The sequence below is a fragment of the Vigna angularis genome, chromosome 3, assembly GCF_016808095.1.
Source record: "Vigna angularis cultivar LongXiaoDou No.4 chromosome 3, ASM1680809v1, whole genome shotgun sequence".
Lineage (NCBI taxonomy): Eukaryota > Viridiplantae > Streptophyta > Magnoliopsida > Fabales > Fabaceae > Vigna > Vigna angularis.
Window position 1 is genome coordinate 7464111 of NC_068972.1, and position 125604 is coordinate 7589714.

A 125604-nucleotide genomic window follows, 5' to 3' on the forward strand; every position below is an offset into this window, starting at 1 on the left:
CAAACTTATTGTGTCGTTTTATTGTAGTTTATGAAAGTAAGTAATAACTACTGGGGCTCAAGTTACTTGAGGGTTGGGTGCTGATGTCACTTCTAGTTTATTCTGGTCATATGATCCATTCAAATAATTCAACCTTGTTCCGATCATCATTTCAACTTGGTGTGTGTTTGGCTTGTTAGCTTTGCTAAAGTTTTAATGGTGTGTGATGCATGTCTATGCTTAGGTTGACTTTAATTACGAGAGAATAGTTCATGCCTTGCCTATCCTACTTGTTTTATTGGTTGAAATGTTTTCTATGCTAGGACGAGTATTGAGTTGACAAATGTCTTGCCGTTACACTATGCTGTAAATATGCATTTAGTAATTTTATGTTCCTGGCTATCATTGTTTTTGGGGCCTGTTCTGGACTGATAAATGTGTTCGTGCAGCCTTGCTTGTTGAAAATGGAAAGTTTCTTCTCTCTGCAAAAAGGACCAGAAGAACAACTTGCACGGAGTATATTATATCAATGGATGCAGATAACATATCGAGATCTAGTAGTACTTACATTGGAAAACTGAGGTAAGACTTAATTTTGGGACTGCTTGACATTCATTTTTGCATTAACAGTGATGGGTACGACAATTTTTTGGTTGTTACTGACTTGTACAAGATCTAAATTTATGCATAAGTTTTTACACCATCATTCAAGAAACTACAAATCAATTGTTTCTTTACTTTGTAGTCATCATGGACTTACACTGTATTAATTTTTGGTTGTTCCAGGTCAAATTTTCTTGGCACCAAGTTCATAATTTATGATACACAACCACCTTACAACAATGCTATGCTGTCTCCACCTGGGCGAAGCCGTAGGTTTTCGAAAAAGGTTTCTCCAAAGGTCCCTAGCGGCAGCTACAACATTGCCCAGGTGACGTATGAGTTGAATGTTCTTGGTACTAGGGGTCCGCGAAGGATGAATTGCACGATGTACTCCATTCCTGCATCATCCCTTGAGCCTAATGGCGTTGTCCCAGGCCAGCCAGAGCTCCTTTCTCGCCCCCTTGAGGATTCTTTCCGCAGTATATCCTTCTCAAAATCAATTGACAATTCAACAGAGTTTAGCAGCTCTAGGTTCTCAGAAATTATGGGAACCGGTAATGAAGACCAGGAGGGAAAGGTGAGACCTTTAGTTCTCAAGAACAAGTCCCCAAGGTGGCATGAACAGTTGCAATGCTGGTGTCTCAACTTTAGAGGAAGAGTCACCGTTGCCTCTGTTAAGAATTTTCAGCTGATTGCTGCTGCCCCACCAACCGCCGCCACCACGGTGCCTGTAGTAGGATCAGGACCTTCTCTATCCCAGCCAACACAGTCTTCTTCTGACCATGACAAGATTATTCTTCAGTTTGGCAAGGTTGGCAAGGATATGTTTACAATGGACTACCGATACCCCCTCTCTGCATTTCAGGCTTTTGCCATATGCTTGACTAGCTTTGACACAAAATTGGCTTGTGAATAGTTTACAAGAAATATATGTGTGGTAAGAGAAGTAGAATTTAATCTTCATTTTAGATACTGGTAGGAATGTTGAAGCTTCATTAAGTCATTGTTCTCCTCACGGTTAAACTGTAAAGTATGGAACAATCTCTGCCCAATGTACCTTTTTTCTTTTTGCTGTTCTTTTTCTTTTGAACATTTTTCCTTTTTTCTTGCCATTGCTCCTTTCTTTCTGATAGTCAATTTATGCTTTATAGTTATCTTTGTCAAACTTTGATGATGTAGATTTCCATACTTTGTGTAAATATGTAATGAAATTGTCGCCCAGAGGTATTTATGAAAAATAAGAAAGTATTGTGACTATAGAATTTGTTGTATTATTTTACTGCATTGTTATTGAAAGGAAAAACAAATGAAGGGTCAAGTTAATCGTGCATAAAACGAGTGCAGACATTGCTTTGCAAAGGATGATCCGAAAAAAGTGAGCTCCATCAGTATTTCTGTTGAAATGCTCGTGAAATTGAAAGATGTTATAAGAATCTGCCGAAACCCGAACACATGCTAATAATATTTTTATTTAATTAAAAATGATCTTATCTGATTTGCTGCTTACTTATATCATTTTTTTAACTATAATAGTAATTACTTGTTTTATATTAAGAGAGTATGTTCTCATTTTTTTTAATTTTTATAAGTCTATTTGTAATTGGCTGACTGCCAAGTTTTTAGATATTATTACTATATAATAATTAAAGTCTTCAATTATTCACAAAAATTCTTTAACATTTTATATTTTAAATTTAAACTTAAAATATTTTTATTTAGATTTTAGATAGTAGGATATTTCTAAATAAAATGAAAAATAAATATGGTTTTATTAAAAACGTAATGGTGGAATGTGATTTTATTGAAAAATATAATGGATTTGAATATCTTTCAAAAAAGGACTATTGTCATTTTTAAAAAGTTTAAAAGAAATATTATTTGTTTCAAAACTAAAAGAATTAACAATGCGAATCTTAATAGTATTTTATATCTTTCTTTTATTACCTTGTTATCAGCCTTTCCGTCTCAAAGGAAGAGGTGAAATTAAACAAACTTTTTGTTTTTGTTTATAATGAATAAACATATAGTATTATGCTTCTTTAATATTTTTATGTATTGCATAATTATTTTTCATTTATAGTATTTTTTTTTATTAGAAATGAAACCCAACTCTTAAATAAATACGATTGATTTAAATTTCGAACAACATTTGTCATTCTATTTTGGCAACTTCATGTAGCCATCAATTAACATATAAGGATACAATAAGTATATTTATCAAGTAGATTGTTTATTTTATCACTTCTTGCCATCTTAACCTATTTTATCAATATCTCATCCCACCATATCCAAATGAAAGTTGTTGCACAACAAAAAAATTTCGATGAGACTGTGTCAGTACATCAAAGATGGATGTGGTGATGCACCATTTGGCAAAAAGTTGATATGGATCCTAAATACTCATGAATTCGTTAATGGCCACGTTTAATAGGTTGTCTAGTTTGTTGCCAACATACACCTATGATATAATGGTATATCAAGAGGTGCAACCCAACCACATAGTCCAAAAACTAAAGGACAAACATAAAATCCCCTATACATTTGACCTATACATATTAACACACTTTAATTACACCCCTTTTTATTAAAAGTATGTATATATTGCGGAAACATCATGAATTATCCCAACTAACCCATTACACATTACTTACCAAAATAAAACATCTTCCGTGAACCCAAAAAAATCCACCAAGAAACTATTTTATTCACCCATTATGAGCTGTGGTACACATAGCAAGAACATGGTACATATGGATCATAGAGCATTAGAAAGATGAGAGTTTGTAGAAATACATTTGAGATCTGGTTGAAGAGAAAAGACTGTAAAAAGTAGAACAATTAAAAAGAGTATAGAAAGTATGGTTGTATGATTAATTAAAAGGATAAGATGAGAGCACAGCTAAAATGTTGAACCTGATGACAGAGTTACGAGAAGTGAGCACTGCTTGAGTCTCCTTGAATCATGATTTAATATTGGAGACATGGAGAAAGCACACGAGTGTGTAACTCTCTTCCATCTTCATTTCTCCCTCTTCCATCTTTTCTTCTGGTTGATTCTGAGAGGATGAAAGGTACCTGCTATATAAATGTATGGTGCGCGCCCACGTGGTTTCATGGGGTTGAGAGCAGCAACCCCTCCGTCGGCTCGGTGGGTCTTAAATTATGACCATCAATTAAATACACATATTTCAAAAGTATCAAATAGAAAATGAGAAAGTTAACCTAATGAGTTAGGTTATGATAAGGGATGCAAAGAAAATCCTTACTCAATATATTCGTCGATAAGGGTATAAAATGAATATTATAAATGAATATATGAAGTATATAAATATCATAGTATTTATATTTGTATATATTTATATCCGTTAATCTTTAAATTTTTTTAATGAATTTTTGTTATGTTTTTCAGGTGGCTCACCCTTCAGAGTTATAAGTTTTGGAGGATGCAGAAAAAGCATGTAAAAGATAATTGAATATTTTCATTTTCAATATGTATACTAAAAATAATTGAATTAAAAACAAAATTTACATTGAATGAAAATTGATATGATAGGTTTTTTAGAGTCAGTTTGACTGTGAAGAGGCGACAGATGCATCAAGATATGTTGATAGATTTAAAAGAAAAAATAGTAGATTCGCAATTGATTACTCCAAGCCCTACCCTTTTTCTTCAGATTGATTTTTGCTTCAGATTTCAAACGAACCAGATCTGTGCCTTATTAGCCACAGAAGATTTTGACTGAAAACAGTGGAACTCTTAATCACTTAGATTAAGAATTAAATTAGTGAGATTACACTTTACATGAAGTATTATTTATTGTAGCTCAATTATGACGTGTACAAGTTTTGAAGTGTAGTGAAAGTTTAATGATGAGCTTTGGTAGTCATTATTATATGTTATCCCTGTGAGTGTATGTGTATGAAGAGTTGATACGACAGAATATAGTATAAGATGGATGAAATCATAAACATATGAGGAAGCAAAACTTATTTGAAGGGGCAACTTTCTAATTGAAGGGTAATGCAGAAAGGTGGCTGTTGTAGACCATATGAGTGGATTCCAAATAATTTGTGGTCCCAAAAGAATGTCATGCGCATGTAACAGGAAAAAAAGTAATTTTTTTTTGGTGTTATGGGCTAGGTTGGTGGAGCACTATAGCTAGATTTTCTATCAAAACATGCTACCCCACACAAAAATCCTGAATTTCGTTGGATTTGGACTCACGGGTCGGTCTTTCTCAGTAATATTTTGGAAGATAATGTTGTCACTTAGTTCATACTTTTCTCTTCCACTGTTAGGAAGCACCAAAATTCAAAAAAAGAACCCATATCTACCTTAAGGCGTGTTTCCACACTCCCTGAAACCTAATTGCAAAAATAGGTGTTCCGTGTTAATTTCTTAAAAATAAAAAAGTAGATATAAATACATAGATAAACAGGTATGTGTAACGATTCATGTTACTCCTACTAGCTGTGCCAGAGCACAATGTTATTTTACTGATTTACAATTTCAAATTAAAACTTTAATATTAGAATCAACAAAATTTTGTGTTCAGATCAAATAAGTTTGACCAGCGGAAACATTAAAACATTTTCAACTTGAGGGGTGTTTAAATAGCAATTTGAGGTAGCAATATCAGTCGCTACCAAGTCCATGAACAAAAAAAAGCCCAAATCCAAAACGGCCCGAATACAAAATTCCTCTGGTCAAAACTAAAAGCCTTTGCGTCTTTCTTGTTGGCCTTTCTTCTCCACACTGTTCCAGTTCCACTTTTTCGTTTTTTTCACTCTTCAGTCCTTCCTTGATTCTTCAACGGAAGGTTTTTTTTTTTTTTTTTTTTGTGTGGTTTAATGTATTTGCCCAATTCAAAATGTATTGAACAGTTTTTCATTGGTTTTTGACTTGTCATTTGCCTTTTTACCTAACCATCGCCGTCGCCACCGCCACCTACGTTTTTGGTCATGCACACACACGTGTGTGTATGTGTGTGGTTGTCTGTAAAGGCTTTTGATGAACGCCATTGTGTTAAAACTCCATGATTTATTCTTATGCTATGGGATCTGGGATCTGATGGCATTTTCACGGTTTTACCTCAGTTCACCGATTTTTTTATCATAGAGGTTTGTTCTGTTTTTATGAGCCTGATGATTGAGTAGCACTGTGTATGCTCTGTGAGATCATGAAGTTAGATTTTCCTCCGCCGTCTTCGTTATTGTTTGGTGTTTTCTACATCTTTTGTACTTTCGTTTCTCGATGGTTTGCATTTGGGGAAACCCTATTAGTTTGACGGTTAATATGCCAATTTAAACCTGTTAGATATTTAAATTTGAAAGAATTTGTTAAGCATGAAGCAGAGTGACCTAAATTTTGGTCTAGGGTTTTCTGGTCTGAAAAAACATACTTACTGTTTCAACTGGTTCAATTGACATGCGGCTGCCTTCTATGCTACCCCATGATGGATAAATAGTCTATTGAACGGCTACATGGTTTTGTTCGTAACTGGATCTGCACCATTCTCTTCCTCTTTCTCTCTCTTTTTGTCTCTCTCTACGTCTGCGTGTGTGAGCGCGCACGTCTATTTTTGCACTCTATGCATACTTGCATACATATATATATATATACATAAACTATGTTGAGATGGTGCAAGAAGGCTGTGAACGAAGCCTGTTATAAAGCTGTAGATGATCTGTCTTTAGCTATGAGATCTGAGGGTTATGCGCTCTATTTTATTTGGCAATACTTGTTTTCCATTTTCTAAAGCAATTTTTCTATTGCTCTTATTAGACATGCTAGCAGACTTACACAATTTTGATTAACATCTGAAATGCATTTGAAATAATCAGGAGAAAAGTGCCGAGGAGATGTTTTATGTATACTAACTTTAACTGTTTTATATTAATTCGGTAGTCATGGAATCATTGTTCGTTTTTATGGCCATAAGAACAATCCCAAGTCTTTCTCCTTTCTTTTGTTCTGGATTAGCTTTATAGCATTCACTAGTTTATGATCTAAGCCAATGCTATTTTTAAGACGTTTCACAAAAATTCTGTTTTCTCTTTTTCTACAGCAAGCATTGGCTGTAAATGCTATCCTTTATGTCGTGTTGAGGTTATGTAGTAGTTTGTTCACCCATGTTGAGGTAATCCATTCTTGTTCACTTGTGTGTTGCCAGGATATTGTGGGTCTTGTCTGCACTATTTTATTTCGCATTCAACTGATTAAGTTGATAGTGTCATTTTAATTATACTTTGTCATGTACTAATAGTTACAAGTCTCTTTAGTATCAATCATATTATTTTCATGAGCAAATCTTTCTTCCTCTTTTTTTCATTATCATATAACCTTTGGTCTCCCAATGACTAATGTCCAGGTCGATATTTTTTGTTATGATTGAGTGTCATTGTCATATTTCTTGTGATCGCGCAATGATGAACGCTCGTTGTGAGATATGGTACTTTGAATATTGTTCAAAGCCTTTCCATCTTTTCTGCCTTTCTTTCTACTGACGTCACCTACTCTGCTACTGCTTCTCTTCTTTCTCTTCATTCCCTTTGTTGTTGTTACTGCTGCTGTTATTATTATTATTATTATTATTATTATTTATTAGTATTAGTTTTATTGCTGGCGGCAAGTAGAGATGACGGAGGTTGTGGGGTTTTAGTGCCAAGATGGATGTTGAAAGGCTTTTATATGGATGTTGAAAAAGTAGTACCAATAGGAGTTATCTGAGTGCGCAATACTACTTTTATCTGTTATGCATTCTTAGTGTAATGGGTGTGGCATTGATCAAATATTGCCCATGTTCTTTTTATGCCTTTTGTTTTTCCTGAAGTTTTTGCTGACTTGATTGTCCGTGTGCATCGTGATGTCTTGTCAGTGGTGTTAATTTTTTTTTCTGAAGAGGTTCACATCTATATTGTGAATCTGTTTAAGTCGGACATGGTAACTTTTTGAAGTTATGTTCAGTGGTCGAGTTTGATTAGCGGCTATGATGATTCTTGCCCTTTCATGTTCATGTGTATTGATTGATGAAGATGATATAAAATGATACAGTGCTTTTAACCCAACAATGTCGTTGTTGAAATAATATATAGACATGAAAGCTGGTTTCGTTAATTAACTTTAGTAGCAGGAAAGCTGGTTTCGTTAATTTACTTTTCAGAGTTGTAATATTATTTTTAAAGAAACAATCAATCGCTGATTAACTATTTTTCTTTTGTGGATTCTCGTTTCGGCTAACAAATCGTTAGGTTTTTATATAAACACTATTACAAATTTTATATTGATTTCTTTCTCCAATTTAATTATTTTGATAGATGATAAATGACTTAATGTTGGTGGGTTGGAGAATTGAGGTGTTGCAATAAAGATTAAACTAGCGTAAGGTATGTCCATAATACATATAAAGGCTACGCCATGGTCAGTGATCGTCTATGATCGGCTTCACGTGCTCGGAAGTGATTCGTGAGAATTTAAGCGTTTCTTGACCTGTCTGAACTGAAGCATGTCTCCTTGTTTGCTGGTCATTAATTACTATGGATTTTTTGGTCGCTGTTGAGTGCTTCAATTTCTGGAAACCATCAAAGTCAAAGGTCACGGAGGGTTGCTATACCATGGGGATGATAAAATCGAATACGCTGTCTTGTTGGAAAATTATACTTATTAGAAGTAGTGGTAGTTATAGATATGGAACAAACAAGAGAAAAGGTCGCAATAGCGAGACTCTTGTATTTCAAAGGTAACCAGCCAACTGCTTATTGAGATAAATTAGGGGGAATTTGAATACGTATATTTTAGTGGCTCCCCCGGAAGAAAAGCCTTCAAATGGTCAATCGATTTTAGAGCTTGTGTTCATTTCTTCACATTTACTAATTCGCCTCTCGTTTTTTAAATTTTCTACATCCAAAAACGCAATGTATATTATGATTAACATCTAGTGCTGTCAAGTTGGTTCTAACTCGTGAGTCAACTCAGCCCGAGTTTGAGTTGGGTTTGATAAAAGTGTAATTTTTTAAGTGGGTTAGTTTTCAACCCGGTTCATTTAGAATCCGACTCATCCGAGTTGAATATGTGGTGAGTCGGGTTGGTTCACCAACTCATCTAATTTAATTTAATTATTATTTTTTATTATATGATAGGTGGGATAAAAAAGATAGTTTCAAGAGAGAAATATATATTATAGATTTAGTTATTCAAGACTTTAATATTATAAATGGACAAGTGATATAAAAATTATTAATATTAAAAACTTATTTGTTCGTCTTTTGTGCTTGTTTTTCGATTATGTTTGGATTGTATGATATTTTTTTTTATTTTGTATTGCTTTTGGAGTTTAACATTATTTTAGAATGAAATTTATTTAGATTTGAATTAAAAAAGTTATAATTTTTTTATTTAAAAAAAATATAATTATGTGAACTGGTGAGTCAACCCATTTAATCCATCAATCTATGACGGGTCAGTTGAGTTCAAATTTTTTTAGTTTGCTAATAAGTGAGTTGGGTTGGGTTGGTTCAGTGAACCCTTGTTCACTTGAATAGATTGAGATTGAATTTGGAAGTAATTTTTTTTAATTTGTCACATCAATCAAATTTTACATTAATTCTCACAAACTTTATTTTGAAATTCACTCTCATCTACCTCAAAAATTCACTCAAATAAACAACAAAAAATTTACCTTCAAATCCTCTCAAATTCATTCAATCACTTTCTCCAAATTCATTCAAGTGAACAAAGCATAAGTGACCAATCCATAGTGGACCGACAACCGGATTGACTCGGATGATCCGTTTTGAGAGCTCTGTTAACATCATATATTACTTAGAATTATATTATTTTAGGTTAAATGTTATTAATTTTAATCATATTTGGTGTGATTTTATTTAAAAATGAAAACAATGAGAGTACAACTTGACAACCACGTCATTTTAATATACTTTTTCCTCACAATTTGTTCAACATACTGCTTTGTTTTATTAAGTATCTATTATTCTTTTTTCTATCTCTCTTATCCTCTTTTACAATTTGATAAATTATGTATGTATGTATATCTGTTTTATGGTTAACTGCATGGATATTGTCAAAGAAGGCCAGAAACGGTAGCTAGTGTATATTGCCAAATGTAAGAGGAGTGAGTGACCCTCTCGTACTTATGTCCTCCTGATTCCCTTTACCAATTGCGTTTTTTAATTTGATGAATGATTAAATAAAAAAATAAAATGACTATTATACTTCTGAAGTTGATATTTTTATTTTACAATAGCTAACTGTGCAAAGTGAGATTGATAAAAGCTAGTGTTTAATAAGAGTCACACATTACTGGAGTTCTTAATGCTGAGTGAAAATAAAATTATATAATATTTTATTTATATATTTAATGAATATGAGCAATAATCATAATTTAATTCCCCCCGGGAATATATAAGAAAATGAAAAGGGAATTTACGATCCCATTTACTACGATGACCTTTTTTATATATTTAGGATTTAGCGTTTAATTTTTATTATACTAATCCTCATTTAATTGGTATTTTATCTTTGTGCATATCACTAGTGTTAATTAATATTATTCACGTACCCACTCTTGTATCGTTTTAAATATTAATTACATAATTTTTTTAATCAAAAATAAAAATTACTACAGAAACAGTATACTGTGATTGATTCAAAGTTTAAATGACATATATTTTGTTTTCTTTAATATGAAATTTTAAGAAAGAAATTACAATGACATAAATCTTAAAATAGAATATAAAATAAAAATCTCAAAATAGAATATAAAATAAAAATTACATAATTGTAAGCAATTATAAGAAAAAACAAATAAGTATACATAACAATTGTAATATTTATTCGAAGATAAGTGAATTTGGTAGATATTAAATTAGTTTACTATTGATAAAAATAATAAAAATTTGTATGGTAATTTAAAAAAAAACTAGTTTTAAACTTGTGTTTATGGACGTTTAGTATATTTTACTAGACTGGTCTATTATAAATTATTTTTTTAACTTATGTAATAAACTAAAGATTTATATTTGTAGGATTGAACTCTAAAAAATTTTAGTTAGACATTATCACGTGAAAACTAATAATTAACATCGAATGAAATATTAAAAAACAATTCAATTTTATGAAATCAAGGTTTACATTATTAAATGTAAAATAACACAAAAAATATTGAAAATTTTATATAAATATTGAACAAGTGAACTAATTAAGAGAGACCATAAAAAAGGTATATAAAGAAAAATAACAGGAAATAGAAGAGAAATTAAAAATTATTCAATATTTATAAACACTATGGTATTCAAAATATTTTTATAAATATTATCGTATTCAAAATATCATTCAATTTGAAACTCGGTAATCGTTCTGTTTAAAAGAAAGGAGAAAAATATTTACAAATTACTTGTAATATTGACTCTTATAAATTTAAAACATTCAACTTTAGAGTATTTTCATAAAATTATAGTATAAGGTTAATATTTGATAAGGGATCTTCGTATTTATTTTTGTGTATAAAGTATTTTGCAGAATCATTCACATATGTGAAAGAAAACAACTCAGGTTTTCGATTGACGAGAATTATCAGTGATGTTTCTTCCTCTACATGCATAAAAAATAAAAAATGGAAAACAACTTTGGTTTTGAATACACATGTGCACAGACAACTTTCGGACACCGTTTTACCTTCGAGTCTTACAAAACATTCAGATTATAAATGTAGACCAATCCATTTTTAGGTTTAGTTTAATAGATCTTTCAATTAAACATTAACGGGAGAGGTATAATACTAATTAAACATATTAGAAGAAATTCGTATTTAATCCTTTAATTATAAAACATTTTATGTTTTTATTGATTTTATTTTCTTACGAGAATAAAAAGAAAAATAAAAAAAGTATTCATGCTAAATAAGAACTTTAATCATTTTATGTCCCTTACTCTTTCAATTTTAATTTAATTTATTATTAAATTAAAATATTAATTATAATGTTTATATAATTAATTTTTCATGACATATATATTTTTAAACATAACTATATTAACTAAATTACTTTAATATTTAAACTAATAATATAATCATCTTCATGCATTTAATTTTTTATTTTATATATATATATATATATATATATATATCACTCAATAACGAAGATGTTTTCGATTCAATGCTCTAATTTATTCCTGCATCTTACAATTGTGGGCTCCATTCTATTCTTCAATCCTTTTCTTTTATGTGTCTTTCTTTTTCTTTGGTATAAATAAATATATAAAGATAAGGTTTTTCATACAACAACAACTACGAGCTTGCTGGTAGATGGTAACTGTCAGAACAGCTAGTTGAATGTCCCTCTCTCAATTTTTAATTCAACATATCAACCCTCTTTCCTCTTGCAATACAAATTGTTTTCTTAGTTTTTTTTTCTTACGAAAACAATTTTTAATAAACAAAAACTTTAAGATAATAAATTTCTAGGTGTTAGATTACCTTTTTTTTTATACTGTACGACACTTAACTTCTTAAATTCCAACAGAGCAACTTGTAAATCGATTATTTTTTACATCTACAAGAAGGAGTTTGTCCACAATATATTTTAGCATTAGATTAATATTATAGAGCATAAAAAATTGTTGTATAATGCATATGTTTCATTTTAGTATTAGCAGATTGTCAGCGTATTTTAATATAATTAATTTATTCAAAAACTGCATAAACATGGTTTTGAAAGCAATTATAATAAAATTGAAAAGCTTTTAGTTTATGGCGAGTTATATAGAATTGAATTATAATACAACTTTTCACTATATTGTATTCTAATTAAAGTTTAATATATATATATATATATATATATATATATATATATATATATATATATATATGGTATATCCCTTGGCCACAAAATTTAAATGAAAGCAGCATCGCAAGGAAGATTAAGCTGATAGAGTGCCAAAATGATTAGTTAGAGGGTAGTTTGTCTTTGTCGATATGATCCATTCTTGAAAGACTTCAGTTTGTACTGACATTACTGAAAGCAACTTAAAGTTAGATTAAATTCTCTTATTCTCAAAATATATATTTGTGGAGAAATCAAGAAAATTTGTGACAAAATGACTTGATCATTGCTCTTTCCACTGTCTTAGTTTTTGTTACTAGCTTAATATCGTCACTTGATTAATGCTTAATTTATTTCAATGGTAGCTAATTAATGTAACATCCCAAAAATTCTCCCTTTAAAATTCAAAATTTAAAATATTGTAATAATACAATTACATTAACACCAAATAACCTCAAACTTAAATCTATACATAAGTTTAAGCTCATAGTTGACTGCAGAGATATCATTGAATCCCGCTAATCTGTTCTTCCAAATCTTCCTTCATCTACACCAGATCATGCGACAATCCTTCCTCTGCTCCCGTATAACAAATACGTTATACGATCATCGCAAAAAATAGTTTTCCGGCACAAACAAACAAGTAAGGGTGAGCTAACATGCAACACCGCAATTATAAAACATGCATAAATGTTTTGATAAAAACATCATATAAAATTTATGTCAGACATTCTCATATACCATCATACCACAATTCCTACTAGACACTCATCCGGATGATACGTTGATGAGCGATCACGGGAGGTTATGCACTTGTGATGACTTCTACTTTTCCTTACAAATACACTTCCAAAATACTTCATACCATTCACAAGGTTAGTCCCCTCACTATGTCCACACCGGAACATAGACCAGGACCTCCTGCTCCTCTCACCACATAATTCATCCTTCTCTACATGAGACTGGATGATTATTAGAGTATCAGGATAACCTCCAACTACGGGACCCTCAACATCAACATACACACTAATACTATAATTTTATAGAATCTCTCCATGAGATTCATGCCATGCTCATATTCCTCAACTCACATTACACCTCTATGTAACTCTCCCCGTAATAATCATTTCATGATCAAATGCACAATTTCATATCAATATAATAAAATACATTTATCACAGTAATTTTATCACATCACATGCATTCACATATTTTGTTTCACATGAATTTACCTCAGAGTATATATATATATATATACAAAATACATTGCACACTTAAAAATAAAAGCAAAAATAACCATGGAACCGAACCCTGTTTACCGAACCTTATTTGGACGAACACTATTTGGACAAACACTATTTGGACGATTTGGACGAATACTATTCACTGGACACTATTGGACGAACGCTCACTCAATGTTTTAAGGACGAACGCTCACTTCTATAACAAGGACGAACGCTCAAATCAATGTGTTAAGGACGAACACTCACTATTTGGACGAACGCTCCACTATTTGGACGAACGCTCAACATGTAACCGAACGCTCAACAATTTGGACGAACGTTCCACTATTTGGACGAACGCTACACTATTTGGACGAACGCTCAACAATTTGGACGAACGCTTAGCTATTTGGACGAACGCTCCACTATTTGGACGAACGCTCAATGGACGAACGCTCACTGGGACGAACGCTCACTGTCGAACGCTCACTGGGACGAACGCTCACTGGGAAGGACGAACGCTCACTGGCGAACGCTCACTGGGAAGGACGAACGCTCACTGGCGAACGCTCACTGGCGAACGCTCATTGGGACGAACGCTCACCAACACTGTTTGGACGAGCGTCCCATACTAAGACGAAAGAACGCGACGCTCAACTCAGATTGAAGGATGAACGCTCAGACTAATTTGAGGACGAGCGTTCAAAGCCCATTATACGAACGTTCAAAAATCACTTTACTCAATAAAGACCGAATGCTAAGATAATCAAGGCCGAACGCTATACTTACAACCTATGGACGTTCGTCTTGAGGCCAAGGCCGAACGTTCAAGAACGTCCCACTAAAATACTAAGTTTTGGACGAACGCTCACAATACCAACGACGAACGCTCACCAAACCAAGGACGAACGCTCACAAAACCAAGGACGAACGCTCACAAAACCAAGGACGAACGCTCACAATACCAAGGACGAACGCTCAACGAAAACTGAGGACGAACGCTCAATCGAAAACACTTACGGACGAACGCTCAACGAAACACTTAAATACCGAACGCTCACTTACACCCAAAAACCGAACGCTCTCTTACACTTGAATGCCGAACGCTCACTAATAATCAAAAGCCGAACGCTCACTAACACTCAAAAGCCGAACACTCAACAAATTGGACGAACGTCCGGTTTCACCAGAATTGTACAACGTTAGGCCGACCACTATTTGGTCGAGCACTGTTGGGACGAACGTCCAATTTTGAATCACCAAAATTGGACGTACGCGCATTCTGCAGAATTCTGCAGAATCGCGCAGATTCCAGAGAAGCCCAGAAAACCCCATTTTTCAACCCCAAAATTTCCAGATTTCCATCCAACCCAAAGCATACAAGGTTTCATACATAAATTACTTCCCATTGATCAATTATAACAATTCAAACTCACCCAAGTCAATTCCAAACAGCATAACACAGTTTCAACACAACCAACCATGCATAATTCAATCCATACACCTAACACATAAAGCATTTGAAGAAGGTAATCCAGCCCCCCCTTACCTGGTTTTCCCCAAGCACAATGTTTTGGAATAAAGAAGAGGACCTCCGAAAGTATCCAGCAGCAGCGTGAAGTAAGCTTCACGGACTTGACGAGAATTATAGTTTGGAAGCAAAGAAGAGAAGTCCAGCACACCAATAGCTGCAACCGTGAATGAAGAAGAAGCCCACGGCCATAGCAGCAACTCCATTCCAGCAACATGTGAAGGAGATCCAGCTTGGAGAGGTGTAGCTCATGAGAAACCCATATAAGAACATAACAGCTTGAGTTGGAAGAGGAAGCACACGGCCATGGCAGCAGAGAGTAGATGCCCCCCTCAGACCACCCCCTGTTTCTCCCCTTCCTATCATTGCACTCCAATCATGCGTTCCAATTATTGCATTCAATAATGCAAGTGGTGGGCGACCACCATGTCCCCACCATGCCCCGCACCACAAAAAAAAACGGTTCTTACATTTAATGTGTGTAGATATGCTTCTATATCTATGTTTTTATGTTTACCATCTACAAGCTTTCGTACAAATTAAAAACATGAGATGCGGTGACCATGAAGGATCGATGTGTCTTTTCATTCTCCAATTTTTTTTTTTTTACTTTTTATAAATATATTTTTCAAAATAACAAGTAGTTGCTTTAAACCTTCAAAAAGAAAAAAATCTCAAAAATAATATTTTATTCCTTATTATTTTAGACATCTAAAAGAAATTACTTTTTCTAATATTAATCATTTTAGGTATCCAAGAAAACAAAAACCTTAAAGAAAACTCTTATTTAAAATTTGTCCGTCTGTACACAAAATTGGTATTCAGACATTAAATTTAAGTAATTCTTTCTAGTAAAAATAAAAACCTTAATTACTACCAACTAGAAAACTATTTCTTTAAATATGTTTGATCTCTTGGTGTTAAAAGTTGAAGTTGAAAGTCTTATTAAATAAAAACGATAAATATGACTGTTATATTAATAGAAATACTTATAAATTCATTATCTTAAAAGTTTAAAGTAATCTTTTAATTTTAATATCTTGTATAGATATATATAAAAAGTTTTTTATTTCAAAAGAATAAAGTGTTCAAATATAGAAAGATTCATACTTGATTTTTTTTTAATAAAAATTATGTCAAAAGTATTTCAAAATATCATTTTAAAATCAAATTTTAATATATTAAAATGATTTTGTTATTTTTTGGACCTCAAAATCTTATTTTTACATTATTTTGACTTACTTTTACTATATTCACTCTTGAAACTCTTTTAGATTCAAAGAGTACGTAAAGAAAAACGAATTGAAAAATTAGCATCTGACTTATATTTTATTGACATTATATCTAATTTATTTTAAAATCTAATATTAAAATATTAGGAGATCTTAACATTAATTTAGTCTATGGTAAAACTATTTTTCACTCGATATTAGACACACTCTTTTATAAGTGGGACTATACTTTTTATCTATATAAGTTAACATTTTTTTTATCAATGTTGGTAAGATTATTTTTTAACAATTATTAATTGACGTTTTTATATATATTTACATTTTTTTAACAATCATCATCAATTTACTTGAATATTTGAAAATGAAAAAAAAAACTTTAGGCAATACAATAAATAAAGATCTTTATTATACGATGTCAGTTAAAATATTTGTCACTAATAAATAAAACCCTTATAAACATTTTTTGAAAAAACGTCACAAATTTTAACAATGTTTTTTTCAATCAATACCAATTAAAAAATATCACCGATTAAAATTTGTAAATTATTTAATATTAAAATAACTTTTATATCTAGTAATACTTTACCTAAAAAGGTTAGTGAAATTGAACTAATTGTCTAAGTAAAAATTGCAAATTTCAATCTCTTTTTGAAAATAAAGATTTTTTTTTCCAATTTACTTAGTAAAAGATATCTATTCTTAGATAAGGAAATTTTGTTTTAGGAATGAAATTTTTTTAATTTAGTTTTTATAGGAAACAAAATCTAGAAGTTGACACAGAATTTGAATAAAATGCTATAGTTGAATATCTCGTTTTCAGCAACAATTGATTAGTAACGTCTAATATTTTCATCAAGTTAGGTAATTGCAAAATATAATAATTGAGAAATTCATACTCATATACAATCATATCATTAAGAATATTTTATTTTTATAATATATTTATTTGAAACATATATTTATAATATAATTATTTAAAAAAATTAAATATAGATTGATTGTCTTATAATTATAATCACAACTTGATGTACAGTTAAAAGATATAACATTAAATATTTTTTCATTAGTAAATTTTAAATTGATTTAGATATGACTTTCAAAATAATTTATAAAAAGTATCAATTTTATCATATGTGCAAATCATTTCGAGATGATAACGAGAGAGATGGGTGCAAATTTAAGTGTTTAATTCTTATAGACAAATTCATACATATTTCTATTTTAATGTTTAATGTATATGAATTTTTTTTCTCATTCTTATATTAGATATACATATACTCAGTGTCTTTATTATTTTTACTCACACATATAAAGTATTCCACGTAAAAGAATGGAGACACAGTATAAAAATGTATGTTATTGAATAATTGAAATTGAGATGTTCTCATTTTAAAAAAAAATAACAAAAAAATATATTAATTATAATGGATAGAAATAATCAAATATATTTCTAAATACCATTTCGTTTAATAAACAAAGAAGTTTGTGTTTTCTCAAAATATATGATGAAAATAATGGAAAAAAATAAATAATCAAGATTCTGATAGCAGTGAAAGTACCTTGGAAAATTTAGTGAATTTTAAATAAGTCGAACAACAGTTAATAAAAGAAAATAAAAATTGTATATAACAAAAGAAAGAAAAACAAGGTTTTATAAATAAAATGAAATTAAGGACAAAACTAAACAATGAATATAAGTTTGTTAAATTACTTTATAAAATTATGAATGTTTTAATAATTTAAAATGAGAATAAGTATAAAGACGATGACCAATATACAACATGATATGAAAACGGTATTAAATATGTATATATTTATAGTTATTCTCATTATTATTTCATACTCAATTTAAAACTTGAATATTATTTATATTCATGTTTTTACTCAATCACTTCATAAATTCCTTATAAAAGTTAAGTACATTCAAATAATATCCGAACATATTTAATTGTCATAAATACATATTTATATCATCACTACATATCAATAAAGTTAATAATAGAAATTGAACAACATATTTAAAAAAAAAAATTTGATGACTATAATTTAACTATAAAATTACTACCAAAAATTGATTAAATAAAAAATATTTCAAATTAAATTTCATAATTTTTGTAATATCATATTTTTAATATTTTTAATAGTATTCAACTAACCTAAGAATTATCACACGTCCAGGATAAAGAATATTTAACTCAAAAAAATATAAAATATTATTATAATTATCCAAATATAACTATAATACCATAAAATATATATATATATATATATAAAAGAATAATGTACAACTAAACCGTGATATTACACTTAATCAAAAAACTTAATAGAGTTTTTCAAAATAGATAAAGATAAAAGAACAACATCTTACTTTATGTTTCAGCACCATCCCCGTCCTACACTTGATAAACAAAGACATCTTCTTATGTTCACTGTAAGGACCTATATTTTAGGGATAGGTGGGGTTACGGTTACATTATTAGAATGCAATTATTGGAGTGCAATTATGAGGGGAGGGGAGAAAAAGAGAGGGGTGCATTTACGGGGGAGCTTGGCAAAAGAAGGGTCTCATTTTCTTTGGCATGGGGAGAGCATCCAAGGGAAAAGAACCCTTCCTTCCTTCCATTTTCAACTGTCCAAAGAGCACCCAAGGTAAGCTATACCAACTTTAGAAGGACTGAGAGGAGGATTTGGGTTGGGAATCTGGTGAGAGTGGAGTTCTTACAGCAAGATCTGGAGAGAAAGTGGAGAGGTGCTGAATTTGCTAGGAGATCTGGAGCTGCATGTCTGGGAGGAGATGGATCACAAATTTTTACAAAGGAAGTCTTCAAGAGGTAAGGGGAGTTAGATCCTTTTGTTTGATTGTTGAAATTTATTGTGTTTGATGCAAATCTGGGAAGAATGGTGAAAGAATGGGGTTTGTGGGTTTTCTGCGATTCTGCAGATTTCTGCAGAACGCGCGTACGTCCAATTTTGGTAAGTCAAAATTGGACGTTCGTTCAGTTTGCTGGTCGGCCCAAACATACGAGCGTTCGGTTTTGTAACGAGCGTTCGATTTTGTAGCGAGCGTTAACGTTCGTCCTGCTCTAGTAATATTAGCGTTCGGTCTTGAGCATGTATAAGTGATAATAGCGTTCGGTGTTGATGTAATAGTGCTTATAAGCGTTCGTCCTCAATTGGTATTCTTGGAAAGTAATCAGGAGCGTTCGGCCTTGATGTATTAGTCAGAATAAGCGTATTCTCGGGTAGCATTGTTGAGCGTTCGTACATCATTTGATAGTCTAAGATTGGATCTTAATATCTATAGTAATCAATAGCGTTCGACCTGGATCGGGTGTTCTGAGGTTTAGTTGGTAAGCGTTCGATCTGAATGTATCAGTGTTAGTTAGCGTTCGATCTGGACTAGGTATTCTCAGGCTCCGATCGTAAGCGTTCGGTATTAATGATAGATAGCGTTCGGTTTTACTGATGTTCATTCCCAGTTAGTAATTATCCATAATGAACGTTCGGTTTCGACGATATTTGGTAGTGCTCATTATAAATAGCGATCGGTCTTAAGTTGTATTATTAAGTGTGAATCTCGAGCGTTCGGTTTTGGTATAATAATGATTATAAGCGTTCGTTCTTAAGTTGGTATTCTTTGGTAGCAATCCAGAACGTTCGGTATTAAATTGATAGTCTTAAGTTTGAATCTTGAGAGTTCGGTATTACTATGTGATTTATAGCGTTCGATCTAGATTAGGTATTCTGAGGTTTAGATTGTAAGCGTTCGGTCTTGATGATGTTTAATTTCTGAGCGCTCGTCCAAATAGTGATGAATTCAATGGTTTAGCGCTCGGCTCAGTAGTATTGAATCCAACATGATATTCGTTCTGGAGCGTTCGGCCTTGGTATGATTATGATGTGAGCGTTCGGTCAAATAGTGTTCAATATGGTGCTCGGTTTGTAGCGTTCGGCCTAAGTACTCGATCTCAGCGTTCGGCCTAAGTACTCGATCATAGCGTTCGACCCAATAGTGATTAATTGAATATGGTGTTCAGAAAATACGTTCGGCAATTAGCGTTCGTTCAAATAGCGCTCGGTTATAGTGCTCAGTAATAGCGTTCGGTTTGAGTGAGTTGAATCTCATTAGCGTTCGTCCAATTAGCATAGTGGCGTTCGACCAATTAGTATAGTGGCGTTCGTCCAATTAGTATAGTGGCGTTCGTCCAATTAGCATAGTGGCGTTCGGCCAATTAGCATAGTGGCGTTCGTCCAGATAGGGTTCGGTGACGTGGTGAATAGTGTTCGGCCAAATAGTGTTCGGCCAATAGTGCTCGACCAATTGTGATGAGTTCTAAGTTCACTTTACTCTTGTTCTGGGTTGGATTGAATTATATGTACCAATGTTTGGAATATTGTCTAGGACGTGATTTATGTGAAAATGTGAATGTATGAGATATGTTGGATTTGTTGTGATAATATGGTGGTATCTGATTATTCATAATTGTGGTTAAGGTTCAAAGTAACAGTATGATTCATGTACGTAATTCCATGATCCTCAAGGAGAGGATACATGGTGGTGTTTTGGGGTTGTATAGAATGATTACATGGTAGCTCAGTTTTGGGGTCATCCTGAAACTCCAATGGTCCTTCTTCTCATGTAGAGAGGATTGAACCATATGGTGAGGAGTAGCAGGAGGTCCTAGTCTTGGGTGCTTCCATATGATCCAAGGTGAGTGATAACGGATTAACCTCGTGACTGTGGCCGGGCGGTAGTGCCCAAAGTTCCACTGGGCGGTAGTGCCCAAAGTTTCACCAGGCGGTAGTGCCAGGGCGGTAGTGCCTAAGTTCCATAAAGCCACCACGAGTGCAAGACCCGCCATAGCTCGATAATCATTCTAGTCCGGACGAGTCAGGGTATAAAGTAACAAGTCTTGTGATGTCAGTTTATCATGTTTGTTTGACTTTTGCATGTCGTATGAGTGGGTGAATTGTGGTTTAATGAGTATGCTCTAATTGTTCTTTTATACGAATTTAAGTATGATAACATGAATTAACTGTGCTATATGTATAACATGTTTTTTATATCTAGCTCACCCTTGAAATTTCTGTGTTGTGTGCTGTTTGGGTATGTTTCTTTGGCGATGATCATCCACTTGGATGAGAGCAGATGTTGTCGCGGAGATTCCCTTGGAGCAAGAGCTGGAGGTTACTGATGTTGCGGAATAGTCTTCTTAGGAGTTTCCTGATTGAACACTTGTAGTGTTTAATCTTTTCAACTGTTCAAGTTTAAATTTTCAGTTTCTTTTATTTCTAGATGACTGTAATTTCATATTTAATTACTGTCATACTCCGACTGTTCTCTATATTTGGATGTTAACGTCTTTATTATATAATATTGGTTATTATATAATCGGGATGTTACATTCACACCATTAAAGTGATTATTATAAATAAGAAGGATAAATAGATGGAAATGAAAGGGTAAACTTATTCACCAAAAGAACGTGCATAGAATAAAACATGGATGTTAACCTATGTGTAAAGTTATATCAATCAATCCTAAGACATACAATAATTCATTTTAGACTTGATCATCTGAATACATGTATTTATATCCGGCTTTAGCAAGTTATGTAATTATGGTGGACTCTTTTTTTTTTGCATAGTCATTAGTAATGAGTTTCACCCAATTATACACAAGGTCTCTATACTAGGATCTCTATATTAGGATCTCTTGTTCCTCTCACCACATACCTCACCCTTATTTATTTGAGATTGAATGATTATTAAAGCGTAGGATAACTCTTAATACGAAATCATAATCAATACACACATTATTAAAGAATTTTATGGTCATGAAGAATTTTATCTATAATGCAATTTTGATTGATTAACAATATTTAGGATATAGTTGAGGAGAGTGTGATAAATGGGGGAACATGTAACTTGTTTAAAGAATGATTTTGTACATTTGATGAAAAATATTGATTTTTTTTAATTGGTGATGGAATTGTCATGTGTAGTATTTGTTAATTTTCACTAGCTTACCCTTATATTTGTAGTTGTGATTTTTATCTGCGATGATAATGTATTATATGTGAGCAAAAAGTGGGAGACAAAGTAGAAGCAAGATCACAAAATTCTAATAATGTTATAGTAGAATATTTATATATGTATATGTTATTATATTATAAAGTATTTCCTATAAATGTAATTGTTATATTTCTTCTAAAAAATATTTGAAACAAAATCTTGAAAGATTTTAAATATCAAGTATATGTATAATTTATTGATGCAAGTGGCAATTATTAAATAAATGATGGAAAAAAATTGGTAATTTGATGTCTACTAACTTGGATTATTACATTTTTAAGGGAAAATTTCTTGCAAATATAACTCGAAGTTAAGAAATTGATAAGTATTTTGCAATTTAGTTATGAAAAGATAAGCGGTAAGCTAAAGTTGATGTATCTTTGTTAGGGATGGCAACGGGGCGGGTCGGGTACGGATAGTGCCTACCCGCAACCCGACCCGATAAAAAAAAATCCACCCGCTACCTGACCCGCTACCCGCACGGATACCCGCTTTTGCGGGTATTTTAAAACCCGCGAATACCCGTGGATATCCGTGGATACCCGCAAATATTAAAAAAAGAATATTTTAATATATTATTAAAATAAAATTTAAATACAATTACAAAAAATATATAAAATATAATATAAATTAAATTAAATTTAAATTTAAATTCAATTTTAATTAAATTTAATCTTGTAAAATATAAATTAATGTTAATTTTAATTAAATTTAACTTAATAAAATATAAATTAAACCTTTATTTTTATTTTTTGCGGGTAGCGGGTATCCGCGGGTACGGATAGTATAATACCCGCACCCGACCCGTTTATAAGCGGGTATTAAAATATCCGCTACCCGCGGGTTGCGGGTAGTAAATATCCGTGGGTATCAACTATCCGTCGCGGATTTTATCCGCGGATATCCGCGGGCGCAGATTTTTTTGCCATCCCTAATCTTTGTGGTTGGCAAAGTCATGACTTAAACACCATTATCTATAAGGAAAAAGTAAAATAAAGAGATATTGATGTATAGATATAAAATAGAAAAAAGTGATGATGGAAGAGAGTTGAGTATCACATCATAGCTACCAATGCAAACAATACTACCCATTGCTTGCCCCACCAATTACAATCTCAATAGATACATTGCACTTTTGAACCTTTCAATCAATTAATATTTATAAAATAAAGTTTTTGGTATTAGTCTTTTCGTAATTTCAATTTTTTTTTTCTAGAAAGCAGCGAAAAATTAAGTATGAATGAACGGACCCAGTCCCTCACGCGCCATCGTAGACTCGGTTGTTTCAGCCACGTCTTTTCTCACAAACCCATTCCTCTTTTTACACTTTCCCACATTTCTTCCCATTGCTTCTTTTCTGAAAAATCCACAACGTAAAAAAGGCAAATATTACATTACTATTTTTGTATCTTCAATCACATGAGTTCAATTTTATATGATTATAGATTTTGAATTTGAATTCTTGTCATACTGGTGTATTAAATGTTCAAGAAAAAGTTTTACCTGTACAATGATTGTTGGTTACAGTATTGGAATTTAAAAAACAATAAAATTTGCTAGTGTAATAAACTTTACATAAATGTTATTGAATTTTAAGTTTTGCATAAATGTTATCCATATTCTGAAAACATTTAATTAATCAATAATACTGGTTATTATTTTGCTAATGCTTTTAACTTTTAAATAATGTATATATACATTTATCCAAGTTTTTTGTAAGAGAGGAAATAATAGAGTGCACAGAAGTCTTTGATTGTAACAGACCCAATGGCAATGGCTGCATTATTTTCCTTTTGAGCTTAAGTTTTCCACGTGTTTTTCCCGGACCCAACGTGACACCAAATCCCATCATTCCTCCACCTGGTGCCGCATCTATGGTTGCTCCAAACTCTAACCTCAAATCATTAAATAAAAAGAATTCTAAATTTTCTTCTAACATTTTCTTATTATTCTGTCTATTAATATTTAATCTGTTTTCTTTTTTTCGATTTTAAATACATTAAATATTTTGTTTATTTAATACTACGTTAACCCTTCGCTTCCCGTCTTCAGGTGCTGTTGTACAGGGTTGATAACTGAGACGTCCCTATTTGAAAAATCAACGGCGAAGATATAATCCGTACTTGTTCCTTGGCATCTACGCCGCTAACTAAGAATCTTGGTTCTTGCCACCGTGTCGGATACGTGTTGGGTGCGCGTTCAAACTTCTCTTACAACCTTAAAATTTTCACTAATTAACCTTGGATTTAAACCTAGACCTCTTTATTACTACTAATCCGGGAAAATAGATTTCCTTTTTTTTTCGTGGTTTCGTTTTTTGTTTCTGCGCATTTCGCTGTTTTTATTTTCCAACCACCGTATTACGCGGACCAATTGTCCCCAATATAAGCCTCACCTTCCTACTAGGGTTCCATGCCTCACTTCTCCCCACATTTCTCTCTTCTTCTCTCACTTCCTTGTCTGCTTCTCTCTCTCTCTCCGTCTTTGAAATATTCTGATTTGTGTTTTTTATTCTCAACTCCCTCTTCTTTTGTTTCACTGGTTTCAAATTCAAACCCAAATTTGGTTGTCACTTCTGGGTTTTCCAATCGGAGTGACTACAATTTCATTTTGGAGGGGATTCATTTTTTAGTTTCAGGAAGTTCAATTTCGAATTTCTAGGAAAATGTTGGGTTTTCAATTCCTCGGTCTCAAATTGCAGTTTTAGAAGTTTTAAGCCTGAGATTGTTATTATTCTTCTTTTTTTGGGGGTATCAGTTTCTTTGTGAAATGAGTGTGTGAAATTTAGTTTTTTATTTCTGGTTTTAAAAGTGAGGTGAAAAAGTTTTAAAATTCGAGAACATTTCGTTTCGTTTGAATCTTTGGTATCTCGCTTCATGAGACAGGTGTTGGAGGAGGATTGAGTGGGTTTGTCTAAGTTGCGTTGTGTACGAGAATGCCCGCGACGGACTACCAAGGGTCGTCTCCTGCATCTTTAACCCATTTTGGCCGTTCATTTTTCAGTCTTCGTCGCGAACAGGTTCACTCCATTTCCATGGAAGGGTCAAGCTTGGAGGCTGAGATGGAATCTTTTCAGCAAAACGTCACTGACCGGTTCTTGGAACTTTCTTCGGTTGCCCCTGATGATTTGCTTTCAGTCTCGTGGGTTGGGAAGCTCCTTGATTGCTTCCTGTGTTGCCAAGAGGAATTCAGAGCCATTGTCCGTGCCCAGAAGACACAGGTGTTGAGACCTCCCTTGGATCGCATGGTGTCTGATTACTTTGACCGCAGTGTTAAGGCTTTGGATGTTTGTAACGCTATTCGTGATGGGATTGAGCAGATTCGCCAATGGCAGAAGCTGTTGGAGATTGTTGTCTATGCATTGGGGAATCAGAGGAGCATTGGCGAGGGCCAATTTCGAAGAGCTAGGAAGGCCCTCGCTGATTTGGCAATTGGGATGCTTGATGATAAGGACTCTAATGCCTCAATTGCGAACAGAAACCGGTCCTTTGGCCGCAACACTGGTTATAAAGATCATCATCACAGCCATAGTCATGGTCACAGTCACAGTAGCGGTAGTGGCTATCATCATCGGTCTTTAGGGCATTTTCGATCGCTTTCATGGAGTGTTTCTCGGACTTGGTCTGCTGCCAAGCAGCTCCAAGCAATTGGGAGCAGCATTAATCCACCTAAGGCAAATGATCTTGTGGCTTCTAATGGAATTGCAATGACGTTGTTCATCATGAATTCGATCCTGTTGTTTGTTATGTGGGCTCTTGTGGCAGCAATTCCGTGCCAGGACCGCGGATTACATGTCCACTTTACCATTCCCAGGAATTTCTCTTGGGCTGCTGCATTACTCTCTCTCCACGAAAGGATCATGGAGGAATCAAAGAAGAGGGAACGCAAGAATTCCTGTGGCTTGCTCAGGGAGATTCATCAGATTGAGAAATGTGCTAGATCGATGAATGAATTGTCTGATTCTGTGTACTTCCCGTTGACAGAGGACAAAGAGCGGGAGGTTAGACAGATAGTGCAGGAGGTTTCACAAGTTTGTGATGCTTTGAAAGACGGGCTGGACCCTTTGGAGCGCCAAGTAAGGCAGGTTTTCCATAAGATTGTTCGCAGTCGAACAGAAGGGATTGACTCTCTTGGTAGGCCAACCTGTGCTGAATAATTTGTTACCCGCATCATTATTTGTGGGTGCTGTAATGAAATACAAGTTGAGATTATGTGATAACTTAATTTTGCTTCTATGGAAATAGAATACTACTAAATGAAGAAGCCAATTAACAATGGATATAAAAAGTGGAAAATTAAAGTCTGGTAATTTGATATGAAGATTATACCCGCAAGGAAATGGCAAGGGGAAGGATTCTTGTACTTAAAAATCATATAAAATGTATAGAATGTAGGATATTGAAGTAGATCATTGTGATCTATGCTTTTTTTTCCTCTCCTCTTGTTTTTGTCATGTAACGTTGCTTTTTTCTGATCAAATTTCGCTGTAACTTGCTTCACCGTGATTTTATTAGTCAAATCCCTTTGGTTCATATACTAACATCTCTGTTTGGTTTGGAAGACCAAATTATGGTACAATCTTTATTTCCTTTGCAGTCTTGGGATTGTTTAATTTCCTTTAAACTGTAAAGTACTAAACGTAGAAAAAGACAATGTCGTTCATATGCTTAAGTCTGTTTATTGTTCCATTATCATTTGTGGGCTTGAATTTGGAATGGCATTGATGTTGGTCAACTACATTTTTTTTCTGCTCTATTGACATGTGTTAGGAAAATACGGCCTCAAAGATTTTGCAATATCATTTGGGTTGGTCAATTGAAATCAGACCACTGTGTCACCCTTAAGCCATTCACTGTAAGATCACATATTGAATTGGAAATCTCACAAATATAATCTGTTATCTGTGTCTGATTTATTTGTCTGTTGAATTTGGTGGACTTTGACTTGGTTACTGCCATCCGGAATTGAATTTCGAGCCAGTGACAGTAGCTCTGGTCAATGTATACTTTATGACATCTCTTTAAAGTCATCAGGAATTGGCTGTGGATGTAACATTTGTGCTGGAACTTGGAAGTGTTTGAAAGGTTTTCTGATAGCTTCTCCCTCCTTTTCTGCTGGAAAATATCGTAGTTTTGATTCAGCGGGTAAGGCAATGCTACACTACGTTGTTGTTATTATTCCATTTGAACATCAATTTTGTTTCTCATGTTATTTGAATTATTACAATCTATTTTTATATCTCTTAAGTGTCATCGAAGTAATATATTTCAACAGTTGGGGCATTCAACTGTTAAATAATTACAATCTATTTTTATGCCTTTTAAGTGTCTTCATGATGATTTCTACTTGTATATCTTAATCTATCTGTATGCACATGCTATGTCTGCAACTTGTGCCTAGGTTTAGAAGAATGTATGGTTTTTGCTTCAGAAGCAAACTATTCTCTTTCCAGCTCAATGCAATATGAATACATCAAGGAAAATGGTTTGCTTTTGATTATGTTATGCAGTCTTAGATAAAAGAACAAATTTATGAGATACCATAGAATGACTAAAGTTGAAGGTATGCCCTTTTATTTCTAGCAAGTTGATGTAGTAGCATGAAATTAAGTGATAACGTCTGCTTTAGAAGATAGCTTTGTGTCTACCTAACCTAAGAGCTTGTCAGGCACATGGTAGTTGGACAATTGATGAATTAGTCTACTCAACGAGTTGTCAAAAAAGAACTACTCAACACCAATTATTTTTTGTACCTTAGTTCCAAAAATCTCTCTTTTTTCTATTTCAGATTTATTAACCATTAATAATTAATACATAAAAAAATTAAAATTAAAGTAAGAATATACTATATTAAACATATTCATAAAAGTTAATTTAGTTTTCATTTTTCTAGAACTACTTATACCATAATCTCTATTTTAACGAGAAAACAGCATAACATAAAATAGTAGTAACCTAAAATGTTAGAATCGGATTACCTTTTGGTTTAATAAAAATGTTGATTTGAAGATATAGGTGTCATCATTGTACTCAAGTAAACTCATTAATATTATTTAAACATAATATGATCTCATAATATTATTATAACATCAAAACATGAGACACGGTTAATATAAGATAAGCTTTGTATGATTTGTATACTAATTCAGAAAGTCAAGTTTAGATATGACTCAATTCTGTAAAATCAAAGATGAAATTTCTATTTATTTATACAGTATAATTTAATCTGTGAAATTTTTAAAATGACTCGTATTAAGAATTAGATATCTCGAACATGAAATTAGAAAAAACAAAAACGGGTGGCTGTACAAATTCGAGATATACTATGAATACTTCTGAAATAATCTTAAAAGTATATTTTAAATTGTTAAACTTGAGGAAAAAGAGAAACATTAAACTGAAATTTGTATTTATGAAACAATAAAAATGTTTTATTTATAATGGAAAAAGATGAATCCATATAGTACATAGAAGAAGAGATTTGATATCCTGTCATAATAATGAGTCCAACTTGTTGCATATATAATTGATTATCAATCGATTTAGTGAATACGTCTGTCAATTGTTCATCCAATTGACAAATTTAGTGGTGATATCTTAATACTCTGGTTTTTTGTTTTATGAATGACAAATATCCTTAATATATTTAGTCCTTTCATAAAAAATAAAATTAGAGATAATATGCAGTGTTGTCTCGTGGTCACATACAAAATTTATTCGAAAACTTTATTTAAATTTACACTCTTTGAGGATTTGTTTCAACCATGTTACCTTAAAAGTAACTAATGTTAGTGTCATGTATTTTACTTCACACTTTGTATTTTACTTTTTTTTTATGATATTAAATCACCTATAACAGGATCACGTGACTCTAAAATGTAGCGTTTGGATGTGGAAAAATAGTAAAATTCTTCATGAGTTGAAAGTATATGTAAAGTCCAATACCATTTATTCTTATCTTTCATAAATATAAAAAGAAAATCAATCAATTTCTTTCATAAACAAACTTCCCGTGAAGCTGGGGAATAAAATAACGTTAATCTCAACGAGATAAGATTCCCAAACAAAAGTGGGTTCATGTTCATAATTAGAAGTTTCATATAGTGGTTGGTTTTTTCCAATTGGCAGCTAACATGTAAGGCTATTACTTCCTGTACCCTATAAGATTTCTTCCAGCACCCTATCACTACCGAAAAGCTTTTTGATGGGGCATAAGAAGCAATCACGAATGTGTAATATGTAATGATGTACTGGGTTAAGTTTTGGGCGTATTAGTATTTTTCTTTTGGAAGTATACCAAATCATTCTAAGTAATATTGAATAAATTCAAAGTATCGTTTTCCCAAATGACTTGTGTAACATATGATAAATTTTCCTTTTATAACTCCATTAAACATTAAAATGCACAAAACAACACAAGAAACTCTTTTTGGTATTTTATCAAACAGTTGGTATGCAAGAAATTATATTTGAAAAAAACTCTGTACAAAGCATACTAGTCCTAATCCCTTAGCAACTAGTTCTAAATTTATATATCAAAATGTTAATCCCTTAGTCAATTTAAGATACAATTTGCATTAAGTCAGATGCTAAAAATGACCAAGTTATTGAGTTTATCCCTAGATCTCAAATCACTTAAGTGCTCTATTTATGTTTATGTTCAAAGTTACTTTCCAGTAATCAAAGACATTCAAATAACATCATATTTTCATACACTATTATTAAATCAGAGTTTATTATATCCCATTCCAACAAAAGAAAAATTTAACTACTCCTAGACATTTAGAACGTACACATTTGAAGCAATCTCTTGCAACAATGGTGTCTTGATTCCTTGAAGTAGTCTCCGGAAGCTCATGAGATGTTTTCCTTCTTTCCTTTGTCCGAAACTTCTATCAGCAGTTCTTTTTGCTATTTCCCACTTTAAAAGCCAATTGAAAAAATAACTAATTCGCTAAGCGCACAACTCTTTATGCGCTAAGCGAATATTCACTTGCAGCATATCTTTAATTGTCCTTTATTCGCTCTGTTGCGCTGAGCGAAATAAAACTTTATTTAGCTGAGCGATTTAATGTTAGCTTAGCAAGAAACATCGGATACACTTTGATGTATAAATTCTGTACAATTTACTACACACTTACCTACTTCTAAGTACAACTTGTCAATAAGGAAAACACATTATTTCATGAATAAATACAAATTTTGAGTTAATTAATAAGTTTAAAAACATATATTTTTCATACTTATCAACTCAGTATATGCAACCCATGGTGAAAAAATATTTTAACCATTCACGTTATTTACAATTTAATTTCCTTGCTTTTTGAGCATAATATACATTTTTAATAAGAAATAAATTATTATATCCATATCTTTCAAATTGACTATTATAGAAGTTAAATGAACTTGAGAAAATATGTGATTATGCTGCTCTAAAAAAATGTACGGTGAATGCACTTCAGTTAAACTATTTTATTTAGTTACCTTTTTTACAAAAAATACCGATAATTCAATCAGAGATTTCATTGAGACACCTTCAGAAAATATTAACTTAAAAAAAATAAGAAGAAAATTTTAAATGATACGCGAGAGTGAAATTATATGAAATAAGAAGAAAATATCTGACAATATTCTTACATATAAACTCGAAAGAACAAAATGTAAAGTTAAAAAATTCTAAATACAAAATAGTTAAATACTTATTGTCTATTTTGGTATTAGAGTCCTTGGGCCTTGAATGAATTTGAAAGAGAGTAATTGAGAAAATTTAAGAGAATTTGAAAATAATTTTTTTTGTTATTTATTTGAGTGAATTTAGAGATAAATGAAAGTAAATTTGGAAGTAAAATTTTATAATCTATTATGTCAATCAAACTTTACGTTAATTCTCACGTTATGAAGTCAAAAGGATATTTATCTTCAATATAGTCTACTTTAATTTTATACTTCACCGCCTCTAATAATTAAAATTTGGTTGGAAGTTTATTGTAACGAGAAGAGACTAATAAACACAAGATCTGAGACAAGTTAAATATCTAAGAAATGGTTTCTTGGAAGATTTTAAAGCTGTCTTTGAACTTGGTTAGGTCTCGGCTAAACCTAGGATCAACAAAAATTGAATCTATTTTGAATGACTAAATTTGTGATATTTTCTTTTCGTGGAATTATTCTAATAATTAAGACGTTACAATTATATTTTTTTTTATAATTTACTATTAAATTTTAACAAAAAATATCATACCAAAAATAAAATTTAAAATTTAAAATATTTATGCAAAATTTATAAATATTAAAACTTTGTTTTTGACTGGATAAGATATTTAAGGAATTATAATTCATGAGCTAATCCGAGTATTATTATCTATTTTACTAATTTTATTTATCCACCGGGATTTCACTCCATCATTCATCTAAACTTGCTTCATTTTTTTTGGTAGGATCGTTTTATTGGACAGCCCAACAGTTTTACTTCATTAACTTTTCAATTATGGATAATCAAAGTAACAATGCGAGAATCTCATAACTACGATTCATCGGACCATATGTAGATACAGAAAATAATACTTTATAGGTGGAGACACTGAAAAATTGAAATAAATAATCCCTGAATAAACTTAAATGAACTCTTTCTTCTGCATTACAAGAAAAAGATTAACTCTTTCTGACTCTAATATAGTGCATTACAAGAAATAGAAGAGTTAGAAGCAAAGTTGATCCTCCAAAATAGAAAGGAGGACAAGGAGTCCATGGTTTTTCGGGCTTCTTCACTGGAGCTGTTCCTTCTTCTATCTTTTCTGGCTCTGCCGTCACGCTATCCACCTCTTCTCTTTCCTGCACCTCCTCAATTTCTGTCACTCCTTTTCCCAATTCCATTTTTGGCATCACAATTGTCAACACTGCATCCACTTCGTTATACTTAGCCTTGATCCGATCCAAAACCACCCTATCAGGAATTCTAAACTTCTTCGCAAACCCTTTGGTTTTCACCTCTTTCTTGAACGGTATCATTTGCATTTCCTGCACCTCCTTCTCCCCACTCACCGAAATCTCACTCCCATCTTTACTGATATTGATGTCAATGTCCTCTTTCTTATACCCTGCACTTCCACATGACCATATATAACAATATTAATTAATACAGATTAACACAACCCTACGAGACTCGAGATTGAAGAAACCTTTAAGATGTGCAGTGAGGATGAGCTTTGAATCAGTTTCTTTGGAAAAGAAGACAGGTCCAGATCTGTCTTTGGCAAACTGAAAATCAGAAACGGAAGTGTTATCATCTTTGGTTCTTGTGATCTTCAGCCCCAACTCAACCTCCATGATCCTTACTTCTTTGCTCAAACTAACGGAACCTTGTGAAATTGAAAGGTCTTCTCTTTTTGTATTTCCTTGAACAGAGACGACGTCCAAGTATCCAAGTACAGTTTTGTGTCTCCAAAAACAAAACTGTGCAAGTAAAGCACATATTCATTTCTTCACTATATAGTATGTACGGGAAAGCTACTATAATGTTGGTAAGTTTGCTTTACTGTCAGTATCACTATTTTTTATGCCTTCGATGGAATCTACACTGTTTCTTTTGGACGCTTTACTGTAACATGAAAGCAGTAGAAAACATGTCCTATAAATATTGTTATGCAGTGTTATATGAAACCTCGTATCCCAAATGGATTTGGTTACTTTTGTTAGTATGTGTTCATAAGATAGGGAATGGTAGAGGGATTTGATTACTTCTCCGTCACTTTCCAATCAATTAATCATGTAATCAACAAAGGTAGTTCGATAAAAGAAGGTTTAATGTCTCCGTAGATCCCTATTTTAGTCATGAATTTCAAATAGATCTTCTTTTTTTTCGGCGTATCAATGGAATTCTTGTTTTTGTAAAATTTAATCAATTAGAGGTCTGCCGTTAAATTGGACAAACGGTCGTAACAGTATTGATTACATGGCCGCACGTGGCATTTAAAAGAATTTTTGTATTAAATAATTCGTATGCACAAAGGTATAATCACTTTTGGGTAAGGGCATACTAGGAAAATTGAAAAACTTTAAGGGCAACCCCCTTTAATTGAGAAATGCAACTTAGATTGGAGCAACGAACTATTAGGGTTCGCGTGAGGGAAAAAATCCCATTCTTTCTTCGATTCGAAGCGCCATGTTTGGAAGCTGCTTGATGACGCCCATAACTTGGTTGTCACCCTTCATGACAAAATGAAAATAGAGACATCATTATGATGAGTGCAGGTGATACTGGAACAAAGCAAACCAAAGCAAACCAAATGACGTGGCCAAAAGATCTTTAATTTCAAGCTGCTAGATTTCTCCATGCATCTAAACGTGCTGCAAATGTTGAGTTATTATTACTGAACTTAGTCTGCTGCATGCCGAAACTTGCCATGCTTATTTACCAGGTTCCGGTTTGGACAATGTTGGCTAATGTGGGGACTGACACGAACCCCTGCATGCACTTTGCCGCTTCCAACTACATCTTCTTCACCGACGAACCTTGCCCCTTCAGCTCGAACAAAGATCGCGATTTTTCTTCCCTCACGCGAACCCTAATAATAAAAATCCTCAATTTGTTTCCCCAATCTCAGTTGCATTCCTCAACTAAAACGTCTTGCCCTTTAATTTTTTCTTTTTTCCTAGTATACCCTTACCCAAAACTGATTATACTCCTGTTCCTTCTTCTTTATTTAATACAAAAATTCTTTTAAATGTCACGTCTGCTTAGTAACTGCACTGACCATGCCACGTAACCAATATTGTTACGGCCGTTTGTCCAATTTAACGGCAGACCTCTAATTGATTAAATTTTACAAAAACAAGGACTCCATTGATACGCCGAAAATAAAGAGGACCTATTTGAAATTCATGACCAAAATAGAAACCTACGGAGACATTAAACCATAAAAAAAATGGTTTAATTGAAGAGTACTTATCTTGACACTGTAAAATACATTCATTTATTGAAGAGTACGTCTCTTGACACTGTAATATAATATGATTGGTTGAATACAACTATTATTAGAACTCAAACTGTGTCATTTTAATAGAAAAATAAATAATTGTATTAAAGTATTATTATTTTTTATTTAATGATTGTTGGATTAATTTTGGTTGGAATTTAATCGGACTTCAATAAAGTAGTATTATTTTAATTTTTTAATATGTTAGTATAATACATACAAAACACTATTAAAAAATTGTTAGCATAAAGCTAAAGAGCATAAATATTTTGATGATGTCTCAAAGTCTTGTTTTTATATTAAAGTTTTTGTAATTTAGTATATTTATGTATGTGGTTTATATTTGATTCTATGTATTGTTTGCCTTAGGTTGCATTAAAATTTATTTTTGAATCAGAAAACCTCATTTTATACTTAAGATAATTAAAGTTAACAACGATTTTTGGAGGTATCGTTGAGTGACATCTCTATAAATCAAATTGGGACTCTCATTCTAAAATACGAAATAAGTGTATTTCACAGAATCTTATCTACAGTGTGCGGTGATAAGTGTTCTAGGGTTTGTTGAACCCTTGTGCTATGGCTTTGAGAATTTGGCGTGTTGGCATAGAGCGAGAACTTTCACAGGGAGTGTGATTGAGTGTTGTTGTTGTTGCTGAGTTAAAAGCCTATCATCCTTTGTGAAGCATTCGGAGGAGGTGTTTATCATTTGTGAAGATTCAGATGAGGTGTTTATCCTTTATGGGTAACAAGAGAGATGGTTTCTAAACTTTTAGAAAGTGTTTCTTTATGATTGTAATTTGTAGATGGTTTCTAAACTTTTAGAAAGTGTTTCTTTATGATTGTAGTTTGTAATTGTTTTGTGAGTAGTGAACTGATTATCTTGTTTTGACATAAGCAACTGGATGTAGGATTGATAAGATCTGAACGAGGATAAAATCGTTTGTGCAAATTTCTCTCAACCTTACTCTCTTTATTTGTTATTATTATAAAATCTAAATTTAAATTTCACATAAAAGTATTATAAGTTATAAATATGAAAACCAACAAATTCAATGTATTATATTAAGTTCAACAATAACCAATAAAATTCCAATTTAAATTAGACTCAATTTTTAAGAAAAATTAAATTTAACACTATCTAAATCCTTGATTAAGCTCAACGGTAATTGAAGAGAATAGTGTCATCAGTAAAATATCTTATTTTAATGTTATACTATTTTTTAGCAAGTATTTTATGTAGAATATAAGATCTGTTAACATCTCATTCAATATTTACTTTACTAATAGATTTCAGCTTGAGATTTTAAATGCTTTTTTATAGATCTCATAGTAAATGTTAATTATGTAGTAAAAACAAGTTTAAAATATGATTTCTTTATCATTATATATATCTTGAGAGTTTTTTTTATAGGAAAATATATCTTAATCTATAAAATTCATCACCATGGATTAAAAGATTCATCACTATAAAAATCTCTAAACATAATATGTGGTGTAGTTAATTTATTCTATGATGGTAATAATTATTAATATTGTGGTATTTGTGTAACATATATAGAACAAAATGACACATATTTCTCTAAAGAAAATATATTTTATAATGAAGCAACTTAAACTTATTATTGGATCGCAGTGGGAAAGAAGATCCAAGGGATTCGGTGTAACAATTGGGTAGACTAAATAAAGTAGTGTGGGCCGAGTGTAAGGTCAGTGAGCATAGTACACACTATTTAAGTTAAGGGGGACTTCTTCCTGCACCCCCAAATTTTCCTTGCTTCCCATTTTGCCCCTCTAATAATATATTTTTCTTCTAAAGAAAAGGTATTCTACAATGAAGCAACTTAATAACTTATTATTTGATAGAAGTAGGGAAATAAGATATAAGAGATTGGGTGTAACAATTGGATAGACTAAAAAGAATCAATTTAAAAACAATTTTGGTTTTTTCAAAACAAACAAATCGCTTTGCTGTTTATTATTTTGTAACTTGTGATGAAAGTATGTTAAAATGTAGTTGGATGTCCACTTTTTTTTCTCCCTGAATAATATACACTCAAAAGGTGAATGGAATCAAATGTATGATTGGATTCATCGAATAAAGTTGGAACTAAATGATGACAAATTTAAAGGGTACATATTTATCAATTTTTCAAGTTGGTTTGATTTAATAACTCGAACCAAACCATTAATTTGCTTTTAGATTAAGTTGAGTTGATGGAACAATGGATATGTAAATATTTTTAATAATTATTTATGCATGAATTAAGTTTAATTTATGAAATAAGTTAATTTTTTTTTCATATAAAATTGTTTGAGAAGTTTGATTAATGTACCCGTGAGGGTGGTTTTAGGAAAAGAGAAAATTACGAGATATATGTGGTGTTGTGAGAGTTTGTTTTGTGCCATAAAAAAATAAGTTAGATAGGTGTAATGTGTTTTTGTTAAGTATTATTGATATTCTCATATATTTTTTATTTTCAAAACTTATTAAACTTTCAACATAATCGAACATAAAAACAAATACCTTTGGGATCGTTCTTTAATCATGCGGGCCCATTTGTTGCCCTCTTCCCACTTTAATTCAAACCTCGTTGAATTTTGGCAACGTTGATATTTGCACCATGTGACTGTGATTTTTTCAGTGAGATTGCATTCTTAACTAATGCCCATCATAATTTTGCAAAAAATAAAAGAAAAAAATGGTTTATTTCTATCCTACTTCTGTCGGTAACCACTCACTCACAGTTACCCCTTCGAATTTAATATAGAGATTGCACATCTTCTATATATAAAGTAAAAGAAAAAACCAGATCATAATTAATAACAATTTCTATTGTTCATTTCTTCTTATATTTCTTTCAATAATATATATATCCACGTAATATATATGTATGTATATTCTTAATTTACAAATAAAATTATATAAATTTTAAGGTAACTAATGATTGTCTTCTAGCATATATATTGTGTGGAACATATATCGTATACTTTTAAAAAGAAAAAGTCACGTATGGATCTGAAACGATTTCACAATATATGTTATGATTATATATATGTACACAAGTGTTACTACATACACATAGGAAGGAAATATTGTCCACACAAAGCATTCACTCCCAATATAAAGTGGAAGATATATAACTTAAGAACACACAAACATAAGTAAAGCCAGAAGCATATTATATGCTCTTATTGGTTGCATAATTATAAATGTTTGGTTTGGATGTATCAGAAGAGGTGGTGGTGACGCTTCTCTTCCTTTGCTTCCTTTTCCTCTTCCTTTGCTTCCTTTTTCTCATGATGCTCATGAAAGGCAAATCCACCAGCTCCCACTGCAGCAACTGCTGCAACCTCCTCTCCTATCTTGTGCTTGTGTGCATGCTCTGGGTCTTTCTCCGCCTTGTGCTTCTCATGCTATATTTATATGTACATATCAAACTCCAATTATCATTTAACTTTCCTTTTCAAGGTGAAAATCAGATCAAGAAATAACAAACAAAGATCAAGAAAATCAGATCAAACAAAAGAAAACATTATATGTACGTTAATTAGCAACTCTTTTTCAAGTGAACAACAATATGCATGTATTATGTAGTATAAAGCAAATAAGAATGGTTAAGAATTATTACCAAGGCGTAAGCACCAGCTGCTGCAGCACCTAACTCACCGAGGTGCTCAAGATGTTTGTGGTGCTTCTCCTCCTTCTTGTAGTCAACCTCATCGTAACGTTCGTCGCTATCATCCTTGTAGCCACCGCCACCACTTTTCTTGCCGTAGCCACCGTCATCGGTGTCAGAGTACACACCACCAACGCCGAATCCACCACCAGAACTTGTTTTGGTGTAGCCAGCATCGGTGGTGTCAGAGTATCCACCACCAGTGCCATAGCCACCTGAAGACTCATCAATGGCAGAATAACCTGTCTTTCTGCGCCCTTCATAGCCTTCACCAGAAGGGTCGTCACTAGAAAATGATGTTTTGTTGAAGCCAGTTTCATATTGAGCAGCACCAGAAGACTCGTACGATGGGTTGTCGTAACCAGTCTCAGTTTCTATGGGCTTAGTCTCCTGGTCCTTGTGGTGGTGGAAGAGGTGGTGGTGGTGCTTCTCTTCGGCCATGGTGGTTGGAATAGTAGTGGATGAAAAGAGGATGGAGAAGAAGGGTGAGTAGGGAAATGGATTGAAGTAAGGTGAGATGTGATAGTTGAGAAGGAGCTGTTAGGTATTTATAAAGTGGTGATCACCATGAAACATGTTAGACATGATTCTTAAGTTCCTGCTTTTTTGGTAGGGCATTAAATTATCTTCCATGACTTCTGCATCCTACTTTATCATTATTTGACAAAAAAAAAATCTCACATTTTTAAGAATTCAAACAAACAATATTTTTTTTATAAATGTTTTTATTTTTTAAGTTTTTCAAAGTAAAGTTACGACTTAATATTTCCTTAATAAATACCTTATTAATGTGAAATATATTAGATCGATGGTTAATTTTTGTTCAAACATTTAACTAACTATTTTTATTAGAATTTCTTCTTCCACTTTTTTGTTTTTTATTATGATGTATTTTTTATAATTACTTGTTTGGAGTTCTCATGTATATCATATATATTAAAATATACTTGTTTGGAACGCGAAAAATATATAAAGTTGGAAGAAAATGAAGTTTTTCTAGATTTATAATGATACTCTTTTTTAGAAGACAAGGACAGTGCATAATTCCTCAGAAGATTAAGAGGAAAACAAAACAAAACTACACTGTTTATGATATTTTTCATATATTAACCTCTTCTTCTCGTTGTTTTATGGGCAGCGATGATAATGTTATAATGATTAGTTCTTTATTAAAAATTATGATTGGTCACTTCAATAATATCTTCTCTCTCAGCCTTTGTCTTCCTAAGTAAAGTTTGGACTCAAACTTTTCTTTTAAGAACTTTTGACCTTATTTTATTTAAACCAACCAAATGTTGGTTATTAAAGTTTAATTATATTAATGTGGAAATGAAAATGTATTTTATATAATTACTTAATTCAAATTTTTTTATATATAATACTGCCTCCTCTTATTTCTAACAAAAAATATATATTAACTTCACACATTTATAAGAAAGTCAATTAACTATACACTAAATTTTTACTAATATCTTAATATTATATCTAAAATCTCCTGAAATAAATAATACTATGATGGTATAACTAAAGGTCAAACATTAAAAAAATATATACTAAAGAAAGTAGAGATGATTTAAATTCTTTTAATAACAATAATAATTGTATTGGGATGCTCGGACGACCTAGACGACCGGTGCATGAGTAACATGATTAAGGTAAAATACTGATTAAGGATGATTGGATTGTGGTTGGATCGTGATTAAGGTTTCGTTAATCCAAAGCCCATAACCAAAACTATAAATACAGGTTAAAGCTAAGAGGTAAGCAAGTTCATTAATTATTACTCATTTATTACAACACTTAACTTATCGATCAGATTATCACTGACTTTGGCATCGGAGTACCTTTAACAGGTACACCTCCGATCGGTACACGGAGATTAAACAAAGCTTGACAGGACGGAGAGAACAGGGAAAGCATAGACCGGACGACGTCTGAAAGGAAATTGTGTAGGGCTTAGGTGACTCAACCCTGTACCGAAACAATAATATTAATAAATAAATACTTGTTTGTGTTTAAATTAAATAAACCTTAAAAAGATTGCTTCTTCTGCACCAATATTTAACTTTACATGCTTATATTTGTATCCATATTTTTTTTTCATTCACATAATTCCTTTCCCTCTTTTTCTTTTATCTCTTCATTTTTTTCCATTGCCAAACTCAGCCTCAATAAGTGGTAAGTACAATAAAATAGAACAATGATAATGAGTTAAGGTTGAAGCCTAAATCTAAGTCGAGCAACAAAAACGAAACAAATTATTAAAATCCATCTTAAAATATTTTAGTGTTGAAAAAATTAATTATCTTTTGGTGTCTACTTATGTCTTTTTCGTTTATGAAAATACCCTAATATACATGTTAAATACATGCACTGTTGACATAAGGTGAGTGAGTTAAACCTTGTAGAGAGAAAAACAATTAGGTCAAAAGATTTTAATGATTATGTTGAAAAATAAAAGAGAGATAATTGAAATGGATAAGATTGGGTGTGATTGGATTGAAATCACATGGGACCCTTTGAATGGCAGTTATTAGTTGACGAACTGTTCGTTTGTGTCGGCAACAAAGAACATTCCATTTCATCTGATTAAGCATATTCTTTCTCAATTAAAAGATAAATATAATAGACATAATTCTAATTTTCGTATATTGCTTTATAAAAAGAATTGACGAATAGTTAATGTAAGAAAAGTTATATGATTCACTGATAAGATAAACTTAAGTGTTTCTTTAAATATTTCATATATTCTAGAGAAATATGATAACATATTGTTATTATTATTATTATTTAAGATGAATGATGCAGTTGGATTTTACATTTTACTTTTTATATGGTATTAAATTTTATTAAAGAATTATCTTAATAAGATTTATTTATGATTATTACTAAACTTTACCGCTATATATATGCGAGTTACATGTGAAGAAATACAAATTGTCTACATAAAGTTTGAAAATTTTGTTGTTTCCAACAATATTTTAAGATTGATACGATATAAAAGTTGTCTATATAAATGAAATCTCACAAAAAGGCAAAAAAGAAAATAACATATCAAAAATAGGTAGCCATCTGCACACGAAACCACACAACTTATTTCGTGACCTCACACTTGTAATATTAATATCTTAGTTAATTAGAATTTTGAAAATAATTTTAAGTTTAGTTTCAGCATAGAAGAATAAATGATTTTGACAGATTATACAAGTTATTATTTAATTGTGTTTAATAGTGTTATAAAGAAAACTCGTAATTTAAAAAGCTCCTATCTAAAATAATGAATACATTTAGCAAAACAATGGTCGTAAAGTAGCAGAGTAATGAGAAATATTTGTAACCTGATAAGAATAAACAGTTAACTGTGAATCCAAAACTGTGGAACCTGTGGAAATAGTTGTAAAATGAAACAAATTTGATAATTTTTGTTTTGTTTTGGAGAGAGATGTCAATTGAAGGAAACTTGGGTGTCGCATATTCGACCTTACACGTATTGGCTATTTATGTGACATAGTTGTCACAGTTCAATTAATTGATTCAATTTAGGATTTGAATTTCGGAAGATTAAAGATTGTGGCTCAAATTAGAGCCACGTGGTGTTGACACGTGTATAACACGGAGAATATAAATAAATAAAAAACAAAATAAAAATAAGGAATTATGTCAGTGTTTGGATTCTCGTGATGTAACTTCCTGAGTGTTGAATAGCAGATTATTTAGGATCTGGAGGATCTCATGCATTGTTTATAAATTATATTTTGTTTTTATCTATAATTTTATTTTATCACCACCAAAGTGTAATAGTGTTGTTCGTTTGCGTTTTGCGTAATTGGGAAATTCCCTAGTTCACTTCGAATTAAACTATAAAGGGTCGATTATTAAAGAAAAGTAAATAATGGGAAAAACGAATTATGTTCTCTCTCTATTTCGTTAAACATTTAATTTAACTATTTAAAAAAAACCCACTTCGTCTTTATAAATAATTTTTTCGAACTATGTTTATAATACGTTCATTGAATATATTATTCATTTAATATATTTTTTGAACTTCTTTTTCATATAAATAAAATTAGTTTTTATTTTTCTTTTTACTTGTAATATAATATAAGACTCAATTATATAGATAAATGTATTTATATCATATTTTGGTAAATTATGTAGGTGTGATGGTGTAACAACTAACCCATCAAATCTACCACACATAATGTTAGTCTTTCAATCATTTTTATCTAACGTAAAGTTCTTAGACTATGACACTTATGCACCTTTCACCATATATGTCATTATTTTCTATTTGAGATTGAGTAGTTATTAGAACGATAAGATAACTTCAAAAAATGAATCCTCATATTAATATATACACTAATAAAACACAAATACAAATACAATACTCATAATTATTACAATACCATACCTAAATAGATATCATGATATTTTTAAATATACATAAAGTAGATTGAAATTTTATCTTAAACAGTCATGGAATAAAAAAATTTAAACATGCACACTAACATTCGGAAGTGGTGCTGAGTGTTAGACTTCTCACAAAAGGTGGAACTCAACGTCATTCTTCTCACAAAAAGTCGCACTCAACAACACCCTCATACCGCTCAACGTCCTATAACTAAATTGCTTCAAACCTATAATGGGTGATGACACTTAGCGATGCCCTGCTACCGCTTAGTGTTAAAGCATTTACATTTTACGACACTCAACGGTACAAAATTAGTGCTCAACATGTTGAAGATAAAAGGCTCCCAAACCTGCACAATAGACTGACGCTCAACGCCAACCTACCACCGTTCAATGGTGTTGAAATTCTTTGATTTGGGAGAATGAAACCTGTTCAAGTGGTCAAATTGATATTCTCTTCTTAGAACTTTGGTAAAAAAAGACTTTTAATGTCAAGGTACATACCAATTGTCTCAATTGATCAGATTCTAAATTCCTCAATCAACACAACTTAACCGAGATGATTCAACATGACAAACATCCAACAAACCAAACACAACAGATTAATTTCACCATACAACTCAATCATACAATTACAAATTTCAAGATACTTATAACTTAGAAAATAATACAATTAGCTTCCCTTGCCTAAAAGGCAAACCAAAATGTTCAAGAACCCTTAAAACACCTTTAGACGTACAGGAAGTCCTGTATGCCTTTAGGAACAACACAAACACAACTACAACACATCATAGGACCACTAATCAGTAGAGACTTACAAAGAAAACTCAAACAATACATGCGAGTGAAAAATGGTCACATGTAGAGAAGAAACAAACAAACCAAAAAAGGGTAAATAACAAATTTACTCTATTAAAGAAATTGGTCGGATAGAAGTGAAAAGTTCACCTTAAAAATCACCCCAACGGTCTTCAATTTTGAAACAGGTGAAATGATGGTGAGAAAACATAATGATAAGGAAGAGAACTTTGGAGGAAATGTGTTTAGAAAAATGATGTGATTTTAAGATAATGAAATTTGTTTATAAATTTTTTATTTATTATTAAAACAATCGAGTCTCACTATTTTAAATATTCTATCAACTCTAACACGACTTTTGAACTCTTACATAAGTATATTTAAACCAATTTTTTCACATATTTTCTTTCAAAAAATACAAGAAATAAATAAAACTAGTTTTTATAATTCAATACATACTTATACACACTTAAATATATTGTTTTCAAGAAACATATAGTTATGTAAGTAAGATTTTTGTTCCCTTATAGATTTCATGCTTGTCTTGTTCTTGTTATGGACCTTTTCACTACGTTTTAAACTATAGTAATAATCACTGAATGTTTATTGTCTTTTATTTTAGTTTGAAGCGGTGCTTGATGTGTAATGAACCTTATATCTCATGTACAATAGTTTTAGTTTTAGGTAAGGATGTTATTATTCTGTTTGTCTAACTTATAGGTGATTTGTTTTCAAAACAAATCATGTTAGTATTTTTTGTTGAATTTCAATTTCTCATTATGTAACTTTACTATGAACTCACTTTAAACATGTCTAAGATCGAAACATATTAACATAACCATCTTTCTTTGTCATCCATTATAGCTTCCGTCAAGCATCCTTCTCTTGTTTTTCAAGTTAAAATTTTCAGTATGGATGGTGGTCTAAGTAAGGTCAATGCTATGACATATGGTATTGTGGATAACAATTCAGGCACTTTAAAGAAACAACATATTAGATGAATTAACAAATGTGTGTCATGTACATGAATAATTCTGCTAAATATAATAAATAATAAAACTAATAAGATACATGAAGATAACATAATATAAAACATGTTTTATGAATTCAAATTCATGAAGTTCCATAGTATGAAGTTGAACGGGGTATGAAGTATCATGGTGCAGGTCCTAAATTTTTTTAATGATATTGAGTTTGGTGGGTTGGGTTGGTTTGGATTTTCGGTTGAAAATGTTATCTCGGTTCACTTTTCTTGACCGAATTGACGAATAAGCTCACAAAACTTAATTTTTTTGTGGTCCTATTTATTGTTACTCTATTTAACCAATTATTAATATTTAACACATACTAAATTTAATTAAATAGAAACCAACATTAATGTAACAGTTTGATTATAAGTAAGGTACATAATATTAATCACACAATTAGCACCGTTAAAAATGAAATACTTTTTTTAGGGTTTGCTCCCTTTACCACCATTCCTTTTTCCCTCCACCTCTCCTTTACTATTTTGCCCCTCAGTAAAATTTTTTTTTTAGGGTTATTATTTTTTAATTTTACCCATTCACAACCTATTTCACTAATAACCTATTCTAGTCCCGTACATAAGTAAAATACTTTTCTTTCATTTTAACATTATACTTCTTTCTCTCTTTCTTTCGTCGTTGTGAGATACTACAAGTTGCAAAGGTTGGTGGTGGTAGAAAGAATTATCAAGCAGTCTCCCTCTCGTGGTGCAATGCGTGTCGTGCTTCCTCCAAGTGCGTATTCGAATAAACCTTGAAAACAAACCCTAAAATAAAAAATGTAACCTTTAAACGGAGGTCACATCCTTCAACGGATGTCAACATCCGTTTAAGGTAAAACGGATGTCGACATCCGTTTTTCCTAAACGGATGTTGACATCCGTTGAAGGATGTGACCTCCGTTGATCTATACTTCCTCACGTTGGTCGACGCTCTGGACGCTCCTCCACACCACGGCGACGACACTACTTCACATTACGGCGGCAATGGAAGCTTTCAAATAAAAAAAAAAAAACTGGGAAGAAAAAGGAAATGTAAGCGTGGGAGGTGGGGAACTGTGGGTGGGTGCTGAAAAAGTAAAATTAGGGTTTCAAATTATGTAAAATAGGATAAAAATAAAAATCCTTTTAACTTAAGGATATAATTGTATTTAAAATAATGTGGAGAGGTGGAGGAAGTATAAGGTGGTGGTGGAGGGAGCAACATCCTTTTTCTTTAAATCCAACAAAATAATTGTAAATACATGATGGTCCAAACACAAGTAAGAGTTGGATGAGTGTTTCATCCTATGCACCTCCAACTTTTTCAAAAATAGTTTTTTAATCTTAGTAAATATTTTTTTTACTTTTTCTATTTTCTAATTAAAGTAATCTTATACTTCTTTAATTATGCACACTTAACAAAATTTTAAAACTTTGTCTTTTATTTATAATTTAATAAATTTTTAATTTAATTTAAAAATTAAATATTATTTGATATTTTTCATATTTTAATAATTATTAAAATATGATTTGTATTATTATTATAATTATATTACAAAAATTAAAATTAAAATAATTAAAATAAAAGTAATAATATAAAATTTGAAAATATATTAAATTAGTAAATATAATTTCGAAAATTTTAGATTCTTAATTATTATTATTATTTTAATTATTTTAATATTACTACTATAATAATATAAATTATATTTTAATAGTTATTTAAATATTAAATATATTAAAAAATATTAAATTTTTAAATTGAATTAAATAATTAATAAAATATAAATAAAAAATAAATTTTTACTGTCGGAATTGGATATCCGATTATCGGATACCAATATCCGATAACTTTTTTTTAAATTTTATTTTCTATTTAAATTTTTTTAATAATTTAATTTTTCATATAATAATTATATTACAAAAATTAAAATTAAAATAATTAAAATAAAAAGGTTTAATGTCTCCGTGAGTCCCTATTTTGGTCATGAATTTCAAATAGGTCCTCTTCATTTTCGGCGTATCAATTGAGTCCTTGTTTTTGTAAAATTGAATCAATTACAGGCCTGCCGTTAATTTGGACAAACGACCGTTACGATATTGGTTACGTGGCATGGTTGAGTGCAGTTACTAATTAGACGTGGCATTTAAAACGATTTTTGTATTAAATAATTGGTATGCACAGATGTATATTCAGTTTTGGGTAAGGGCAAAGTAGAAAATTTGAAAAACAACCGAAAGAAGAACAACAGTGTCTTCATCCTCTTCAACCATCCTCCACCCTTGCAACCTTCATTTGTCTGAGTTCCCAATCTTAAACCAACATCCTCCGCCATGACACACACTACCTCCCCCTGATTTCCACTCCCTCATCCACGCACTCCACGTCTCCTTCCGAACCCCATTCCCCCAATTCAAACACAACACCATCTTCAACCTGCAATCAACCAAACTCAGAAACAGAAATCAAAACAAAACCCATACTTCACTCTTCATTCATTCTCGCCCAATCTAGGAAGCATGCAGCCATCTTCCGACTCGGTGGTGGCGATGGTGCGTGCGCGCAGGGGAGGCAAACCTCCCTAGGTCACCTTCTTCGAAGAAGCGGAGAAGCAAGAGGGAGGGCAAAGGCGTTGCGGCCAACGGTGGTTCCGGTGGCTCGGGTTGTCGCCGGCGAGGCCAAGGCGTGGTCTTGGCGGAGGTGGCGGTGGCCGGTTCCAGCCGAGGTGGCGGCGGCGTGCCTCCCAGCCCTAGGTTTTCCTGGTCAGAGAGAAAGAGACCTGGGTCTCGATGGAGGGAGGCAGCATTAAGTGTAGAGTGAGAGAACTGAATTTCCTATTTTGCCCTTACCCAAAACTGAATATACATCTCTGCATACCAATTATTTAATACAAAAATCGTTTTAAATGCCACGTAACTAATACCGTAACGGCCGTTTGTCTAAATTAACGGCAGGCCTGTAATTGATTCAATTTTACAAAAACAAGGACTCAATTGATACGCCGAAAATGAAGAGGACCTATTTGAAATTCATGACCAAAATAGGAACCTACGGAGACATTAAACCAAATAAAAACAATAAAAATAAAAATAATTATGTAAAATCTGATTTAATATATATAAATATATTAAATTATATTAAAATATTAAATTAATAAAATAGGATTTTTCAAAATTTTTAGACTTCTTAATTATTATTATTATTATTTTAATATTATTATTATAATAATATAAATTATATTTTAATAATTATTTAAATATAAAATATATTAAAGAATACAAATTTTTTAAATTAAATTAAATAATTAATAAGGTATAAATAAAAAACAAATTTTTAAAAACTTTTTTGTTGGAATTGGAAATCCGATAAAATAGTCATCGGATACCAATATCCGATGACTTTTTTAAATTTTATCTTCTATTTAAAATTTAATAATAATTTAATTTTTCATATAATAGTTATATTAAAAAATTAAATTTAAAATAATTAAAATAAAAGTAATAAAAATATAGACAATTACGTAAAATCTGATTTAATATATGAACACATTAAATTATATTAAAATATTAAATTAATAAAAATAGATTTTAAAAGTTTTAGATTTCTTAATTATTATTGTTTTTATTTTAATTTTTTTAATATTACTACTATAATAATATAAACTATATTTTAATGGTTATTTAAATGTAAAATATATTAAATAATATTAAAATTTAAAATTAAATTAAATAATTAATAAAGTATAAATAAAAAACAAATTTTTCGTGTCGGAAATTATCGGATACCAATATCCGACGACTTTTTTTAAAAGTTTTATTTTCTATTTAAAATTTAATAATAATTTAATTTAAATGAAAAATTATATTTTAGTAATTATTAAAATATGAAAAGATGTTAAATAATATTATATTTTTAAATTAAATTAAATAGTTATTAAATTATAAATAAAAGACAAAGTTTAAAAAAATTTATTAAAAGGGTGTAGAGTTAAAAAAAGTGTAGAAGTAGGATTACTTTAAATTAAATATAAAGAGAAAAAGTAAAAAGGTAGAAGTTAAAATTAAATCTTTGAAAAAGTTGGAGGTGGATGAAGACTTGGTGCAGTGAAAGAAACACTCTGTAGGGTTACTTCCTGTCCCATCTCATTTGGCTCCATGTACCATTACATTTTTTTTTTTAAATTCTAAAACTATTATTTATATTTTAAAATATTTTATACTTTTATCTCTTTTCTTCAAAGAATGACAACATTCGTTGAATTTTTCTTTTTTAGTTTTTAGTTTTTTAATTTTTATATTTTAAATTAATATATAAATATTATTTAATTATTTTAAAATTATTATTTAATTGTTTATAAATTAATTTTTTTTATTTAATAAAATAATAATAATTATTTTTAATTTATGTATTATTATTTAAATAATAATTAAATTTTTTATTATAAATCTACTGAAGAGACGGAAGGGATGGATGTGCACATCTGAATGTGGATTAGTTTTTTTTAGTTTTTAGTTTTTTAATTTTTTATATTTTAAATTAATATATAAATATTATTTAATTTTTTTAAAATTATTATTTAATTATTTATAAATTAATTTTATTTTATTTAATAAAATAATAATTATTAATTTAATTTATATATTATTATTTAAATGATAAATAAAATTTATTTTATTTTATTTAGAGCAACTCTCAACACTCTATTTGGATTCCCAAATATTAGGCCCATTTATATAAAATGTCATCAATTACGTTGGATGGATCAGGCCCATTATAAAGCCCAACCCGTGTTTATGGTCCCAGAAATATAAGAACCCTCTTCTGCTACCTTGAGGTTTTAGCCTAGGAACGGTGTTCACCTGCTCTCAGCCGCATCACTTACTGGAATCGCGCATCCCCTGCGTTCAAGATGGTGCTTAATTCGTCGCTTTCGATATCTTCTTATTTACTCATGCTATTAATTTATAGGGTTCATGTAGTGTTTGGAAGTTTTTATTTTTCTCTTCGAAATTACCATAAAATTGTGAATTTTAGTAGAATTTGTTAACTGTGATTTGAAATCAGAAATTTTAGAATTTATCTTCTTGGTGTTTATGATTGCATATGTTGTAGAAGTTGGGTTTTTATGATTTTGGTTTGTTTTATTTGAATCCAATCCTTAGGCCTTGCTTTATAGGCCTGGGTTGCAAACGAGGATTTCGAGTACATACTTATTGTTTTGAACACGAAGATTGTGACGCTTTCTATTTCTTCTTATTTTCTCATGCTATTAATTTTTAGGGTTCGTGTTTTTGTAGTGTTTGGAAGTTTTTACTTTTCTCGTTGGAATGACCGTAAAAGGGTGAATTTATTTGAATTTGTTAACTGTGATTTGAAATAAGAAATTTTACGACGTATGCTCGGGTTTTTGTGATTTTGGTTTGTTTTATTTAATCCGATCCTTGCCTTGTTTTATAGGCCTTGGTGGCAAATGAGGATTTCCAGCACATACTTCGTGTTTTGAACACGAACGTAGATGGGAAGCAGAAGATAATGTTCGCCCTTACCTCAATCAAAGGTATAGGGAGACGATTTGCTAACATGGCGTGTAAGAAGGCTGATGTTGACATGAACAAAAGGTTTACTTTACTTTCATTGCCATTGTTTTCTCATTGTTTGTTGATAATTGCTTAGTGTTGCATAAGAGTGTTGTGGTTCAATTAGTTATGTTTTGTATTGAAATAGGTTTTGGTTATTTTGTTGACAGAGCTGGGGAGCTGAGTGCCGCTGAATTGGATAACCTCATGACTGTGGTTGCCAATCCCCGGCAATTCAAGATTCCAGACTGGTTTTTAAACAGGAAGAAGGACTACAAGGATGGGAAGTATTCTCAGGTAGTGTCCAATGCGTTGGATATGAAGTTGAGGGATGACTTGGAGAGACTCAAGAAAATCAGGTGAATACCCTTTTTTATTGTGTGTTTTTCATGGAAAAAAGTTCATCTATAACTGATACATTCCACTTTTAATGATTAGATTGTTGATCATGCACGGTTAAAGTGATTTTTTGGATTTTTGATACTTTTTTGCTCACTGAAAAATCTGATACCAGCAAACTAATTCTTTCGAACATTATTGATTTCAATTATGCTGAATGCCTGTTTTTCCGTCAGCAGTTTCGGAATATGCACTGATATTGGAATTGGAGCTGTTTTAAAAATGAAAACTAAGAAATGCATGAGAACAAAACAATACTTTTTGCCTGGCTATTATATTTGTTTTATTAATGGCTGCATGCACTATGAGATTACCTGCTTCTTTACTGTCATTCATAAAGTATAAATATGTCATGTACTATAAACTGCAAAGGTAATAAGTGATATGTGCAAGTCTGAGTTCAAATATACCGTTTAACATGTTAGTACTGTTCTTTGTGCCTGATGTTGTACATTAGCCATATGAATTTAAGTTGTATGCCTTCAACCCTGCTGTCCGCATGTCAGGGTGTGTATGGTATCATGTAGAGAAATGAAAAAAAAAAGATTGTAGAGAGATCTTGAAGAGTCACATCCCTTTTGGTATCATCCAAATCCAATGAAAAGGAAGGAGGCTTCCTCTCTTTATTTGGTTTCATCAAACTGGATAGAAGTATGTGTAAAAATACAAGTCAAATGACTTCATTAACTTTATCCATTGGAAAATATTTAAAAGAATTATGTAACTGTTTAAGTGAGAAAACAAATTAGGGAATCTCAGGAACCCTTTCATTCCTTACCATTTTCCCGAGGGAAGGATTGCAAATATCACAAATTTTGGGTGTCCTATGGAAAAATAACTCGTCCATTTCTCTTGACTTCACTTCATGAATCTAAATACTTAAGCTAGGAAAGAAAACTGAATTCTTCATTTTATATTTGGTTGTGAAGATGATTGTAGCTAGCTAAATGTTGGGCATCCTGATTTATATTTATTCTTGCATGCAGAAACCATCGGGGGTTGAGACACTACTGGGGTCTTCGTGTACGTGGCCAGCATACCAAGACCACTGGCCGCAGGGGTAAAACTGTTGGTGTCTCTAAGAAGCGCTGAGCTTAAAGCTCTCCCTTATTCTTACTGTTTTTTGAACAATGGGATATATTATTTGTTAAAGTCAACCATTTTATTTTGAGAATGCATTTGGATTTTGTTGCATTTGAATTTTAACTGTGATTGGGTTGGTTGTTCTTTTTATTTCCTTATGAATCTTGTTTATTTTTGCCCCCCATTTGAAGGCGGACGCCGTGTTCATTTCCGTTTAAATATGGCTCAATATTGAGCAAGATTAATATATGATTACCATGCCTACACAGCGCTTGAGTGATATTTGGTATCTGAGCATAAATATAACTAATATATTTTATTGTATATTAAGATAATAATGAATAATGAAAAGAATGATAATGTCTGATTGAAGTTATTTAAACACAGAAGAATCCTGCAGTTGTATTTTATATGAAGAATTTTTGTTGTAATTTAATTTATTATTTTAAAATAATTTATTATGTAATGATGCAGTGAAACCAATATAAAGTTAACAATTGCATGTTAACTGAAATAGTAACTAACATGGTAAGTATAGACGCATGTCCAATAATCATGAAATAATAAGGGTGACCGCGGCGTATTCGGCACGTTGTACACATCCCAAACACTACCAGTAAAAAGGATGGAAAACATTAAATTTAAGGTGATTAAAGCATAAGAAATATTAATGACTTGGGAATACTTTTCAAGAGAATTAACCAAATATTATTCTGGCTGAGTTAATCAAACCTAGTCCAAATTGAGGATATTAAACTTTATCTTTTAGTTTGGTTTTGAAATAAGGGTGTTAAGAAAGCTGGACTGAAATAAAAGAATTTAGTAAATTGAACTAAACTAAAAACAAAACAATTGAACTATTCTTATTGAAAATTATATTAGTCTATTTTTTCAATTCAATTTTTTAAAATTTACATTATTAGTATGCTACTTAAACTATAATTAGAGTTAAAAAAATTTACGTAATTATTCACCATTTCTTCCTGAAGTCATCGATTAACTTTTTTGGTGAGTTTTTAATTAAATTTTTATTAGTAAATTTAAATTAAATTTGTAAATTTTTTTGTTATTTTTGCAACATTATTTATAAAGAACAAGAATGCATTCCAGTAGATACTAGTGAAAGTAGCTTGTTTCCCTTCGCATTAAAATTTCAATGTTTATATTAGTTGCTGAGATACAATGTAACAACGTCTAAAAAAAGTTGGTGATGATGCATATATAAATTTTAATTAAAAAAAAGACATTCTCTGTCTCTTCTAGTAGTGTAGTAAATAAGAAATTTAAATAATTAAATTACTTTAATTTTCAAAGAAAAATAATCAGTTTAAAAATGTAGATCGTAGCAAACTATGCTAAAGATAGTTCAATCTACAAATACAAAATGTAGTCAACGAATTTTTTTTTTTCAATTTGGTTGAACAATTTTCTAATTCAGATTAATTTTGACATTTTCTTTCAGATTAATTAAACTTTTATACAATTTAATTCAATTCTAACTCAGTTGGACACCCCAGTTTGGACATGTCTTTAAGTTTAATTATAAATTTTATATTGAAATGTGTTACGAAATAAATTACTTTTGACAGTTGGCGAATTTTGATAGTTTGCTAGACAAATAATGGTGTTACGGTCCTACACCCTGCAAGAATTGCTGAGGTTGACTGTTCTAACTGTCCGCACAAAAATCAACAGACACATGTAGTGCAAACATTGACCCTGAAAGGTTCATGTGCCTCACAAGCCTCTAACCATACACCGCTAAAAATACTTACTGAATGTTGAAGAATCACGTTTGCCATCTACTCGTCTAGGCTGTCATTCAATGTGACCTTTTTACAATGCGTTGTCGACAAACTTTTACGGATTAATGTTTAATCAAAATAATTTTGATAAAATTATTTTAAGATGTGTATCACATTAAGCATTTCCCATGCAATTCAATCAGTATATAGCAAACATTGACCAACTTTAATCTCCCTATAATTGCACTATTTTTAAGCCTCAGAAAATGAAAATAAATTATAGATCAAGAGGACGGAGTCTAAATAAGGGGCAAAAATTAACTTATGAAAGGTAATGATCACTTCAAAAAATGTCTAATGTGGTTGAATCAACTAGTGATCCTCAAGTCGGTCTAGGTTCAATCAACTAATGATCCTCAAGTCGGTCACATCATGTATGTGATCGAACATTCCAATGGACAAGCTTCTTTCTGACTTCATCAAAGCTGAAAAAATTAAAACAATAAGGAGTTTAGAGGACAGCGATTATTGGGGAGATGTTCTTGAGCATCTTTAATACAATAATAATGAGTGTAATAATAGAGACTTACTAGGGTTATTGTTCAACCTTCAGACCGGCTTCTATGCGTTCAATAAGCTGATCTGCATTCAATGCTCCCTCCTGGAAGTCATCAAGACCAAAAACAAATTCTTGCTTAGAATGTGAAGATGGTTGTTTAGAATTTGGAGATAACAGACAACACCCTTGTTTTATTTTGTTTTGTCAAATAAGCAAATGTCTATGTAGCTTCATAACAAAAAATCATTAGTAAATAACAGATTCAGCTCAACAAAATCTGTCTAGTCTCCCACCAACATTACCAACAAATTTCAAGAACATTACAGAAAAGCCTGCAAACAGACAAACTCAAGACCAGATCATTTCAAGCTACATATACCTTCCCGCAAATATGATGATAGGGGAAAACATTAGAAATTTCATGAGACTTGTGCTATTATTGACAGCAGACAGAGGACTATATTTTAAACATTCTTGAATGGATGTACGAAACTAGCAATTAGGCTCTTTTCATTATAATAAAATCAAATTTGCTTTCATTCTGTTAAAGTGAACAAGCCTGGGAGAATATAAAGGTGAATAGGCCAATATCAAAGTTTTAAGAAAAATTAGGAACGAGATTATTCTTTTAGATGCTCTACAAGTTTTTGTAGCATAAGAACTAACTTCAGGCAGTTCCCCATAAAAGGCCAAAAAGATCGCTACTTCTTTTATTAGCTGGCTTTGCAGTCAAAGGAATTTTTATGATGGTTTGGACCCTTCACGCTACAAATTCAAATTCCTAACAGAACAAAAGAAAAGTAGTAGCATTGTTAATTCTATGTTTAGTATATCTCAGAGCATTGCTGCATTACTGATGGACATGTACTTTCAAATAGAAACACTAAATTCGGTTTCACAATTCAAATTTTAATGCAATGTCATGCATGCCATTTTAGGCCAAATGTAAGTGTTTGGAGTCATTGCAGAAGCAGAACCAGAAACTCCCACATATTATAAAGGGTCACACAGACACGATTAACCACCAGGTGCGAGGAAAGCAGAACTCATAAAAAAAAATTGACTTACAAAACGATCATAAGGTTCTCCATCCTTAAACATGATGAAAGTTGGCAATGCCTCAATTCTGTATTTGTCAGCAATGCTGGGATATTTCTCAGTATCAATCTTCACCACCTGTATCTTATCCTTAAGCCGAGTGCTTACTTCATTGAGAATGGGAACCATGAATTGACAAGGACCACACCTGTACCAAGTTAACAAAACAGCTTCAACTTCAAAAAGCACCAGTTAACAAAACCAGCATAACACCCTGCGAGCCAAATACGGAGAAAACAGAAAACGGAGGGAGAAACTTACCAGGTCGCATAGAAATCAACTAATACAGGCTTTTCAGAATTGGCAAGCAAATCATCAAAAGAGTTAAAGGTTTGTTTCTTAGCTTGAACCTACACAGAACAACACACAAAAATACTTATAAGGCCATAATTGGCTAAAACTGTTGATCAGCTTAACAAAATTAAACAATCAAATTAATATTCACGGTCCTTGAGTTAACACTTCATTCAATTTATTCTTCACCTCACAAATTTGAGAATTACTTTGACTACTGAAACACACATTCAGCTACTAATTTCACGGTTAAATACATATTTAGGGACCAAATGTAATTTTTACTATTGTACCACTAATATAATTTCTATTTACGCACAATTTATGATTAATAATAATAATAGTAATAATAATAATAATAATAATCACGCGTGTTCCTTGATTCACTAATCAATGAAGAAAGTCGTACGTACAATAGAAAATGAAAGCAGATAGCGTGGTTTAGGTTACCTGAAGAAGGAATCGTGGCCGCGGGGAAGTAGGAGCGCGTGGAGTACTGATCCGAAGAAGGTGCGTGCGCGAGGGGAATTGCAGCGAGAACTGTTTGGCGGAAGAAGATGCAGAGGTAAAGGATGACGGCAAGCGCGTAGAACGTTCAGAACTCAAAGAAGAAATCGCGGAGGATGCGGAAACGGAAATCGCCATGAGAACGAAAGGAGATGCACGTGTTTGTTTGTGCTGGAGATGAGAAAATGTAGATGAGGTGTGTTTGGATACCGAAGTATCAGTTTGCAATGAAACGACAGAAAAAAAAAAAGAAATATCTAAAGAAAACAAAGGGAAGGAACAAACGGACTCTCCAAGGTCCAACCCAAGCTGCTGCTTTGCTCTGACTCGTACTCTCCCAATCCCAACACTCTTTTCCTTTTCCTTTTCCTTTGTTTTTTTTTTATAAATGTTACGGTTGGTTAAATAATAAAAAACAATTTCCGCGTACTATTGTCAAACCAAGGCAGTATTTTAAATCAAAATAACTTTGATTGCGTTGGAAGAAAATTTTGTTCATATTTTTTCTCATCTTGCAATAATTAACTTTAACGGTGTACCTTCTCTTAGAAAAAATATTTTGCATGTTTTGTGACTTTATAATTATACTTTAAAACAGATGATAATGTTTATAATTTTTTTTAATATATTGAAACTGGTATTTTTATTTTAAAGGGAGGTATTGCCTTTTTTTTAATAAAAAACCCTATTATTATGATCATTATATACGATTAGAACTATCTAATTTGAGAGAGAATATGATGTTCATTGAGATATCACCTTTTAGCACATGTCCATTTCCTAGATGATTGTTGATTTGAAAAGTTGTAAAAGAGTGTTTTGAGTGTTAGCTTTTACAAGTTTTTGTAGGATATTACATTTTCAAGTTTTAGTACTATTAATTCAAGTTTTGTATTCATAATTGATTGCTTTGTCACATTTACACAAAGACATAAAGTACAAATTACAAGATGACATTAATTATTTGACTCAATATTATTTTATTGAAAGAAAGATGGAGGAAAATTTAAAGGTAGAAAATTTGACAACTTGTGCTAAGGAGTTTGCAAGCAATGCTAAACCGTTGGTCATTTTACTTGAAAAGCAAACTAGAACTACTAAGAGGGCATTTAAGTTTGAGAATGCATGGTTGCTTGAACCTGATGCCAGTAATGCGGTGAATGTAAAAGTTGACCTACGGGATCTCATGAGGATCTGCGAATCAAGATTAAAAAATGTTCAAATGGTGCGAACAAGCCAGAAAACAATACATAGCAGCAATAAGAAATGTTAAAGGGAGATGGAGGAATTGTGGGATAAGGATGATTTACACTTGCTACAAGAATTGCATGAAAATACCATAAAAGTCTAACCATTCTATTCACTTCATTCTTCCCAAAACAAGGTAAATCAAGAATCGTATTGCAGATGCAACGTGGCAATTCTGATTTCCATCCATGGTGAGTTGTCAATTCTTCAAAATGATACAATACATTCAAACAAGATAACTACATACATGCCAGTGGTACAAGAGGATGACAATGATCAAGAAAAGTACATGATATCGAACATTAAATCCTCACTTCAACAGTATTTGCGGGTAGCCTCATTACGTGATGTACATTTTTGTATGACTCCAAAACTATAACCGAGAATACCAGAATACTTGCAAGTTTAAAACCGTGTGTGGCATTCTAAACAAGTGGATCGCCAGAAGATCATCCATCACTTGTCAACGTGAAAGCCAGAACAACAATGGTGAGTGCAAAGAAAATGGTGGCACTACGAAACAACCGTGCATGTTTAATTCCAGTCGAATCCTTGCTTTCTTCACTGATTAACTCAATCTCTTTCAGAAGCTCCCTCACTTTGTCAATGTCCGAGTCTTTTGAAGCTTGGACTAGTCTGCTTTGAATCGTCTCCAGCTTAGTCAGACTCCTATTACTTGACTTAGCTTCATGTGACCAAATAAAACCTGTCATCTTCCACAAGAGGATCCCCACATAGATGGCTACAATGCAGTCTACAGTGTAATGATGACGTTCTCGTATTTCTCTTTGGGCACTATGCATCAAAAGAAGCCATACAAGAGCAGAACTGAAACCTCCATATGCTTCCTGCAGTTATATAATATAGAAAAAAAAATCCAAAGGTAAGCTACTCATAAAAAAATCAAATGCAAACAATCAATAACAGATTAAAACACAAATCTTGGAATTAATTCAAATCATACTGTCCAAGCCATGGCTGTGAGTACGGCAACAAGCATGTGGCCACTGTATAGGAGGTCATTGCAGCCACCTCCAGCTTTCTTTAACAGACTGTACCATGTAGGTCCTTCGGAGACAGTGGGTCGCAAAAAATCAATCAGAAAGCTCATTGAACCCCAATCTGGCTGGTAATCGCTAACTGGTTTTCCAATGTCAACTAAGAAGAAGAAAAAGTATGTTAATTTGGAAGATTTTCTCATCCGAGAAAAATGTCCCTAAAGGTGGACAGGTCATATAGACATAGAGCAAGGTATTGACAGACATATTATCGAGCTGAGATAAAAGCTTTAAAAGCTATATCTGCGGATGATATAAAAATTTAAATTCAGATAAGTAGAACACATTTCAAAAGAAACTCCAAGTGGCTGCAAATAATTCCACTGTCCAAAACCTAATAATTTTCAGCTTCAATTCAAAGTTGATCTTTCTACCCAATAAAGTTAATGAAAAATAAAAGAGGTTCTTTAATCAGAATCCCAAGTGTTGTAAATTGTAAAGATTATGGACCATAACATAAGCACTCCCAGATTAAATCAGTAAATGGTACGAGAACATAACTTTGTAAGTTAAAAGCAGTTGCCAGACTCAGCAAAAATAAAATCCTACATACCATAAGCTGTATCTAGATTTATCACTCGGCTGATAGCATCGTGATCTTTGGCATAAGGAACATAATACTTTTGGGCCCAAGGATGAGGGTACGCTGGAACTCTGAACCGAGAACCAGCACACCAAGGACGGGCTGATGGCAAAATTGTAGATGCAAAAGTTATGGCACGAAGAAGGCGGCCAACTGCCATGGTAAACATATATCTAGCACCTAATCCGAGGCCCGGAGCTTTCACAGAATCAAATAGCACAGAGAACGCCAGCATCATAAACAACATCAAGAAATGGTGCAGTCCAATGATTCGAGCTCTTAATATCTCAACAATTGGACTAGGAAGTTTCTCATTCAACGCCAAGAGAAACCATTGACCCGTATCTGGAAGAGGAGGCGTATTCCTGTCAGAAAAAAAAAGAACATTTTATTTTTAAATAGAAATTACAACACTCGGTTGAAGTTAAGTTCATGTAAAAGTAACGCATACACACTCTCTACCACAGCTGGCTTATCTTTCATTGTGATTTATCTTAACGGTGAACTACTCAAAACCTAATAGCCGGTTGTTATATTGTGATTTTCAAATTGATATCATCAATGCCAGTATTCTTGTTTAACGCACTTGTGTTAGCTGGTTGATGCTTACCTCATGCTACTTGTGTTAGTAACAGATTCCCTGAAATATTCTTTCTAACGTTTTCAATCTTACAGTTAAAATTTTGTTGAAAATTATAAAATCAGGAGTTCGTTACAGAGTTAATTAAGAACTAAAAAAAACTACTGAATTTCAGTCATTATAACTAAGTGTCAGAGAGACATTGATACAAGTTATCTTATTTTAGCCAAGCCGATATCACAGGAAGCATCCACAAGCAAATGAATTAAAAATATTAGTAAATACAGATCTGCATCCAACACCTAAAGGAAATCCACTTTCCAAAATCTAAACAAGATCAATACAGAATCACAACATAGGAAACACGTTGATCTACGCATTGCAATGAACAGAAGAAGGAAAGAAAACGGAGTTGGATTGGGGGACAGTTACCGGTGCCAGTCGAGGCCGAGGACGGCGGTGACGGAGCGGACGGAGAGGGCTTCGAAGAGAAGCGCGGAGAGCATGAAGAGCATGGAGGTGACAAACGGAATCGCCGAACGGAACTCGGCGGACCAGTGACGGTAGGAGGGGACGCGGACCACAGCGGCGAGGGCGAGGAGGGACCACAGCACCGGTTGCAGCCGGGAGTGCCACGTCGGGGACAGGTGGCGTAGGTAGTCAACGGCTATGTAGGACATGGCGGCTATGCCCAGGCCGGCGTTCTTCGCCGGCCACGGCATGGACTTCGAGTGAGACTGAGGAATCTGAGAGTGGGTGGAAGTGAAGCCTGACTGGAAGAATGGAATCGAGTTGCGGCGGTCTTTCAAGGGAAGTTGGTATTTAAAAATATAAAATTTATTGCATGTTTACTTTAAAATAGCCAAAATATTTATTATGTTTTTATCATGTTATTAGAACATTGTTAAAAAGACTTTAAAAGAAGTAGGCTAGTTATCAAATTATTAATTAATTCACGCTTTACTATTTAATTAGAAATGTACATACTTGATAAATCATGAAGGAGAGAAATGAACTAAACTTATAATATGACAAATGTATGTGTACTTCGATTTATTCCTTGCTTTATGGTTATGAAAATATGAAAAAAAAAATTATGATACTGTATCCTTTGTTTTTATTAATAGGAAGGTATAATAAGATGTGTTTCAAAATAAAAGAATTTATTGAAAGGTAAATTCATGTTTAATTCAGCTTTATAAAATTTAATAGTGATTGTTTCTGTTTATATATAATATAATTTTTATTTTTAATCAATATATGATTTTAAACATATCCGAATTCCCTCATACTGGTTTAATAAATCATATTAAACTAATTTTTAATATTATATTAAAAAATAGATTTACATATTCGATTATAAATTAAGTTTAAATTTAATTTATTTTTATAACATCATTATTCTTGTTTCTTGTATTTATCTTTCCAACATAATTTATTTATGGGAAAGAAAGTGAGACGAAACACGTTAGTTTCTTTGTTCACATAAGAGAGAGACGAACATCAATTGAAATTGAAAGACTAATAATAAAGTGATACACCTTTACAGTCGTTTGATACATATTATAAAAAAAAATCATAAAAAAATTAATTTTTACGGTTTTTAAAAAAATAAAAAAAATAGTATCAAATAAATATAAAAATTATGTGTGTCAAAAGCATATTTTTCTAATTAAAATAGTCTATTAGCATAGCGTTACTCAAAGCACATAAGTGAGATAAGGAGAACAAGCTCCAACGTTAATAACATTAACTACATCCAAATTTGTTAGTTATTTTCATAATAGGATATAATATTTCAAAATGTGTTTTAGTTTTTCACGAGTTTATTTAAAATTTTAAAATAATTTTAGACTATGAACTAAACATAATTAAAAATAAAGTACTTGTGTCTAATATATTAACAAAATTATCTCTAATATTAAGAAAATGAACTTATGTCCAATAACAAGATCAAAAATAATATATAAGGAGCAACTCTTTCTCGCTATTTTCGTCTTTGACTTGTGGTTTCAGATCTCGTAATCCTTACAACTAAATTCTAAAGAATGATATATCCAATTAAATTACAAAATACGCATTATGTCAGCAGTTACCTTACTTCCTTTTGAAAGAGAAATTTTTTAACTTTTCTTAACATGTTTTAATTAGAGGTAGATTAGATAATTTGTTTCTTTGCACAAAAAAATTGAACAAGTAAACAAAATTAATTAAATATACAAAAACAACTCAAGTGTTTTTTTTTTCATAAAATAAATAATTTATACACTTCAATTCAACTTTTGAAAAAGTTAAATAAGACTTTTTAAAAGTGACGTACATAAGTTAATTCTATCTTATAACTGTTTTCCAAGAATAATGAAAATAACTCAATTATTTGGTTAATACTATTTTAAGTTGCATTTGGATAATTTGGACATATTCTGATAAATTTGTAGAATTATTTGCAAATGAAATGATAAGATAATTTAATATATGAAGCCTACGAAAATCATAAGGAGTGTTTAGTATAAGTAAAGCTTTTTATTTAGAAAATAATGAATTGTGAGAATAATACTTCCTACCGTCCTAATAATGACAAAATCAACACAGAGTAATTTGAAGAAAATTTAAATTTGTAATTTTTCTTCAAAATAATTTTATAGAAAATGAAACATCCCGACAAAAATATCATTTACCAAAAGCGTAAAACTTTGAAAATTAAATCAATTATAAGAAATATACTTTCTCAACTTTATTATTCTAAAAAATTACTCTTTCTAATCAAGCACCTCCGAAATTAAACTATCCAGAAAAAAAATATAAATGAATGAATTGATTTACCAATATTAGTGTTTTAGTTCACTTACCGCAGAAATTTTAAATTTAATTAAATTAAAAATAACGATAAAAAATATTTTTAATATAAGGTTAAATATGTTTTTAATTCTTAAACTATCAAGCGAATTTGTTTTTAATCTGTTTTTCAAAGCAAGCTACATTTTAGTCATTCTTCTTAAAAAAATCATAATTTTCCATCCTCCAAAATTAACGGCATTAAAAAAGACTAAGTTGGCTAACGGTGGAGTGCCACGTCATTTTTTTTCTCCCTCCGTCACCGGCGTTGTCTCCTTCCTTGCATATTCATCCCCGTCCATCGCCTTTGTCAACTCTTTTTTCACCTTGCCATCTTCACCAACACGAACCTCTTCACCACGCCAACGTCGACAGTTCTACTTCCACTAGCATTGCTAGTGCCACTATTTCCTCAGAGTCCATTGTTGCTTTCCATGTTTGTGCCTCCAACATTAACGGCTGTGTTGCCCCCATTTTGGCCATTGCTTCCATTGTTGCTTCCTGAAACACTTCTATTGATACAAATAAGGTTGTCTTTTATAGACTGGAAAAATATGGTGATGACGATGCAAGTGGGGTCCCATTTTTCGTTCAAAGATCTGATTTAGAAGCTAAAAACACAAGATTTATTGCCCTTCTTTCTATATCTGGGAATAAAAGAACCAACTTTTCATCCATTCACAAGCAGAAAAAGAAACCCAATGAAAATTAACCAAAACTGAAGGGACAAATTGTAGAATTGGATCACGAGTTTGATTGAAAGAAACCTCGCAAATTCAATTTCAGAGAAACAAACAAAATAAAAATAAAAAACAGACCTTTGAATAAAAAAACCTAATTTGCAGATTGGGGGCAAAACCAGTAACTGTGACGGTGAATGGACATGATCATGATGCTTCCGCTCTGTGCGATTCTCTGCAAAATCTTCACCACCAAGAACGCATTGGTGGAGTCAAGTCTCGAGGTTGGCTCATCCAGGAACATCAGGATCGGGTCGTGGATAATGTTGATGCCAATGGAAACTCTCTGACACTCTCTGCCTGATTCTCCGCGATGACCTTTGTCATCAATGACTGTTTTCACAACATTTCGAAGACCTGGCTGCTCGATGAGAGCTTGGACACGGGAATTTTTCTTTAACTTGGAGAGCATGCATGAAAGTCTGAATTTCGCTGCGAACATCAAAGTCTCTTCCACGGTGAGCATAGGGAAGAACAAGTCATCTTGCATCACATACGCAGAGATCACCTTCAGAAGACGCGACTCTAACTGCCACCGTGCCTTTTAGATTTCCCTTGGTGATTCGGTTCGCCAGTGCGTCGATCGATGTTGACTTTTCAGAACTGCTGGCGTCGAGGATCGCCATGATCTCACCGTCACGTGCCTCACTGAAGGTATCGTTAAGCAGCATCTTGGCCCACCTGAACATGCTCTCGCTAACGGTAGGAGCCTCGCTAGGGGAGGGAGAAAAGCTGGGAAGATTGACTGTGTCAAAAAAATAAATTGACACGACACTCCACCATTAGCCAACTCAGCTCTTTTTTAACGCCGTTGATTTTAGATGACAAAAATTATGATTTCTTTAAGGATATGAACTAAAATATAGCTTACTTTGAAAGAGGAACTAAAAACAAATTCGCTAGTTTAGAAACTAAAAACATATTTAACCTTTTAATATATATATATATATATATATATATATATATATATATATATATATATATATATATATATATATATATATATATATATATATATATCACAATAAAATCTTTCAATATCTAAATTATATTTCAGATTTACAATGAACAAGTTAAATATTGACATAATGTCATTTTATTCATACTTTCTTAAAAAACTATTCAATTTTTAAAAAAACTAATAAAAATAAAAGAGGATAGATTAGAAGAAATATATAATCAAGCGAGTCAAGCACATAGAAAAAAGTACATTAAAGTGATGGAAGATAAATATTTTGTTAATTACAAAAATAACGTGTAAGGAGAGTAAGAAACTCTTCAGTCCAAATCATACATACAAGATAAAATTCGATCATGCATATATTCAAAACAAATCATTTATTACCTTAGTTTGCATGGAAACTAATTTAAGCACCAAAGATTCCTTAAGCCACCACCGTTTCATCGGAAACCAAGCCGACAGCAACGGTAGAAAAGGAGAAAAAGATGGTTAGCATTATAACAACTATATAGTCAAATCCTAAAAGTTCATGCAACGATGTCAATTGGGGAAAGAAACAGGTTCAGTGACAGGCTTAGAATTTTTTCAGAATGAGATTATGGAAGTTACTATAATCGATGGCTGGGCAAATAATCCTACCATAATGCACTTTATTCTTTTGTCACTACCCTGATATTTGGATCAGTGATGAAAACATCTATACAACAGAAAATATTTGCATATCCCACCTTTTAAAAGCAAATAATTAATTACCTGGAGAAAAAAATGAAGGCAACCTACACAAAATCCCTGTATGATATTATTATCAACAATCAAATTTGGAATCATACAGAAGCATAGTATTTGGATCAACCGCTACATGAATTATGTTTTTACCCAGCTCTTTATATCCCGTATCTATCACTAATGACAGAACCTATACTTGGGGAGGATATGAAATATACATAATACATGAATACTAACTGTTAGCAAACCCTCAGAGTAGAGACTTTACAAAATGAATGGAATACTAAAGCAAAAACGCTATGCAGCCTACAAAATGTAATTCTATAATGAATCAGTGAAAATGAAAAAGCAATCAATGCACAAAAGCTACACACCACCACAAGGAGCACAACAAAACCTTCCAAGTCGGAGAAAAAACCACTGTAAAGGATTCAAGTCTTCATCCTCCACCAGAGATGGAGTTGGCAGCGGTAACTCATCAGGCAGATGTCGATGGAATGCATCAACCGCAGCAGCAACACCATCTTCATTCTCAATCAACCTAGCAATTTCCATTGCCCGAGACTTCACCTGAATATTTATTATCCACTAACTATCAATATTATTATTAGCTAAACCAGGACCCCATGATTTTGCTTGAATGGCACCAGTATTATATTATGTTTATTAAGTATGCTGGAGGAAACAAAAAGGTGGGCCTAGATTTTTTATTTTTAAAAACCTTGTTCTTTGGAAGTATAAAAGAAGGAATTTAATGTCACCTCTGGTTGGAGCATGAATCTAATGGCATTTGATAAATTCTCAACGTTGAGCTCAGATATTGGGATTGGAGCGGGTCCCAATTCTTTCTGATATATTCTCTCTCCCCAAAAGAATTGATCTCCAAAGAATGGAACTATGGTTGTTGGACACTGCAAGTATAGTACTCAAATTAAAACAAAAAAAGGAAGCAAAAACTGTTCTTTATTTTAATTTTAAAAGCACCAGAAATATGTTGTCATTAAATTCTATGAAATTCAAAAGAAAAATATCTAAGAAGATACTAATGAACATTGATTACCCCAGCTTTTAATCCTGTAGCGGTGGTTCCCGCCCCGCCATGATGCACCTGCAAATTTGTGCCAAAATATATTCCAGTTAATAGCATGCCAAAATATTCTCCACCAACCCCTCTCCCTACCCCCCCTGTTTCTCTAAGTTTTTTTCTTTGCAAACTTATCGCAGTAAAACTTCTATTGTTAAATTAAGAATCAAAGTAAAAAAAGGCTTAAACTACTAGCATTGAGTAAACCACCTCCAAGAAAACCCACAAGAAAAGATAAATTCGAACTCACCACAGCAGAACATTGAGGAAACAGCCAATCGTGAGGGCATTCCTCCAGAAGGAAAACGTTGTCAGAAAGTTCTGTCACTGCATGATGGAAAACAAAATGCAAATGAAACTACTTAAAATGAATTGAAACAAAATATATAATTTTCTCAAAGCATATCACAAAACATGTCACGAGAAAAGGTATCCATTCTTCGAAGTTAAGGCCAACGAACAGCAAACAATTCAACCGAAAGTTCTTACAGAATGAAGTGATTAATGGACAAAGTTCATAATATTAAAGAAAATTTTGAGGCATGTCTTAGTCTTAAATACAATAGCGGCCAAAACATATAGAAACATATCTAAGGGGTTAGACGTTAAAGCATATGAAAATAAACTGAAGTATTTAATGTCTAGGTTATTTGCCAATTGGCAGTATGATATTGGCATTATTCTGCTCATCCTTCTTAAAAATTATTATATAATATTTTAGGAAAAACATTTATATGGTGATCTTTGTAGTTCACTCATCCTTTATGTTTTGTGATCTTTGCAGTTGAGAAGAAACGGAAGAAGCAGAGACGATGAAATTAATTTGTGTTGATTAGTGTGAAAGAGTAGAAGTTTTAAAATAGAGGGACCCACTATACCATTTCACACTATTTTCAATAATTTCCATCTCTTCTTTTATATATTTCTTATTTCTCTTCAACCAAACAGCTTTAATTTCCATTTTTTTTTTCACTTATTTCCATCATTTTTATTTCGTTCACCTTATTTTTTCTCTTCTCCATCAAAGAGGAACTTAGCTCCTATAAAACAAAATTATGTATGCCAACCAGAACATGAGTGAAAAACAAATAACTCTTCTTACAAATGGGAATAACTTTTATAATATTTCATATTTTTATATACCCTTCTTAAGGTTGGAAATAGATCTCTTCAGTTTGTAGAATCACATGTTATAAAAATAATTATCAGAAGATAACTTTTAATCTTAAAAGAAAATAGTGACATGGCAGAATGAGAAAATCTATTATACAACTAAAAAATGTAACCTTCTCAGGCATATTCATGTACAAATTCGTAAAAACCAGATAGAACTAAGTTTAACAAAACACATCACCATTTGAAAGGGGTTAGTGGGGAGGGTTTGGACGACTTGCAGGAGGTCATAAAACTGGGTAATACGACACACATCTCACTCATTCATTGGCATTGACACAAACAAATAAAACATGAAACCAAAAATTAATTATAAATTCCACAAATGCAGTAAGTATTTTGAAAAAAAAAATACCAACTAGGTGCAAAGCAAAATTGGAATGAAATACTCACAATTCCCTAGATTGCCCCAACCCCGGTCAATAATTCCCCGCTGTTCCGTATCTCTTAGTACCTCCAATATAACATCTGTTGTTCCTTTGGGATCTTCAAGAGGCTTAAAAAGAAAATCACACTGTTTTAGAGGATTTCAAAATTTTGCTTATAAACTCATGAACTTGACATTTTATAAGTTGATGAAAATATGCCAATGATACATTTGCGTTGGTTCTATGATAACTATAACGCTTCTTTATATGACATGTACAATCAAAGTGTACCCCAATTTATGGATGGTCAAGAAAACAATTAAAGGAAATTATCTTGACCAGAGTCACATCTGTGGATCTACTAGTTCAGAAAGGTCAGAATCATAATAAGTGCTCATATTTTCTATACACACCAAATGAATTAATCTTATAAGCTCAAGGAATAGTGCTCTTTTACACGAGAGACTGGGAATTAGGATTTATGATTGGGGATATCGGTATTTATGGTAATTAAAAAAATTAAATATTAAATACTTGCACTCAAGTTTTTTAATCAATATTAAAAAACAGTATTTAGGGATTAACTACAATTTAATTGTTGTTAATATTTAACTATTTTTTTTTTGCATTTTTAGGCACCTTGCGAAGAGCAGCCACAACTCAAAGCCCGCCACATCACTGTCATTCCCAATGGTGCCACCGTGGACACCATTTAATAACATTGTTTGAGAATAAGATTTAGTTATTAGAGTCTCTCGGTATCCTGTTAGAAGATTGGAGAAGAACATTTTGTTCAATTCCAGATTACAACTTTTTGATCCACTAGTTTGGGTTACTTGTCTTGGTACTGTTTCCCTGTATGGCGATCAGAGGAATTCAAGAATTCAGCCTCCATTTAATATGAATATCGGGATCTTGAGGATTCTGCCCAATGTGTGATTGAGAAAAGATTATCTAATGACTAACCAAGGCTAAGACACAATCCAAAGGCGATGTACAAAAATAGATTGTACATTGTAAGGCATCAAATGTGTCACGCTTGGAAGGAAAAAGTAACCTAAAAATCCTTGCATGAAACATCACGTTTCATTTACTTAAAGAAAAATTTTCATCCTCCACGTATGAGATGTGAAGAAAGTGAGGGATTTCTGGGGGATGGTTGGATAAATTACAAATTTTACCTTTTAGTTCAACATTTGGTTTTTTAAAATAATTTTATCTATATAATTTTTCTTTAATTTTTTACAATTATTATTGGCAATTAATAAATAATATCTCTAACAAATAATTTATTTTCAGTTTCTCAACTAATTTTTTAACAGAAAATGTTTATATTTTTAAAAATATACTTAAGGGCAATTTTGACATGATACTAAAAGACAACATATACCAATAAAATTCACTATCTTTCCATTAAACCAAACCACCTCACTTTCCATTCATTTCTACACCCCATCTATCCGAACAGAAAAGTCAAGAATAAACGACCAATTTAGTCCTTGAAATTGTTTCTCTCTGTCATATTAGTCCATCAAACTAAAAATAATTCTAATCTATCTTTGAAACTTTAAGCTTTCACTTAAGTCCCTAAAATTAATCTTTTTTTTTCATTTTTGGTCCCCAGTCCAGGGACCTAAGTGATATATTAATAGATGTTTAAGAGCCAAAATGGAGAAAAAAGGAGTTAACTTTAGAAACTTAAATGATATTCTAAAATATTTTAAAAACTTATGAGTTTTTGTTAAACTGGGCAATAGACATCAAGCTACCATTAAATTGGCAATTTACTCTATTGTTTTTCAGATGATGTTCATTATTAGATATAATTCATGAAAATAATGACTTATAATTCAAGTGAAATTACCATACCATGCTCCCAAACCCAAAATACAAAGGAGGTGGCCCTTTTTTAATCCATCGGACAAAATCTTCCCGAGGTTGATACTTTGATGCAAGGCTCAAGAAACAATAACCAACAACGTCAACTAAAGGGCCCCAGTCTGCACATTTATAAAATGTTATTAGTGCTACAAGTAATAAATTTGGGACTTCGACCAAAAAATGTCTACCAATCATGTAAGGTGGCTCTAGTAATTACTGTCAAGAATAATTTCTTCAAGAGGCTAAAGATGTTAAGTGGAGGCCGGTCAGTGATTTTTATCTCTAACATTTACAAATAATAGTATTATTAACATAAAATGTATACTGTACTTTATAGTGTATGCTTGATACATGTGAAATCATTTTAATGCTTAAACTTGGACAAAAATTGATTGAAATCCGATTGGAACCCAAGCAATTACAAAGGTCGTCCTTTATAAATTCATATATTATATAATAAACTCATTCAGTAATTAAATTTCAATAAATAACTTCATAATATAGATTCACAATCCAAGTCAACAGTTACTGTGTTTTCAGTTCTCTGGAAACCGCTATCTATTTGCTATTTCAATGACTTAAAATGATTGCTCATTCAAAAAAAAAGTATGACGAGGCCATCAGATAATACTGTAATCATAGTGCATACCATTTGGTTTTGGAACAACATGAGGACTCCACATATAGCTAGTCGGTAAATGAGATATTGATCCACGGTACATACTGAAGTAAGCAATAGGAGCAAGCTTCAATGTCGATTTCCTGAAGTTATTGATAATTCTTCGCATTCCCCACCATATCAGCAGATCTACAATTATATAGGACAGCTGGAGATGGCAAGCAAACATTGAAACAGGCATGTTGGTCGTGAGGTAGTCCAGCAAATATTTATAAAATTATCAAAATCAGAGTATATATTGTGTCAGCAACGGACATACCCAATAACCAGCACTTTGAGGAACACGTACCAAAGGGTGGGGGAACTGATATGTTGGTCTGCATATTCAAAAGTTATTTAAGTGACCTCAAATATTTAAAGAAAGCACTAAGAAATGATGCTATAAGAATGTTGCATTTATCTGAATATTTGAAAATACAGTTGTCACTGATTTTAATTAAAACACTACTGTACTACTTGATCAATAAAAATCAATTCAAGAATTAGAAAAGTATCCATATCATGTTATGAAACTTTCTCTTTCTGATATGAAGTGACAGCTTATATAACAATAAAAACTCACGTCCAAGGCATTGTGAAGAAGATATGGAGGGGCACCCCAAGGGCTTCAGCAACGTGTACATGTCCTGCAAACAGGGATCACGAGATACAGTACAGGCAAATTTGCAGATATTGAAGTCGTAAACAAACAAAAATATTCCTAAAATGAAAAAAAAATCTTATTTTCTTAAAAATTACAGAATTCAACAACATTTTTATGGACTTAGTACACATATTCTAACGAAGATCCATTATTCTTCAGGCTTTGAATGTGAAAAGCCCCTGAATTTCATATTTCAATGTCGGTAGTTACTCTTGTATTCCAACTGTTCTTTCTATACATATATTTTTTCCTTTTTCCAGTACATGGTTAACACTTTTTTTTTATAAATTGGAGTGTGATATTCACATAACAAGTATTTAAAGAAAAAACTGAAATAGCTTAATTTTTCTTTATTTCGACTTCTACTTTTCAGTTTATGCTCCTGATGATAAGTTCAACCCCACATTATGTTTATGAGCATTTAAAATTAATTGCATGTACATGTGCAAAATGCTGATGCATTTCAACCTGTCAATACCAAGTAGCCATGTCTGACTAAAATATCAGGGTCCTCAATTTGTAAAAGGTTTAGTAATACTTTTTTTATCATTTAGAAAAAAAAGGGTCTAGTAACATAAAATTACTGTATGAAGACCGTGAATATTGTCAAACTGTCATCCACGTAGCAGAAGTATGCCCTATTGAACAGGCACAGAGACTAGTCTATAGGTTAAACATAGAATCACCTATTGTCATATATGCAGATCACATCTTATATGGTTATTGTGTTTCAATAAAAGAACTAAAGATAATAAAACCTTAAAACAAATAAACCATAAGATGTGAAATGGAGAAATACAAGACACAATAATCTCTCAAGTCCTAACCACTTACCATAAGCAGGAGGATTGGCAATAATAGACTGAGCTCTGAAAGAAACACCAGTTTCCATATCAGGTGCTGTGCATGCTGGAGGAATGGAATCAATGATTGCCTTCAGCTGCTTTCTTTGGACAGATATTTCGGCCGGTCCAGAAGGAATTAAACCTTTATTCCTAGCCATATCTATTATTTAAATATCTCATTTAGTATATCAGTATATAATGATTATGAGTAACAGCAGAATAAGATTAAAACAAAAATACACATTGTTTCAGCATTTTGCAAAGCAAAAATAGGAGAGACTAAACCATGAGGAGAACGGAGCTGAAGCTTGAAAGACCATAGGCATTGCCTGAAAGTGATTTGGGTACTATGGGGTGCCTAAGTCCCATATTGAGTAGTATATGATATCAGGTGTAGTAATTAAGTGTTTAGTTCTTCCCTCTTAGATTTTAAAGATGGGTTCAGCTAGTGCTTGGATGCTTATCATTGCCTAAGTTAGCTTGATCTGCAATGGAGAAATCAGTGAACCTTTTTGCATATGCTTAGCCATTTGAGAATGAAATGAGAATATTTTAAAAAAATTTAATTACCTTAAGGTTCGCTATTTCATATGACAATGAGGACAATAATTGTTGTATATGAATTAACTGTATTAAAAGAGAGATCAAACCTGTGACTTTTTGTATTGAAGATTTTAAAAGGAAATATTTTTGTTAGGTTTGAATTTTTATTCAGTTCTATCAAATCCCTTAACTTCTTACCTTACACTTCAATTGGTTATTTAAGATGCTAGATTTGCTTTCAAAATCCTTGATCCAAAAACTTATATTTTCTTTTCTTGGTAGTTATTATAGCTAGCATACGTAATACATCCTTATCGATTTTAGATATGCTTTAGGTTCATATACAGTTATAGGCAAGCAAGATACGTTAGAGTATCTATTTTGCATTGTTGAGCTTAACACTTGAAAATTTAGATAATGTATCATATATTAACAACTTGAAGTATAAAAGCAAGGTCTTCCATACAGCTACCTGATAAGTATTATAAAAAGTACAAGTAGACTGAGAATAAATGACTTCATATTAAAGAGGGACCTCTTACATCCTGCCAAAATACGAGGATCACCACCCAGAGGATAGAAATCTACTCCAGCTGACTTTACAAATGTTTTGAAATTAGCATGAGTTGCCAGCCTAACATGATGACCATACTCCTGCAAGTAAATATTAGTTCATCTATGAAAGAAAGAATAAATGCAACAAAACTGACAGTTGGGACGAAAGATACATCAATAGTTAAAAACCACGTCATTGCATATTTTCAGATAGATCAGCAGAGCAAATCATCTAACAGTAATCAGATAACTTGGAAAAACCTAGGGATTTTAAACTCAAAGTGAATGAGACCAGAATAATTCCTTCCCAAATATAAGAAATCTAATCTAGAATTTCAATGACAAGTTCTAATCACCAAAGCCAATATGATAAGTTAGCAAGATGATAATATATTAATTCGTAAATTGTTACAAAGCCTTTCAGAACAAAACAAATAAAAGGAAATATTATATGATGTGATTTCCACGAAAAGTAATGTCACATTTTAGGCTCACATTGAAGCAAATATGAAGATATCATGGAGTCCTACACCATACAAAAGGCAAGAAAGCAATAACAAAGGTTATGATGATTTAATGGAAATTCTCACGTGCTGTGTGCATCAAAATGAATTGAATGGAAATATCCAAACATGCCTGAAGTCTCTTTGCTATGGCCACAAAAGGTTGTACGTCACCTCTTGTTCCAACCACAAGTATGACAATTTGTAACCGTGGAACAAATTTTTTTGATTCTGAACCAAAACCTCCACTCACTGTTGACTCTTCAAAAGATTGGAGCTCTAACAATTCTGGAGCAACAGATGCACTCCTTTCAAGATCAACTTCAACAGTTCCATCATTTTGTATCTTCACTAAGTTAGTAATCAGTTGCTGAGTAGAAAAACAAGAAAGGTTCATGAAGATGCAAATAATGTGGAAAATATGACACATAATTGACTAATACAGAACCATTTCAAGAACAAATGTACAAAGACAGTGTACCCATATTTTTCAAATACCAATCATGTGTCAAGAAATCACAAGATATATCTAGCACACAAGAACTAATAGAACTACTTTTGAGATTTGCATTGCATCTTTCAAACAAGGTTAAAATGAACAGTAAACAAATATTTATATCAACTTTTGGGTGAAACTTAATCCAACTAGAATAAAAATATGCAAACACAAGTTTGAAATTTAAGATCATTCACATATAGTAATACTTGCAATACCTTCGCCCTCTCAGACAGCCTGTCCAATATTGTGTCTCGCTTAGGGAATCCACTCTTTTCTGTCATTGATCTAGAAATCATAAACTTGTCATCAACTATAAGTGGGTTCCTTTCAGCTCCAACAGGGGCTGTGATGCAATGTTCCAAACCTGCACACACAGAATGGGACATACAAGGCAGAAAAATTAATCATCCAACCGAAGCAATTAGAAAGAGCAGTCCATTAGGACAAGACCGATAGCATTTGTGACCAAGGTAGGCAGTGAGCAGACAATTATCTTTAAAGGAAATAAAGCTAAAATTTGGTTTTTTAGATTTAAACCTGTGAAACTGTTTGGAGCCCAAAACACAACAAAAAAGAGAAAGAATTATTTTATTTCCTGACCAAAAATGAACAGAACAAAGAGAAAGATCTCTTTAACAAAGAGTTTTCAATTGATACAAAAGGAAATATACCACTCATTTCTAACCCTCTCTTTCCACACTCTCTAACCAACTAACTAACTATTTGCTGTAACTAACTCGTAACTATCTGTGCTTGGGAATCTGACAGAAACTAAAATACAATGGAAACTCCATATATCATAAATATGAAAGAGTCATCTGGATAGGGCCTTACACGGAAGGCAAGTAATTTAGACTCAAGAAACAACAGCAGCCACATAAAAGCTTTTGAAGAGGTCCAATGAAGTAACATTTCTTTTTCTCCAAGGCATTAATTTTGTAGAGCTAGGACATATTTATTATCTACACAAGAATCCTCCCTTCTTCCTTCCCCATTCAAGAAAACATGGCAACTAAACTCACAAGATTTTATTGAATTATAAAGTGCTGCTGGAGCTAACTTCCCTCCAGTTAAATTCCAGAGCAAAATAAACCTACGCCCACATGCTCAAAAGGGGGTAAAAAAAATAGGCCAAACAAAAAATGCAGTCATCTGACAATAACTAAACGCAGTAAGGCAATAACATACTTAATACACTGAAGACGCCTTCACTATTCCCACCGCACAACATATCTAAAGCAGTTCCTATTTCACAGTAATAACAATCAATTGCTTAACAGAAGAAACTGAATTGGACAGAAGTATTGAGCACAAACCTCTTCTTGATGAAGAAGAAACTTGCACCGACTCGTCGTCCTCAGAAGAAGCTCCACCAAACTTCTCATCCTCACCCTGTGACTTTACTATCTCCATTTTCTTGAGATCGTTCTTCTGCCGACCATCAAGAACCCCTTCCGACACTTCTTGGGTCAAGCATTGAATCTCATTACTACCCATCATCAGAATCAGAGTTTCTCAACCCATTACTTCTTGCAAACAGAAGGAGCAGCAGAAACAGACGGTTCCAGAGAATCGAGTACTGAACTGTTGAAATAAAGCGCAGGCATGCATGCTAACACGTGGGAAGTGGGCCTTCAACGAGCGAAGGAGAAAATTAGTAGTCGAAAGGTTTTGAAACGAAAAAACAGTTGGCACGCAGACCCACCAGTCATCAGAACACACAGAACATTTGGTAAACCTAAAGTTCAAACCCTTTTCCAACCCAGTTCTTCCTTCGACGTGTCAACTCAAGGTGTATTCACGTTCCTCACGAGGAGAAGCACTTCTACACAAAATCCCCAACCTAAGCTATTCGCAGCTTCAATACAGTGCAAATACTACTTACGGTCAACTTAACAGTATTCAGATAACTTTAAAATTATAGATTTTACCAATATATTTTTAACTCCTCTTTACATGGGAATATGTTAGCACATATTCTGTTTTAGAAATAGATGTGATTTTCTCATAGGTTAATAAAATAACAAATAATAATGAACCTTTAAAAATATAATTTATACATTATATTAAAATATTATAAAAAAAACTGTGTGAAAATATTTTTTCCTTTTCATAAGTTACACTATCATATTATATCATTTTTTTCAACTTTAAATTTACAATTCTCGGTTTTATATTTTCTCTTTCACCTTATATTTAGTCAAATGGACCGGTAAGTAAAAAACCCATAAAAAATATGAAATAATTTGTTTATGTTGATTAATTACTATATTTATTATTTGCTAATGTGTTTAACTAACTTAATGTTCTCTAAAAGCATGATCTTTATCCGACTAAAGAGAAAGATTTGAATATCTTGAATTTGAAACTTTGAACCTTTAGAATATTTGTTTGAGTCTTTTACGTAATATATCTAACTATATAAGAAAATCATCAAATGTTATTAGCATAATTAATTTTATAAATAATATTATACTTAAATTAAATGTATCATTATTTACTTAATTATAATTTTATACTTAATTACATGAAAACATGAAAAGTAGTACTATCAAAATAGGTCACTCAGCATAACTTAATCCATCCCACCATAGGTTGATCACTTGGTAAACCAACATAACCCGACTCACTTAGTGAATCAATCTAACCTGACTCACTTAGTGAATCAATCTAACCCGACTCAATTTACCATAAATTGGTGGTTTAAACGGGTTAGCTCACTGACTCATATAATAACAATTTTATTTTTTCAATTCTAAAAGAAAATAATAACTTCTTTTCTAATTCAAAACTAAATAAATTTTAATCTAAAATAATGTTAAATTTAAAAGATAATTCAAAATAAATAAAAAATAATCAATCCAAAATTATTTTAAATTCTAAATATAATTCAAAAACAGTAAAAAAAGAATTAAATGAATTAACGAATCAACCCGGCTCACTGTAAATTTAAACTGGATGAATTGGATTCTTAATGAATCGAACTCAATATTTACTTATATCAAAATTTTATTTTCTTTTTCAACTCAACTCAATTCAAATCTATAATAAACATATTGATTCACGGATTTAAATTCATTTTATCATCATTGATTAAAAGGGTTTGGATAATCATGTGAAAAAAATAATGAAACATTTTTTTTTGAACAATGGAAATAAATAAAATAGAGCTAAATAGAATAAACCTTTACTTGTATGATTCATTGTTCCTTCTAGTATTCTCACACTGCCGCCCACCGCTTCACCCAGTACAGAAATCATTGAGTTCTGCTAAATGTCAGTTCCTATGTATACAACTTTCTTCGGTGTCTTTCGTTTTTCCCATTTGGTGAATTTTTTATTGTCAGAGTCAACAGAAAGACTTTTTTTCTTTACCACTTTTCTTGCTCTATACAAGTTACCATAATTTAGTTTATTTATAAGATGAATGCTACAATTTTCTTCGTCAAACATGTAATACACTAATGATAATCTGCAGTAACAAAATTTAAATAAACGTCAGTGTATTTCTGATTAAGTTAACATCAATTTGGTTTTTGTAAGTTATTACAAAGATAGAAGAACATGGCCTACATCCAGCGATAAATTGTAACATTCAATGTCTAAGGTAATCGATGGAAATATTTAAAACGGGAAATGTAACAAAGTAGTAATACTAATGAAGAGGCTTACATACGAAGTAATCATAACAAATAGCTTGTGAATAATATAATGTCCAATTGTTATTTTTTTTATTTGTTATGTAATAATAACACCTTAACAGAAGAAAAAAGATTGATCAAATTCTAATGAATGTTTGTTCAAATTATTTTGAAGTTCTTCATTGATCTCCATGACATCATTCTGATCTTTTCATTTCCTTAATGACCAAGGCCCTTGCCTGGTTTATTGTGACAAGGCACAAGTACACATGTTCTTCAAGTTCTTCCACTTGTTTTCTGAATATTACATCACTTTTCTTAAGCTCCTTCACAACCTCAAATGATAATTTGTCTTCTTTCCTGTCCAAACAGAACTGCACCATTTCTCTGTTATGCTCAATTTCATCACGAAGCCGAGCTACAAGTCTACTCATCGTGTCAAAGTCTCTATTCAATATGTAAGTCCCCTTGGCTGCTATGTCAAGCTGCTCATAAACTTTACCAAGAGACCCTTTTCTTGAAACTTTACAGCCTCTAAGCTCCCTCTTAAGATGCTTAAATGGGAAGCAGAGAATTGCTGGCCCCAAGATTACTGCTGTCAGAGTATGTGTGGCTATAAACATGGTTGTGATTGCCACTAAGACACAAGCTGCAGTGACACAAAACCAAGATGTCTTCATCAAATACTTCATGAGCTTAATTTTCCTTCCCACTCTTTTTCTCATTGACTTTAGATGGCACAAAACTGATGAGTGCTTATCATTGATGAGCTTGAAGTCATGGGTTTTAAGGTTTGAAAACGGGTCATTTGAGTAGGTGAATGAGTTTAGCTCAAAGATGACCACTTCAAAAGTTTCGAAAGAGTCACCATCCTTAATGTCCAGAACTCTTTGAATGAACTGATAATAAGAGAGGACTTGGCTGATGCTTTTGAGAAGATTACAGCAAATGTGTGAAGCTTCTGCGCTTATGTCAAAGTAACTAAGCATAAGGTTTTTGAGTTTTGGTGTCTTTGAAAGGGTTCCTGAATCAACGATGGAAAATATAGTTTCTTGGCAAGGTTCAAGGAGGACTTCCGAAAAATTGTCATGGTTGTAATTAATGGAAGGCTGGTTTGCAAGTAATTGAGCTTTACTGTAGAAATCAACATAGGGCTTTGTTCTTAGTGTCCTATGGTACTCATCATGGAAGTTTATGCTTTTCAGGGCTTCTCTGCACTCCTTCACATCTGTGATGTTAAATCATGATACAAATTACAGGAAAGACTTGCCAAAACAATGTTTTAGTCTTGCTACTTGAAAACTTGATGCAAAAATCAGAATGCTGGTGAGAAATGGTAACAGAGAAATTTTATGCTTGGAAAAGAAGGACTGATAAGTTAATCTATAAATATAGGATTGCGTGAAGAAGAGGGAAAATTGAAATTTGACAAACAATAAATATATGAGTGAACAACATTATTTATATGTTGTGTGATGAAGCATTAAACATGACACATGTTTTTTACCGTTCCTTTTAATTTTTCCGACACCATTACCCAAACATGATACAAAATGATTAATATTTTCAAATTTTGGTTAATCATTTTTGACAAAATAATCGCATGAATCATGTTGCTTTAGATTTGCATGGGTTTGAAACAAATAGAGAAGCCAAATGAAAAAAAAAAAAATTAAGGCTGAAGTCGTAAAACACATACCTTGAGTTTTCCAAGCTCTTAATTTTGGCGACATCAGGTTTATTGATCCTAATAAAAACTTGATAATTAATAACGAAGTTAACTGAACAAACTTGGCTCTAAAAAATCTTGCTATTATACAATCTCAATATCCCTGATATAATTGTAAGCCTATAATGCTAATGATCATATCATATTCGTAACAGCTAGGTTGTGTATGGAAGATGATACGTATTTAAATTTAATGTGTTTATAAAGCCTCTATTACTGTTGTTAATTTCAAGGATTCTGGTTTAAGCTTTCTCTCGGATATTGGGATCTTATAATCTCATCCACAAATACAGAGATAATAATTTCTTTGCCAACTTGTCTGCAAGCTTAAGGCTGAAATTGCTGGAGATATCCCTTTTCTAATTATTCGCTTCGCGTGGGTTTTTCCTCATTTCAATTACCTAATTTTGTAAGGTTACACCATTCTATCCTACAGTATATCATGCAGGCAGAGATACTTTCATCCCAGAAAGTAGATTAATTATTTTACATCCTTCAAGTAGATTAAGAAATAGTTAATACACCCTGTATCATTAAATGTTTCTAATCATTTTAAATAGTTTTTTTTAATGAGTTTTAATTTGAAACACAGAAAATATTTTTAAACAGTTTTTCGATTTTTTTATTTTCTCAATCAATGTTTTTAGCACTTGTTGTGTTACAAGTCCTGCTAAGAAATGAGTTTGTATATATACGTGAAGAAAAGGTTAATTAATAGATGGGAAATTTAGGTAAAACTGTGTTTGTGGTTTCTGGTTTTTTACATGTATAATTTTGTTTACCTGCTGATTGATGCATGGACCATCTCCAACCTTGCAAGCAATCTGTTTATTGTCCTATTATTCGGCATGCACACATAGCTTCAAGAAGAAAAGGCTAAAATCAAATGTATACTTGTCATGGCTAACCACCTATCATCTTTAATCATTTGGTTTATTCCTTTTTAAGTTAAAAATATCCCTTAGTCAATCTCGTTCCCATTGTCGTTATTGTAGGCATACATGGCCCCTAATAATGTTCTGTTGTTACGTTTTAACCAATTGAAAGAGACATGCTTATATATAAATTGAGTAACTGTGTATAAGCGTAAACCTTGCTAGTTTTGAGAAACCAACAGCTTGTTTGGTTAGGTATCGATGTGAACATTCTCAAAGTGGAAAAGAAACAGATACAACAATACATTCTTATACGTTAATTAGTTGTCACTCGGAAATATAGTCTCCTACGCTACATCGCCAAGTGTTTGCCCTAATGTCAAGCAGAAGGGATCGGTATTTCAACTGGTAATTATTAATTATGAAGTGTGGTTAACAATAATAGAAGCAGTGGTACATGAAAATTATCATCTTATCATCTTGATTAATTAAATAAGTGATTTGCTATCATCTATAAGGGTTGATTTTAGAATAGGGTAGGCACAATATGTGAATTACACGCGTAGGATATATGGGAGCTGGATGCTCCACGCGTAGAAAGGACTTAGCATCACCGATCAGTAAACGACATAAGAATGATTGATGCATAAAATTAGACGCAAACTTTTGGAGGTTTTGAGCACAAAGATACTCAACCGCTTATTATAGTCCCACAAGAAAATGGATGTGTGTGGGTGCGTGCAAAGTTCAATTTCGGACAAAGGAGTTGAAGACTTATATGAATATGCATGCTGCTCTTTCACAATTTTCTGATGATTTGCTAAGGAGGTTACTTAATATAGGATACATACTATATTATTTATTACAAGAATCATGTATTTTTGTAACTCTTCCTTTCCCGTGAGTTTCATTCTGCTTTAAGTTAAACATATTTATGGTCTGTGTTTGAGCTGGGATAAGTCATTGTACTAAAATATTTGTTTTGATTCTTATTTTTGGTCTTCATTACCCATAAGCAAGGAGAAGGTAACTAAACGCGTCACTGTAATTATTATTTATCTTATAGAATAGTATATACAGTACATAAGTTATATATATGAAAATAATTTTCTCGTATTAAAATAAAATTATGTCAATTCATCACAATGATAAATTTGTAAATCAATTTAATCTGTCGTCATTTGAAAATATTAAGATATTCTTAAAGCACACGCATAACTTCGATGTAATTTTTAGACATCCGAAATCTCCTAATTGAATGTAGAGTAAATATTAATACATGAATTCAATAATTGATTAAAAAATCTTTGGGGACCTATAATCTCAATCTCTCTTTTGGAGGCAGAATCTTTTCATTGAAACGAAAGACAGATTTAATCAAATTTAAAATAAATTACAGCGAAAATGCCAAATACGAGATATTTTATAAAAATGTAAAAAGGAGTAACTAAAGTGACTTTGATGATGGTCTATTTAAATAAAATGGTAGAAGGAAAAGAGTAATAGAAGAAGAGTAAAACCAAAAACAGCCCACGCAAGGCCTTGGGGATGGGGGGTTTCTACTCTGCAGCTTGCACACTCTAACTTGTTCACTTTCAAATTCCAAATTGCAAATCCCAAAACCAAAACCCTAGGAGAGAGACACGGAGACACTGAATGATTGATTGATGGCATCTTCCAAGTTAATGGCTTCTTCCCATTCACGGAACTCAGAGTCCTCCTCTCCTTCTCCCACGCCTCAATTTACCACCACCAACTTCATCCCCATCTCCGACGCCGCCGTCACCGCCGCCCCCAAGACCGTCGATGATGTGTGGCGGGAGATCGTGGCCGGAGACCGCCGCGAATGCAAGGAAGAGGCTCCTGACGACGAGATGATGACTCTCGAAGACTTCCTCGCCAAGGCCGGCGCAGTCGACGATGACAACAATGAAGAAGTCGATTGCGACATGAAGATTCCAATGCCCCTCACGGAGAGGCTTGGCAGCGGCGTCTTCGCCTTCGATCCCCTCCTCGCCGCGACGCCGTTTCAGGATGGAGTGGAAGGCTCCGTCATAGGGTTTGGGAACGGCGTGGAGGTGGTTGAAGGCGGGAGAGGAAAGAGAGCACGTCCCGTTTTGGAACAGTTGGATAAGGCAGCGCAACAGAGACAGAGGAGGATGATTAAAAACAGAGAATCTGCTGCTAGGTCTCGGGAACGCAAGCAGGTATCTGTAGTGATGTGGATATGGTATATATGTGTGTTTGTTTCAGTGTATTTGACTTTTCGTTGTTGGTTGTGATGTGAATTCGTTATTCCAGGCTTACCAAGTGGAATTAGAGTCCTTGGCGGTGAAACTAGAGGAGGAAAACGACAAGCTCTTGAAGGAAAAGGTGCTTTCAGTTTTCATTGTTTTGAAGTTTTGTCCCGGGGGTACTTTCAGTTTTCATTAGCCATGCTACTTGTTTTTTGTAATCATTGCAGGAGACAATAAGTTTTGTTATGTGTTGAACTTGAAAGTTGAAACCCTTCCAGTGCTGACTTTTCGTTTTTGGTTTGATTTGGCTGATCATTGATTGGGTTTTTGGCCTGGTCTTGTTCCCTGACCTGGTTCCGTTACCTTGCTGTTGGGTGCTATCTATTAATATTTGGGATTGCATTGATGGACTTTCCTTTCGTAAACACGCTTCCAGGTCATATTTTTCTCTCGCTCTCATCATAAATGGGTTCAGTGTTATTCTCTATTTCTAATTCCGTCACACCTGAAGTCATCCTTGCTTAAGTATAACCTGTCTTGTTTCTTGGCATCTGCTTATGCAGTAAATGTTTCTGAAGCCATGAATATTTTGTAGTTAATGCTGTCTTATCATTGGAATAAAATGTCTGAGCGATTGTGCTCCCAGTTGCTTTAATGCTGTTACAATTATGATCCAATTGTAATCACTTTTACCCTCTCTCTTATATTGTAGACAAGTATCTCACATTTTTAGATGCTTGTACAAAATTGGGATAGGTTTGATATTAGTAATAAACAAACTTTGGTTAACCTGTCACCACTTTTTTGTTGACATTGTATTTGATGCTCGCCTTGAACTTTTTGGATATGGGAGGATTTTTTCTGTCATATTTTGAGAAATAATTTTGAATACCTTTTATGTATGATTTTTACACCAATATATTTTTACAAAATGTTGTAATCTTACCACTATTATTTTTCATACAAGTGTGATAACTTCACCGGTGTTTTATAAACAGATATGTTTACCATTGCCCATTGTTAAGAATGCTTGTACTATTTTTTATGTTGAAATATCACTGTTTCCCTCATTGATTGTTCACTGAAATTAGTGATATGTGGGCAATGGCACCGCCTTTTTCCAATTACAAACATGGGCCGGGGGAATGGGACACTGTTGATTGAAGTTCACAGAATTGGGTCAGTGCATAATCTTCAATCTATAATGTCGAGTCCGCTCTCTACCTCCATTCTTGGGATGGGAAAATGTCTATTTCTGCCTCAGAATTCAGTCTCTATCTATACCTGAGCCATGATGTTCTGATTTTTATTCCCTAAACACTTGCTTAGGGTCTTGTTTTCACTGCTAACACGTTTGAATTTGGAATGTTTCTTCAAGCATTTTGGGTTGCAAACAGCCCACATTTTGGACTGTATTCCAAAACAGAGGATGTAACTTGTAAGGGGTTTGAGTGTAGCCTGTAATACAAGTTCTACTTTTGTGTCTCATTTCCTTTTGTCCATTTGCCTTGGTAGCTTTAGAGTTTATTATGTATTTTTACCCTCTAATCTCTTACTAAAGATTTTATTGTGCAGGCCGAGAGGAAAAAAGAGAGGTACAAGCAGGTACTGATTTGTTCTAAGAACTTAGTAAGTTTTTTCACGATTTTGGTGAAAATGTTTATGATAATAATTTGAATATTGCTTTGAAGGCATTTTTTCTCTGTTGATACTGGTATAATATATTATTGGTAAATATTTCTTCTAGATATTTTGTCTGAAAACATAACTGGTAATTAATCATGAATACAAACATGTTTTATTGGATTATGAAGGTTGTTTGTATATGATATAAGATATAGAAAATTAACCCAGTGCTCATACTGAATTTATTATCGATAGTGCCCATAATGATTTAATAGAGATGCAATGCAACAAAACTGGTCTGCCAAGTATAATGATATTAGACCTAGCTGTGTTGTTTCATGAAGCTTGTAGCATTGGATTGTTTGCTATCTTGTGACTATATTAAAGTGTGTTTATAGAATAGATGTTCGCTGTAGAAAGTGATTGGATTACGACTGACCTTTGGCGTTTTTGGGCAGCTAATGGAAAAAGTACTCCCTGTAGCGCAGAAACAAAAGCCGCCGTGTATACTCCGTAGGGCTCGCTCCTTGCAGTGGTAGATAAAATTTGCTAGTTGTGCAGCTGCATGACAGTTACTGAATTAGTCCCATCAGTGGTGGGGGAAGTAATAACAGGACCAAACTAATCATCATGTCTTAAATGATAGTTCTCAGCCTAACGGTTAGTGTCAAGGGCGATCTTGTTTAATGATACGAAGAGATAGATAGAAGGAATTGAATCGGAAGGGGTAAGGAAAATTCCTTATTGCGTGAGAAACAGCAGTTACTTATTCGTAGGTGTAAAAACAGAAATATGGAGTTGGACCATGTAGTTTTAGATGAGTTTGACTTCCTGGTCTCTCTCCCCTATGCAGTGTCAATGTGTAATAGTAGATAGCAAAGGGGATTTGCAGACGAGTATATATCTTTATTTGGAGAAAAGTCTATAGAAATTGTTAATGCGACCTGTAAAAGCGTTATAGTATGGAAAATTCTTGTGCGTGCGAAAGATAATCTCTGATGTCCGGAGATACGTGAGTATTTCAGTCTCAACTTAAGAACCCGATCCTGTTGTAAAATACCAACGAGCGCTGTTCTTGACGCGAATAATTTATTGATTTTATTGTAATTCTTTTTTGTTATCCGTAGGCCTCTTGAGAAGCGAGAGGCAAATGAGGAGAAAATATTAAATAGACCAAAGGCAATAAATATGATGCTTCCTCTTTGTCGTTGCTATCCTTGTGGTCTCGTTATCTGTATGTTGGACCACATGCTGAGATTAAATGAAAGCAAAGCTGCCACCTTAGGGAAAGACATGGAGCCTTATGTTTTTTACTGTCCCTACTTCCATAGAGCAATTGTCGTACCATTTTACAGCAAGAACATTACTCACAATTGTCAATGTAAAAAATTAAAGTCACAGTAAAACTTTAGGACTCTGTAGTTCAGAGCTCTAACAGTAAGAGGATATACTGATAAATGATATTGGGGACACATCACTTAGTTTAAAAAGAAAATGAATCACGTGGTTGATAAAAAAGTTTTCCATTAATTATAATATTCGATATTCTTAATTTCTTTCTCTCTCTTCTATATCATTAGACTATTAATGAGAGCTGTTTATAAAATTACCTATAAATAAAAAAAATATATTATTTCAATATGATACTGAAAACAAATAAATTGAAAATAAAAGTTGTTTAAGTAAACAACTTTCTCTAATTTATGAACATTTTTTAATTTTAAGTAATTCACATTACTGGTGTTTATATTAAAATAATATTTTTTATTTTAAAACAACTTTTGTAAACAACTTCCAAGATGTTATATAGCCCGTGTATTGACAAAAGAAGAAAAATAAAACGAACGAAAAAGTGTTTGTAATATAAGAGGAAGCGTGACAAAGAAGAAGATATTATAATACTTTTCGAGACCCATACATTCTTGGAATAGATTTAATATAGTATATTATTGGCATTTCATTCTCCAAGTAATTGTGGCGTGTAGGTTTTTGTTTGGTCGTAACTTATTTGATTGAGATGATATCACACTTATGCACAAAAAGTATTATGGATATAAGAAAGATGGCAAGAGAAGAGTTATATTATACTAATGTAATATAAAGAAGTTAAAAATGACCTCCACCCTCCCAAAAAAATAAAATAAAAATGTAGCTCCCTAATCCAAAAATTATTTATTTATTTGTTATAAACGATAAATTCTCAAAAAAATTAATTTACATCTAATCGAAAAAGGACCACACTTTTACATAAAATTAAAATGCCAAGCCCTGTTACTATCAACTTGTATTATTATTATTTATGTCTCTATATTACCAATGATATTATTAAATGAAAATTGTTAGCATTCAAGCAGAAGGAAAAAAAAAGGATTTGTTGAAAACTTTATTCCCGGTATTGCATCAAAGTGTGAGTAACATTGCATCGTAGAAAGTAGGGAGCAAAACTTCGTTCAAAATAAAAGGGGTAAAGGAGAAAGGCAATTTTTATTTCTCAGCACCCAAGAAGAAGGGGTTTTTTGAATTGAAAAATGAAATCAGTATTGACCACATTATTGACTGCAGGTTTATAATCACAGCACTAATCATTTTAGAATTATAATCCCCATCATCATACTTCAGAACCCAAAAAACTTCCTAGTGATTGCGTTCCTGTCCATTTTTTCAACCTCTTTTACCACAATTTTGAGATTAGATTTTTCAGAAACAAAATCTCACAACCTTTTGCTGTGTAAAATAATAATATCAGCACCCCCTTCCCAACACCCATGTCTGGCACCCATTCAAACTCTTCCTTATCAAAAAGCCAAACACACCTGACAATTTAACAGTCTCCTTCCCCACACACTCTCTCTCTCTCTTCCACATCAAACACAGTTTTCAAAATCTTCTTTCTTTTGCCATTCCATAATTACCCAGAGAGCCGAGAGCCGAGCCAGAAATAAATACAACACTACACCAGCAAACCCTCCCTATTTCAGTTTCCCTTCAAAATCAAACCACATTCATCACAATGCATTTCCCCATTCTCTTTTTCCTTCTCCTACCTTCCCTCTTCAAGCTTTCACATTCAGCCACAATTCTCGTAGACGGATCTTCAGAGTGGAAGAACCCCACAGTTTCCATCGGTGATTCCATCAGTAAGTGTCAACACCCAGATTTGGAATCTACATAAACAATGTATAACAATCTCTACCACTAGCATCTAACATCACTCTGCCTCTTCTCTTTCTCAGTTTTCAAGCACAAACAACATTTCAACCTCTACATTTTCAAGAACGAGAAAGCCTACAATCTCTGCAATATCACCCAAGCCACTCTTCTCACCAACCCCTACACGGTAAGACCCTTAAAGCCTCATTCTTTACTTTCAGCAGCGTTATGTTTTCCAATTTCCTTAACCAAGATAATGTTTTTCAGTGGCATCCATCACGACCCGGTTTCTTCTATTTTACCTTCCACAATGGGTCACTCAGGGCATGCAAAGATTCTGAAAAGCTAGCCATAGAAGTTGCTTCTTCAGCAACGGTTCCAGAACCTTCTCCAGTGGCAACACCAGCTCCTTCTTCTGGTGGAGAGGTACCATCTTCCCCTTCATTTCCGTGGCCGTTTCGTCCACATCAAGCTGCTTCTTCACCTGGCCCAGCACCACAAGCACAAGCAGGTTCACCGGTGACGGTTCCGTTAGTGCCAGATAAAGGTGGCATGCCCTTCATTAACAGCAATCCTGCGGTTCCTCTGCCTACCGGTGAAGTTGATTCTGCCACCATACGCCCCATACCCACCTCTGGCCATCAAGGACAGGTGCCCATACCATACTTCTCTTTCTCTCTACTAAAGCAACCCCGCATTTATTGTGCAGTGTTTCTATTTTTGTTGTTTCTGTGTCATGCACTTTCCCTTAGTTTGCACAAACAATAAATTGTAGACCATGTGCAAGATTTTGAAAAAAGCTTCCCAGCTGCAATTTCCACCCCAATGTCTAGTTTTTGGAGTGATTGCAACCGCAGTCAGACTGCAACATTAGCAACAATAGTTATATTTATCTGCAATTTCTTCCAATATCATGAAACACGAAGAAACTGCACCCGCGAACATGATTTAAATTTTACCATAATGCTATCTGAGGTTTTAAATTACTATTGTAGTCATAATTTTATTACAAACAGTTGACAATACAGAAAACTATAGATAAATATGTAGATATAATATAACTACAATAGTGATGGGTGACTGTAAAGTAAAAAAGAAATCATTGATATTGTGACTGAAATTGTTCTGACACAGTTTTTAAAAGGATAAAATTATGGTGTCAATTTTTTCATTAGGTTGAAAGTAGATCAGCACACTAATAAATAAATAATAAATTAATGATAAAATGATATATGTATGGTGTTAAAATATTATAAAAATATCTGTGTTAAAATATCTTTTTTTCTTTTGGTTATTTCTCGGTCCGTTTTAGTCCAATGTTTTCATGCGAGTTTTAGTTATAGTGTCTTACGTGATGTATTTGCAACATGCAAATGAACCATAAATGTTGTGTTATGGTATAATTGATGTTATTGCTCATAAATGTGTGTATCTAAATGTGGTCATTAGCCACGAAAGTGCACACAGATAATAAATATTATGCTGTCTTTTAACTGATGTTAGTGCACCTAAATGTGTATCTATGTGTGTACCTAAATGTGGTTTATTAATTAGCTACAAAAGTGCAGATAAATCATAAATGTTATTCTGTCTTTCAATTGATGTCAGTGCACCTAAATGTGTATCTATCTGCGTACCTAAATTTGGTGTAACAGCTACAAAAACAAAAATCATTAACGTTATGTTGTCTTTTAATTGAAGTTAATGCATTCGTATCTATGCATGTACCAAAATGTGGTATATCAGCAAGAAACATGCAACATAAATAAAAAATGTTATGTTATGTTGGTGCACCTAAATTTGTGTGTATGTGGTACCTAATATGAATACTTATTAGGCAGAAACTTGCACATAAATGATGAATGTGGTTATTTTGACGTGAGAAGTGGGGTTGATGCATTACTGATTGGAGGTTGGATTGTGTTGTTGTGGTGTGGGTGAGTGCAGATGATGATTGGGTCATTTGGAGTTGGCATTGCTGTGCACATCTTGGTTTTACTGCTGCTGTGAGATGAAGAGAAAAAGAGAGTTGGAGCGCAATTTATGCAGAGAAAGAGAACGGGAAGCCAATGGGTCTAAAGTAGCTTTAAGAGTGATGATTATACCATGTATTAAGATGCTCTTACATTCTACTTTGGAATGGTTGCCACTTTTTGTTCCTTGGTTTAAGAAACCAATCGATTACTGCAATTGCTTTTCTCTTTTCCTTCTGATTCCCTCTTGCTTTTCATGGTGATGGTACAATATGGGGTCCTACCTTCACCACTGCATCAAACATGGCACCTTTATGGTGGGGAAACTCTGATGTCAGGCCACTTTCCAACACATACCTCACACCTCAAAATTCCATCCATCTATATATAAAATTCGAGCACTTAAGCAAGTTTTTTTCAAATTGTTTTCATATTATATTATTTATTGATTTTGTTGAATTTTAATCAAGTTTCTTAAATATGACTATTCTAAACTTCAATCAAATTAATTTATTTAAAAAAAAAATTAAAGATGAATATTTTATGTTTTACAATAAACTAAATAAATAATATGGTTAAAAAGATAATAAAACCATTTTGAAAACTATGAAATGTGAAACTGTTAAACAACTTGGGAGAAGGTGGGTTGAGAATTTATCTTTTGGAAAACATTAATAAATTTTTCGAATTATTATACTGTTTTTAAAGTTTTTCTTCGTAAAGTAAATGTAGTGATTTTTTAATTAAATTAAATAATAATGGTCTTAAAACCAAGAAAGAAAATGGTCATCTATTTAATGTTTATCAAATTTCTAAAAATTATTAGACTTAACAAATGAATACTTTTTAATAATGAAAATAATAGTAACTAGAATGACCACTCTCAATGAAATTAATTACTTACATTTCCGTTGTAATTATTATTTATGTTAATGGAAGAAAAAAAAACCATGTGCAATAAAAAAATTTATTGTGTTTATCACTTTATTTATATTTATTTATTCATCTTTGCTTGTGTATTACTGTTTCGACGTCAATCATTTCAAAGAATAGGTTGATTTCGTTTTATTTGTTGTTTTAAAAAATTAAAATATCAATTTTGTTAATATATTTATTAACTAAAGTTTTGAAAAATAAAACAAATTATATTCAATATTTATGTTTAATTATGTAGTAAAAACTAAATAGAGGTGGTTACGAGCCGTTTAAATTAGTACATGTAGAAGCCCATCTCGAAAATAGTCTCCATCTTAAACAAATTTCATCCCTCCAGTACCTGTAGACTACATGGGTAAGGTTAGAAAACACAATTTTTTTTTCATTATAATATAATTATTGACATATTTAAGTGTTTTAACAAATAAAAAATATACTTAATCAACTTCTTAATTAAAAATAATAAATTAATTTTGAATAGAGAGTATATTCAATCTTAAAATACTAAATAAAAACAAAATCAATGTTTTTGTTAAAAGTGTTTGATGTCATTGATAGTACAGTTGAATCTTACAGTTTTTCAGTTTTTGAATATTTATCCATTCAAATGTAGAATATATTGTAAATAATAAAGAAATAAGAAATCAGAAATAAGAAATATATTAAAAATTATAATTTAAACTTTAAAGATAACTTTTCTATATATCATTTGCTTTTTGTCGGGGTTTCTTCTTCTACTTTCAGCTTTTCTTTTGCACCCCAAATTTTTTTCTCCATACTAGTTACATCCTTCTAAATAAAATATTAAATTAATTAAGTAATAAATAATTGTTATTTACCAAACAGTAATCTATCAAATTTTAAAATTCCAAATTCGATTACGCATTTTATCTCAAAATTTAATTAAAATTATTTTCGAATTTAAAATCTGATTAAAAATTCTATCATCTAAAATGAAATATTTTTCTTTAAGTTTTATATAAGCTCATGAAAACTCCTTCCTCAAGAAGATACCGCAGTCTCTTACTAGTTTCATCCTGTACAAAATTTTTCATTAGAGATATCTAATGTTATACCAAATTTATAACAAACAAAATAAATAAAATTAACAAAAATAAAACAAAATTACAAGCCATTCAAAATAAATTTTAAAAATATTATATATATATATATATATATATATATATATATATATATATATATATATATCGAATTTTGAATTTCAAAAAAGTCTTAATTAGATTTTGAAATTGATATATTTTAAACTAAAAATTGGTTCATACCATAATAAAGAAGGCACACAACAAGTGTTTGGGAAAAATGTCCATGCTCCAGATATCAGTGGAAATGCCTTCCATGTCAACCATGGCGATCAAACAATTCAAGTTTCTGTTGGTAACAGGTTTTCTCATAAATTCTCCTCAATCGTGCATTTCATTAATTTAATATGGTCATTTTTGTTTTCTCCGCCTCGTTACTTCTTTATCATGTCCATGTTTTTTCTTGTTTTGGCTATTATAGGAATGTTTATTTTCATTATCATTCATAAAATTAAATATTCTATTTTTTGTTTAAATTTAATAATACAAAGCGTAATTTAGGTCTTTTATATTTACGGTATTCAATTTTAGTATCTAATTTAGGCTATAACGAGATTCATAAATTCAATGACAAAAGTTTAAGCCCATACAAACAACATATAATGGATATGGGTTATTGGGTGTTGCTCCCTCCACCACCACTCCTTGCTTCTTCTACCTTCCCAAACTCTCTACAAAATTTTTTTAATTACAAAAGTAGTCCTTTTTATTTTTAACCTTATTTATTTACTTTATTATGAAATCCTAAATTTCTATCTATTTTTACTCACCTATTTTCACTTGTGCAGCCCACCTTCCATTCTCCCAAATCTCACTTTCTCTCTTTCTAGATTCTCACCTCATCCAACTCTTATCGGATTCGTTTCTTTTCATCTCCCAACTCTTACTTCTGTTCTCCATATCCGTTTGGTTCTTGTTTGGTTTCATGGTACGGTGGTGTGGCGATGCGGGGTGTTTGCGGTGGTCATTCGGCGATGCAGTGGTTCCAAACAATAATGAATGTTTTATGACTAACAATAATGAATATTTTATGACTAACATCTTAAAAAAATAATTTTATTGACATTGATTAAAAAATTCTAAATGACATCAATGGAAACATATATCATTAATGTTGGTAAAAAAAATTATTGTAAAATAAATCTGGAAATTAACCACAATCAAACCACAATCAATTGTTAACATGAGAAAAATATTCATTATTGTTAGTAAAATGTGTTAAAGTGTCTGTATCTCAATTTAAAAACGATAACGGAATAAAAAAAAATGAAAAATGTATACATTTTCTAAATTTAAATGATCAAATTCCTCTCTTAAAGTTTTAGAATTTCAATATTTTAATTTTTTATTTAAATGATTATATAAAATGTTTTAACCTTTTTATAAAATTAACTATCCTCCACAATATTTTTTCTGACACATTGCAACATATATTTTTTCCTCATGTATCAACATTTTTTCATGTGAGATTGCTTAACTCTTCGTACGTTGGTGTGGGTAAGATAAATAATCAAAAAGTTTAAAAGATACAACAATGGAAAGAAGCATAAAAAACAGAGAGAGACAGAAGAAAATGAAACATAGAAACATGGATCCATCATTAAAATTGTTGTGCTATTTGGGTGATGAGATTGAAGAGAGAAAGAAATAACATAACTGTCAATAACAAATACTTGTTGGTTAAGCATAAACAAGACCATCACATTCATGTAGGGGATTGAAGTGGGTAGAAGTTAAAAAGTATTAACCATAAAAATAAAATTGTACTGAAAGGTAAATCAGGAATAGGAAGGTGAAGAGAGTGATAAAACAGGAATGAGGAGGTGGAGGGAGCAAGAGTTACTGGTAGAGGGAGTAACACATGGGTTCTTTTACAACATTTCAGTAAACCTTCCTCAAATTTAAAATAAAAAACTTAAAAAATAACATAGAATCTCCAAATTAAAAAGCCATATTTTTATTTTAAAGTCATAAAAATGTAAAATCCAATACAATTATAATTAATCAAAAATAAGTTTTTCTTTTAAAAAAATGTTAGAGTCAAAATAAGGAACAAAAGTCAAATGGGCTGAAAACACAAAAATTAAAACAAATTTCCAATGAGCTAAAAACAAAAAATAAAAATAAAAATAAAAATAAAGCATATATATGAGAATTGCATTCACTGTACAATAGATTTATAAACATAAGTACAAAATATGTCTCATCATATATGGTTTGTATTATGGTTTTAGTCGTTCTTTCATGTATTTAAGCATCATGGTGATGTGTTTTTTTTCAAATTGAAAACAATAACAAAGTACTATGTTTTTTTTTACGGAATTACGTTAAAAATATTAGATAAACTAAAAGTAAAATCAATTTATAATATATAGATAAATATAAATCTTATTCTACAAAACTTTATAAAATTGAATTAAATTAAAAATTTCTCGTCCTAAAATTAATCTCCATTTGTTTCTTTTTGCTATTTTATCTTTTTTAATGTTCTTTTTCTATCGTAATTTTTTCATTAATTTCTTTTTTATGAACAGCAATGACAAGGATCCTTCACAAAATCTTTCAAGTCCATACTATCTCCACCCGGGAGAAAATCCAGGGTTGGTTCTTGTCACTCCTCCTCTAAATGGCACCAACTATCACTCGTGGAGTACGGGTATGAAGCGTGCTCTTTTGTTCAAGAACAAAGTGAAATTCATCAATGGTGATATCACTAAACCAACACAAAATGAATCCATCTTTGATGCTTGGGAACGTTGCAACATGATGGTAATCACATGGATAACAAACACTCTCACTCCACAAATACGGCAAAGTACCATTTATATTGATAATGCACAGAAACTGTGGGAAGATTTAAGGGAGAGATTTTCAAAAGGGGATAATTTTCGTATTTATGATCTTCTCCAAGAAGTAAACTCTATCAAACAGGGAGAACGAAATATTACAGACTATTTCATAGATTTGAAAGTACTTTGGGAAGAACTTGAGTTTCTAAGGCCGATTCCCAGTTGCACGTGTAACATCAAATGTAGTTGTCATGTGAATAAGATTGACACTGATTACAGGGAATTAGAGTATGTTATGTGCTTTCTAAAGGGATTGGGAGAATTATATACAAATGTTAGGACTCAAATTCTTCTCATGGAACCTTTGCCTAACATCAACAAAGTTTTTTCGCTCATTCTTCATCAAGAAAGACAACTAAGTGGAAGTAGTTGTTCTGATGTAAAAATTCATACTGATAGCACTCATCAACAACAACGGAAGTCGCATGTTCTTGAAAATTTTCATTCCAATACATGGAAACTTCATGGTAGAGTTAGAGGTAAAGGTAAAGGTAAAGGTAGAGCAGAGCAATGTAGATCTTTTCACAAATTGTATCACATTGCAGATGGATATTACTCAAAACATCGATATCCACTATGGATGAAACAAAAGAACAAGAACGCTATCAACGAAATTGGTGCAGAGAATAGTTTCAATCATGCTATAGAAGAAAATGATCTGAAGCATCATCAAATTGTGGTCAATCAAACTAATGATTCTCTCACTGATGAACAAATTCAACAACTTCTAAAATTTCTTCAAACATCTGAAATGAAAATCAACCAAATCAGTGTTGCTAATGGTGAGCCATGTACACAACAAAGCAAGAAAGGTAAGATCACTACGAATTCTTGGATTATTGATATTAGACCTATTGATCATGTTACGAATATAAAAAATATTTACATTAGACGTCATGAAATTATACATATTCATGTTAAACTACTACATAATACATATGTTATTGCCAAATATGCATAAACCATAAAATTTTAAAATCAAATTATCTTATGTAATGTCTTGCTTATACCATAATTTATTGCCAAAACTCGTGGAATTTTTATATTGTGGGGTTCTTTCTCACATGTAATATGCCAGATTCAGAATCTGAATACATTGAAGACAATTGGTCAAATTAGTCTCCAGAGGGCTGCACCACATCTAAGAATACATGAATCTTGATTCATATGATGAGAAAGTTTGCAGATTTTGCCTAAAATATTATGTGAGGATTTGTAGTTTTTGTAAAAAAATTTGCATACGGTTAAGTATTCGTGAATGTAAACCTTTACGTTTATGTTGTGTTTTTATTTATGGGGTATACTTATGTTAGAAGATACTATATTTTCCTATTGCAAGTATATAGAGGATTGAATAGTTCTACGATTAAAGGATTTATAATTTTGTCATTTTTGAAAAAGAAATTATGTTAAATAATAATATTTTTATTAAGTATTTATGATGCCTGAGATATCAAAATCCGTTAAACTTACGTTGGGATTTTTTTATTTTTATTTGTGAATATTTTTGCTGGATGATTTTCAATCTCCTGCGATACCTATTATAATATTGAAATTGTGACATTTTCTTTATTTTCACTTTCAATCGGGTGAAGGCAGTAGTGACTGAAGCGGAGCTGAGAATTTTGTATGTGTAATGCTTTCACTTTTTATTTTTATAGTTCAAATATATATATATATATATATATATATATATATATATATATATAAAAGAGGAATGAAATATATTATTTTTAAGTATAGGAACACAATGTTTTTGGTACGATTATAAGGACTAAATAATTAATTAAATTATGATAAATATGGAAAATATTTATGAAATAATAAAATGAAGGCTATTTTTAATGAATTAAAAAATAAATTTGCATCACCTAATTTATATGAGCTTTTTTTTATTTGCTTATAAATTAAATTTATTTATAAGAAAATTCGCATATAAATGTTTATAAAAAAATCAACTGAACTGTAATTTTTGTGATTTCAGTTCTGATGTTTTACTAAATATGTAATTGATCTAATTTTTAGTTTTATATTTATACATATTTTTATTATACTCCAATAAAAATTATTATTATTATTATAAAAATTATAATGGGGCTGTGAACACTGTTATAGTTACATTTACACGATAATGTTTAGTTTATATTAATTTTGATCAAATTGAAAATAAAATTAAATATTATTTTATTATGCTATTTTAGTCTATGTTATTAAATGAGACTGATAAGGTGATTTAGAGTAAAAAACACTAAACTAACTCAACTATGAAGTTAATGATGTAAACGAGCATAAAAAAAAAATTAAATTTTCTAATCCTTATATTTTGCTAAAAGTTAGAGACTTTTTGCGTTCAATGCGCAGACAATAACTTTTACATAATTAATTCTTTTCATGGCACAAAATTGATAAATCTATAATGTTTAAAATGAATAATGATATAAGTCCAGTACTTACTGACGGTTTATAAAAACTCAGTAAATAGTGATGGTTTTGCAAACCTTAGTAAGTTGTCTTGGTTTTGAAAACCCCAATAGTGGTTTTGCAAAATTTCACCAAGTTGTGACAATTCTAGAAATCCTCTCACAAGTAGCTGTGGTTCTCCAATCCCACAACTAAATGAACTAGGAGTTTTTATTTGAGAGGTTTAATTAATAATTTACATTCTATATTAAATATTTAATTCGATTTTTGTTTATACAATTATTTTTTATCCAATTGATTTTTTATTTTTGTAAAAAAAATTAATTATTTTTAAATTGACGTTGACACCATTTAAAAAAGTTATGTTAAAAATTTAGATTTGTTACGTGTTAAAATTTAGATCATTTTCTATTTAGAATTCCTTTCATTTTAACATATGACACATTTATATTATAAGATAAATAAGATTTTAAATGTAATAAACCTAAATTTTATTAGTGATATTTTCAAATTGTGTTAAGACCAATTTTAAAAAAAACTATGTTGAATTTACTTTACAAAAATAAGATACAATTTAGTTTTTAAAAAACTAAAAGAATAAACAAAACTCAATTGAGTTAAAAAAAATACAAAATAACCAAAACATATAAAAACCTACATAGAAACCAAAATGAAAAGTTAACACAGATTGTTATTTGTATTTTATTTATAGACACGTATACTAGTTTTGACTAATCCAACTTAATGTTAGTATTAGTATGTAATAAATACATATGTTCTTTAAATGTGTGAAGAGTATAATAATTAAATTGTAAGTATCTGGATTAATATTCGTACATGACTTTTAGGATAAAGTAAACTGGATATGGTATTAGAAATTAATTGGGAGATTGTTAGCGATATTTGTGTTTTGAATAAATTAAAGAATATTATAATAATATATAACTCGTTAATTATATATATATATATATATATATATATATATATATATATATATATATATATATTATTCAAATCACATAGTAAAACATACATTTGTTCAACATTTTGAACAAATAGTTAAAAAAAGCTTGAGGTGTAACTGAAAGTGTTTCATAATTAGACTTAAATTATAAGACTATAATATTTTTTTTATATAAAAGAAATATCATGATTAATGTTGCGTGTGGTTTAGTTTAGTGCGTCATTTTCGCTTTTTGTTAGAAACAGATATTTTTTTAATGTACTTTTCATATAATGAGAAATCTTGTATTTCAAGATTACGAAATACAAAAAAACGACATATTTATTAAAATATCCAGATAAAATTAACCATAATCATGCATATTTTATTATCGCACAAAATATAAGATTAACTGAAAATATGAAAAGGTTTGATGTGGCAACATAGAAACAAATACAAAAAAGAGAAAGAAATTAGTACAACATCCTTGTGCTTCTGAGCTTACTGAGTTGTCTTGAATGAAGTTCTCAACTCATTTGTTTTTATCTTTACCATCAGCTTCATACTTTCCACCTCGAGCTAAGTTTTTAATAAATTGGAGTAAACTAGCCAAAAGGTTGGTTGTTTCGCTGCGACTACATTCAACCAATTGGAAGAAGTTGTTATAATTTGAACATTGTAGTACATAAGAAAAGTAACAATGAGATGAGAGTACAATGGAACTGGAATATTATTCCAAAAAATGTAGTATTTAATCCAACTAGTGTAAACAATATGTAGACTATTTAGAGATGTTGTAAGCATTCTATGCATTGTACACGCATAGATATAATTTTTTTTGTTAAATATTATTTAATTATTTAAATTTGGCTAATACTTATTTTTGTAAATTTGAATTTTAAAATATATAATTTTAAAATAAAATTTTATCATAAAAAGATATTTAATTATTCTATATTCAAACAAGAAAAACTAAAATATTCAAACAAGAAAAATTAAAATATAAAATATTTTAAGGTTAAATATAGTTTTAATTCATTAATTTTTAATAAAAATTGAAACTATTTTAAGCATTCTAAAAGTTATAAGTGTTAATCACTGACAATGTTGATTAATGTTCCGGGTGACTTTGGAAATGTATGTGAGATTTTGGTGCAAAAACAAGTGAATAATACCCTATCAAACACATGTGCATATTGTAAAAGTCTAAATAAATTTAGATTGCAAGATCTTTGTGAAAGTAATACCAGATAATTTCAGCGTTTTCAAGATTTTGTAAGCCCTTTCCTTCACTTTTGAACGAACTGAAAATTCCTCCGGCGTGAACTTTTAAACCTTTAGCTTTTTGTGCCGAACCATCACCCTTATAGAATGAATTGTGTACTCTCGATCTGCATACAAAATTAATGTTAACTTGAGACCATTTATTAGTGAGGTAATTATAATTAAAAGAAAATGATGGGAAGGTGAACATCTAGGATATTTCAATTATTGGAAATTTCAATCATTAGATACATGTATGACATCGAAGGACGGTAGCCACATCACCAGCACATAGAAAACCATTTTCTTTGTGTCAACATGATTAAACATAAAATCTTGTAAATAATTTACTCCCCCATATTTATTAAGTAATTTAGTCAACAATACATGACTATAACTCAGATGGATAATAGTAAGATCAACATGTCAAGGGATAAATTGAAACTATTTATTATGTAGAGATTTATTATTCCATGAGTAAATTAAATGTTTTGTATATATAATATGGAATATACATGAATTGATATAATTAGAACTATATACATAAATACCATTTCCTCTCCCATCATCTAAATTCTAATTATCTATCACCTTTCAATTAACTTAAAGAGTTAGAATCAATAAAGTAGAAAAAATTTGACTGTTTTAACTTCTTTTTTTTTATATGAAACAAAGTATGAAAATGGATTATCCATACCTTGTTAGCCACATGAAAATAACAAAGATGACAGCCAACAGAACATAGACAAGGAAACTCTGATCCAGCATAATTTGCATCTTAGATAATCGAAAGTGAGATTAACAGATAGGGTAGAAGAATTATCCAATTATGCATATATTTATAGGATCCAGATAGGTGGGTTTCAATAAAAAAATGGTTTTAAAAAAGACTAAACACATGCTACTTTCTTATTGAAAAAGGAGGGAATGGGTCATATAAAAATTCCAAAACGTGTTTGCATAATTTACCACTATAAAGAATGGTATTTCTTAATGCAAATTGCATCTCAAATTTTATTATGTTACAGGCAAATTTGTACACACATAGTATGATGCATGCACAACACGACCAAAACTACTATTGCAATGACCTTATTCTTACACCGAAATTGAACTTTAATAATTACTGATAGTGTGAACCATAAGACTTATGCAATGAGAACCTTAGAATAATTAGCCCGTTGTTATGAGAACCTAAGACTTAAAAATTCATTTATTATTATTATTGTCAAAAAAAATTTAAAAAAATTCTTTATTTTATAAAGAAAGTTACTTTTATTTAAAACAAGATTTTATCTTTGTGGTACTAGATGGTCTTAATCATTATAATTAGGTTTCTTTAAAAATAAAAGTCATCACAGACTTAAGCCCATTAGTCATAATTATGGCGCATGGTATCTAATTTCAATATCAATTAATATAAGAGAGATGTTCCCTCTACCACCACAACCTTTTTCATCCACCTCCCCAATTTATTTTTTTTTCAAAAATATCCTTAAATTAATTTTGTTTTTTACTTTTACCAATCACTTTTTATACTTTTAATTAAAAACCTTAATTTTTTTACCTTTGTCAGCGTGCACAACATACCCACCCCCTCTTCTCCTTCTTTTTTTCATTTCCGTCACACACCCACCACCTCCCCCTTTCCCTCTTCTCCTTCTCTTTCTCATTTCCGTCACCCACCCTCCCATTTCCGTCACCCATCAACAACTAGCTCTTAAAGCTGCAACACAAGGAATTGTCCTTCTTAAGAACACCGGTCCTGTTTTGCCTGGTGAAAGGGAAATTGCTCAGTTCACATGGTATGAGATGGTGTGGAAGCTCAACATCTTTGTTTATTTTGTCATTATTTTTCCCAAGAAGTTCAACATCTTGTTGTTCCATGCAATTTAAATTGAGTTAGCTAGGTAGAAGTAGCTTATGTTTGATAATACTTAGGGTCTCCATATGTACAATTGTTCATTTATGGGTATTGATATTACTCACTGTACTCTGATTTTTGTTAAAGAATATTTCTCATGCCATCCAGAATCTTGTAGGAAGTGTGCCCAACTGATATTTATTAAAACACGGAATTTCGATAAACTTCATAACATGTTTCAGGTATTCTATTACACAAGTTATAGGCTGAAATTCTACGTAAGGTAACATATTTACTAATATTTGGTTTTTAGCAGACTTTAACATTTATAAGATAGTAAAATCATCTGAACTCTGCAGTGTAGATTATTTGATTGATCTTATCGGTTTGCTTAGCAACTTTATGTTCTTTTTATGGCTCTGAGCTTGACTCATGCTTGAAGTTGAGAACTATCCCATACTGAAGTTCCAAGGGGTTTTTCATATTGGGTGAATGTCGAAACAATTATTTTTGATATAAGTGAATGAGAGGGTGGGTGACGCAAATGAAAATGAGAAAGAGAAGGAGAAGAGGGAGGGGGTGTAAGGGTGGGTGACGGAAATGGGAATTAGGGTTTTTAATTAAAAGTCAAGTTGATCCAGTATTATTAAAACGGATGTTGACATCCGTTTCCCCTTAAACGGATGTTGACATCCGTTGACGGATGCTCACATCTGTTTATAGATTATACGGTTTATATTTTTAGGATTTTATTACGCACCCGCATATGAACCTCTCACGCCTCTGAACCAGCACCTTGAAGCACCACCACACTCACAGCTGAAGATGAATTGCTTTCCCCACTTTCAATCTTATTAAACACAAAGTCCATCACACTCTCACGTCACAATTCTATAAAAGAGAAGAAGAAGTGGAACATGAGAAACAACCCAAGAGTAGTGGAACGTAAGAGACAACCTGGGAAAAATAATAAAGAAAAAGAGGGAAGAATGATAAAAAGAATGAATGTCCACGTGAGATTTTAAATAATATTAATCCTAAAATTTTAATAAGGGTAAAATAGGAATGAAAAAATAAAGAAAAGGGTAAAAGGGGAATGGAGTGGTGGAGGAAGCAAGTTGTGGTGGTGGAGGGAGTAACACCTTAATATAATCATCTTTCACAGACCAACTGAAATATTTAAACGATAATATGGAAAAAAAAACTCATAATTATGGCCCATTGCTGATTTTAAATGCAACAAAATGTTGATAAATGGACCATTAGTGGAAGGCTAACAAGTTGTTAAAAAAGTAGTGTCAACATATTATATCTGTAACGTCCCAAAAATATACGTCATGCATATATAGAAAGAACGTCATCATGCATAATATGTGAAAGCAGTTAAGAGTATTAAGGATTACAGTCATCCTCAAATTAGCTACAGAATTTTAAACTTAAACGTAGCAGAGTATTTTAACGTACTAATGACAAATAGAAATCCTAAAACGACTAAGCGGCAACGTCAAACATCGGCACTGGATCAAACGACATTCCTTCATCTACTCCCGTATAACGAATTATACGATCATCGCACATACACAAACACAAACAAGTAGGGTGAGCTAACATGCAACAAATCATGCATAATTACTTCGTTACAAACATCATATAAATTATGTCAGACACCCTCATACCATCGTACCACAATTCCTATTAGACACTCGTCCCACAATACCCAATAAATACCATAATACTCAATAGACATTCATTCCATAATACCCAATAAACACTCATCCCACAATACCCAATAATCACTCATTCCACAATACCCAATAAACACTCATCCCACAATACCCAAATAAACACTCATTCCACAATACCCAATAGGCACTTATCCCCACGATATTCAATAGGCACTAATCCCAACGATATGTTGATGAGCGGTACAATGGAAGGTTTTTCACTTGTGATGTCATTCTTAGTCCCCTCACTATGTCCAAAACCGGCACATAGACCAGGACATTCTGCCCTCCATACCATTCATAAGGTTAGTCCCCTCACTATGTCCTAAACCGGCACATAGACCAGGACATTCTGCCCTCCATACCATTCATAAGGTTAGTCCCCTCACTATGTCCTAAACCGGCACATAGACCAGGACATTCTGCCCTCCATACCATTCACAAGGTTAGTCCCCTCACTATGTCCTAAACCGGCACATAGACCAGGACATTCTGCCCTCCACACCATTCACAAGGTTAGTCCCCTCACTATGTCCTAAACCGGCACATAGACCAGGACCTCCTGCCCCTCTCACCACATAATTCATCATTCTCTACTTGAGACTGAATGATTATTAGAGTATCAGGATAACCTCCAACTTCATGACCCTCAACATCAACATATACGCACATACCATGACATTACAGAATCTCTCCACGAAACTCATACCATGCTCACATTCCTTAACTCATATTATACCATTATGAAATCTACCCATAATCCTCATACACATACCATGACATTACAGAATCTCTCCGCGATACTCATACCATACTCACATTCCTCAACTCATATTATACCCTTACGACATTTCCCCGTAATACTCGTACATGTTTAGATGCATAAATTCAAATCAAATAAACTTCAATCATTTCAGAAATCATACAAACTGAATATATTCCAACAAGATATATTACATGATAATTTAACAATACATAATTTGTACACAAGATTTAAGTTAAAAACCTGTCGAGTAGACTTCCAGGAAAGAGAGGTGCGTCACAATGGACAACTTAAGTACCAAGTCTTTCCTTAGCCAAAGTGTTCCTCAACTAGTTTTTAACAAATTTCTTATTAACAGATTCTAAACAACAGCGTATAATATTTACACCGAATATCAATATAGATAAACATACAGTAAGCATTAACAATATTCATACATAATTTCAAGACATGAATAGTAATAAAACAGTACTAAATCATAATATAAAAGCTTAGAAAAGTTAGCTCCCCTACCTCTATTCCAGACATAATCTCCTGCTCCGAATTTGTTTCCCCTGAAACCCTTCAGAACCTCTACTCTTCTTGCAACTAAAAATTTCTCCCTAACTCTTTCTTCTCTATTTCTCAAGCTCTCACTTGATTTCTCTTCTCTTGGTGCAAAATACCCTTCCCTCCCATGGCTATTTATAGTAAAAAAAAAATTTACTATTCATTAATATTTTAATATTATTTATTATTTTAATATTATTTAAAAATAATATTTCAATCATTTTCTCACCAAATCTGATCCTAATTTCTACCTACTACTTTCTTCCATGCTAAGAAATCTTAATGCTGAAAATTTATTTTTACTATTTACTTTTTACTATTTATTATTTACTTTTTACTATTCAATTTAAAAAATTTTACTAAATAAGTTACCAAAAATTTGAACCTCTCCTTCTAAAATTACTATAATTTTATATCCACTAAAATTATTATTACTAATAAAATGCTAAAATTTACTATTATAAATATTTTTCATGAGTCTTACAAATTAAGCTACCAAAATTTTTTATTAATCTTTCCACATTTTATAAACTTATTATATTTTCCATTCACAAAGAAATTTATTACTATTAGTAATAAAATTATTACCATTAAGGTAAATATTTTTCATGGGTCTTACATTCTACCCCCCTTAAATAATTTTCGTCCTCGAAAATTGCCCTTGTTATGAACATAGTTATTATTTCATTCAAAAGACCATTATCTTTCAATCAAAATCACTTTGAGGTCCAGGCTCAACGTCAATCCCATCACTCTATAAAAGAGATTGTCAAGGTCGATGCACATCCTCTCTCATGTGTAGAGTTGCCTCCCACAACTCGTATAATGAACTTATCAGGGTAGTTCCCATTACTCAAATAGTTTATCAGGGCAACTCCCACCGCTCAAACGAGGAGACAATTCTGGGTCAACATACATATCACATATCTCACACCAAAATCATATCATATTTACACGCACTCATATAGCAAGAGATCCTCTCTAATTTGAATATTTCATACTCCCAAAAATGTAGTAAAAATTGCATACTACTACTTTTTTTTGTTTTGTTTTTTTTTTGTTTTTTTTAACCGAAACTATTGAAGCCTCCGGTATGCATGACCGGAACTGTGGGCACAGTGAGATTTTTGGCTATAAAAGGGGAAGCGAACCGCGTTGGGTGACACTTTGAGACGTTGTGACTTGGAGCGTGTGAGAGAGAGTGTGAGATCTTCTGACTGAGAGAGCTTTCGAGCAATCCTTTGGGTGCGAGTGAGATCTGAGCACCGAGAGTTCTCAGTGTGAGAGCTTGTGGGATCTGGACGTCTGAGTGTGGGAGATCATAGAGTTTCTGCGCGAGATCGGAAACCCTTCCGGCCAAGCTTAACCTTCATGTTCCAAGGCTTTGCTCCGTGGCGAGTAAGTGTTCTTTTCTCTTATCTCTTCCTTTCCTTTAACCAGCTTCTCCTTCTTCTTTAATTCTTCCTTCTTTTCTTTCCTTCTTTCTTCTTTCTGCTTCCTTTCATGCACTTTTTCTTTTCTGAGCTTTTATTACTCGCAATTATATTCTGCTCTCTTCTTTTTACTCTGCTTCGTTCTTCTCTTTACTTTCCGCATTTTATTTTATTTGCACTTTATTTGCTTTCCTTTTCTCCTTCTATTTTCCTTTAATTAACTAAAACTATAAACACACTGTCTTAACAAAGATAAGGGGTATATCGGCTGGAAACAAGACGTTAATCTCCCTTCGTTTGAAGGTATGGCAGAGACAATCGGGTAGAACAATGCCACGTACCCCATAAAAACTGAAAACTTAAAAAATAATTTTATTTGTATGCACAAAATGGACACGAACAAACTTGGATGTAGATCCGTTTAGGAACATTTGCGAGGACCGTGAAACAGATCTATTTTTTTGGACATTGAGACTTCAAGAACATAACAATTAAACTAAAAAGAGAAGAAGAAAAATGAAAAACTTGACTTAAATTGGAATCTGACTTCACTGAAATAAATCTTTTTATTATTTTTACTTTTATTTTTATTTTTATTTTTTTATTTATTTTTTTACTTGATGAACAAAAACTTAGAGAATGGATATGGAAGCCAAGACAGTTCATAAACGATGGCGGTCCACCCCGGAACAAGTTAAAATCTTGCTGAACATCTACAACCATGGGATCATCAATCCTAGTCGAGATCAAGTTCGCGAGATCACAGGACGACTCCAGGAGTACGGGGAAGTCGGAGAATACAGCGTCTACTGCTGGTTTCAGAACCATGGAAATCGGGTGAAGAATCGAGGTTGGCAACAAAGCATCCCTGGTAAACCTGGATCTTCATTTACTCTCCTTCCGCCGTTTATGTATGGTAAATCTTCTTTTCCTTTCCTCTTCTTTCTCTTTTATTTATTTTATTAAACTCTGACTACTATTATTTTTGCATTTCCGCAGATCCTTCATGGGTGATTCCAAGGACTCCGGAGCTCTTAGATCTCTTTCCCATTCCCGTTATACATAAAGAGGAAAAGAAAGTTACTCCACCTATGCCATTCCGTACCCAAGCTCCTTCCACAGAGCTTTCTCTGAGGTTGTCGCTCGCCGATCAGTAGTCTCCTTAGGAGACTGCTTTTATTTACTTATTGTATTTTATAATGGTCTGTACTCCTAATGGTCACTTGTGGCCAACTCACGAACATTTTATTTTTATTTATGCACTGTGTGATATTTATCTGTTCTACTCTTTATGTATGTTTGCTTAATGTGTAGTACCATCTTCACACGAAGATTAAGGTATCTGTTATAACTATGAGATTTGGAAAATTATGTAGTCCCTATAACCTTATAGATCTGAGTTTATTGTAATATATGATATTTGTCATGACATACGCCATTGTCTTATTCATTTCCTTTAATGAAATTGAATTTCTTTGAGAATAGCTTCCAATTGTCCATTCTTATGCTAACACACATTTGTAATTCGGACTTAGATGAATCAAACCAATATTTAAAAATTTTAGAAAGAAATTAATTAAATAGCTAGAAAATATTTGTCTTTACAGAATGTAAAAGGATCTGACATTATAAGATCGTAATCCTCGATATAATGCAAATTTTTTTTTTATCAACTAAATACACATAACACATATTTGTAATATTCCCATCACGAGACAAGAACACATAAAATTATATCCTTCAAAATATCTGCACAAATTATACTACTAACCGCGCCAAACAATATATCCATTTAAGCATCATAACTGAATTTGAAACACCCTAATTCGTATACACTTATATATCACAATTTCCGTTGAGCTAACACCACAAAACACATGTCTCCAAATCATTTGAGTCGGGAAACACCCACTACTTTAAACCACAGTCAAGAAGAATATGGTTGACAGTCAACCAAATCCATTCTCAAAATTTCATTCAGGCCTTCAAGAGGTAAATAGATCAAGTTCACCATGAACTTGCATCTGACGACGATATTTGAGTATCCAACACTAACTGAACTGGTCGAGATTTGTCCTGATACTGGCATAAAACCACCAGTTCGACTCCTAGATCACTCACTGGTGTACTGAAGTCTTCCAAACCAAGCATTTCTTCTCCTCAATTTTCACTCCCGAGGGTTTAGGGCAGTCTCCCTTGCAGTGAACCTCACTACCATTATAACACGTTACTGATGTAGGTACAAGCGGTTGGGATCGCTGATAGGGTTTCTTGCTTTACTTTCCCCCAATTGATTTGTTCATCTGCGTCTTGTCAACTCAACTTCGGTTTCGATCCATCTTCAAAATCTCTAAACCATGGGTCTGCTTCATCGACACTAGTATCGCCACAAAATTTAGTAGGATGGTTTTACAGAAAGCTTTCCAAATTCCACTCTTGAACCGAAATAACAGAGGAGAAAGCACTCTGAGTGGCCCTGCCACTAGTCAACACTTCAGTGAATTGTCTTTGAGTGTTCTCAGATGCCATTCTCGCGTTCTCGGTAGATACCCTTGCGGCTTTAAAACTATGCAGGGTTATGGTATTTTGCTCAATCAATGCAGCATTTTGTTGTTGCGATGCCTGAAGTACAGACTTCAGCATCTCATTAGATTCAGACGGCGCATTCTGAGGGAGAGAATGAAATCTAGGTGTCATCTTCCGTTCTCACAGAGAAGAAAGACCATCAATTCCACTTAAAGAAATAACGATAATCCACTAAAACATTTCTAAGAGTGCACAAGCATGAGCAAGGCACACCCATCCTACAGGATTTCCTAAGGAAATAACTGCTCTGATACCATTAATGTAACGTCCCAAAAATATACGTCATGCATATATAGAAAGAACGTCATCATGCATAATATGTGAAAGCAGTTAAGAGTATTAAGGATTACAGTCATCCTCAAATTAGCTACAGAATTTTAAACTTAAACGTAGCAGAGTATTTTAACGTACTAATGACAAATAGAAATCCTAAAACGACTAAGCGGCAACGTCAAACATCGGCACTGGATCAAACGACATTCCTTCATCTACTCCCGTATAACGAATTATACGATCATCGCACATACACAAACACAAACAAGTAGGGTGAGCTAACATGCAACAAATCATGCATAATTACTTCGTTACAAACATCATATAAATTATGTCAGACACCCTCATACCATCGTACCACAATTCCTATTAGACACTCGTCCCACAATACCCAATAAATACCATAATACTCAACAGACATTCATTCCATAAGACCCAATAAACACTCATCGCACAATACCCAATAAACACTCATTCCACAATACCCAATAAACACTCATCCCACAATACCCAAATAAACACTCATTCCACAATACCCAATAGGCACTTATCCCCACGATATTCAATAGGCACTAATCCCAACGATATGCTGATGAGCGGTACAATGGAAGGTTTTTCACTTGTGATGTCATTCTTAGTCCCCTCACTATGTCCAAAACCGGCACATAGACCAGGACATTCTGCCCTCCATACCATTCATAAGGTTAGTCCCCTCACTATGTCCTAAACCGGCACATAGACCAGGACATTCTGCCCTCCATACCATTCATAAGGTTAGTCCCCTCACTATGTCCTAAACCGGCACATAGACCAGGACATTCTGCCCTCCATACCATTCACAAGGTTAGTCCCCTCACTATGTCCTAAACCGGCACATAGACCAGAACATTCTGCCCTCCATACCATTCACAAGGTTAGTCCCCTCACTATGTCCTAAACCGGCACATAGACCAGGACCTCCTGCCCCTCTCACCACATAATTCATCATTCTCTACTTGAGACTGAATGATTATTAGAGTATCAGGATAACCTCCAACTTCATGACCCTCAACATCAACATATACGCACATACCATGACATTACAGAATCTCTCCACGAAACTCATACCATGCTCACATTCCTTAACTCATATTAAAGATTTATTTCAGTGAAGTCAGATTCCAATTTAAGTCAAGTTTTTCATTTTTCTTCTTCTCTTTTTAGTTTAATTGTTATGTTCTTGAAGTCTCAATGTCCAAAAAAATAGATCTGTTTCACGGTCCTCGCAAATGTTCCTAAACGGATCTACATCCAAGTTTGTTCGTGTCCATTTTGTGCATACAAATAAAATTATTTTTTAAGTTTTCAGTTTTTATGGGGTACGTGGCATTGTTCTACCCGATTGTCTCTGCCATACCTTCAAACGAAGGGAGATTAACGTCTTGTTTCCAGCCGATATACCCCTTATCTTTGTTAAGACAATGTGTTTATAGTTTTAGTTAATTAAAGGAAAATAGAAGGAGAAAAGGAAAGCAAATAAAGTGCAAATAAAATAAAATGCGGAAAGTAAAGAGAAGAACGAAGCAGAGTAAAAAGAAGAGAGCAGAATATAATTGCGAGTAATAAAAGCTCAGAAAAGAAAAAGTGCATGAAAGGAAGCAGAAAGAAGAAAGAAGGAAAGAAAAGAAGGAAGAATTAAAGAAGAAGGAGAAGCTGGTTAAAGGAAAGGAAGAGATAAGAGAAAAGAACACTTACTCGCCACAGAGCAAAGCCTTGGAACATGAAGGTTAAGCTTGGCCGGAAGGGTTTTCGATCTCGCGCAGAAACTCTATGATCTCCCACACTCAGACGTCCAGATCCCACAAGCTCTCACACTGAGAACTCTCGGTGCTCAGATCTCACTCGCACCCAAAGGATTGCTCGAAAGCTCTCTCAGTCAGAAGATCTCACACTCTCTCTCACACGCTCCAAGTCACAACGTCTCAAAGTGTCACCCAACGCGGTTCGCTTCCCCTTTTATAGCCAAAAATCTCACTGTGCCCACAGTTCCGGTCATGCATACCGGAGGCTTCAATAGTTTCGGTTAAAAAAAACAAAAAAAAAACAAAACAAAAAAAAGTAGTAGTATGCAATTTTTACTACATTTTTGGGAGTATGAAATATTCAAATTAGAGAGGATCTCTTGCTATATGAGTGCGTGTAAATATGATATGATTTTGGTGTGAGATATGTGATATGTACGTTGACCCAGAATTGTCTCCTCGTTTGAGCGGTGGGAGTTGCCCTGATAAACTATTTGAGTAATGGGAACTACCCTGATAAGTTCATTATACGAGTTGTGGGAGGCAACTCTACACATGAGAGAGGATGTGCATCGACCTTGACAATCTCTTTTATAGAGTGATGGGATTGACGTTGAGCCTGGACCTCAAAGTGATTTTGATTGAAAGATAATGGTCTTTTGAATGAAATAATAACTATGTTCATAACAAGGGCAATTTTCGAGGACGAAAATTATTTAAGGGGGGTAGAATGTAAGACCCATGAAAAATATTTACCTTAATGGTAATAATTTTATTACTAATAGTAATAAATTTCTTTGTGAATGGAAAATATAATAAGTTTATAAAATGTGGAAAGATTAATAAAAAATTTTGGTAGCTTAATTTGTAAGACTCATGAAAAATATTTATAATAGTAAATTTTAGCATTTTATTAGTAATAATAATTTTAGTGGATATAAAATTATAGTAATTTTAGAAGGAGAGGTTCAAATTTTTGGTAACTTATTTAGTAAAATTTTTTAAATTGAATAGTAAAAAGTAAATAATAAATAGTAAAAAGTAAATAGTAAAAATAAATTTTCAGCATTAAGATTTCTTAGCATGGAAGAAAGTAGTAGGTAGAAATTAGGATCAGATTTGGTGAGAAAATGATTGAAATATTATTTTTAAATAATATTAAAATAATAAATAATATTAAAATATTAATGAATAGTAAATTTTTTTTTTACTATAAATAGCCATGGGAGGGAAGGGTATTTTGCACCAAGAGAAGAGGAATCAAGTGAGAGCTTGAGAAATAGAGAAGAAAGAGCTAGGGAGAAATTTTTAGTTGCAAGAAGAGTAGAGGTTCTGAAGGGTTTCGGGGAAATAAATTCAGATCAAGAGGAATCTGGAATAGAGGTAGGGGAGCTAACTTTTCTAAGCTTTTATATTATGATTTAGTACTGTTTTATTACTATTCATGTCTTGAAATTATGTATGAATATTGTTAATGCTTACTGTATGTTTATCTATATTGATATTCGGTGTAAATATTATATGCTGTTGTTTAGAATCTGTTAATAAGAAATTTGTTAAAAACTAGTTGAGGAACACTTTGGCTAAGGAAAGACTTGGTACTTAAGTTGTCCATTGTGACGCACCTCTCTTTCCTAGAAGTCTACTCGACAGGTTTTTAACTTAAATCTTGTGTACAGATTATGTATTGTTAAATTATCATGTAATATATCTTGTTGGAATATATTCAGTTTGTATGATTTCTGAAATGATTGAAGTTTATTTGATTTGAATTTATGCATCTAAACATGTACGAGTATTACGGGGAAATGTCATAAGGGTATAATATGAGTTGAGGAATGTGAGTATGGTATGAGTATCGCGGAGAGATTCTGTAATGTCATGGTATGTGTATGAGGATTATGGGTAGATTTCATAATGGTATAATATGAGTTAAGGAATGTGAGCATGGTATGAGTTTCGTGGAGAGATTCTGTAATGTCATGGTATGTGCGTATATGTTGATGTTGAGGGTCATGAAGTTGGAGGTTATCCTGATACTCTAATAATCATTCAGTCTCAAGTAGAGAATGATGAATTATGTGGTGAGAGGGGCAGGAGGTCCTGGTCTATGTGCCGGTTTAGGACATAGTGAGGGGACTAACCTTGTGAATGGTATGGAGGGCAGAATGTTCTGGTCTATGTGCCGGTTTAGGACATAGTGAGGGGACTAACCTTGTGAATGGTATGGAGGGCAGAATGTCCTGGTCTATGTGCCAGTTTAGGACATAGTGAGGGGACTAACCTTATGAATGGTATGGAGGGCAGAATGTCCTGGTCTATGTGCCGGTTTAGGACACAGTGAGGGGACTAACCTTATGAATGGTATGGAGGGCAGAATGTTTTGGTCTATGTGCCGGTTTTGGACATAGTGAGGGGACTAAGAATGACATCACAAGTGAAAAACCTTCCATTGTACCGCTCATCAACATATCGTTGGGATTAGTGCCTATTGAATATCGTGGGGATAAGTGTATATTGGGTATTGTGGAATGAGTGTTTATTTGGGTATTGTGGGATGAGTGTTTATTGGGTATTGTGGAATGAGTGTTTATTGGGTATTGTGGGATGAGTGTTTATTGGGTATTATGGAATGAATGTCTATTGAGTATTATGGTATTTATTGGGTATTGTGGGACGAGTGTCTAATAGGAATTGTGGTACGATGGTGTGAGGGTGTCTGACATAATTTATATGATGTTTGTAACGAAGTAATTATGCATGATTTGTTGCATGTTAGCTCACCCTACTTGTTTGTGTTTGTGTATGTGCGATAATCGTATAATTCGTTATACGGGAGTAGATGAAGGAATGTCGTTTGATCCAGTGCCGATGTTTGACGTTGCCGCTTAGTCGTTTTAGGATTTCTATTTGTCATTAGTACGTTAAAATACTCTGCTACGTTTAAGTTTAAAATTCTGTAGCTAATTTGAGGATGACTGTAATCCTTAATACTCTTAACTGCTTTCACATATTATGCATGATGACGTTCTTTCTATATATGCATGACGTATATTTTTGGGACGTTACAAAACTAACTTTCTAATACAAATGTTTTCATTTTTTGTTTTTATACTTCAACATTTTCTAAGTAAAATATATTATTTTAATCTTATAAACATTACTTTTATTTTCTTTTAATTTTTAATAATTTAGATGTTAGAAATTAAAATATATTAAAATTGGAATGTGTATGTGATAAACATGAAAAATATTTTTAAAATATTTAATAGAAGTTTCAAATCAACTAAAAATAAAACCACATTACCATACACTTATATGCGGAGGTAGAAACCAACTAGAGATAGTTTGGGATAAAGTAGCACTATATAGAAAGAAAAAAAGGTGTTTCTCCAATCACAATATTGATTAGCTATGGTATGCTAATGAAGTGCGTCACTTTTATTGTTATAGAATGTTATATGCCTTTTCTGACACTGTGATACAATTTCCTTTTAAATTTTGATAAAAATTTGTTATATACAAAGCACGTAATTTTTTAAGTAGATATTTAAATTTTAAACAACATAAATGATAAGAATTAAATATAATTTTGATTTGTATCTTTAATACGAAATTATAATTTGTTTTTGTTTTAAATTTTAACTTAATATTATCAAATTTTAAAATTGAATGATTATAAAGATTTTAACTTAATAACATTGATTTTGTTGATCTTATTCAATGATGTTTTAGATTAATATTTAAAGTAAAAATGGTAAGAACATTATAAACTACTTAAACATTATCTTTAAATACATTTGACATAAAAAATGATAGTTTAATTATGAAGAATATATTTACTTTTAAAATTTAAAGATTAAAATGTATGAAAATTTGATAACGATAAATTTTAATTTTTTTGTCAAAGATTAAAAACTAAAAGATATTTAAACTCGTCTTTCACATACCAATTAAAATATTTAAAAATCATAAAAAAATATTTTATATAACATTTTGCTGAATTTAAATGCAATAAAATGTTCAGGTTGTTAACAAAGTTGTGTTAAATATTGAATTAATTGTTTTTAAAAATAGTAAACATTTAAAAATTAAAATGAAGGTAATAATGAGTGGTATGCGTGGTTTCCTTTACTTTTCCATTTTTCTTAGTATTCCCTTTGCTTTTCCGTATTTTTTAGTATTCCGGAAACCTGGCGGGTCTTCCACTTTGGAAAAGCGTTGAATTGATTAGTGTAAACCCTAAGACCTACGCAATACGCAATGACCATTTTCAATGAAGTTGCCAATTATAATAGTTTTATGACTCTTTGTAAGCACATGTCTGTCTCCCTCCAGATAAATAGGTCAATTTTTGCATGCTGTATCCTTAATACTATAACAGAATTTTGTATGTGGAGTGTTTTCACTTTTTATTTTTATAATTCCACAATATATACATATTTTTATTATAGTCTAATTAAAATTATTATTATTATTATTATTTTTTTATCATTACAATTATAATAGAGCTGTTAATAGGGATGACAAATTAATTTTATACCTTACATTTGGCCATAATATATTTTAACGAAGGAAAAATTTAAATGAAGTTTAAGCAAAACTCTAAGCACTATATGTAACATCCCAAATTCTCACATTAATGTAACAACCCAACTTTTTACATTAATGTAACATCCCAAATTTTCACACTTGATAATTAACATTACATTTACGGTAACATTCCGTAATCTCACCCTTTAAAATTTCCTAGTTAATATAAGTCTATACATGTAAAAAGATTCTAATTATAGTTCTTCTACTCCTCCCTTTCCTTGGCACTATGTGAGGCGACATTCCTTCATCTGCTCCCGTATAACGAATTATACGATCATCGCACATACCCAAACACAAAACACAAACAAGTAGGGTGAGATAACATGCAACAAATCATTTATAAGACATGCATAATTACTTCGATACAAACATCATATAATAATTATGTCAAACACCCTCATACCATCGTACCACAATTCCTATTAGACACTCGTCCCACAATACCCAATAAATACCATAATACTTAATAGACATTCATTCCATAATACCCAATAAACACTCATCCCACAATACCAATAAACACTCATTCCACAATACCCAATATACACTCATCCCACAATACCCAAATAAACACTCATTTCATAATACCCAATAGGCACTTATCTCCACGATATTCAATAGGCACTTATCCCAACGATATGTTGATGAGCGATACAACGGAAGGTTTTTCACTTGTGATGTCATTCTTAATCCCCTCACTATGTCCAAAACCGGCACATAGACCAGGACATTCTGCCCTCCATACCATTCACAAGGTTAGTCCCCTCACTATGTCCTAAACCGGCACATAGACCAGGACCTCATGCCCCTCTCACCACATAATTCATCATTCTCTACTTGAGACTGATTGATTATTAGAGTATCAGGATAACCTCCAACTTCATGACCCTCAACATCAACATATACGCACATACCATGTCATTACAGAACCTCTCCACGAAACTCATACAATGCTCACATTCCTTAACTCATATTATACCATTACGAAATCTACCCATAATCCTCATACACCTACCATGACATTACAGAATCTCTCCGCGAGACTCATACCATACTCACATTCCTCGACTCATATTATACCCTTACGACATCTCCCTGTAATACTCATACATGTTCAGATGCATAAATTCAAATCAAATAAACTTCAATCATTTCAGAAATCATACAAACTGAATATATTCCAACTAGATATATTACATGATAATTTAACAGTACATAATCTGTACACAAGATTTAAATTAAAAACCTGTCGAGTAGACTTCCAGGAAAGAGAGGTGCGTCACAATGGACAACTTAAGTACCAAGTCTTTCCTTAGCCAAAGTGTTCCTCAACTAGTTTTTAACAAATTTCTTATTAACAGATTCAAAACAACAACATATAATATTTACACCGAATATCAATATAGATAAACATACAGTAAGCATTAACAATATTCATACATAATTTCAAGACATGAATAGTAATAAAACAGTACTAAATCATAATATAAAAGCTTAGAAAAGTTAGCTCCCCTACCTCTATTCCAGACTTAATCTCCTGCTCCGAATTTGTTTCCCCGAAAACTCTTCAGAACCTCTACTCTTCTTGCAACTAAAAATTTCTCCCTAGCTCTTTCTTCTCTATTTCTCAAGCTCTCACTTGATTCCTCTTTTCTTGGTGCAAAATACCCTTCCCTCCCATGGCTATTTATAGGTAAAAAAAATTTACTATTCATTAATATTTTAATATTATTTATTATTTTAATATTATTTAAAAAATAATATTTTAACCATTTACTCACCAAATCTGATCCTAGTTTCTACCTACTACTTTCTTCCATGTTAAGAAATCCTCATGCTGAAAATTTATTTTTACTATTCACTTTTTACTATTTACTATTCACTTTTTACTATTCAATTTAAAAAATTTACTAAATAAGTTACCAAAAATTTGAACCTCTCCTTCTAAAATTACTATAATTTTATATCCAAAATTTACATTTTTCTATCCATTAAAATTATTATTACTAATAAAATGCTAAAATTTACTATTATAAATTTTTTCATAGGTCTTACACTATAAATCTATAATGTTTGGGTCATTGAAATGAATAGTGATATAAGTTTAAATTTGTTTCCAGATATTGCATAATAAAAATTGAATGTTCATTAAATATAAATTTTAATTATATGTTTATAGCAATAACGTCTGCCTTTTGGTTGAAAAATGATGCAGAAGTTGTTTAATTTCTAGTGTCATTTCCTTTTCTCTGTCCTAAATAGATATTTTTTGATGTATTTTTATATTTTGAAAAATATTGTATCTCTAGATCATAAAAGTCATTCTAATAATTTCTTATATTTTTGTTACTTTCAAAATTAGTATATTATTGTAAGGTTTCTTAAGATAGGGGAGAATTAGTTTGTTCTTTATCAATAATTTTAAAAGTATAATAGCATATATGAGCTATATTCGTTTATAATTGTAGCTTATTTGTATAATAATTTCATATATATATCTGCATTAGTGAGTCTTTAGAATGAAATTTCAACGGTAAAAGGGCACTCAATGTATCCTCTAACATACCTAGGATAATGATATTCTGACAACATTTTTTTGACAATATTTTAATACTATTTACGTGTCATTTTATTATTGGTCCATATTGGTGTTTATGATTATTATTATTGATTGTGAAGTAATTTTGGATCGATCACATAATAACACGTAAATGATGTTAAAATTTTATCAAAAAAATTATAAAAAAAATAGAGTAAGTGTCAGATTATGAAACGCTTGAGTAGACACTGAGAGTACAGGTTTGTGAAAATATGATACCAACACGGAGGAAGACTTATACTTTGGACAAGTCAATGAAGTGTGAGGTGGGAGTTTTTACTGGAGGTTTAATTAATAATTTGCATTCTATATTTAAATATTTATTATTATTTTATTTATATATTTATTTTTTACTCATATGATTTCTGATTTTTTTAAAATAAAATTAATATAATCTCTTGTTAAATTGTTTAAAACAGTTATCTGTCAAAACTATAGATTTGCTATATGCTAAAATGAATTATTATTTTTTTTTAAATTTTCCTAATTTTGATAAGTAACATCTTTGATTAAAATTTTGACACGTGACAAATTTACATTAAATAATATTAACGTCAATTTAATATGGAAAAAGTTATGTTGAATTTAGAACAATAAGATTCAATTGAATATTACAAAAATAATACTTAATTTAGTTTTTTTTTAAAATATAAAAAAAATCAATTGAATTAAAAAATATGAAAAGACCAAAACAAATAAAAATCTAAATATATAAAGCAAATTACTGATAAGCCTTTGATGAATAATAGGAAACCAATGAAAATGAACATGATTGTTATTTGTATTTTATATATTGACAGAACATATTAGTTTTGACTAATCCAACTTAATGTTAGTATGTAATAAATATATATATGTTATTTAAACGTGTGAAGAATATCATAATTAAACTGTTCGTATCTGAATTAATATGTAAATATTTGTATATGACTATAAAAATATATTTCTGAAATTAAATTTTTTATTTTACATCTTAGCTCATGTCCATCCTAACATCCTCTTAAGCTCAAGGTATTAAAGTGATTATTGTAAAAAAAAAACAAACACACAAACAATAATGATAAACTAATATTATAAACAAATTAAGTATATAATTATAATTCAACATTCAACACATTTCACTTTAAAATCAAACAACAACATAAGGAGATATAATATACTAGGCTTGACAAAGCTAGATATAGGTATTGATGTGAAGCTATGACGAGTCATGCACTTGTAGAGACTTCCATTGTTCTGGAGAGTCATTGTTATTGAGTTTCACCCACGCACACAAGGTTAATCACTTAAAAAATGCCTTAGGCCAAGATGGAATACCTATAATAGGACCTCCTGCTACTTCTCACCACATAATCCTCTTCTCTACTCGATGGAACAATTATTGGAACGTTAGGATAACCTCAAAGACTACGCTTCCTACATCAACACCTACACTACAAGGCACTACCATGGAATCTCTCCATGAGACCTATTCTTGTAGTTTTGACAGAACATATTAGTTTTTATCTTGCACATACACATAACATACCTCCATTGATAATAGACCTTTTGGAGTGGTACCAAAAGCAAATCCGTGAGGGCTTGTCCCAAAGTCGACAATATCTTATCACTGTGGAGATATCTATGTGTATGTGTGTGTTGTCCCTCCCTACAAGTTTTACCGTAAGTTTGGATGTATAATGTGTATGAACAACAAATAAGTTCAACAATATCTACAAGAACAAAAATTATACCTAAAGTAGTTAATATATAACGTCTAAAAAGTGATATTTTGAATTCTTATAGTCTTTTGTCATTTGAAACTACGACATTCGATATCATACATTAATACACTTTTACCATCGCGCAAAAAAATTTCGTAAAATTTATCCAATATGACGTTGAAATTCTCAATTTCTAATGTTTAATAACTAATTCGTCAAAAAAAATCTAAATTCCATCGTTTTAATTAAACTTTTATTTATAAAAATTTTAACGTTTACATTTTCCTTTTCTGACATTAAACATAAGACGTTGAAACCTTATGCACTTTTAATAAAAATATGAAACTATGAAATAAAAAACATTCTACCTCCTCTTTTAGTGTTCGGTATAAAAAGATAAATAAGATAAATAGATTCTTGTAACACGAAAAGGATTTCATATATGTTTTTAAGAGAAATAAAAAATTGTTTGAAAAGGAAAAATAAATTTGAAAGGATAAGGAAGGAAGAAGGACTGGTATAACTTTATTTAGAGGCTCACATGCACATGAAAAAAGTTAAAATGTTTGATTCATTATTTAGGCAACAGCTGATTCCAATTTTTTCTTCACTACCTAAAACTTTAACCTTTTGTTTACTTAAGTAGCACACTTAGAGGAAGAGGACTGAAATAACATATTTCTATTCAAAGAACACGCGTGGATTTATATAAAATATCTTAATTAAAACACATAAATAATAAATAATAAATAATAAATAATAAATAATAAATAATAAATAATAAATAATAAATAATAAATAATAAATAATAAATAATAAATAATAAATAATAAATAATAAATAATAAATAATAAATAATAAATAATAAATAATAAATAATAAATAATAAATAATAAATAATAAATAATAAATAATAAATAATAAATAATAAATAATAAATAATAAATAATAAATAATAAATAATAAATAATAAATAATAAATAATAAATAATAAATAATAAATAATAAATAATAAATAATAAATAATAAATAATAAATAATAAATAATAAATAATAAATAATAAATAATAAATAATAAATAATAAATAATAAATAATAAATAATAAATAATAAATAATAAATAATAAATAATAAATAATAAATAATAAATAATAAATAATAAATAATAAATAATAAATAATAAATAATAAATAATAAATAATAAATAATAAATAATAAATAATAAATAATAAATAATAAATAATAAATAATAAATAATAAATAATAAATAATAAATAATAAATAATAAATAATAAATAATAAATAATAAATAATAAATAATAAATAATAAATAATAAATAATAAATAATAAATAATAAATAATAAATAATAAATAATAAATAATAAATAATAAATAATAAATAATAAATAATAAATAATAAATAATAAATATTTCGATGATTGTTCAAATTAGTATATAATTTTATTTTCTCCTATTAACCAAATTATTTATTCATTTTCATTTTTTTCCTAATTTAAATAATTTTATTTTTAACTTTTTAATTCAAAGAAAGACTAATGAAAAGATGGAAGAAAAAATATTTGCGTTGATTTCTTTTTATTCGTATGAAGTGCACAAATGCAACTTGAAGTCCATCTCTTCCAGAAGATAAGATTTGGGAGGAAATTCATTTTAACTTGTCTCTTTAAATTATTATTATTACTATTGATTATGGATGACTACTAGTCATAGTTTGTAACGAATTTTTTGTTTTTTCTTATAATACCTGTACCAGCAGGTACCTGACGCCGTACAGAAGGACATCCATATCACTGGACTACCAAATAGACCGGTTGTCCACATCACCGTATGAGATCTAAGGACCGGACACCGTACGGAAGGACATCCACGTCATCGGACTACCAAACGGACCGGCCGCCCATATTATCGTATGGGACCCAGGAAACTACCCTTTTACTTACTGATTGTGAAGGGTTAGGTATTGAAGGGCGGACGCCCATGCGCCTGTAATCACTCACTGTTGTGAAATGTTATGTATGGCAGGGCAGACACCCGTGCGCCCATACTCAAGACTCATCTGAGGATAAGACCCGTGAGGACGGCCGGCCGCGTTACTAATCATCTTAGTTTAAGGTAAGTAGGGTTTAAAAGCTATTGGGCTGAATTTGGCCGTGATTAACTTTTCACTAATCCCAAGCCCATAGCGAAAACTATAAATACAGATCCAGGATGGGTGGTAGAGAGGCTGCATTTACTACACATTTATTACTGTCTGAAAAAAACGCCATAGCTCTCAACTGACTTTGGCATCGGAGAATCTTTTGCAGGTTTCCCGGCGGACTGAGGAGATAATCGAGGAGTGAGTACAGAGGATCAGACGTACGAAATACGAGCAAATACGAGCAAAGAGTGACGTGGAGACGTGGAACCAGCACAGCCCCTCACATCCGAAACAATACCAATAATAAATAATTAAAACTAATAATAAATAAAATTATTTTATTCTTTAAAAATTTTAGGAATAATCTCATTTCATCATAATTTTTTTTCTTTCATTTCTCTCTCTCTCTTACATTCTGATGCCATCCAAACGAACCAGAAGTATTAAATTGACCTGAAAATACTTTTATTCAGTATCATTAAACAAAACAATATCGCTTTATAATATATGCATCAAATTTTGTATTACCAAGATGGATAAAACGTTATACTTTATTGTTTTTGGAATTAAACAGGCCTTAAGATTATAGTAGAAGACGGAAAATAAAAGAGAGATAAAAGAATTAGAAAATAGTTGGCCCTTTCATTAAAAAAAGCTGAAGCATTTTTCCTCTATTTATTTCACAGCATCTTTTAATAAGGTTTTCATTTAGAAATATTAATAAAAGTTTGTGTTTTCTAAATATGAGCCATTTATAGTTTTGTTATAAAATGCCCTTCCGTTGATTTTGTAGATTTATATGAAGATAATTGTGTATAATTGAGAAGATAGAATACACGCCCTTTCTAATTTTGTTATGGAATTGTGAATAAAATTCCTACACTTCATCAATAACTATTTTGGGGTGTGTTGTTTACTAAAATCCAATTTCCCATTCAACTTCGCCAAAGTTCCATTTTAAATATATTTTTGTTATTAGTCACGTTTATACACAGCATGTTTTTATACCAGCATTATTATTTTTAGGATACACAATATTTTTTTGACAACATTTTAACATCATTTACATGTTATTCTGTAATTGGTCCAAAATTATTCTATAATTAATAATAATATTCATAAACATCAACTTGAATGATACATAAATGATGTTAAAATATTATTAAAAAAATATTGTCAAAGTATCATTATCGTTATTTTTATACTCATGTATTACTTGACTTGTTATATGTCCAATTCACCTTTTCAAAGAAAAGGTAACAGATTTTTAATACTTTTTTATTGAAACATGAAATTCCATTTGTGCACCTATCTGGATCCTATAAATATGCATACATTGGATGATTCTTCTTACCTATCTACTACTAACTCTCGTTTAATTATTTAAGATGCAAACTGATGAGCTCGATGTCCTATTCCGTCTTGCCTTTGTTGTGTTATGCTTGGGTGTGTTGATATGCGTTTATAACATAACAAGGTATGGATAACCCATTTCTTCTTCTTTATTGCTTTTAGAACTATCAATTCACGTATATTCAAAATTACATATTCCATATTCCTTCTAAATTAAAATTAATTTTCTATTTAACTAACATTTATTGAAATTAATTGTATTCAATTGTCTTCAACTTATTCGTTGACGTGTTGATCTTGCTATTATCAATCTAAGAGTTATATAGTCAATAGTATAATTATAATTATAATTACCTCATCAATAAACTGTTTCAATTTAACATTAACTGCTAATTTTTTATGCAGACCTAGAGGTATATATAACGCATTCGTTAATGGAGAGGAAGCAGAACTAGACCTGACTGAGGCGGAAATACGAGCTGACGAGATTTCCGGCGCATTCAATAACGAAAAGAAAGGCAAACAAAAACATAACAAGGCTAAATTTGGACGGTATTCCATTTTAAAAGATCTTACCATTTATATTGGTTTGCTTAATGTTATCTTCACATGACTTAGATAGGCTATTGCTTTTTTTTTTTCATTTCATATATTGTCAGTTACATTTCCAAAAGCCAGCAGGTACATTTCTTCAAAACTGATATATGCAATGTTGAATCAACATTGTCGGAGATTAACCCTTTTAACTTTTAGACCATTTAAATTGAAATTAGGACTTCAAACTATTAACTGTTAATCATATACTTATTCACTAAATTATAATACAATTTCAAATTCTGACATATATTTCACTGTGAATTGGTGAATATAGTGATGAAACAAGCAAGGCAGAGAATTCCGAGAGAGTGAATCAAGCAGCAATTGAGTACGTGCCTTGAGAAAAGCAGTGGCTTACTTATAGAGATAAAAGTAATTGAGACCTTAATTCAGTGAGAAGCACCAGAAGGAATCTAATCTGTAACATTCAATTTGCAATCTATTGCAATTGAACTTTATCGTACTATTACGTTGAATTTATTTTAAGCTTTCATGAAATGGTTGTATTCTCTTAATGTTATGTACTTTCACATAAATGATTTTGTATGAAACTATTCACGAAATCTTCAAATTTTATAAGTTTTTCTTTATGAATGAAATATTATAATTTCTAAAATGAAACAAAAACAAACTTGAAAAAAATGTCTATCAAATTTCTAAAATGGATTAGACTTAATTAGGAAATATTCTTTAACAATGAAAACAAATTACAACTATAATGAACACTTTCAATAAAATTAACTGTTTACGTTTCTGTTGTAATTCTTATTTCATGTCGCTATTAGCCCTATAATGAAATTTTATAATGTGCTTATCACATTTAAGTACATTTAACTTTTTTAACAAATACTTCATCGAGTTTGAACTGTCAATCATTTCATCAGATTTGATTTTTGTGTCATTTTAAATGATTAACTCATATTTTTTTCATTATATTGTCGTTAATTAATGTTGTAAAAATAAAGTAAATAATGTTTATATGATAAAATTTTATCGTATTGAAAATATAAAGAAATATGTTTAATATTTACGTTCAGATATTTAGAAGAGGTGATTATGATAGTTGGTATTTACACATCTTTTAAGATGTCAAAAGTTTATGCTTTTTTCAAATTTATTTAAGTGTATATATATACATTGTGGGTGGGTGGGTGGAACAGTGGTGTGTTTGTCCTGGAGTTATATTGAACGTGACTTAAACTGAAAAACGACTTCCTTTTTCTCGTTGAAAAGTAAAACATGTCCATATCTCTCCAAACACACCGTAGTTGCGAGGAAAGTTCCATTTCGCAGTCTGAAAAACGAGTGTTGCTAAACTTACTATTATGGTTTTCCCTCTCTTTCTCTTCACTACTTACAACTTCAACTAAAAATACTGTATTGAAATTTGTTTTTTACTTTAACACACAACATAATTTGAAATTTGTTTTTTACTTGAGCACACAACATAACTTTGAAAGAGGCTTAAGTAGGCTAAAGATCAAGACTGGCCAGGTCAAATTGAAAGTCGAGATAAGTTAATTTAATTCAAGTTTAAGACAAGTTATAATATAAATTAAAACAAGAAAAATCAAGCAAAATGTTGAGAATTTTTAAGTTGGATCCAAGGTCGAGTAAGACAAATGGTTGAGACAGATCAACCTAAACTAATGTTCGAGATAAGCTGGGTCGGGATCAAAGATTATGATGAGTCGTGTCAAGCAAAAAGTTGGAATAACCCCGATTGAGCCAAATGTTGACACAAAGTCAGGTTTGCCAAAATATTTAGATAGTTCCAGGTTGAAATTCGATCGAATTAGATCAAGAAATTCATAGTTTTTTTATTAAATCGGTCATAACTGAAATTTAACCGAATTCGAACAAGCCAACTGCAACTGAAAATTGATCTAATTTAATTGAATAGACCATTGTTGAAAATATGTCGAGATTACGATAGATGAAACTCAATTGAGTTAATTATGATTAGAATTCAAGTAAATAATTGTGAACCAAAAATCAAACAAATTTGGTCAAATCGACCCTAATCAAAAATTAATTCAACTTTATAAGTTTTAATTTTTTAAAACTAAACTATAAAATTATATAATTGAACTTTTAATCTAAACAGATCAATATTATATATATATATATATATATATATATTATAATTAACTGATAATTCACCACAACTCAATTAATTTTATCCATCCATTATCTTCACATAATTATATTAATTTTGTTCCATAAATTTAGTTACCTTTGTCAATGATAATTGTTTTACTAATTTTATCTCCTATTTTTCTAACGGGCTCATCAGTACCTATAAATTGATAATATAATAATAATAATAATTAAGTGATAAATTATGTAATTAATCATCATTCTTATCAATAAAGACGCAAAATTTGACTTTTGATAAATATCGAGGATTCACCAATAATTTCATTGTGCTCAGTAATTAAGGTTATTAAAGTTTAAATTTTAGATCAACTAATACGAATTATTTGTTAGTAATTTTTATAAGATAATATAGTCACATATAATGACAAGAAAATCGATCTAAAATTCTATTCTTTAAATTAGAATGCTTCTTATACTTAAGTCTCACGTGCCGTTGAGTTGACTTTGAAAGAAACTTTATTTTTTCTTATGAATTTGAGAAACATAGTCTCCATCGAAAGAAAGACTAAAATAATGTAAGAATGTTATTACTTGTTTTATTTAATATAATAACATATTTCTTTATTATTTTAAAATAAAAAATTTGAACATGATTTAATATTATTTAGAAGGGATAAGTATATTTTGTTCTTTAAATTTTAACACATTACAAAAACACACCGTAGTTGCCAGGAAAATTCAATTTCCCAGTCTGAAAAGGAGGTTTGATGAACTTGATAAATTATTATTCATACTTTACAAGGAGACATTATAATTACTTTTGTGACTTCTAATTGAAACTTTATGTTTTCCCCTCTCTTTTTCTTCACTACCTAAAACTTCAACCATTTGTTTACTGAAGTAGCACACTCAGAGGGAAGAGAACTGAGATAACATAGATATTTGGATGATTGTTCAAATTATCAAATTATTATATACTTTTATTTTCTCCGATTAATCAAATTATTTATTTATTTTCATTTATCTCCTAATTTAAATATTTTTATATTTTGATATTTAATTCAAAATAATTGATATTTTGATATTTTTATATAATTATTTAAAATTATTTCATTCTTTAAAATTTTTAGAAATAACCTCTTTTTTTATCATAATTTTCTAACTTCATTTCTCTCTCTTACGAACCAATATTAAATGAAACTCTACATACATCTTGCACCTCCCATTTTCACTTTCACTTCGTTCTTATTATTTATTGTTTATTCCCTTTCTCTCTCTCTCTCTACTTCTGTTGAGCATTATAGTCTTGGTGGTGGTAGTCTCTCGTGTTGGTGTCATTGTGAGAGTGAATTCTTAGAAGTTTGAAGTCACTATTCAAAGTAAGTAAAGTTTTAAGATTTAGAAGACTCTTACCGACTTTAAAAATCGATTAAGGACTTATCAACTTTCGAAAGTGAATTAAGGATCATAATAATTTGAAATACGTTGGTCCTTTTTGTAAGATCCATGAAAAATATTTACCTTAATGGTAATAATTTTATTACTAATAGTAATAAATTTCTTTGTGAATGGAAAATATAATAAGTTTATAAAATGTGGAAAGATTAATAAAAAATTTTGGTAGCTTAATTTGTAAGACTCATGAAAAATATTTATAATAGTA

The 125604-nt window shown here is 31.6% G+C and overlaps 16 protein-coding genes and 1 long non-coding RNA gene across 27 annotated transcripts in view; 9 read left to right on the forward strand and 8 right to left on the reverse strand.

Moving 5' to 3' along the window:
* LOC108326384 (tubby-like F-box protein 8) overlaps positions 1–1659 on the forward strand; it is a 3849-nt gene extending 2190 nt beyond the window's left edge. For all 4 annotated transcript variants that reach the window (XM_017559872.2, XM_017559873.2, XM_052875026.1 and 1 more), the window contains exons 4-5: positions 429–561; positions 766–1659. In XM_017559872.2, coding sequence (XP_017415361.1) covers positions 429–561; positions 766–1498 — 866 coding nt within the window. In that variant the 3' untranslated portion in view covers positions 1499–1659. The remainder of the gene's footprint in view (positions 1–428; positions 562–765) is intronic.
* Positions 1660–5258: 3599 nt separating this feature from the next.
* LOC108324260 (uncharacterized) lies at positions 5259–8455 on the forward strand. Its single transcript, XR_001831765.2, has 2 exons — positions 5259–5703; positions 7900–8455. It is a non-coding gene; the product is annotated as an uncharacterized LOC108324260 (long non-coding RNA).
* A 16308-nt stretch (positions 8456–24763) lies between these two features.
* Positions 24764–26722, forward strand: LOC108324135 (protein ROH1). The gene has a single exon (XM_017556977.2). It carries the CDS (start codon positions 25417–25419, stop codon positions 26635–26637), a length of 1221 nt encoding a protein of 406 aa, XP_017412466.1. The 5' UTR covers positions 24764–25416; the 3' UTR covers positions 26638–26722.
* A 5307-nt stretch (positions 26723–32029) lies between these two features.
* On the reverse strand, positions 32030–32956 carry LOC108325767 (17.6 kDa class I heat shock protein 1). The gene is made up of 2 exons (XM_017558855.2): positions 32659–32956; positions 32030–32577 (listed from the first exon to the last, which is right to left on the reverse strand). The coding sequence occupies exons 1-2, from the start codon at positions 32804–32806 to the stop codon at positions 32132–32134; spliced, it is 594 nt and encodes a 197-aa protein (XP_017414344.1). The 5' UTR covers positions 32807–32956; the 3' UTR covers positions 32030–32131.
* A 4515-nt stretch (positions 32957–37471) lies between these two features.
* On the reverse strand, positions 37472–38731 carry LOC108325153 (uncharacterized). Its single transcript, XM_017558168.1, has 2 exons — positions 38088–38731; positions 37472–37872 (listed from the first exon to the last, which is right to left on the reverse strand). Exons 1-2 carry the CDS (start codon positions 38574–38576, stop codon positions 37687–37689), a joined length of 675 nt encoding a protein of 224 aa, XP_017413657.1. The 5' UTR covers positions 38577–38731; the 3' UTR covers positions 37472–37686.
* Positions 38732–49125: 10394 nt separating this feature from the next.
* LOC108324917 (40S ribosomal protein S18) lies at positions 49126–51525 on the forward strand. Its single transcript, XM_017557863.2, has 4 exons — positions 49126–49262; positions 49808–49968; positions 50097–50285; positions 51312–51525. The coding sequence occupies exons 1-4, from the start codon at positions 49260–49262 to the stop codon at positions 51415–51417; spliced, it is 459 nt and encodes a 152-aa protein (XP_017413352.1). The 5' UTR covers positions 49126–49259; the 3' UTR covers positions 51418–51525.
* Positions 51526–53309: 1784 nt separating this feature from the next.
* LOC108325067 (thioredoxin Y1, chloroplastic) lies at positions 53310–55993 on the reverse strand. 3 transcript variants are annotated; one of them, XM_017558060.2, is made up of 6 exons: positions 55901–55993; positions 55555–55782; positions 55072–55160; positions 54781–54958; positions 53744–53814; positions 53310–53638 (listed from the first exon to the last, which is right to left on the reverse strand). In XM_017558060.2, exons 2-5 carry the CDS (start codon positions 55747–55749, stop codon positions 53749–53751), a joined length of 528 nt encoding a protein of 175 aa, XP_017413549.1. In that variant the 5' UTR covers positions 55750–55782; positions 55901–55993; the 3' UTR covers positions 53310–53638; positions 53744–53748. The 3 variants fall into 3 exon arrangements, with proteins under 3 accessions (XP_017413549.1, XP_017413550.1, XP_052730987.1); XM_017558061.2 differs by having other exon boundaries at positions 55897–55921; XM_052875027.1 differs by having other exon boundaries at positions 55555–55967.
* A 942-nt stretch (positions 55994–56935) lies between these two features.
* On the reverse strand, positions 56936–59905 carry LOC108324128 (protein PHLOEM UNLOADING MODULATOR). Its single transcript, XM_017556963.2, has 4 exons — positions 59513–59905; positions 58471–58865; positions 57824–58017; positions 56936–57707 (listed from the first exon to the last, which is right to left on the reverse strand). Exons 1-4 carry the CDS (start codon positions 59800–59802, stop codon positions 57309–57311), a joined length of 1278 nt encoding a protein of 425 aa, XP_017412452.1. The 5' UTR covers positions 59803–59905; the 3' UTR covers positions 56936–57308.
* Positions 59906–62604: 2699 nt separating this feature from the next.
* Positions 62605–64247, reverse strand: LOC128195935 (ABC transporter G family member 1-like). Of its 2 annotated transcripts, none has more exons than XM_052875030.1 (3): positions 64001–64247; positions 63164–63387; positions 62605–63087 (listed from the first exon to the last, which is right to left on the reverse strand). In XM_052875030.1, the coding sequence occupies exons 2-3, from the start codon at positions 63342–63344 to the stop codon at positions 62750–62752; spliced, it is 519 nt and encodes a 172-aa protein (XP_052730990.1). In that variant the 5' UTR covers positions 63345–63387; positions 64001–64247; the 3' UTR covers positions 62605–62749. The 2 variants fall into 2 exon arrangements, with proteins under 2 accessions (XP_052730990.1, XP_052730989.1); XM_052875029.1 differs by having other exon boundaries at positions 63164–63400.
* A 146-nt stretch (positions 64248–64393) lies between these two features.
* LOC108326026 (sterol 3-beta-glucosyltransferase UGT80B1) lies at positions 64394–74986 on the reverse strand. Its single transcript, XM_052875028.1, has 15 exons — positions 74821–74986; positions 74432–74747; positions 73331–73479; positions 72756–72986; positions 72101–72218; positions 71005–71175; positions 70090–70153; positions 69787–69844; positions 69498–69675; positions 68837–68967; positions 66993–67095; positions 65677–65753; positions 65403–65450; positions 65104–65253; positions 64394–64912 (listed from the first exon to the last, which is right to left on the reverse strand). The coding sequence occupies exons 2-15, from the start codon at positions 74613–74615 to the stop codon at positions 64709–64711; spliced, it is 1866 nt and encodes a 621-aa protein (XP_052730988.1). The 5' UTR covers positions 74616–74747; positions 74821–74986; the 3' UTR covers positions 64394–64708.
* A 1829-nt stretch (positions 74987–76815) lies between these two features.
* On the reverse strand, positions 76816–83892 carry LOC108325641 (UPF0496 protein At1g20180). Its single transcript, XM_017558736.2, has 3 exons — positions 83663–83892; positions 78456–78503; positions 76816–77984 (listed from the first exon to the last, which is right to left on the reverse strand). Exons 2-3 carry the CDS (start codon positions 78487–78489, stop codon positions 76954–76956), a joined length of 1065 nt encoding a protein of 354 aa, XP_017414225.1. The 5' UTR covers positions 78490–78503; positions 83663–83892; the 3' UTR covers positions 76816–76953.
* LOC108326588 (G-box-binding factor 4) lies at positions 80699–84175 on the forward strand. 5 transcript variants are annotated; one of them, XR_001831987.2, is made up of 5 exons: positions 80699–81567; positions 81662–81733; positions 81825–82033; positions 83173–83202; positions 83682–83790. XR_001831987.2 is itself a non-coding variant. In XM_017560173.2 (4 exons), the coding sequence occupies exons 1-4, from the start codon at positions 81028–81030 to the stop codon at positions 83760–83762; spliced, it is 747 nt and encodes a 248-aa protein (XP_017415662.1). In that variant the 5' UTR covers positions 80699–81027; the 3' UTR covers positions 83763–84175. The 5 variants fall into 5 exon arrangements, 4 of the variants coding, with proteins under 4 accessions (XP_017415662.1, XP_017415663.1, XP_052730991.1 ...); XM_017560173.2 differs by lacking the exon at positions 81825–82033 and having other exon boundaries at positions 83173–83226; positions 83682–84175; XM_017560174.2 differs by lacking the exon at positions 81825–82033 and having other exon boundaries at positions 83682–84175.
* Positions 84176–85986: 1811 nt separating this feature from the next.
* LOC108325147 (early nodulin-like protein 1) lies at positions 85987–88579 on the forward strand. Its single transcript, XM_017558161.2, has 4 exons — positions 85987–86360; positions 86457–86560; positions 86641–87024; positions 88321–88579. The coding sequence occupies exons 1-4, from the start codon at positions 86234–86236 to the stop codon at positions 88381–88383; spliced, it is 678 nt and encodes a 225-aa protein (XP_017413650.1). The 5' UTR covers positions 85987–86233; the 3' UTR covers positions 88384–88579.
* Positions 88580–92908: 4329 nt separating this feature from the next.
* On the forward strand, positions 92909–94350 carry LOC108324738 (uncharacterized). The gene is made up of 2 exons (XM_017557668.1): positions 92909–94043; positions 94310–94350. The coding sequence occupies exons 1-2, from the start codon at positions 92909–92911 to the stop codon at positions 94348–94350; spliced, it is 1176 nt and encodes a 391-aa protein (XP_017413157.1).
* Positions 94351–96919: 2569 nt separating this feature from the next.
* LOC108325791 (uncharacterized) lies at positions 96920–98655 on the reverse strand. The gene is made up of 3 exons (XM_017558874.2): positions 98556–98655; positions 97843–97986; positions 96920–97230 (listed from the first exon to the last, which is right to left on the reverse strand). The coding sequence occupies exons 1-3, from the start codon at positions 98633–98635 to the stop codon at positions 97128–97130; spliced, it is 327 nt and encodes a 108-aa protein (XP_017414363.1). The 5' UTR covers positions 98636–98655; the 3' UTR covers positions 96920–97127.
* Positions 98656–104830: 6175 nt separating this feature from the next.
* On the forward strand, positions 104831–105348 carry LOC108324736 (WUSCHEL-related homeobox 8-like). The gene is made up of 2 exons (XM_017557667.2): positions 104831–105107; positions 105191–105348. The coding sequence occupies exons 1-2, from the start codon at positions 104831–104833 to the stop codon at positions 105346–105348; spliced, it is 435 nt and encodes a 144-aa protein (XP_017413156.2).
* Positions 105349–121253: 15905 nt separating this feature from the next.
* Positions 121254–122395, forward strand: LOC108325769 (uncharacterized). The gene is made up of 3 exons (XM_017558858.2): positions 121254–121368; positions 121650–121796; positions 122116–122395. The coding sequence occupies exons 1-3, from the start codon at positions 121280–121282 to the stop codon at positions 122180–122182; spliced, it is 303 nt and encodes a 100-aa protein (XP_017414347.1). The 5' UTR covers positions 121254–121279; the 3' UTR covers positions 122183–122395.
* The last annotated feature ends 3209 nt before the right edge of the window (positions 122396–125604 follow it).

Coding starts and splice junctions, on each gene's coding strand:
- LOC108325641 (XM_017558736.2), bottom strand. CDS start 78,489: ATGTCGCCAAAATTAAGAGCTTGGAAAACTCAAG. Junction 77,985..78,455: donor AAGAGCTTGGAAAACTCAAG/GTATGTGTTTTA, acceptor TTAACATCACAG/ATGTGAAGGAGTGCAGAGAA.
- LOC108325769 (XM_017558858.2), top strand. CDS start 121,280: ATGCAAACTGATGAGCTCGATGTCCTATTCCGTCTTGCCTTTGTTGTG. Junction 121,369..121,649: donor TGCGTTTATAACATAACAAG/GTATGGATAACC, acceptor TTTTTTATGCAG/ACCTAGAGGTATATATAACG. Junction 121,797..122,115: donor AACAAGGCTAAATTTGGACG/GTATTCCATTTT, acceptor TGGTGAATATAG/TGATGAAACAAGCAAGGCAG.
- LOC108324128 (XM_017556963.2), bottom strand. CDS start 59,802: ATGCCGTGGCCGGCGAAGAACGCCGGCCTGGGCATAGCCGCCATGTCC. Junction 58,866..59,512: donor CTCGGCCTCGACTGGCACCG/GTAACTGTCCCC, acceptor TTTTTCTGACAG/GAATACGCCTCCTCTTCCAG. Junction 57,708..57,823: donor TCACAGCCATGGCTTGGACA/GTATGATTTGAA, acceptor ATATAACTGCAG/GAAGCATATGGAGGTTTCAG.
- LOC108324736 (XM_017557667.2), top strand. CDS start 104,831: ATGGATATGGAAGCCAAGACAGTTCATAAACGATGGCGGTCCACCCCG. Junction 105,108..105,190: donor CCTTCCGCCGTTTATGTATG/GTAAATCTTCTT, acceptor GCATTTCCGCAG/ATCCTTCATGGGTGATTCCA.
- LOC108325147 (XM_017558161.2), top strand. CDS start 86,234: ATGCATTTCCCCATTCTCTTTTTCCTTCTCCTACCTTCCCTCTTCAAG. Junction 86,361..86,456: donor TTCCATCGGTGATTCCATCA/GTAAGTGTCAAC, acceptor TCTCTTTCTCAG/TTTTCAAGCACAAACAACAT. Junction 86,561..86,640: donor TTCTCACCAACCCCTACACG/GTAAGACCCTTA, acceptor AATGTTTTTCAG/TGGCATCCATCACGACCCGG.
- LOC108326026 (XM_052875028.1), bottom strand. CDS start 74,615: ATGATGGGTAGTAATGAGATTCAATGCTTGACCCAAGAAGTGTCGGAA. Junction 65,754..66,992: donor TTGGGGCAATCTAGGGAATT/GTGAGTATTTCA, acceptor TCCATCATGCAG/TGACAGAACTTTCTGACAAC. Junction 65,451..65,676: donor TTCCTCAATGTTCTGCTGTG/GTGAGTTCGAAT, acceptor ACAAATTTGCAG/GTGCATCATGGCGGGGCGGG.
- LOC108325153 (XM_017558168.1), bottom strand. CDS start 38,576: ATGGCCGAAGAGAAGCACCACCACCACCTCTTCCACCACCACAAGGAC. Junction 37,873..38,087: donor CAGCTGGTGCTTACGCCTTG/GTAATAATTCTT, acceptor ATATAAATATAG/CATGAGAAGCACAAGGCGGA.
- LOC108324135 (XM_017556977.2), top strand. CDS start 25,417: ATGCCCGCGACGGACTACCAAGGGTCGTCTCCTGCATCTTTAACCCAT.
- LOC108324738 (XM_017557668.1), top strand. CDS start 92,909: ATGAACAGCAATGACAAGGATCCTTCACAAAATCTTTCAAGTCCATAC. Junction 94,044..94,309: donor TACACAACAAAGCAAGAAAG/GTAAGATCACTA, acceptor GTAATATGCCAG/ATTCAGAATCTGAATACATT.
- LOC108325791 (XM_017558874.2), bottom strand. CDS start 98,635: ATGCAAATTATGCTGGATCAGAGTTTCCTTGTCTATGTTCTGTTGGCT. Junction 97,987..98,555: donor ATTTTCATGTGGCTAACAAG/GTATGGATAATC, acceptor TTTTGTATGCAG/ATCGAGAGTACACAATTCAT. Junction 97,231..97,842: donor GAAAACGCTGAAATTATCTG/GTATTACTTTCA, acceptor GGTTGAATGTAG/TCGCAGCGAAACAACCAACC.
- LOC108325767 (XM_017558855.2), bottom strand. CDS start 32,806: ATGGAGGTTGAGTTGGGGCTGAAGATCACAAGAACCAAAGATGATAAC. Junction 32,578..32,658: donor CCTCACTGCACATCTTAAAG/GTTTCTTCAATC, acceptor GTGGAAGTGCAG/GGTATAAGAAAGAGGACATT.
- LOC108324917 (XM_017557863.2), top strand. Junction 49,969..50,096: donor GATGTTGACATGAACAAAAG/GTTTACTTTACT, acceptor TTTTGTTGACAG/AGCTGGGGAGCTGAGTGCCG. Junction 50,286..51,311: donor GAGAGACTCAAGAAAATCAG/GTGAATACCCTT, acceptor TCTTGCATGCAG/AAACCATCGGGGGTTGAGAC.
- LOC108326588 (XM_052875031.1), top strand. CDS start 81,028: ATGGCATCTTCCAAGTTAATGGCTTCTTCCCATTCACGGAACTCAGAG. Junction 81,568..81,661: donor GGTCTCGGGAACGCAAGCAG/GTATCTGTAGTG, acceptor TCGTTATTCCAG/GCTTACCAAGTGGAATTAGA. Junction 81,734..82,033: donor ACAAGCTCTTGAAGGAAAAG/GTGCTTTCAGTT, acceptor ACACGCTTCCAG/GTCATATTTTTCTCTCGCTC.
- LOC128195935 (XM_052875030.1), bottom strand. CDS start 63,344: ATGTTCAGGTGGGCCAAGATGCTGCTTAACGATACCTTCAGTGAGGCA. Junction 63,088..63,163: donor TAGAGTCGCGTCTTCTGAAG/GTGATCTCTGCG, acceptor TGATGTTCGCAG/CGAAATTCAGACTTTCATGC.
- LOC108325067 (XM_017558060.2), bottom strand. CDS start 55,749: ATGGCGATTTCCGTTTCCGCATCCTCCGCGATTTCTTCTTTGAGTTCT. Junction 55,161..55,554: donor GGCCACGATTCCTTCTTCAG/GTAACCTAAACC, acceptor TGTTCTGTGTAG/GTTCAAGCTAAGAAACAAAC. Junction 53,815..54,780: donor GAGAACCTTATGATCGTTTT/GTAAGTCAATTT, acceptor GATGACTTCCAG/GAGGGAGCATTGAATGCAGA.